Raw genomic sequence first — 144,179 nt, 5'->3', positions numbered from 1 at the left:
CTATAGCTTACTGCACAAACCTCATTGCTACAGTACTGTTTTTAATTGGTTAATGTTGCATAGGCTTAACTTTTTGATGTCATGAATTTATTTTAATCTGAGCGATAGATCTCGGCTTGCATTTTGACTCAGAAAGTGATCTTGACTCAGAAAAGGTTGGTGTCCACTGTTCTAGAGTTTTCTCTGTTAACACTATCAACGTTTCCCTTTACTGTGGCAATTGTGATCGAATCAAAGCAATATTATCCACTTTCAATGCAACATACCAAAACAAAACTAACTATGCAAGAGATTTTGTTGTAGGAAGAACGCATCTTGCGGCATAAACAATCAGAGCTGCACTAGGCCGACATATATGCAAATAGACCATTTCAATATATGGATCAGTGCCATTTAGTTTGAACTGGACTGTGTTTACATGAGTGGTCGTGAGTAGATGCGCTTTTTAGATCAAAGCCAGAGCTGCATGTAGCCACGTGTGCACATTTTGTTCATATCCTCTGCTAGTTAGTGAGTTATTAGCCCAGTTATAGATCATTTGTAGTCAGCAATAGGGGAGTGATTGCTTCCTACAAGAGCACAAAACGTGTACATTTCTAGACATCTTTGAAAAGCGAGTCAGTTAAAGAGCTTTTTTTGTCTTAAAGGGGCAGTATTGTATTTTGAGACAGGCTTGAATAAGCTAAGTAGCCAACAGGCAGATGTTAATGTCAAGCCCTGCATGTTTTTTTTACTAAAGTCTCATGGAATGTAGGCCTACACTGAACACCACATATTGGCTGCAACTGTAGGCTGAATGATAGAACAGCTATTTCCATGTTAAAATGTTATGGGATTCATTTTCTCCATTGTTTTGATGGTAGGCCACTCTGATAGGCCTACATTATGATCAAATAGCCACAGTAGCCTACTTGGCCACTGTTAAAACTTTAACTTAAAGCGGGTACAGCCTCAGTGTTCACAGTAAACAGGCGCTGGAAGTTGCACAGAATTTTCACAACGTTCAAGTTTGCACTCAGCAGACCTGAAATTTGCTCAGTGCCGAAAACAATTAGAAGGAACATTCATCGTAGCTAAGTCAGGCATAAGCAATGCGTGTTCATGCGATTTGATGCTTTATAATGATGGTTGCTAGGCAGCGGCCGTTACTAGGCTGTTATCATCCTCGTGACAGTTCTAAAGTTTGTGAGGCATGTCACTTCGCCCGTCACTTCGCAAAGCCCACCACTATGCATTCACATTTTCTTAACCACAACTGGAGGGATGGATCAATAAATAATTACTGTGGGAATGAATATCACTGAATGATATTGGAATAAACTAGGCTTGTCACGTTTGTCATAATGAGTGGACTAAGGCGCAGCGTGATATGCGTGCATCTCTTTTAATGAGTACTTAAACAATGATTACAAAACAACAAACAAAACGTGAAGTCCTCGGTCATACACAAACCTACACGGAACAAGATCCCACAAATGACAAGTGCACAAAAGGCTGTCTAAGTATGGTTCCCAATCAGAGACAACAAGACACAGCTGTCTCTAATTGGGAACCACCCCGGCCAACATAGAAACACATACTAGATCGTGAACATAGAAAACGAAACCTAGAACCTAACACCCTGGCTCAACATACAAGAGTCCCCAGAGCCAGGGCGTGACAAGGCTAATGCAATTGAAGCCATGTATCAAATTGTTACTTACTGAAACTCCCAAAATCATCTAACCGTTTAAAATAATTTAAAGCAATAGCCGCGCCATCGCTGTCCCAATCAAAATTGTGATTTTTTGTTTCACTGAATCTCCGTCTGTATGCTATATTTGGTTATTTGATCTCTGGGCTGGGCAAATAAGTGGAGGGAGGGGTTGTCCAGACTTTTCAGACTCTTGCTTGGACCACCAGACAACAGTTATCAGCTGAACATAACAGTATGCCAGTAGAAGGGAGGACAGTTGCAGGTGAACCAAAGGTGGTTTGTGACTACTATTATTTCCCATTGTAGCCAATTCAATGATTTGTTAACAGGATTTGAGTTTTAATCACTTAAACAAACTTGATATCAGTAAATACATTATAACTTATTGATAGGGCTACCTTTACTTGAACTTTAATTATCCTCCCTCCTCATGATGGAGAGAAATTAGAAAATATCTTAAAGATATGTTGGTTTTTGGTAATGGAATTTCAAGGCACAAGGCAATGTTTCTTGAACTTACAGGATGATTTCTGTATTTTGAAAGTTACATATCTTGAAAACTTGATTGCTGACAAGCAAAATATTTTGGGACTATGTCAACAATGGACTAATGAAACAAACACCAACATATAGTTTTGGGGTGGAATTTTCCGTTAATTGTTACACAGAAATGGTTTGATATTGAGATAAAACAGCTGCATTTGACCTTTAACACTTTTTCAGGTAGATGTTTTCTAATACACCTTTTCCATCTGTTTGACAAGAAATCAAAGCCTTTGCTTATTCCTAATTTTTAGGATGGAAAATTGATAATATAGATATCATTCGACACCCAATTTGACATGCTCCTATGAATTTCACATGTTGATGCTCATGGGTCCTTTCACATGGAAATTACCTCCTTCCTAATCACATGACCACATAATTAAAGTGACAGGTATCATTTTGACTAATCAACAGAATTTCAACCCAGTGGCATATGAATCATGGCATACAGGTAACTGCCAAAATAAAGAAAACACTTGAGTAAATGAGGAATATAAAATATATTGAAAGCAGGTGCTTCCACACAGGTGTGGTTGCTGAGTTAATTAAGCAATTAAGATCCCATCATGCTTAGGGTCATGTATAAAAATGCCCAGTTGCCCATTATTTTGGCTACCATGGCTAGAAGAAGAGGTCTCAGTAATTTTGAAAGAGGGGTCTCAAAGGAGCATAGGGGGTTTAAAGTGTGTGTGTGTGTGTCAGTCACCAGATCTCAACCCAATTGAACACTTATGGGAGATTCTGGAGTGGCGCCTGAGACAGCGTTTTCCACCACCATCAACAAAACACCAAATTATGGAGTTTCTCATAGAAGAATGGTGTTGCATCCCTCCAATAGAGTTCCAGACACTTGTAGGAATCTATGCCAAGGCGCATTGAAGCGGTTCTGGTGGCTCGTGGTGGCCCAACGCCCTATTAAGACACCTTATGTTGGTGTTTACTTTATTTTGTCAGTTAGCTGTACATCAATTTATCTACTGTATGTGCACATTCAGTTTGCTTTAGTTTTTCTTTTTTTACCTAGGAATACATCCATAACCTTTAATTCAGTCTCACTTCACATTTAAATCTGGAGACATTACGTTCCAAACACCAAGCTCGAGTCTTCAGGCCCCAGGCAATGTGGATTGGGGTCACGTCCTGGGCTGTGGCCATACGTCAGTGACCAGGCTTGCCCCTGGCTGGGGCGATAGGGGTTGACCGGGGCCCTTCATTACTACAATTTGGGCAGGGGACATGAAGTAGAAGCAGTGAGCCGGGGAAAGCCAGGGACATCACTCTTGGGAGTGTATTACTGTAGATAGAGACAATACAAACTGTAGAAGTACAGTACAGACACACTCATGGGAGAATTAAGGAAGTGTAACTTTGTAATTTTTGGGATTGGACTCTGTATACAAACACTCCTCTGTTACCTCAAGGGAACCTTTTACATGATAAATAGGACTGTACATCAATGACTTTACTAGGAAAACAAGACTACAGCTTATGAATGTTTTCATTATGCAATACCTCCCAAATGTACCGTACAGTCAGTCTTTGGAAGTGGTAAGGGTACATGGTAAGATGAGATAGTGTTAGTCACAGTTCATCAGATAGTCACATTTGCTTGCATCTCATTTCAGTCCATGTTTAAAGGCCCACTGTAGTGTGAACTTGTCAAGCTGTAAAAAAAATAGGTCATAGGTTTCTAAAATGAGGTGACCAGACACACAATTTATTTCTAAGATACCATCTTATTGCTCTGTTCTTATCTATATTTGCGCAAGATTGATGTCACAAAGTCATTCATCAACAAAGACGAGCTCTGCAATCTCAAAGCAGCAGACGCAAGATAAATATAAGTTAAAGGCTGTGGAACCACATAACCACAAAGATAGGCTTACTTTACACTCATTTGAAAAACAAAGCACACTATCCTCCATTCCATCCATCCTCTCAAGCCTTCACTGCCTCCTTAAAGACCAACTCTTTGATTTAGAGCAGATTTCTCAATCCTTGCATCCATAGCTCCATCTACGAATTTAAGAATGGTTACATTTACCCAGCCCCATCCCTCAGCTTTATAGCAAACCAAGTGGCGGGCCTGACGTTTTTCTGTTTTTCGAATTTGTAACGAAAAGGGAGATATGGAAAGAGGGTGAGATCCGGTAGTTGGTGGGGTGTTGTAAGCGGTAAGTTACCTCATTAACCCTCCGCATGACCTTGAAGAGCCCCACAAACCGGGGGCTCAGCTTCCAGCAGGGCAGGCGGAGCGGGAGGTTCCTGGTGGAGAGCCAGACGCGATCACCAGGATGGAACACGGGAGCCTCACTGCGGTGGTGATCCGCCTGCTCCTTCTGGTGGCGGAGGGCGTGCTGGAGCCTCACGTGGGCAGCATTCCAAACCTCCTCTGCAGCCGAAACCACTCATCCACCGCAGGGGCTTCGGTCTGGCTCAGGGTCCATGGCGCCAGGGCCAGCTGATACCCCAGGATGCACTGGAAGGGAGTCAGCCCGGTGGAGGAGTGACGAAATTAGTTCTGGGCGTACTCCGCCCAAGTAAGGAACCGGGCCCACTCCCCCTGCCGGTCCTGGCAGTGACTCCTAAGGAACCGCCCCAGCTCCTGGTTGGTCCTCTCCACCTGCCCATTGGACTGAGGTCGGAACCCGGATGTGAGGCTGGCCGTGGCACCCAGCTTCTCCATGAAAGCTTTCCATACACGTGATGTGAAGTGGGGGCCATGGTCGAAGACGATGTCCTCCGGAAGGCCATAGTGCTGGAAGACCTGCTGGAACAGTGCCTCAGTGACCTGGAGAGCGGTAGGGAGACCAGAGAGAGGAATAAAATGGCAGTATTTAGAGAATCTGTCCACAACAACCATAATAGTGGTGAAACCATCAGACAGAGGGAGATCAGTAATGAAATCTATGGACAGATGGAATCAAGGCTGCTGAGGCACGGGAAGGAGCTTCCCTGTTGGAGGGTGCCGGGGAGATTTTGTTTGGGCATGACTTTGTGTACGGGAGCAGTAATGAGGAAGGGACGGCTTTCTTGGTGCAAGGGTCCCACTGTGAGGGTGAGTGGTGCTGTGATGTGCGTGATAGTGCCGGATCCCAATGATTGTTTATCCAAGGCTTGGACCGACCGGAAAAGGAGAGGAGAGCAGGTATGTGGTGATGTTCAGGGAGGAGACGAGGGCCTGGTCGATAAAATTCCCTGCGGTACCGCAGTCCACTAGAGACGTAGAGATAATACCTGAGGGACAGCCAGCGAAATGGAAACCAGGAAGGGTTGGCGGAAAACAATGAAGGAATACTCACGCCTACCCAGGGAGACGGATGATCACAGGGCCGTCCCTCTGCCCCAGTGGACTTTGGGTTGGGATGCACCAGACACCGCTGGAGCTGGTGCCCCTCCTGGCCGCAATAGGGACACAGCCCCAGCCATCTCCGGCAACGTCGCTCTGCCGCAGAGGGGTGTGTGACCCCATAGGTTCAAGCTCTGCCTCAGGATGGCCAAAGGAGGAGGGCGAGGGGGGCGCCGGTGCTCCCGAAGAAGGTTATCCAGATGGATGGCCATCGTGATGAGCGCGTCCAGGGAAAGGCTGTCGTCCCGGCACGCCAACTCCGTCTGTACCTCCTCGCGCAGTCCTCTTCGGAATAGGGTACGGAGCGCCGGCTCATTCCATCCGCTGGAGGCTGCCACGGTCCAGAAGGTGAGGATGTACTCCGCAGCGGTCTGGGCACCCTGCCGGAGTGGAATAGTCGCTCACCTCCCTCTCTACCCTCCGGTGGATGGTCGAAGACCACCCTGAACAAAGCCATGAACCCCTTGTAGGAACCCAGCTCTCCTATCTCCCAGACGGCCGTAGCCCACTCCAACGCCCAACACAGTCAGCAGGGAAATGACAGTGGCAACCTTGGACCTCTCGGTGGTGGGGGATCCCATCTGATGGGCGAAATAGAGGGAGCACTGGAGAAGAAAGCCACGGCATTTGGATGGAGTCCCGTCATACTTGTTCGGGAGGGACAGTTGGGCATCGCTGACCTGGGCGGACTGCTGGGTAGGCTGAGGGACTGGCTCGCTGGGATGACTCGCGGTAGAAGACCCTCGGCTATTTGAAGGTGAATCCTCTTGGGTGGTGTTGAGGCGGTGGAGGACCTCGTCCATAGCCGCACCCAGTTGCGCCAGCTGATCATGGTGTTGGTGGAGTAGGTGTCCCTGTTTGTCGACCGTCTGGGAGATGTCTTTCTATTCTGCTGCTTCCATATTTAGAGGCAGTATTCTGTAACGTATACGCAGGAAGTCAGGAAGCAGGTGCAGAAAGTGAGTTTAATAATAATAAACGTGAAGAAAATTCAAAACAGGAGACGCGTACAAAATGTAACCAAAACCAATACTGCCTGATGACTGAGGCTACAGAGGGCTATATGAAGGGAGAGTAATCAGGGTGGTGATGAAGTCAAGGTGTGTGTAACGATGGGGAGCAGGTGTGAGCAATTATTATTATTATTATTTTTATTTTTTTGGGGGGGTCACCGCATGTGACCCCAATTATGTTTTCTAGGTGTGCGCAATGTGGGTTGCCAGGACCGATGGTTAGCAGACCGGCGACGTTGAGCTCCGGAGGGAGGGAGCAGGAGTAGGCATGACAGAATCACAGACTGACCATTTAAGGCTGGGGGATCCTAAGTACTATGGAGACAAAAGCGGCGAGCCCACCCAACATAATCAGTGTCACACTGTATTTGTAGCGTGTCCCTTTAAACTGTGGAAAAAGCATGGAGTGATTCATTTTCCTTTCACATGAGCAGGCCTTCAGTTTGACGGCACATACTTTGAAGCATGTCCTTTGAGATATGCAATGGCACCTCAGCCACTGGCTGTGGAGTTCAGGTGCAGAAACAACAGCTCTGGACAGGTCACCGGGCACCGCATGTGACCCCATGTGAAGTTTGGTTTTGTGAGGGTCGTGACCTTACAACAAAGTTGTAAAACTATGCTTCATAAGGCATTATACATCCTTGGTCATACGGCTCTATGAATGTAGTCATACACTGAACAAAAATATAAATGCAACATGTAGAGTGTTGGTCCCATGTTTCATGAGCTAAAAAAAAAATTCCCTGAAATGTTCCATACGCACAAAAAGCTTATTTCTCTCAAATGTTGTGCACAGATTTGTTTACATCCCTGTTAGAGAGCATTTCTCCTTTGCCAAGATAATCCATCCACCTGACAGGTGTGGCATATTAAGAAACTGATTAAACAGCATGATCATTACACAGGTGCACCTTGTGCTGGGGACAAATAAGGGGGGAAGGGGGGGTGCTGAGGAGTTTTTCTGTGTGTAATAAAGGCCTTTTGTAGGAGTAAACTTATTCTGATTGGCTGGGCCTTGCTCTTCAGTGGGTGGGCCTGGCTGCCAAGTGGGTGGGCCTATGCCCTCCAGGACTCACCCATGGTTGCACCCAAGCCCAGTCATGTGAAATCCATAGATTAGGGCCTAATTTATTTATTTAAATTGACTGATTTCCTTATATGAACTGTAACTCAGTAAAATCTTTGAAAATGTTGCATGTTGCGTTTATATTTTTGTTCAGTATAGATGTTAGCAGTTGCTTACGCCTATGCCATGCATGATAATGCATTATGCATAGCTTATAATGCATTATAAATCAGTGGAGGAAGCTGAGGGGAGGACGGCTCATAATAATGGCCGGAACAGAGCAAATGGAATGGCATCAAACACATAGAAACCATGTGTTTGATGTATGTGATACCATTCCACTAATTCCGCTCCAGTCATTACCACAAGCTCATCCTCCCCAATTGAGGTGCAACCAACCTCCTGTGTTATAAATGCACTTTCAATGCATTATGAAGAGAGTATTCATACCCAATGTTCTGCCGATTACCAATGTTTTCCAAGCCCGATTACCAATGTTTTTCCAAGCAAATACACACTATGTCTCCTTTATTATATGATTTATACCCTGGCTGTAACAACAACAACAACTTGTGATGTGATTCTGTCTAGTCTAGTCGAACTGTCATCAGTGTTTGTAAAAACACTAAACCCAGTTATGTTTGGCCTAGTTTTGCGAGTTGTGGTGACATGCTCACAGCCCACGATCAGTCTCTTTGATGCCCACAGACAGCAGATCTGAGATGCAAAAAAACAAAATGGATTCTAAGCTCATTTTAGCTCTCATCATGCCATACTAAAGCTGTGTGGGGTAAATAAATTAACGTGTCAACTCAATGGCAACATATTTTTTGCACTTTAAATGTTTTCTTTCTGTTTAAAGGTCTTCATATTCATAAATTTCATTGAACACATATCTTTTCATATCTTGTCCCCAATGTAAAACATATAGCCTAACAGTAATCGCATTTTTTGATCTTATCCAAAAATATATCATGGGCAATTTACACACTAAACTATCCTCAATGTCCCATATACAAAACCTAGTTGAGTCTTTAAAGGGTCTTGGGCTATTGATTTAGTTGTGTTAAAACGAACAAGGACAGAGGACACAAATTCATATATTTTCCTGAAGCCAAAATGCACTTCATGTTGTGCCCATTCAGGCAAAAACGCCTCCATCTCTAACACACACACACACTTTTTAAGTTTTCTGGATTTTCTTGTCATTTCATGGTCTATCTAGGGTCGTGCGTCGGGCACTGTAAATTAGCGCAAGCTAACGTGATATGGTGCAAGGCATCTTACTTACCACGTTTCCATCAACAGTTTTTATGCGAGTAAAGTCATACAGTATTTTATAAAATATACAACAGCTGTGATGGAAACAGGAAGTTTCGGTACAATTTTTTAAATGCAGACAAATAATTTGTCTGTTTGACATGGTGGGATCTGACATGGTGTTGGTTAAATTAATTATGCGAGAAATGGAAACACCTTTATGCGCAAATATTGATATAATAACCATCATATCGAAATAAACTTGGAGTCATGCGATGATATGGTGTGTGGTCCTCCCACTACGACTCCGGAAACCATGCAGTTTATTGGGCCTGCTGATTAAATCAATTGTGATGAACTTCACAAGGTGGTGAAAGTGCACAGTGATGAGCTTGATGATCTTTTCCAATAAATATTGAGGGTCTTATTCTGGTGACATGATGATCAATGCTTGACTGCCATTTGACAAATAAAAATATTTTCACTCTTATCCATATAATAATCTCCTCATGTAGACTAGCCTACCTATACAGCCTACCCTCATTGTATATGCCAGCTGTTGGCTAGAGTGCACATGCCAAGACCAGAGTCCATTTGATATTTAACGCAACCGTTTTTGTGACAACTATCCGTAGAGTTGAAAAAGCAATGAAAACACATTGAACGTTCGATTTTTATTCGGTACATGAAAATTTAAGCGAAAAATTATATTTTCTGTGCTCTACATCAACATGCACTGATTTTTATCCTGAACAAGTTCATTTGGTGGAAACACACCACTGAAAGGAAAATGCGCATATTAGAATATTAAAATCTGTCGCCAATTGGATGGAAATCTAGCTACTGTTGTATAATTCTGTGTCAATGTTATTGCATCTGTCCCTACTCAAACGTTCATAATAATAACACACACACACACACACACACACACACACACACACAAACACACTTTCCCCCCCTCCACCAATGCGTCCTCCCTGCTCCTTCCTATAGATGGAAAGGCTTGAGGGTGCGAGGATGACTTAACGTTAATGGAGAGCACATTACATAAGGGCATCAGGACATCATTACCCCGATGCCAGCCAGGGAGAGAAGAAGCCATCACTCCCATGTACCCCTCCCTCCACCAGCCCCAGCAGCCTGAGAGGGGTGCCCATCAGCCGCCCGCGTCTCATTACATGAAGTTCATTCTGGCCTTCAGCCTCCTGCTGACATTCAATTAAAGCCTTTAATTTGCCAGTCGTTCGCTCTGCTCTCTGCCACTCTCCCTCCCCGCCGCGGCCCGCTGTTGTCAGGTAATTATTTCGAAGTATGTCCTTCCGATTGTTGAATCTATTTATGAGCCATGCGCCGCGGTGGGTAAGAAACACCTGCCCCTTGCTGGCTTCTTGCCTGCCTCTCATCATGGCATTATGGATGGAAATAGGCCCTCAATGCTGTATTGTACGAATCATACCCAATCATACCCAACCTGTGAGAAAGGAGTCACGTGTACATTACTGTGTATGTGCCCTCTGTTCTGGGTCAATGTATAATCATTCCCCATTAAATTGTTTAATTACCGAAATTGATTACCTCATTTTAGGGTCTGGCATGCATTTTATGTCTAATTAAGTACTACCTTGACTGATTAAACACTTCAAGCTGGTTGCATCCAACTGACCTTCCCCAACACCATCTAAATGTAAATCCTCTTCAAATTCACATGTGCTTGCTGTTAAATTACTTAAAGAGACATTAACTCCAAAATCAAAGTTTTCCAGATGTTTTCAGACATCAATGTGGTCTTAGGTTGGGATAAATCAATGTCCCAGGCATCTATTTTGTAGACCCATCTATTTTATAGATCCACCTGTATGCCACAACCTCAAATGAAAGTAAAATATAAGCACCATATCATTTGATTGTTGCCATGCCGCCCTGGTAGCAGCCTAGACAGAGAGCCCCTGTAAATCTGTACATATTAAGTTATTTTGAAGTGGGGGTTTTATCCATTGTTTTTGGAACCAACATTTTGGTTTTTTATTTTTCATACTGGCCCCCCCGTGGGAATCGAACCCACAACCCTGGCGTAGCCGGTCGTGACCGGGAGACCCATGGGGCGGCGCACAAGTCGTCCAGTGTAGGGGAGGGAATGGCCGGCAGGGATGTAGCTCAGTTGGTAGAGCATGGCGTTTGCAACGCCAGGGTTGTGGGTTCGATTCCCACGGGGGGCCAGTATGAAAAATAAAAAAATAATGTATGCACTCACTAACTGTAAGTCGCTCTGGATAAGAGCGTCTGCTAAATGACTAAAATGTAAATTTTAAGGCACAAATCTGTACGATTTCCTGCTGTTCAATGGTAATTTAAATCTGTGATATACAGTACTTGACGTTATTGTACTATTGATGGTTATTAGTGACTGACAGCTAGGGTAAGCTCAGAACAGCTGCGCAGGCTTTAGCAAAGGTATCCCACTCTGACATGTCTGACATACGTTAATGAAGCACTCCACACATCTTCAGCACTACAGCTGTGTCTCACACGGTTGTCTGAACACATGCCTGTTTGTTTGTCAGTTTGTCCGTCTGGCTGTGCTACTTTAGTTGTGATACAAATGTTGGGCTATATGTTTTGATGTTTGCTACATTCTAAGGCTGCATGATGCGACTAATGATGATTTGAAAAAAGTTGCATGAATGGCATGAGCTCTGATTTGTTTATTGCGCAGGCTGCACACACTTCATCAGTCTCTCATTCACAATTTGACAAGCACTTGATAATATTCTCACTAGGCCTCGAATTTCCCGTCGGCATCCCCCTTGTGTAGCCGTAATGCTCACCAAAAATCCATGCCCTTTGTGGCCAAAGTGGCCGTTGTGCCCTTGGGCTGAATATAATAGCCTAATTAAAATGTCATTCACCTGGATGCCGTGCTCCGAAGCACCTCTCACTCACATGGCTCTCTCAGATATTTCAATTCTTATTAGCCAATGCCCTTAATGTGATCGGGTCCTTCTCACAGGCATCTCAGCTAAAATAATTATAATATGCCATTTAGCAGACGCTTTTATCCAAAGCGACTTACAGTCATGTGCGCATACATTTTTACGTATGGGTGGTCCCGGGGATCGAACCCACTACCCTGGCGTTACAAGCGCCACGCTCTACCAATTGAGCTACAGAGGACCACAGCTAAGAAGTAGGCTACAAGTGAAGACAGATAAATTGGGGACGCAATTGTGCGCGTCCCTCTTATCAAATTCCAAGGCACATATTGAAGGTGTTAGAAGAACTGTCCACATTTAGCCTAATTTTCTTCAGCCAACAAGACAAATAAGCCTAACGAACAGTAAAAGGACAGTTGTGGGATGCGATAGATCCCAAATTAATAGAACTACTCGCATCAAAAAAACGTTTAAAAGCAATTAGGCTGATGCGACAGATCAGAACGTTTAGCTTAACATTTTGATAAACTATTAGGCTATTTCTTCACATTGTAAGCGTAGCAATGCGCACACAGCAGTAGGCTATAAGCGCGAATGTTCCAAAATGCAATCAATTAGCGGGAAAATACAGTTCTCAAAAGTGACCGCAAATACGATTACGAATGTAATGCTTTATTATAAAGGCGCATTTTTATGGGGAAAGTTATCTTCCCCAAACTTGAAACTCATGTGCCGCCTATGTATGCCAGTTAGGCTCTACACCGGTTGTAAAGCGTATTAATGTGCTTAATTTTAAGAAGTTATTTGGCCACTTTAGTTGTGATACAAACCTTGTCAAAACATATAGGCCTATGGGCTAGGCTACATGAGGTGTGCTACTATGATTTGAAAAAGTCACAAAAAAAAGTGTGCTGTTTCTTGCCTTACTGCACACGCTGGGCATCATTCACAAGTGATAATACATCATTCACAAGTGATAGGCTAACATTGTCACCCATCAGACTATTCTTAATTTAATGTTGTCTTTACATATACTAAATAATATACAGTACCAGTCAAAAGTTTGGTCACACCTACTCATTAAAGGGTTTTTCTTTATTTTTTACTATTTTCTACATTGTAGAATAATAGTGAAGACATCAAAACTATGAAATAACACATATGGAATCATGTTGTAACCAAAAAAGTCTTAATCAAATCAAAATATATTTGAGATTTGAGATTCTTCAAATAGCCACCCTTTGCCTTGATGACAGCTTTGCACACTCTTGGCATTCTCTCAACCAGCTTCACCTGAAATGCTTTCCCAACAGTCTTGAAGGAGTTCCCACATATATGCTTAGCACTTGCGTAGCTGCAGAATGGTGTGGTAGCCATGCTGGTTAAGTGTGCCTTGAATTCTAATTAAATCACAGATAGTGTCACCAGCAAAGCACCCCCACACCATAACACCTCCTCCTCCATGCTTTACGGTGGGAACTGCACATGTGGAGATCATCCATTCACCCACACCGCGTCTCACAAAGACTAAAGGAAAAATGTCCACCTGTCTAATGTCCATTGCTCGTGTTTCTTGGCTCAAGCAGGTCTCTTCTTCTTATTGGTGTCCTTCAGCAGTGGTTTCTTTGCAGCAATTCCACCATGAAGGCCTGATTCACACAGTCCCCTCCGAACAGTTGATGTTGAGATGTGTCTGTGACTTGAACTCTGTGAAGCATTTATTTGGGCTGCAATTTCTGAGGCTGGTAACTCTAACAAACTTATCCATTGCAGCAGAGGTAAATCTGGGTCTTCCATTCCTGTGGTGGTCCTCAGCGCTTGATGGTTTTTGCGACTGCACTTGAAGAAACTTTCAAAGTTCTTGAAATGTTCCGTATTGACTGACCTTCATGTCTTAAAGTAATGATGGACTGTCGTTTCTCTTTGCTTATTTGAGCTGTTCTTGCCATAATATGGACTTGGTCTTTTACCAAATAGGGCTATCTTCTGTATACCCCACCTACCTTGTCACAACACAACTGATTGGCTCAAACTCATTAAGTTGGAAAGAAATTCCACAAATTAACTTTTAAGAAGGCACACCTGTTAATTGAAATGCATTCCAGGTGACTACCTCATGAAGCTGGTTGAGAGAATGCCAAAAGTGTGCAAAGCTGTTATCAAGGCAAAGGGTGGCTATTTATAAATAACAACACATAATAACAAGATAACTAATCATGTAAGCATACTGTGTCCATAATAAGTATATAGGTTGTATGTTGGGAGCTTTTGGGAAAGAGCACAGTTAGAAAGATATGGCATATAGAGGCAAACCGGATGGACATCATGAAAATGATCGGAGAGGTTGAGAGTAGAAGAAGTTCAGGAGCAAAAACAAACAAAAAAACTAATAAAATAGAATTATTGTAAAATTGACTGTGTCCATAAGGTGTAGATAGTAAGTATAGGCTGGAAGTAGAGGCCTGGGCATTGTTGTTCACTAATTTACCCCAAGTAAGGAAAGGATGGCGGGGTTGAAAAGTAATAAAGGGGAGTATAAATACAAAAAATTTGGGGGGTTGGAAGTGATGCAGACAATTACATTGATAGAAGTTACAATCTATCTGCAATATTATAGCTGATCTACCCCCAATAGAGAAAAAAAAAAAAAAAGGAAAAAAAAAAAAAAAAGGGTGGCTATTTGAAGAATCTCAAATTTCTAATATATTTTGATTTGTTTTACACTTTTGTGGTTACTACATGATTCTATATGTGTCACGGTTTCGGCCGAGGCAGCTCCTCCTCCTTGTTCGGGCAGGTTTCGCCGGTCGTCGTCTCCGGAGTACTAGCTGCCACCGCTCCATGTTTCCTGTTTGATTAGTTTTGTCTGTTAGCCACACCTGTCTTGTGTTATGTCTCATTAAGCACCCTATTTAGTTTCCTTGTTGTTAGTGTAGTGTTGTGTGTAATTGTTTTGTGTCAGGTGTTTGTGCGTTACCCGTGTTTCGGTACGCCATTGCTATTTAGCTTCCTCCTCGGTTGAGGAGAGTTTTGCGCCCTGTGTTGTGCGCTCGTGTTTTGACGCCTGTGTGCGTCTTTTGGCCTCTGGCTGTTTTGGATTTATTTTGCACTCTCCAGTAAAGTCTTGTTGGACTGTCCATCTGCTTCTGCGCCTGATTCCACACCACACCATTTCTAACATCGTGACAGAATTACACACCGATATGGAATCAGCAGGAGCACACGTCGACAGCGTGGAGGAACGTCTCCTGGGACAAGAGCATCGCATAAATCGGATCGGGCACGCTTTGGAGGGCGTCATGGACACACTTCGGCGATGGGAGATCAGCGGTGTTCCCACAGCCCCACCTGTCGCTCCTTCACCACCAGACAACCAGCCCACCCCTCTACCGGAACCCAGTGGAATTCGGCTCTCGCTCCCGAGGGCGTACGACGGCTCCGCTGCCGGGTGTCATGGGTTCCTTTTGCAAGTGGAGCTCTACCTGGCCACCATACACCCGGCGCCCTCGGGATACGAGAGCGTTTCCGCCCTCATCTCCTGTCTCACCGGCAAGGCGTTGGAGTGGGCCAACGCCGAATGGAGGGGAATAGACTCCGCCACAGTCACCTATGCGGAGTTCTCCCGCCGCTTCCGTGCGGTCTTTGACCATCCACCAGAGGGAAGAGCGGCGGGGGAACGTCTATTCCACCTCCGACAGGGGATGAGGAGCGTTCAAGAATTTGCGCTGGAGTTCCGGACTCTAGCGGCTGATGCGGGGTGGAATGAGAAGGCCCTCATAGACCACTTTAGGTGTAGCCTTAGGGAGGACGTCCGCAGGGGAGTTAGCTTGTAGGGGACGCTACATTAACGTTCGACCAGCTTGTGGACATGGCTATTCGTCTGGACAACCTACTCACGACCCGCGGACGTCCCAGATGGGGGCCTCCCATTCCACCCTCCAGCGCCTCCGAGCAGAGTCCGATGGAGCTTGGAGGGGCTGGTGCTAGAGGGAGAAGAGGTAGGAACCCGAGGGGGGGCAGTCTCCTGCACCAAGTGTGGCCGCGGAGGGCACACCGCGGCTAGGTGCTGGGGAGGGTCCTCTGAGGAGGGAGATGGCAGGCCATACAGTGGGGGAGTCCTCCCAGGTGAGTAGGCGCCCTACTTACCCAGAGCTTTCTGTCGTCCACTTTACATTACCTGTTTGTTTTCCACAGGTTGCACCTCGTTCCCAGCATAAGGCGCTAGTCGATTCAGGCGCAGCTGGGAATTTTATAGATCGTAAATTCTGTGTTAAGTTAGGGATTCCCCTCCTTCCAGTCGATAAGCCTTTCCCCGTACATGCTTTAGATAGTCGTCCGTTAGGATCTGGGTGGATTGGGGAGCTCACAGCGCCACTTAGGATGATGACGCAGGGGGGTCATGAGGAGACGATTCAACTCTATCTGATTGACTCTCCTGCGTATCCGGTGGTACTGGGGCTTCCCTGGTTGACTACCCATGATCCTACTATTTCGTGGCGAGAGAAGGCTCTTAAAGGGTGGTCTGCTCAGTGTGAGGGGTTATGTCTGGGTGTTTCCGTAGGGGCGACCTCGGTGGAAAGTCCGAACCAGATGCCAGCACTGCACATTCCTCCTGAGTATGAGGATTTGGCACTCGTGTTTAGTAAGACCCGAGCGGCACGATTGCCACCTCATAGACAGGGGGATTGTGCGATAGACCTCCAGACAGGAGCCGCGCTCCCGTGAGCCATGTGTATCCTTTGTCACAGGAGGAGAAAAGGGCAATGGAAACTTACATTGCCGAGTCTCTGAGACAGGGATACATACGGCCCTCTACTTCTCCCGCGTCCTCGAGCTTCTTTTTGTGAAGAAGAAGGATGGAGGTCTGCGTCCGTGTATTGACTACCGCGGTCTCAATCAGGTGACTGTTAAATATAGTTATCCACTTCCGCTGATTGGGACTATGACGGAGTCATTACACGGGGCACGGTTCTTCACAAAATTGGACCTCAGGAGCGCATATAATTTGGTGCGCATTAGGGAGGGCGATGAGTGGAAGACAGCATTTAGTACTACCTCCGGCCATTACGAGTATCTCGTCATGCCATATGGGTTAATGAATGCTCCATCAGTCTTCCAATCGTTTGTAGATGAAATTTTCCGGGACATGCAGGCGCAGGGAGTGGTGGTGTACATCGATGATATTCTTGTGTACAGTCCTACTCGGGCCGAGCATGTAGCCCTGGTGCGCAGGGTATTGAGGAGACTGTTGGAGCATGACCTGTATGTCAAGGCTGAGAAATGTCTGTTCTTTCAGGAGTCAGTTTCCTTTTTGGGTTACCAGTTGTCTGCGTCAGGGGTGAGAATGGAGGTGGACCGAGTGTCCGCCGTGCGTAATTGGCAAACCCCAACGACGGTTAAAGAGGTGCAGCGGTTTTTGGGTTTTGCGAATTACTACCGGAGGTTTATCCGGGGTTTTGGACAGGTGGCAGCTCCCATTACGTCTCTTCTGAAGGGGGGTCCGGTGCGCTTGCAGTGGTCGGCTGAGGCGGACAGGGCTTTTGGGAGACTGAAGGACCTGTTTACCTCGGCTCCGGTGTTGGCGCACCCGGATCCCACTTTACCTTTCCAAGTTGAGGTGGACGCGTCTGAGGCCGGTATCGGGGGCCGTTCTATCTCAACGCTCGGGTACACTCACCTAAGCTCCGCCCCTGTGCTTTTTATTCTAAGAAGCTCAGTCCGGCGGAGCGGAATTATGACGTAGGGGACAGGGAGCTGTTAGCTGTAGTACAGGCCCTAAAGGTGTGGAGGCATTGGCTTGAGGGGGCTCAGCACCCTTTCCTCATTCTGACCGATCACCGTAACCTGGAATACATTCGGGCAGCTAGGAGACTGAATCCTCGCCAGGCTCGATGGACTATGTTTCTCGCCCGGTTTGTGTTTAAGATCACTTACATCCCTGGGTCCCAGAACGGGAAGGCAGATGCTCTGTCCCGCCAGTATGACGCGGAGGAGAGGTGCGTGGAGTCCATTCCCATACTACCGGAGTCTTGTCTGGTGGCACCGGTGGTGTGGGAGGTCGATGCGGAGATCGAGCGGGCGTTGCGTGCACCGACCCTAGTCCTCCACAGTGTCCGGTGGGTCGGACGTACGTCCGCTCGAGGTCCGGGATCGGTTGATTTATTGGGCTCACACGTCTCCCTCCTCTGGACATCCGGGTATTGGTCGGACAGTGCACTGCCTTAGTACGAAGTACTGGTGGCCAACGTTAGCCAGGGATGTGAGGGTTTATGTCTCCTCCTGCTCAGTGTGTGCCCAGTGTAAGGCACCCAGACACTTGCCCAGGGGTAAATTACAGCCCCTGCCCGTTCCACGACGACCCTGGTCTCACCTATTGGTGGATTTTGTTACCGATCTTCCCTCCTCACAGGGGAATACCACCATCCTGGTCGTTGTGGATCGGTTCTCTAAGGCCTGTCGTCTCCTTCCCATGCCGGGTCTTCCTACTGCCCTACAGACCGCTGAGGCTCTATTTACTCACGTCTTCCGGCATTATGGGGTACCCGAGGATATAGTGTCCGATCGAGGCCCCCAGTTTACCTCCAGAGTCTGGAGAGCATTTATGGAACGTTTGGGGGTCTCGGTGAGCCACCCTCGGGTTACCACCCGGAAAGCAATGGGCAGGTCGAAAGAGTCAACCAGGATGTGGGTAGGTTTCTGAGGTCATATTGTCAGGGCCGGCCGGAGGAGTGGGCGAGATATGTGCCCTGGGCCGAGATGGCACAGAACTCTCTCCGCCACTCCTCCACTAGACTAACCCCTTTTCAGTGTGTATTAGGGTACCAGCCGGTTCTGGCACCGTGGCATGAGAGCCAGATCGAGGCCCCCGCTGTGGATGAGTGGGTACGGCGCTCGGAGGAGATGTGGAACGCTGCTCACGTCCATCTGCAGCGTGCCATACGTCGACAAAAGACGAGCGCCGACCTACACCGCAGTGAGGGGCCAGTGTACGCACCTGGAGATCGAGTCTGGCTCTCAACCAGAAACCTACCCCTCCGCCTGCCCTGCCGGAAGCTGGGTCGGCGGTTTGTGGGGCCTTTTAAAGTCCTGAGGAGATTGAATGAGGTATGTTACAGGTTAGAACTACCTATTGATTACAAGAATATTAACCCCTCATTCCATGTGTCTCTCCTCAGGCCGGTGGTAGCTGGTCCACTCCAGGACTTCGAGATTGAGGAGACTCCTCCGCCCCCGTTGGAGATCGAGGGGGCTCCGGCGTACACTGTTCGGACCATCCTGGATTCGAGACGCCGGATGGGGGGTCTCCAATATCTCGTGGAGTGGGAGGGGTACGGTCCGGAGGAGCGGTGCTGGGTGCCGAGGAGGGACATTCTGGATCCGTCCCTGATGACCGAATTCCATCGTGGTCATCCTACGCGCCCTGCTCCGCGTCCTCCTGGGCGTCCCCGAGGCCGGAGGCGGCGCGCGGCTGGAGCCGCGCGTCAAGGGGGGGGTACTGTCACGGTTTCGGCCGAGGCAGCTCCTCCTCCTTGTTCGGGCAGGTTTCGCCGGTCGTCGTCTCCGGAGTACTAGCTGCCACCGCTCCATGTTTCCTGTTTGATTAGTTTTGTCTGTTAGCCACACCTGTCTTGTGTTATGTCTCATTAAGCACCCTATTTAGTTTCCTTGTTGTTAGTGTAGTGTTGTGTGTAATTGTTTTGTGTCAGGTGTTTGTGCGTTACCCGTGTTTCGGTACGCCATTGCTATTTAGCTTCCTCCTCGGTTGAGGAGAGTTTTGCGCCCTGTGTTGTGCGCTCGTGTTTTGACGCCTGTGTGCGTCTTTTGGCCTCTGGCTGTTTTGGATTTATTTTGCACTCTCCAGTAAAGTCTTGTTGGACTGTCCATCTGCTTCTGCGCCTGATTCCACACCACACCATTTCTAACATCGTGACAATATGTGTTATTTCATAGTTTTGATGTCTTCACTATTATTCTACAATGTAAAAAATAGTAAAAAACTTTTGACTGGTAGTGTATGTGTGAAATTAGTTTTGATTAACAATGGGCCATTATAATGCTCCTGTCTCGGAACAGGGGCATGGGGGAAAAAATTAATGTAATCTATGCACTTAAATAGCCAATGGAGGACGTTTTTCCCGTGGTTCATTGTCATGCGAGCTAGGTAGGCTATACTCCTGTTGTAAGATGAAGCAATGTGTTTAATTTTAGCAAAGTTAATCAATAAATATAGTAGGCGTAGCCTATAGAAAGCTGATGGGATCCTCCTCTTTTTAATAGAGGCCATCAAAACTCTGTTTTCTCAAACAATTGCTTAGCCTATAGAAAAAAATTTGCGCAACATGAGTAGTTAGCAAGTTTGATAGGCTACTAATGAACATCAGTAGCATCAGAGCTTAGAGAAGCCTAGTTACTGTGACTAAACAGTCATGTGTAATTTGACTGAGGTCATGACTCATGACCGCTGGTGTGGCAGTAATATGGTCACCGTAACAGCCCTAGTCACAGTCAGTGTCACCATTTTCCAGCACCCCTGGAGCAATTAGGGTTAAGTACCTTACTGAAGGGCGCAGTGATAGATTCTCACCTTCTCGGCTCCGGTATTCAAAACAGCAACCTTTCGGTTGCTCACCTCGAGGCTACCTGCCCCCCAAATATGCTCAAACCTCCAAAACACCAAAGACTTGTTTTATTTTCATAACTAAATTGAAAGAGAAGAAAATTGTTATGCTTAATTTTTGTCCCTTGTTGTTTGTTTCCTCAACAATTAAAATAATAATTTTGACTGCAGTGAAGCCTTGAGCTGTATCCTTAATAAAAAAGCCACTGAGTCAAACAAATTAAAGCAAATAATCAGTGGCATAACACACACATCCAAAATGATTAAACTACTGTACTGTGGATATCTATGGCTCTGTGAGTCAGATCGCAATCACAATGCTTAAATGAAGCGCAGAACGTGTTTTCCATTGTTACATTTATTTTATGACCCTTGACAAATGCACTGATTGGAATAGAGTGATCTGCAGCAATCATGCAGACTGTTGTCCATAGAGAGAGAGAGAGAGAGAGAGAGAGAGAGAGAGAGAGAGAGAGAGAGAGAGAGAGCATCAGTTTAAGCATCAGTTGTCAGAGCACCTTACCGATCACTGCACCTGTACACAGCCCATCTGAAATTAGCCCGCCCAACTACCTCATCCCTATATTGTTATTTATTTTGCTCATTTGTACCCCAGTATCTCTATTTGCACATCATCTCTTGCACATCATTCCAGTGTTAATACTAAATTGTAATTATTTTGCACTATAGCCTATTTTATTGCCTTACCTCCATAACTTGCTAAATTTGCACACTGTATATTATATGTATTTCTGTTGTATTTTTGACTTTGTTTTGTTTTACCCCATATGTAACTCTGTGTTGTTGTTTTTATCGCACTGCTTTGCTTTATCTTGGCCAGGTCGCAGTTGTAAATGAGAACTTGTTCTCAACTGGTTTACCTGGTTAAATAAAGGTGAAATAAAAAAATTAAAAATAAAAGAGAGAGAGAGAGAGAGAGAGAAAGCCCAGCTCGGGTCGCCAAGCCACATAATCATACACACCGGAAGCAACGACCTGCGTGCTCAGCAGGAGAGGGTGGCGACTTCACTACGGGGAGTGATTGAGAAGGCCTCCGCAATCTTCCCCAACTCAAGGATCGTGGTGTCAACCCTTCTACAGAGGAAGGACTTCCACCCTGCCACAATCCAAATAATAAACGCCAGCCTCTCCCGGGACTGTGCCCTGCGACCAAATGTACACCTGGCCCACCAACCCACCCTCGATCTGGACTGTCTCTATGACCATGTTCACCTGTACAGGGAGACAGTCCCCATCCTTGCTAAGACTCTCAAGGACGTCGCTTTAAACCGCATCACGACCTCTCCACCCAGAAACAGCGAAGCAATCTCCACCCCCCCCCCCGAGATCACCGAGACAACAACCCGGACCAGCACCCTGGAACCCACAGCCACGGCCACAGCACCATCAACCTCAATGTCCACCACATCCAGCGCAGCACAGACCACCCCAGCCCAGCATCAGACCCACCCAGACGAGGCCTAACACCCCCCTACCCCCCTCCGCAGACCCACACCTGGAGGAGCCACAGCCCGGCAGACAGAGCTATGCACAAGCTGTGAGAGGAGCAACTGGCCCAGCTCCCACCAACAAAATGAGTGACATCAAACAAATGCTGAATCTACTATGCTCACATGTGATAGGCAGAGGGTCATGGTAAGATGAGCACAAGAACTCCACCATCCTCACACTACATCCACCCAAGTGGCATGACACAAATACTATCTTAAATGATAAACAAATCACATTTGCATAATAAGAGTTTACCTTAATTGAAAAATCCTATTTTAATAGTTCTTGTTGGATTGTGAGTGTTTATCTCATTTTGAAGGTAAAGAAAAAACAGTTATGAAGTCTTTTTACGTTGCATGTTGGAATTTACAAGGATTGAAGTCCTCTGCTTTTGGGCTAAAGAGCAGAAAACCAGACTTCCTTAAAGAAATTGAGGTGTTGTTTCCACTGGCTGTCCACTAGGTTATAGGGAGATAATCGTACCATCCAACAAATTAAAAGGAATCACACAGGGCAGAGACTCAGGGGGAATGCTAATATGGTATAAATCTGAACTAACTAATTCAATCGAATTGATCAAAACAGGAGAATTCTTTATCTGGCTAAAAATCAACAAGGAGGCTATCTTAACAGATAAAAACATATTCCTCTGTGCCACATACAGTGAGGAAAAAAGTATTTGATCCCCTGCTGATTTTGTACGTTTGCCCACTGACAAAGAAATGATCAGTCTATAATTTTAATGGTAGGTTTATTTGAACAGTGAGAGACAGAATAACAACAAATAAAAAATGCATGTCAAAAATGTTATAAATTGATTTGCATTTTAATGAGGGAAATAAGTATTTGACCCCCTCTCAATCAGAAAGATTTCTGGCTCCCAGGTGTCTTTTATACAGGTAACGAGCAGAGTTAGGAGCACACTCTTAAAGGGAGTGCTCCTAATCTCAGTGTGTTACCTGTCCACAGACGCAATCAATCAATCAGATTCCAAACTCTCCACCATGGCCAAGACCAAAGAGCTCTCCAAGGATGTCAGGGACAAGATTGCAGACCTACACAAGGCTGGAATGGGCTACAAGATCATAGCCAAGCAGCTTGGTGAGAAGGTGACAACAGTTGGTGTGATTATTCGCAAATGGAAGAAACATAAAAGAACTGTCAATCTCCCTCGGCCTGGGGCTCCATGCAAGATCTCACCTCATGGAGTTGCAATGATCATGAGAACTGTGAGGAATCAGCCCAGAACTACACGGGAGGATCTTGTCAATGATCTTAAGGCAGCTGGGACCATAGTCACCAAGAAAACAATTGGTAACAAACTACGCCGTGAAGGACTGAAATCCTGCAGCGCCCGCAATGTCCCCCTGCTCAAGAAAGCACATGTACAGGCCCGTCTGAAGTTTGCCAATGAACATCTGAATGATTCAGAGGAGAACTGGGTGAAAGTGTTGTGGTCAGATGAGACCAAAATCGAGCTCTCTGGCATCAACTCAACTCTTCTGTGTTTGGAGGAGGAGGAATGCTGCCTATGACCCCAAGAACACCATCCCCACCGTCAAACATGGAGGTGGAAACAATATGCTTTGGGGGTGGTTTTCTGCTAAGGGGACAGGACAACTTCACCGCATCAAAGGGATGATGGACGGGGCCATGTACCGTCAAATCTTGGATGAGATCCACCTTCCCTCAGCCAGGGCATTGAAAATGGGTCGTGGATGGGTATTCCAGCATGACAATGACCCAAAACACACGGCCAAGGCAACAAAGGAGTGGCTCAAAAAGAAGCACATAAAGGTCCTGGAGTGGACAAGCCAGTCTCCAGACCTTAATCCCATAGAAAATCTGTGGAGGGAGCTGAAGGTTCGAGTTGCCAAACATCATCCTCGAAACCTTAATGACTTGGAGAAGATCTGCAAAGAGGAGTGGAACAAAATCCCTCCTGAGATGTGTGCAAACCTGGTGGCCAACTACAAGAAACGTCTGACCTCTGTGATTGCCAACAAGGGTTTTGCCACCAAGTACTAAGTCATGTTTTGCAGAGGGGTCAAATACTTATTTCCCTCATTAAAATGCAAATCAATTCATAACATTTTTGACATGCGTTTTTCTGGATTTTTTTGTTGTTATTCTGTATCTCACTGTTCAAATAAACCTACCATTAAAAGTATAGACTGATCATGTCTTTGTCAGAGGGCAAACGTACAAAATCAGCAGGGGATCAAATACTTTTTTCCCTCACTGTACATTCCCCCCTCAGTCACCCTACTTCAATGAAGAGAGTTTCTCCATTCTAGAGGGGGAGATTAGTCACTTTCAGGCCCAAGGCAATGTGCTGGTCTGTGGAGACCTGAATGCTAGAACAGCAGAAGAACTAGACACTATTAACAGTCATGGGGACAGACACCTACCGGGAAGCAACAACCTTTCCCTCCCCACATACCCCACCAGAAACAACTATGACAAAGTGAAAAACAAAAATGGAGTACAGCTCCTGAAGCTCTGTCGAACACTGGGTCTGTACATAGTCAATGGTAGGCTAAGAGGGGACTCTTTTGGTAGGTACACCTACAACTCATCCCTTGGCAGCAGTACTGTAGACTACTTAATCACCGACCTCAACCCAGAGTCTCTCAGAGCCTTCACAGTCAGCCCACTAACACCTCTCTCAGACCACAGTAAAATCACAGTGTATCTGAGAAGAGCAGAACCCAACCGTGAAGCATCACGGCCCAATAAATTACATGGTACTAAACAGACCTATATATGGAGTGCAAACAGTACAGAAATCAATCAAGAAGCAATTAGTAGCCAAAAAATACAATCTCTCCTGGACAACTTTTTAGCCTTAACATTCTCCTACAGCAATGAAGGTGTAAATTTGGCCGTTTGGAACATAAACTTTATATTTGACAAATTAGCCTCCTTGGCTAATCTTAAGAAACATAAGAGCAAACCAAAAAGAATAGATAATGAAAAATGGTTTGATAATGATTGCAAAAATCTAAGAAAGTCATTGAGAAATATATCTAATCAAAAACACAGAGACCCAGACAACAAAAATATATACGCCTTCAATATGGGGAAACACTGAAGCAATACAAACACACCCTAAGAACAAAAAAAGAACAGCACATTATAAATCAGCTGGATGTGATTGAGGAATCCATAGAATCAAACCACTTCTGGGAGAATTGGAATAAATTAAACAAACCTCATAATGAGGAATTGGCTATCCAAAATGGGGATATGTGGAGAAGTCACTTTGCAAACCTCTACAGCAATATAACAAAGAGCCCAGAACAACAAGATATACAAGAAAAATTACAAATCCTTGAACCAGCAGTCAAAGACTATCAGAATCCTGTGGATACCCCAATTACAGAACAATAATTATTGGAAATACTTTGCACTCTCCAACCCAAAAAGGCCTGTGGTGCTGATGGTATTTTAAATGAAATGATCAAATATACAGACCAGAAATTCTAATTGGCTATACTCAAACTCTTCAACATTATCCTAACTGCAGGTTTTTCCCCCGATATTTGGAACCAAGGATTGATCACACCAATTTATAAAAATGGAGACAGATTTGACCCAAATAATTACAGAGGAATTTGCGTTAACAGCAACTTGGGGAAGATTCTCTGCAGTATCATAACAGCAGACTACATCATTTCCTTGATGAACACAACATCCTAAGCAGAAGGCAGATTGGATTTGTAAAACATTATCGTACAACAGACCACATTTACACCCTCCACACTCTAATTGACAAACAAGTAAACCAAAACAAAGGCAAAATCTACTCGTGTTTTGTAGACTTCAAGAAAGCCTTTGATTCAATTTGGCACTAAGGTCTTTTTTACAAACTAATAGAAAGTGGTATTGGAGGGAAAACATATGATGTTATTAAATCAATGTACACTAAAAACAAATGTGCGATTAAAATCGGCAACAAGCAAACAGACTTCTTCTCTCAGGGACGTGGAGTGAAACAGGGCTGCCCAATAAGTCCAACACTATTTAACATCTACATTAATGAATTGGCAAAAACATTAGAAGAATCAGCAGCACCTGGTCTCACCCTACACAACACTGAAATCAAGTGTCTGCTGTATGCAGATGACCTGGTGCTACTGTCTCCCACTAAGGAGGGGTTACAGCAGCATCTAGATCATCTGCACAGATTCTGTCAGACCTGGGCCCTGACCGTTAATCTAAAAAACCAGAATATAATGATATTCCAAAAAAGGTCTGGAAATCAGGATGACAAATATACATTCTATTTGGACACAGTTCTATTAGAACACACCAAAAATTACACATATCTAGGACTAAATATCAGAAACATAGGTAGCTTTCACATGGCTGTGAATGAGCTGAGAGACAAAGCAAGAAGAGCATTCTATGCCATTAAAAGGAATATTAAAATCGAAATTCCAATTAGAATCTGGCTCAAAATCAGTTATAGAACCAATTGCTCTATATGGCAGCAAAGTATGGGGTCCGCTCTCTAATACTGAATTTACCAAATGTGACAAACATCCAATCTAAATACTGCATGCAGAGTTTTGCAGGACTGTATTGCAAGTGCAAAGAAAAACTCAAAATAACGCATGTAGAGCAGAATTGGGCCAATATCCCCTCCTTATTTGAATAGAAAAAAGGTCCATCAAATTTTACAACCATCTAAAAGCAAGTGACCCCAAAACATTTCATCACACAGCTCTACTATGTCAAGAGATGAAACAAGAGAAGAGTCCCTTCAGCCAGCTGGTTCTGAGGTCTATTGAATTGAATTAGAAAGAGAGAGAGAGAGAGAGAGAGAGAGAGAGAGAGAGAGAGAGAGAGAGAGAGAGAGAGAGAGAGAGAGAGAGATGGGGAAGCTACTCTGAAAATATAGTTTACCAAGCTACTAATGACTTCACACTGGAAGAAGTTATTAAGATAGATTACAGCTACCCAGGGGGACACTACTGGGGACACTACTGGTGTCCCCCAGGGATTGCTTTTAGCCCCCTCCTATTCTCTCTTTACACCAAGTCACTCAGCCACGTCATATCCTCACATGGTCTCTCCTATCATTGCTTTGCGGATGACACTCAACTACCTTTCTCCTTCCCCCCTTCTGACACCCAGGTGGCGTCACGCATCTTTGCGTGCCTGGCATATATCTCAGCTTGGATGTTGGCCCACCACCTCAAGCTAAACCTTGACCAGACGGAGCTGCTCTTCCTCCCAGGGGAAGGCCTGCCCGCTCAAAGACCTTTCCATCACGGTTGACAACTCCATAGTGTCGCTCTCCCAGAGTGCAAAGAACCTTGGCGTGACCCTGGACAACACCCTGTCGTTGCCCAGGTCCATGCTCATGCTCTACAACATCCATAGACTCAGACCCTACCTCACACAGGAAGCTGTGCAGGTCCTAATCCCGGTACTTGTCATCTCCCGTCTGGACTACTTTAACTTGCTGTTGGCTGGACTCCCCGCTTATGCCATCAAACCCCTGCAACTTATGCAAAATGCTGCGGCCCGCCTGGTTTTCAACCTTCCCAAGTTCTCCCATGTCATCTTGCTCCTCTGCACAATCCACTGGCTTCCAGTCGAAACTCGCATCCACTACAAGACCATGGTGCTTGCTTACGGCCCTCCCTACCTTCAGGCTATGCTCAAACCCTACTCCCCAACCCGAGCACTCCGTTCTGCCACCTCTGGTCTCTTGGCCCTCCCACGCCTACCGGAAGGCAGCTCCCACTCAGCCCAGTCCAAGCTCTTCTCTGTCCTGGCATCCCAATGGTGGAACCAGCTTCCCCCTGAAGCTAGGACAGCAGAGTCCCTGCCCATCTTCCGAAAGCACCTGAAACCCTACCTCTTTAAGAGTATCTTAAATAATACCCCTCCTCACCTCGACCCACCCCCAAAGATCTAATAAAATAAACTTTCCTGAACCTACACTTGCACTTGACCCCCCCCCCTCTAGCGCTGACTTTGCTGATAGCTACTTTATTGAGGAAAAGTGTACTTGCTATGCATGTGATATGTGGTTGTCCCACCGAGCTATCTTAAGATGAATGCACTAACTGTAAGTCGCTCTGGATAAGAGCGTCTGCCAAATGACAAAAATGTAAATGTAAAATGTAAGAAATATATAGTTTACTTAACTAAAGTTACTTTGAAAAACTAGTTCACTACATCCAATCTTCTTCGTGATACATTACATTATCATGTCTAAATCTGAAATGTCATAGACTACAAATAGCAAGACAGATCTCTATGGAGTCAGATGTTAACAGAATGTGTAATTTAGCCCATTAAACACAAAAACTATGTTTCGAGGAAGAATTAGGCAGGTCTGATGCTGAAAAAGAAAGGAAATTCTTGCCTACTTTACCATATTTTATTTTATATTTTCAAAAAAAGTAGTGTGTAGTTCTCCTGTAGTTAGCTGCCTTCACCGCTACATGACAAAAAAGTTATTAACTACTCAAAACACTACCAATATTTGAATTTAGTTAAACTGTCAAGCTACTAAAAAGTGTTGTTAAATAACTACTCCCCAACAGTGAGAACTAGGGGGGATACATTACGCATAGCGAGAGAGGAGGGGGTGACGCGGACTGCATGATCAAATCAAAACCAAACCCAGAGCTGAAAAAGAGAAGTGTGATTTCTCTCTTCTCCCTTTCCAGCCACAGCTGAGCTGCCTACACAACTTCAAAACCCCAGCACAGCCACTGAGGAGGATCAGCTTCAAACAAGTCCCTCCAGCAATGTACTGTGTTTGTGTCGTGACAGCCAGGTGGGCCCACTCTGCATGTTAACAACATTGTTGTGAACAAGAATAATGCTACCAGCGGTCTCTTTGATACACACAAGCAAGCATTTCAAGTTGCTAGTTATCTCAGGCTGTCCTTCTCCAGGACACAAATACTGTAAACAACCAGGTAGGCTACTCCTGTAAATCAACCATTCATCTGTTCGGATAGTCTTGATGGCTGAAGTACAGCATATGACGTCTGGGATGGATATTGCTGAAAAGAAGGACGATTTCAATATGGCTACATTTTAGGAGAATATGCCATCAACGTCCCATGTTCTCAGAATATAAAATATTTATGTTCTAGACACATTTCATGGGAACGTTGCAGGAGCATTTATGTGTATCAGTAACACAGAAATGTTCTCCCCAAAAAAGATGGTTTCATTGCACACATTGTTACTGTTGCAGAGCCCATCAAGGCCCTGATTGGTGACGAACTAATCCATTCACAGCTCTTTGTCTGCTGGCAAGGTTACGAACACACACTGCTTTTAACAGTGTTTTTTATTCTAGATGACATTTTCTTCTGCAAAATGCACCAACAATTCATTTTACTTAACTTTATTTCAGTGTTGGAAAGGCTACTCCGAAAAAATAGTTTACCAAGCTACCAATTACATAACAATGGAAGAAGTTAAGCTCCATTAAATAAAAATATAGTTCACTTAACTAAAGTTAATTTTAGTAGTTCACCACATCCAAACTTCTTCGTAAAAAATTATTGTTATCTAAATCTGAAATGTAATTGACTACAAATTGCAAGAACAGATCACTCTGGAGTCAGGTATTAGCAGAATGTGTAATTTATGTTATTAAACTAAAATGTAAATGTAAATGTAAACACAAAAACTGTGAGAATTAGGCAGGTCTGATGCCGAAAAAGAAATAAAATGATTGCCTACTTAACCATATTTTATTTAAATATTGCCAAAAAAGTAGTGTGTAGTTACAGGAGTTAGCTACACAGCTTAATGGCAAAAAAAGTAATTAACTACTGAAAACACTAACAAGATTCGAATTTGTTCAACTACCACCAAGCTACTGCAAAATGTAATTCAATTATTAGTTGAACTACGTGTAGTTCACTACTCCCCAACACCACTTTCTTTAGTATTTTACAGAGAGTAAGATTAAAAAAGTATTTATCCACAATCTGCTATGTAGAGTGCATTCGGAAAGTATTCAGACCACTTGACTTTTTCCACATTCTGTTACGTTACAGCCTTATTCTAATATGTATTAAATAAAACATTTTCCTCATCAATCTACGCACAATACCCCATAATGACAAAGCGAAAACAGGTTTTTAGAAACTTTTGCACATTTATAAAAAGTATCAAACTGAAATACCTTATTTACGTAAGTATTCAGACCTTTTGCTATGAGACTCAAAATTGAGCTCAGGCGCATCCTGTTTCCATTGATCATCCTTGAGATGTTTCAACTTGATTGGAATCCATCTGTGGTAAAATCAATTGATTGGACATGATTTGGAATGGCACACACCTGTCTATATAAGGTCCAACAGTTAGGTGACAGTGCATGTCAGAGCAAAAACAAGCCATGAGGTCAAAGGAATTGTCCGTAGAGCTCCGAGACAGGATTGTGTCGAGGCACAGATCTGGGGAAGGGTACCAAAACATTTCTGTAGCATTGAAGGTCCCCAAGAACACAGTGGCCTCCATCATTCTTAAATGGAAGAAGTTTGGAATCACAAAGACTCTTCCTAGAGCTGGCCACCCGGCCAAACTGAGCAATCGAGGGAGAAGGGCTTTGGTCAGGGAGGTGACCAAGAACCCAATGGTCACTCTGACAGAGCTCCAGAGTTCCTCTGTGGAGATGGGAGAACCTTCCAGAAGGACAACCATCTCTGCAGCACTCCACCAATCAGGCCTTTATGGTAGAGTGGCCAGACGGAAGCCACTCCTCAGTAAAAGGCACATGACAGCCCGCTTGGAGTTTGCCAAAAGACACCTAGAAGACTCTCAGACCATGAGAACCAAGATTCTCTGGTCTGATGAAACCAATATTGAACTCTTTGTTTTAAAAAAAAATTTATTTCACCTTTATTTAACCAGGTAAGCCAGTTGAGAACAAGTTCTCATTTACAACTGCGACCTGGCCAAGATAAAGCAAAGCAGTGCAATAAAAACAACAACACAGAGTTACATATGGGGTAAAAAAACATAAAGTCAAAAATACAACAGAAAATATATATACAGTGTGTGCAAATGTAGCAAGTTATGGAGGTAAGGCAATAAATAGGCTATAGTGCAAAATAATTACAATTAGTATTAACACTGGAATAATAGATGTGCAAGAGATGATGTGCAAATAGAGATACTGCGGTGCAAAAGAGCAAAATAAATAACAATATAGGGATGAGGTAATTGGGTGGGCTAATTTCAGATGGGCTGTGTACAGGTGCAGTGATCGGTAAGGTGCTCTGACAACTGATGCTTAAAGTTAGTGAGGGAGATAAGAGTCTCCAGCTTCAGAGATTTTTGCAATTTGTTCCAGTCATTGGCAGCAGAGAACTGGAAGGAATGGCGGCCAAATGAGGTGTTGGCTTTGGGGATGACCAGTGAGATATACCTGCTGGAGCGCAGACTACGGGTGGGTGCTGCTATGGTGACCAATGAGCTAAGATAAGGCAGGGATTTGCCTAGCAGTGATTTATAGATGGCCTGGAGCCAGTGGGTTTGACGACGAACATGTAGTGAGGACCAGCCAACAAGAGCGTACAGGTCACAGTGGTGGGTAGTGTATGGGGCTACATCCAATTTGCTGAGTAGAGTGTTGGAGGCTATTTTGTAAATGACATCGCCAAAGTCAAGGATCGATAGGATAGTCAGTTTTACGAGGGCATGTTTGGCAGCATGAGTGAAGGAGGCTTTGTTGCGAAATAGGAAGCCGATTCTAGATTTAACTTTGGATTGGAGATTCTTAATGTGAGTCTGGAAGGAGAGTTTACAGTCTAACCAGACACCTAGGTATTTGTAGTTGTCCACATACTCTAGGTCAGACCCGTCGAGAGTAGTGATTCTAGTCGGGTGGGCGGGTGCCAGCAGCGTTCGATTGAAGAGCATGCATTTAGTTTTACTAGTGTTTAAGAGCAGTTGGAGGCTACTGAAGGAGTGTTGTATGGCATTGAAGCTCGTTTGGAGGTTTGTTAACACAGTGTCCAATGAAGGGCCAGATGTATACAAAATGGTGTCGTCTACGTAGAGGTGGATCTGAGAGTCACCAGCAGCAAGAGCGACATCATTGATATACACAGAGAAAAGAGTCGGCCCAAGAATTGAACCCTGTGGCACCCCCATAGAGACTGCCATAGGTCCAAACAACAGGCCCTCCGATTTGACACATTGAACTCTATCTGAGAAGTAGTTGGTGAACCAGGCGAGGCAGTCATTTGAGAAACCAAGGCTATTTAGTCTGCCAATAAGAATGCGGTGGTTGACAGAGTCGAAAGCCTTGGCCAGGTCGATGAAGACGGCTGCACAGTACTGTCTATTATCGATCGCGGTTATAATATCGTTTAGGACCTTGAGCGTGGCTGAAGTGCACCCATGACCAGCTCGGAAACCGGATTGCATAGCGGAGAAGGTACGGTGGGATTCGAAATGGTCGGTGATCTGTTTGTTAACATGGCTTTCAAATACTTTCGAAAGGCAGGGCAGGATGGATATGGGTCTGTAACAGTTTGGATCTAGAGTGTCACCCCCTTTGAAGAGGGGGATGACCGCGGCAGCTTTCCAATCTCTGGGGATCTCAGACGTTATGAAAGAGAGGTTGAACAGGCTAGTAATAGGGGCTGCGACAACTTTGGCCTGAACACCAAGCGTAACGTCTGGAGGAAACCTGGCACCATCCCTAGGGTGAGGCATGGAGATGGGAGCATCATGCTATGGGGATGTTTTTCAGACGCAGGGACTGGGAGACTAGTCAGGATCAAAGGAAAGATGAACAGAGAAAAGTACAGAGAGATTCTTGATGAAAACCTGCTCCAGAGCGCTCAGGACCTCAGACTGGGGCGAAGGTTCAGCTTCCAAAGGACAACGCCCCTAAGCACACAGCCAAGACAACGCAGGAGTGGCTTCGGGACAAGTCTCTGAATGTCCTTCAGTGTCCCAGCCAGAGCCCGGACTTGAACACGATCTAACATCTCTGGAGAGACCTGAAAATAGCACTGCAGCGACGCTCCCCATCCAACCTGACAGAGATTGAGTGGATCTGCAGAGAAGAATGGGAGAAACTCCCCAAATACAGGTATGCCAAGCTTGTAGCGTCATACCCAAGTAGACTCGAGGCTGTAATTGCTGCCAAAGGTGCTTCAACAAAGTACTGAATACTTATGTCATTGTGATATTCCACAAATTAACTTTTAAGAAGGCACACCTGTTAATTGAAATGCATTCCAGGTGACTACCTCATGAAGCTGGTTGAGAGAATGTCAAGAGTGTGCAAAGCTGTCATCAAGGCAAAGGGTGGCTATTTGAAGAATCTCAAATATAAAATATATTTTGATTTGTTTAACACTTCTTTGGTTACAACATGATTCCATATGTGTAATTTCATAGTTTTGATGTCTTCACTATTATTCTATAATATAGAAAATAGTAAAAATAAAGAAAAACCCTTGAATGAGTAGGTGTTCTAAAACTTTTGACCTTTTGAAGAAGACGAGGGAGAGATGCTCAGCTATATACAATGAATACATATTGATAATTTATGAGAGGTAGTGGCAATGTGGTCATAATTTGTGCTCAAGGGGTAATCCTACAGATTCCCATTTTCAATGAGAAACTGATTTTAATTAGATCAGTTAGGGGTGTTGTAAATGTTGCCAAATACTGACATTAAGATACTGTATATTGCTAAGAACATGAGAGTAGTGTGACTCCCCTAGCGGGTCTCAAACCAAGGCCACCAGCATCAATGATGAACACCATAACCACTGTCCCAATAAGGGATATGACCCACCAACATTAGACAACTATATAAAAAGCCCTAAAATGGATCAAATAAGTAAATCAAATCAATGATGAGAGAATAGTCAGATTAACTGATAACTGACACAGACAGGGTGGCGTAAGAAGATCGAAATGCCGTGAACCTCCCAGGGGAGGACATGTTGACTAATAAGTACTGTATAAATGAACATGCACAATGTAATCATGGATGTCAAAGTGTGCCAAATGTGTCATTTGAAAACACTGTGTTAAAAGCGTTGTGTGAGTGTCCCTAACCTTGCCAACAGACAAAGAGCTGTGAATGTATTAGTGGTTCACCAATTAGAGTCTTGATGGGCTTGGCCACAGTAACGAGGGGTGATATGTAATTATGAAAAAAAATAGTGGGGGGTGGGGGGCTGTTTCTTTGGGACCATTAGGCGACGTCCTGACAACTGCTAAACAGGAATGTTCATGAAACCTGTCTAGAACATTATTATCTTATATTTTGAGAACATGGCAGCCATATTCTGTGTAAGTTTGGTGGGACTTTGATGGAATATTCTCCTAACCCTAAAACTTGACACAGGAATGTTCTTGCAACATTCCCATGAAGCGTGTCTAGAACATTCATTTAGAATATTCTGAGAACATGGTAATCACGTTCTGGGTAAGTTCTGCTTGACATTAAGGGAATGGTGTCTTGGGAAAAGTCCTTGCTCATCACTAGAACTTTCCTATGAAAACGTTAGGTAGTGACCTAATGAGACTCTAAAGTTGTGGGAACGTTTGTTTTTAGCTGGGCCTCCCACCACTTCCTAAAAGATTATTCGCATCATTGTTCACCTGGGATGGAGGAGCCACTCTACCTCCCTTCAAGCACCTCTGAGGCGGTTTGATTGTTAAGCTAGTACATTTTATTTAAAACTCCAAACACTCAAAAGAAACAGAAACAACGAGCTCTGAGATAAAGTTAGGGCATTCTGACCTTATTAGTTACATCATTACCCATGAATCATTGTGGTATCAGCAGTAAGAGACCAGGGGAGGTTACGCTGTCACATGTTGCTTCTCTATTTCTGCTCATGTTGGCCATCAATGACTACTTTCCCTAATGGATTTGACTGGTATGTTTCTGCCTTAGTCATGCTGCGGTCCAAATGGCACCCTATTTTCTATATAGTGCATTTGTTTTGACCAGGGCCGATAGGGGGAATAGGATAAGGAATAGGGTGTAATTAGGACACAGCCATTGAACCCTGATAGCAATATAATTGTATGGATCTTACCTATCACCATCCAATTGACATTATAGGCATTTTCAAGAACACAATGTGGGAGCAGATTCTAAGAAGGGAGAATGTGCAGTGGAGACACTAAGTGCTGAATGTTTAGGTCACAAATAAGGTCATATTCTAATAGCCAGCTGGGTTGGGGACAGCTGTGGGCTCTCTGCTGAGACACACTGCTGTGGCACAACCCGTTCACTGAGCATAGGACACACTGCACATCACTCAGACATGCAGTAAATAAACACACACTCATGCGCACACATACACACAGCAAAGACACACACACACACAGTAAATACACACACAGATACGCACATTTGCACAGACACAAACACACACAAAGATAAACACGCAGCACTGGGAAAAGTAAACCCCAGGCATGCTGTAAATCCTGAGTGTCACACGAGGGAGAGAGAACGCGTGTTCCTGCCTCAGCTCTGGCCATGTGATGCCCATCATCACATCATTAAGCACTAATTGTCTCTAAGGGACAGTGGGGTACTCTAATCCTACTTGGACCCCAATGCTGTAAAAACAAACATGGTATGATGCTATGGAAAACGGGTTTGGATAAAAAATAAATGTGTCTCCCTATCAAGAGACAAAATGCTGTAAAAACGGTACTGTACTTTGTAATGGTGTAGCCTCATCCATTGTGGCTCTAGTATTGACAGTTACAACACTACCATCTTGTGGAGGTAGATAGAAGGTAAAACTGTGTAGTTAAACTGTTCCCAGGTGAATACAGTAAATAGGCCTAACCCTGGAGACCATGATGCATTTTCCTAGATGTAATTAGCAAAGACTCCATTAGCTATAATTGCTGCGCATATGGATGCACTTTAAGATAGTTATTTCCCAGGCTCTTCTGATTTCTTTTTTTGTAACTTATTGTGATGACTTGTAATACCTGACTCAAGTGGTTAAGCAGGCCTCAGTCAGCAGATGGTTTCAAGACCTAGATTTGTTCATGGTGGTAGAGAACGTGGAATGTTTTGGTACGCTACCTTTATTGAGGGGTAAGGTGCTGGTAGCAGGTGAACAGTGGACACAGTATAAATGACAGTCATTCACTGATTAGGTGGTGAAGTGAGGCCTCATCTCACCTTAGAACTTACAAAGTATATAGTGCCTTGCAAAAGTATTCATCCCCATGGCGTTTTTCCTATTTTGTTGCATTACAACCTGTAATTGAAATGGATTTTTATTTGGATTTCATGTAATGGACATAGACAAAATAGTCCAAATTGGTGAAGTCAAATTCGAAAAAATAAATTACAGAAAAGTGGTGCGTGCATTTGTATTCACCCCCTTTGCTATGAAGCCCCTAAATAAGATTTGGTGCAACCAATTACCTTCAGAAGTCACATAATTAGTTAAATAAAGTCCACCTGTGTGCAATCTAAGTGTCACATGATCTGTCACATGTCTGCAACACCACTAAGCAAGGGGCACCACCAGGCAAGCGGCACCATGAAGACCAAGGAGCTCTCCAAACAGGTCAGGGACAAAGTTGTGGAGAAGTACAGATCAGGGTTGGGTTATACAAAAATATCTGAAACTTTGAACATCCCACGGAGCACCATTAAAAAATGGAAAGAATATGGCACCACAACAAACCTGCTAAGAGAGGGCCGCCCACCAAAACTCACGGACCAGGCAAGGAGGGCATTAATCAAAGAGACCAAAGATAACCTTGAAGGAGCTGCAAAGCTCCACAGAAGAGATTGGAGTATCTGTCCATAGGGCCACTTTAAGCTGTACACTCCACAGAGCTGGGCTTTACGGTAGAGTGGCCAGAAAAAAGCCATTGCTTAAAGAAAAAAATAAGCAGACATGTTTGGTGTTCGCCAAAAGGCATGTGGGAGACTCCCAAAACATATGGAAGAAGGTCCTCTGGTCAGATGAGCTTTTTGGCCATAAAGGAAAACACTATGTCTGGCGCAAACCCAACACCTCTCATCACCCCGAGAACACCATCCCCACAGTGAAGCATGGTGGTGGAGGCATCATGCTGTGGGGATGTTTTTCATCGGCAGGGACTGGGATACTGGTCAGAATTGAAGGAATGATGGATGGCGCTAAATACAGGGAAATTCATGAGGGAAACCTGTTTCAGTCTTCCAGAGATTTGAGACTGGGACAGAGATTCACCTTCCAGCAGGTTTTCTGTTTTTTTGTCTTATTTCTTGTTTGATTCACACAAGTGGTAGGCATTTTGTGTCAATCAAATGATACAAATCCATTTTAATTCCAGGTTGAAAGGCAACAAAATAGGAAAAATGCCAAGGGGGGTGAATACTTTTCGCAAGCCACTGTGTATCTATATCAGGGAGGGGCAACTTTGATGGGGTGGGGGCCATAAAAAATAGGAACTCATCATTAAGGGACCGCAGTGACTCATGGGTCTGCATACCCACATCCATACCCACACATGCTGTCAGAGCCGGCCCTAGCCTTTTGGGGGCCCTAAGCAACATTTAGTTTGCAGTTTTACAGCTAATTTCCTGCAATTCTACACATTTTGCCATAGGGTGGAGAGAAATGTTTGCCGTTTTTAATGATATCTGAGTGAGAGTGACCAAATCAATGGGGGACCCCCGTTCGGTAATTCGACAATGATTACTACAAGTTTAGATAGCTGACCGCTAAACTAACTTACCAATCTAAAAAAAAATTGCTGACATGGGCTAATTGAGTGACTGTCAGTGACATAACAAGAGAAAAACTGCTGATGAACAACCAAATTTAGAAATTGTACCTTGTGTATTCTACTATTCTAACTCTCAACAGTAAGTTGAGACCCCGACTGAATTCCTAAAAATATATATACTGTACATTTTATTTATTTACTTTGGAAATTGATCCGCAGGCCTACGAAAGGGGGGCCATGGGCCGCCAATTGCCCATCCCCATCCCAGATCTATATGGTAGGCTATGGCCATATAAGCTATGACGACATGTAGTAGGCCTCCTGTAGCTCAGTTGGTAGAGCACGGCGCTTGCAACGCCAGGGTTGTGGGTTCGATTCCCATGGGGGGCCATTGTGAAAAATGTATGCACTCACTAAACTGTAAGTCGCTCTGGAGAAGAGCGTCTGCTAAATGACGTAAATGTAAAAATGTAGTAGCCATAGGATGTATTCCCTTATCTTACTTGCAGGCCTTCTGGTTGCAAGCTTAATGATAACCAAAAGGTGGCAGCAGTGCTGCATTATCTAAACTTGGTAGAACTTTTTTGAATTAGTCATGCTGCTTGTGTGTCACATGTTGAGATGTTATTGAATCTCTTTCTCCCTGATAATACCTTCTTAGTTCTTTTTGATGTTGAGTTGTTGTTATACACGAATATTCCACGCGAGGGCGGTATTGAAGCCATGGAACATTTTCTTCTGCAACGTGACCCAAATGAACTACCTTCCAGTGCATGCATTATAACATTGGCTGAAATAGTACTCACACACAACTACTTCATGTTTCTAAAGGATTTATTTATTCAGACGAAGGGTACTGCTATGGGATCCCCTATGGCTCCTAACTATGCTAATTTGTATGTGGGTTACATGAAGAAACAGTCAATTTGCAATCCTCTCAAAAATGTTTTCTTACCTAACATTATTATTTGGAAACGGTACATTGATGATATTTTTGTTCTATAGAGGGGTGATTCAAAACAGCTCCAGGCATTCCATGCTTTTCTTAACTCTTGTTCTGAGCACCTGAGATTTACTATGTAATCTGACACAGTTTCCTTGATCTTCTGATTTTGTGTGAGGATAATGTTCTATACACTAATCTTTACAGGAAACCTACTGATCGTAACAGTTTGTTGAGGGCTGATAGTTGTCCCTACAGCCAATTCTGTCTAATCAAAATAATTTGTAAAAAAACTATCAGATTTCGAAAGAAATATGGCTGAGACGCAAAGAAAATTCAATGAGAGGGGTTACAAAAATGGTCAGATTAATACTGCCATTGAGAAAATTCTAAACAAATCGAGACCTGGGCCCGTATCCTTAAAGATTCTGAGAATCCTCTCAGAGAGCTCCTAACTTAACCTAAAAATTCCTTGCCAGGAGTTTTAGCTTAGAAGTGATTCCAGAACATTTTCAGTGAACTCTGAGCCAGGAATGGATGAAAAATCCTATCTTAGTGAGGAGGTGTGGTTGACCCCGTTGCTAGGTATGAGTCATCATTTCAAAAGCCGTGATTGGTTGATCCTACAAGTTTGATGAAAATGAACTTTTGGTGATAATGAGCAAAGGATGTACCCTCAAATCAATAAACATAATTATACACTCTAATCTTATGCAGACTATAATTGTAAATAATATTTCACATTCAAGAAAATATCTGGAAAATGAATAGTAAGCTGTAGGGGTTATAGCCTAACATTAGAATCTAAAATATGTGAAAACTTAAGCTCATTACACCCTGTTCAAATAATGATTTGTGTCTCATTTGCTCATATTAATATCCTAGCTGGCATATTTTGTACTTTCACTTCCATATGGACCCCATTGAAAACAAGATGGCCTATCTCAAGGGGCTGTCCTTAATGAAGTAGAAATTGCAACGTTACAACTCAGTGTGAACTTAACGAGGGTAACACAGCTCAGCTTTTAACAATGTCTGTGATTGCTGGCTGGTCTATTTATGAAGGCTTGTTAACAAATATCCTACAAACACAGAAAATGGAGAAAAAAGGAATCGCAAGCCGAACTGGACTGAGGAGCAAGGTTTGTTGCTGGCCCAGTTGGTGAACGAACATAAAGGTATGTTACGAGGAAAATTTGGCCCAACTGTCACTAGCCAAGGCAAGAGGCGCGCCTGGGACACAATATCCCAAACAATCAATGCCTCTTTTCCACTGGTGGTGCGGACAGGCGACGATTGTGAGAAAAGGTGGTATGTGCTGCAGTCCAAGGCAAAAGATGAGATTGCAGCACACAAGCGGGAATCCTCACTCACAGGTGAGCAAAATACTATGGCCTACCACATAATCTGGCAATTTGCTCCTGCTGGCAAAGTTAATTTACATGCCTAAGTACTGTGTTCATTGACTGTTTCTTTCTAGGGGGTGGACCACCTGCAAAGCGGCTGTCCCAGGTGGCCGACACTGTCTTTCAAGTCCTGGGACACTCTGAGGTCAGTGTCACCGGGCTGCCAACAGGCATTGACACGTCAATGATGCAGGCCCTTGAAATGCAGCAAAGGTAGGACACAGGGTTATTCATATCAACAGTGTTTATTCATTGCAGAAGCCATTTCATGTGTTATCCATGCTCATTGTATTAAATTAATTTAATCAAAACAATAATTAAACTAGGCCTATGTATTTCTGTAGCATGGAGCCATCACAAGAACCGGGCCCATCAAGTTTGCCGCCTGAACCATCTGCAGCTGCTACTCAGGATAGCCTGGCGGATCAAACACCATTCCCATCCGCAGCACCTGCTCCGTCAGCATCCCTGCAGGAGAGAAGATTGCAACTCACAATTGATGTGTTTGAACAACAAAAAAAAGTCCTTTCCCTTCAGGAGGAGTACTACACGCCTTAAAATTGAACACCTAAAAAATAAACCATTTAGAGATTGTGTTCTGTGTCTTGCATTTAACAGTTGCAGGTGATGTGCAGTAAAACTGTGGTAGTTCTTAATACCATCACAAGTTCTCAAATGACATGGGGCTACAGCTTGCCTGAAATGTAAATTTGTGAAGTTTGCCCTGTAAGGGAGTCCACTCTGGGCTAGGTTCCCCTGTGGAATGTGAATATCTTCTTCACCACCATCCTCATCGTTGTCTCCATCCTCATCCTCATCGCCATCCTCCAGAGGTTCTGCAATCTGTCTAACCTTGCAAATATTGTGTAATATTGCACAGGCTATGATGAGTTTGCTGACTTTTTCAGGCCTCAGCCGCACCTCTCCGTGGAGAACATGAAAGCGCCTCTTAAGCTGGCCTATGCCACGCTCCACCACCGCTCTTGTGGGCCCTACAATAGAATACAGACCTTTAATTATTTGATGGAAATATTGCACTACTTGGATGCTCTAACATATTGCTTGCATTTCATTTCCATGATTTTTGTATTGTTTGGCTTACCTGTTATAGTTTAGTTGGGGCCCTTGGCGTGGCTGGAGGTAAGGTGTAAGGAGCCATGGTTTGCATGGGTAGCCACTGTCCCCTAACAAGTGGCAATTAGCTGGCACATAGCGTCTCTCAAAAAGCTGTCTGATGCCACTCTCGGAGAGCATTCTCGCATCATGTGTGGAGCCTGGCCATTTAGCCACAATGTCCAAAATCTTCCAGGCCGCATTGAACACTATTTGCACATTGATGCTGTGGAAATTCTTCCTGTTAACAAAGACAGCCTCGTCCTCTGATGGCGCAATTATTCTCACATGTGTTCCATCAATTACACCCACAACGCCAGGGAATCCTGCAATGTCCATAAATGCCCTTTTATGTGTGTGTAAAGTGCGGGCATCCAGCGGGAATGAAACAAATTGTGTCACAATATTAGGTTGTGACAAAGCTGTCAGTGTTTGGGTGATGACTCTGCTGACGGAGGATTGGGACAGACCCAAGTCATCACTGCTGCATTGTTGCATTTTCCCTGTTGCCAAATACCTCAGGGTTGTGATTACTTTCTTCTCCGGTGTAATAGCGTTGTGGCGTCGAGTTGGTGAAGTAATTGCATCTCTAAGGAGATCCACCACAAACATGATTCCTGCACGATCCAATCTGTAGCGTCTCAATAATTCCCTGTCATCCAGTGTTTGCAGGACATCTCTCCTGCCTCCTCTGTTGGCCATTTTGTGCAGCTGCTTAGGGTAACTCCTAAGCCACTAAAAGTCCTCTTCCCTGCTCTTAGCAGATCTCGCCTTAGGAGCCCTTTTAAGCGCTAGGACTCTTGAGGAATAGCTTTTATATTAACTGGGATTTTCGTGTCACTTTTAGGGGAAATTCTAAGAAAACGTCATGCCTCTGAGAATTTTCTTAGAATTTGGCCGCTAGGAGCCACTTTTTGCACAAAAATTCTTTAGAGATACGGGCCCTGATCTCTTTCAAGGACAGTCTCGCAAAAAGAAGCATTCTTGCGTTCTAACTACACGCTATTCAAAGTGTTCTGAACAAATTAAGGGAATCGTTCACAAACATTGGCACATTCTAAGATCCGATGACAGTATTGGTAATGTTTTTTCGGACACTCACTTGGTTGTATTCTCGCCGGGCAGAAATCTCAGATTAATTGGTCAACTCTGATTCACCACCCCTAAATATCCCTGCACAACGTCTATTTGCGCCTCTACCGGATGGAAACTACAAGTGTAATGGCTGCGCTCAATGCAATGGCATTTACACATGTAGATTTACATTTTAGTCATTTAGCAGACGCTCTTATCCAGAGCGACTTACAGTTAGTAAATACATTTTTTTTTTATACTGGCCCCCCGTGGGAATCGAACCCACAACCCTGGCGTTGCAAACGCCATGCTCTATCAACTGAGCTACATCCCTGCCGGCCATTCCCTCCCCTACCCTGGACGATGCTGTGCCAATTGTGCACCGCCCATGAGTCTCCCGGTCACGGCCGGCTGCGACAGAGCCTGGATTCGAACCAGGATCTAGTGGCACAGTTAGCACTGCGATGCAGTGCCTTAGACCACTGCGCCACTCAGGGAAACAGATCCCAATCAAAGGTGTTTTTACGTGCTCCATTAAGGCAGTTATTTATCTTATAACTTGTCCTTGTGGTAGAAATTATGTGGGTAAAACAAAGCGCGAATTAAAAGTACGAATCTCGGAGCATTGTTGCACCATTAGGTGCATAACTCGACATACCCAGTTGCTGCCCACTTTTTGGAAGCGAACCACTCGATTTCGTCCCTCACGTTATATCGGCATCGAACATGTCACCCTCCCTAGGACAACTTATTGTCAAAACGAGAGGCTGCCTGGATCTTTAATTTAAAGACCCTTGCTCCCATTGGTCTCAACGTAGACTTTGATTTGAAGCCATTCTTGTGATATTGCTATTCATTGTAAATGTTTGTGGGCCTATGTAGCCAAGCTGTATCTATGATCATATGCTATCTATTCATGTTTTTTGTATGTTCTGTTTATCTGTGAATTAACCAATGCTATCAGGCCACACCCGGCCATGATTACAGACACCTGTGTGTGTCCTTTGACACTATATAAACTAGTGACCTGCAGGGTTTGTCATTATCCCCGGATGAAGACAGCTTGTCTGTCGAAACGTTGGTTAATAGGTTATTAAATTATTGCATCTGAGCTCCTAGAGTGTGCTGCTCTCCTTTTCTTTTTCAAGTGTTCTACTCCGAAGAGCCAGCACATAGCCTAAATAGGTGTGTGTTTCTTTCGCCTCTATATTGAGATGTGTATACTCCACCTTCAAACTGTAATGTTTAGCTGTCTTTATCTACATGTCTTCAGGCATGGGTGCATATATAGTGCTCTACCTGGCCATCTGGCATTTCGGGTAAATGCCAGATGGGCTGGTCCAGTTTTGTCTGTATAGAAAATTCTTAGGCAGTCTAAGTGGATATTTTCAGGATGGAAAAACAGTTTCAGTAACCAGGTTTCCATCCAACCGTTTTATGCGAGTAAAGTTCTAAAATGTCATGACAGGCCTGATGGAAACAGAACATTAGTTGGTAAACTTTCCAAATGTTGACAAAACCAAAATACGCTAGACAAGGTGGGATGTTTTTGTGTCAAGAGCTAGGTTTCCATAAATTGGCAACCGATTTTCATGCAAATATTCTAAAATATGCGCATTTTCCCACCAGTGGTGTGTTTCCACCCAACAGACTTGTTGCAGATAAAAATCAGTTTGTGATGATGTAGTGCACACAAAATTCACTTTTTTGCTGAAGTTTTCATGTACCAAATAAACATCTAAAGTTCAATGTGTTTCCATCACATTTTCAATTCTACTTGCTTTGAATAGCAAATGTGCCTACTCTGGTCTTGGCACATGCACTCTAGCCAACTGCTGGCAGGTACAGTGCAGGTAGGTTGTGCTGGTAGGCTGGTCTACATTATGAGATTATTATGGATAAGAGCGAGAATATTTGTCAAATGGAAGTCAAGCATCGATCATCATGTCACCAGAATAATACCCTCGATATTTATTGGAACGGAGAATCAAGCTCATCACCTTGCACATTTATCATAACTTATTGAATCTGTAGTATAATAAACTGCATGGTTACCTGAGTTGTAGTGGGAGGGCAACACAACATATCATTGCGTGACTCCAAGTTTACTTCAATATGATGATTAGTATATAAATATTTGAGCATGAAAGCGTTTCCGCCACCATTTCTCACATAATTAATTTTGCAGACACAAAAAGATCCCACCATGTCAAACTAACAAATTATCTGTCGCCATTTATAAAATTGTACCGAAACCACCTGTTTCCATCACAGCTGTTATGACTTTACTCGCATAAAAAACTGTGGATGGAAACATGTTTAGTAAAATTAATTACGCGAGAAATGTCAGTGGAAATGCTTTTATGCACAAAAAATGATATAATAATCATATCAAAGTAAACATGGAATCAAGAGATGACGTGTGGTCCTCCCACTACTACTCATCGGGAAAGCATGCAGTTTATTAGGCTACAGATTGAATACGGTAAATTATGATGAACTTCACAGGGTGCTGAAAATAGGACTACACGTTAATGAGCTTGATGCTCCTTTCCAATAAATATTGAGGGTCTTATTCTGGTGACATTATGATCTCTGCTTGACTGCTGTTTGACAAATAAAAATATTATTATCCATATAATGAACTCATCATGTAGACTAGCCTCCTGCACAGCCTACCTGGACTGTATCAGCCAGCTGTTGTTGGCTAAAGCACACGTGCCAAGACCAGAGTAGGCACATTTGCTACAGTTGAAAATGCGATGGAAACACATAGAACTTTAGATTTTTTTTCGGTACAGAGTTGAGTTTGAGGGGTCTAGGGGTTGATTTGGGATTGGGCCATACTTTTGGAATCAGAACTTTCAAATGAAGAGTGAAATATAGTACATTAGATGTCTGTTATTGTTAACATGTGATTCATTATGTCTCACATAAGTTTCTCCAACAAGCTCACCTAGAAGTGTCACAGAGCAGAGGTAAATGGCCTACAGTAACTTGAAGCTGTGATGGGTGATTTGTAGGAGTCAGGCGCAGCTCCAGCAGCGTGCTGACACCGGCCTCGGGGACGGCCAGGAGGACGTGGAGCAGGGCAAGCCGGATGGCGACGGTGGAAATCCCGCAACAAGGAGGGATCGAGGATATCCCTCACCGGGACCCAGCACCGTTCCTCCGGACCGTACCCCTCCCACTCCACGAGGTACTGAAGGCCCCCCACCCGACGCCTCGAATCCAGGATGGAACGGACGGAGTATGCCGGGGTCCCCTCGATGTCCAGAGGAGGCGGAGGGACCTCTCGCACCTCAGACTCCTGGAGCGGACCAGCCAACACCGGCCTGAGGAGAGACACATGAAACGAAGGGTTAATACGATAATCATGTGGGAGTAATAACCTATAAGTAACCTTGTTTATCCTCCTCAGGACTCCTCAGAACGGCCCCACAAACCGCGGGCTCAGCTTCCAGCAGGGCAGCCGGAGGGGCAGATTCCAGGTCGAGAGCCAGACCCGATCACCCGGTACGAAGACCGGGGCCTCACTGCGGTGGTGGTCAGCGTTGGCCTTCTGACGATGCATGGCCCGTTGGAGGTGGACGTGAGCAGCGTTCCACGTCTCCTCCGCACGCCGAAACCAGTCATCCACCACAGGAGCCTCGGTCTGGCTCTGGTGCCATGGTGCCAGAACCGGTTGATAACCTAAAACACATTGGAATGGCGTTAGGTTATTGGAGGAGTGACGGAGAGAGTTCTGGGCATATTCGGCCCATGGCAAGAACACCAACCACTCCCCCGGCCGGTCCTGGCAGTAGGACCGCAGGAACCTACCCACATCCTGATTCACCCGTTCCACCTGCCCATTCGGGGTGAAAACCAGAGGTCAGGCTGACCGAGACACCCAGACGGTCCATGAATGCCTTCCAGACCTTGGATGTGAACTGGGGACCCCGGTCAGACACTATGTCCTCTGGTACCCCGTAGTGCCGGAAGACGTGTGTAAACAGGGCCTCCGCAGTCTGCAGGGCCGTGGGGAGACCGGGCAGATGAAGGAGGCGGCAGGCTTTGGAAAAGACCAGGATGGTGGTGTTACCTTGAGAGAGGGGAAGATCAGTAAAGAAATCAATACTCAGGTGAAACCATGGCCGTTGTGGAACTGGTAAAGGCTGTAACTTACCCGCTGGGAGGTGCCTAGGTGCCTTACTCTGGGCGCACACTGAGCAGGAGGAGACATACACCCTCACGTCCTTAGCCAAGGTAGGCCACCAGTACTTTCCGGTCAGGCAGCGCACTGTATGACCGATACCTGGGTGACCAGAGGAGGGGGACGTGTGTGCCCAGTAGATCAGATGGTCATGGACAAGAGCAGGCACGTATTGCAGCCCAGCTGGACACAGGTGGAGATGGCTCTGTGCATAATGCCTGCTCTATATCTGCATCCATCGCCCGTACTACTGGCGCCACAATGCTGGAGGCCAGGAGTATGGGAGTGTTGTCTATGGGCCTCTCCTCTGTGTCGTACAGCCATGACAGTGCGTCTGCCTTCACGTTCTTCGTACCTGGAATGTATGATAGAGTAAAATCAAACTGGGTGAAGAATAGGGCCCACCAGCCTCCTCACTGCCCGGATGTACTCCAGTTTACGGTGATCCGTCCAGAGGAGGAAAGGGTGTTTCGCCCCTTCGAGCCAGTGCCTCCACACGGTCAGGGATCAGATAACAGCCAACAGCTCCCGATCACCAATGTCGTAGTTCTGCTCTGCCGGGCTGAGCTTCTTGGAGAAGAAGGCACAGGGGCGGAGCTTGGGTGGCGTACCTGAGCGTTGAGATAGGACCGCGCCTATCCCTATCTCGGACGCATCCACCTCCACTACGAACGGTAGTGATGGATCGGGGTGGGCCAGTACCGGGGCTAAAGTGAACAGACCCCTCAGGTTACTGAAGGCCCTGTCAGCCTCAGCAGACCAGTGGAGCCGGGACGGCCCACCCTTCAACAGAGATGTGATGGGAGCTGCTACCTTGCCAAAGCCCCGGATAAACCTCTGATAGTAGTTGGCAAAGCCAATAAAGCGCTGCACCTCCTTTACCGTGGTTAGAGTCGGCCATTACGCACGGCTGAAATGCGATCTCCCTCCATCTCCACAACTGAGGTGGTAATGCGGTATCTGAGGAAGGTCATAAAGGTCATGTTCCAACACTCGGGCCAGCACTTTGCGAACCAGGGACACATGCTCGGCGCGTGTAGCGGAATACACGAGAATGTCATCGATGTAGACCACTACACCACGACCAAGCATGTCCCGAAACACCTTGTTCACAAAGGACTGGAAGACAGATGGAGCATTCATCAAACCGTAAGGCATCAACAGGTATTCATAATGCCCCATGGTTGTGCTGAATGCTGTCTTCTACTCGTCCCCCTCTCGGACACGCACCAGGTTGTACGCACTCCGGAAATCTAATTTTGTGAAGAAGCGCGCCCCATGCATTGACTCGATCACAGATGGAATGAGGGGGAGACGATAACTAAATCGTATCGTCCCCTTGTTCAGTGATCGGTAGTCAATGCAAGGGCGCGGACCGCCGTCTTTCTTCTTCACAAAAAAGAAACTTGAGGAGGCGGGCGAAGTGGAGGGACATATAAACCCCTGGCGCAGGGACTCGGTGACGTATGTCTCCATAGCCTCCGTTTCAACCTGTGACAGGGGAGGCACAGCGTCTACCCGGAGGTTTATCATGCAATTCCCCTGCCCGATGAGGTGGTAATTTAGTCGCCTGCATTTTAGAAAATGCGTACGCTAAATCGAGGTATTCAGGAGGAATGCGCACAGTGATGGCACTGTCTGGACTTTCCACCGGGGTTGCACCAACGGAAAAACCGAGACACCTACCATGACACTCTCGCGACCACCCCGTGAGAACCCTCTGTGGCCATGAAAATGTGGGGTTGTGGAGTGCTAACCAGGGGATACCTAACACAACAGGGAAAGCAGGAGACTCAATAATTTTAAAAAAGTGACTTGCTCGCAATGAGTCTTGTGGGTAACCATAGTGACTGGTGCTGTAACCTCCCTAACAAACCCGGACCCTAATGGTCGACTGTCAAGTGCTCTGATGGGGAGTGGAATGGATAGGGGAACCAATGTAATACCTAGACTGTGTGAAAATGACCTGTCCATAAAGTTCCCAGCGCCTCACACTGGGGAACTACAATGTAATCAGGAAAGTGGATGTGTAGGGTACAGTGCGCAGCAAAGGACTCTGAACGAGTGTGGGTGTTCGATACCTGGGGTGACGCGAGAGTGCCCTGCCTGCCACCTCCAGACCCAAAAGAACGCTGACGACATCGTGCGGTGAAATGTCCTCTCGTGCCACCAGAGTGACACTGGCGCTGTCGTCCTCCGCTCTTCCGGATCACCGCTCCACCCAGCTCCATCAGCTTGTGATCCGAGTCGGGCGGGGTTGGAATGGGCAGGCCCTCTCCAGGACATCCTCTGGCCGCCAGCAGGTTGTCCAACCGGATGGCCATGTCCACCAGTTGAGTGAAGGACAACATGTTGTCCCAGGCAGGCTAGCTCCCTTTGGACGTCCTCCCATAGACGGCACCGGAAGTGGTCGATGAGGGCCGACTCGTTCCACCCGGACCCAGCTGCTAGAGTACGGAACTCCAGGGCGATGTCCTGCGCCGTACGGGGAGTTTCCAATCCCCCATTACTCGTAACCCTCTCCATGTTCAACCTCTCTTTCGTAACGTCTGAGATCCCCAGAGATTGGAAAGCTGCCGCGGTCATCCCCCTCTTCAATGGGGGTGACACTCTAGATCCAAACTGTTACAGACCTATATCCATCCTGCCCTGCCTTTCGAAAGTTTTTGAAAGCCAATTTAACAAGCAGATCACCGACCATTTTGAATCACACCGTACCTTCTCCGCTATGCAATCCGGTTTCCGAGCTGGTCATGGGTGCACCTCAGCCACGCTCAAGGTCCTAAACTATATTATAACTGTGATTGATAATAGACAGTACTGTGCAGCCGTGTTCATCGACCTGGCCAAGGCTTTCGACTCTGTCAACCACCGCATTCTTATTGGCAGACTAAATAGCCTTGGTTTCTCAAATGACTGCCTCGCCTGGTTCACCAACTACTTCTCAGATAGAGTTCAATGTGTCAAATCGGAGGGCCTGTTGTCTGGACCTATGGCAGTCTCTATGGGGGTGCCACAGGGTTCAATTCTTGGGCCGACTCTTTTCACCGTGTATATCAATGATGTCGCTCTTGCTGCTGGTGACTCTCAGATCCACCTCTACGCAGACGACACCATTTTGTATACATCTGGCCCTTCATTGGACACTGTGTTAACAAACCTCCAAACGAGCTTCAATGCCAAACAACACTCCTTCCTTAGCCTCCAACTGTTCTTAAACACTAGTAAAACTAAATGCATGCTCTTCAATCGAACGCTGCTGGCACCCGCCCACCCGACTACAATCACTACTCTCGACGGGTCTAACCTAGAGTATGTGGACAACTACAAATACTTAGGTGTCTGGTTAGACTGTAAACTCTCCTTCCAGACTCACATTAAGCATCTCCAATCCAAAGTTAGATCTAGAATCAGCTTCCTATTTCGCAACAAAGACTCCTTCACTCATGCTGCCAAACATGCCCTCGTAAAACTGACTATCCTACCGATCCTTGAATTCGGCGATGTTATTTACAAAATAGCCTCCAACACTCTACTCAGCAAATTGGATGTAGTCTATCACAGTGCCATCCGTTTTGTCACCAAAGCCCCATATACTACCCACCACTGTGACCTGTACGCTCTTGTTGGCTGGTCCTCACTACATATTTGTCGCCAAACCCACTGGCTCCAGGCCATCTATAAATCACTGCTAGGCAATTCCCCGCCTTATCTTAGCTCATGGGTCACCATAGCAACACCCACCCGTAGTATGCGCTCCAGCAGCTATATCTCACTGGTCATCCCCAAAGCCAACACCTCCTTTGGCCGCCATTCCTTCCAGTTCTCTGCTGCCATTGACTGGAACGAACTGCAGAAATCTCTGAAGCTGGAGACTCTTATCTCCCTCACTAACTTTAAGCATCAGTTGTCAGAGCACCTTACCGATCACTGCACCTGTACACAGCCCTTCTGAAATTAGCCCACCCAACTACCTCATCCCCATATTGTTATTTATTTTGCTCATTTGCACCCCAGTTTCTCTATTTGCACATCATCTCTTGCACATCTATCATTCCAGTGTTAATACTAATTGTAATTATTTTGCACTATGGCCTATTTATTGCCTTACCTCCATAACTTGCTACATTTGCACACTGTATATATATTTTCTGTTGTATTTTTGAATTTATGTTTTGTTTTACCCCATATGTAACTCTGTGTTGTTGTTTTTATCGCACTGCTTTGCTTTATCTTGGCCAGGTCGCAGTTGTAAATGAGAACTTGTTCTCAACTGGCTTACCTGCTTAAATAAAGGTTAAATAAATGCCAACCGGGTCCTCATTGACTTATGGACGCAACCCTGGTGTCGGAGCTGGGAATATCCACACAACCCCTCTCCAGCCAACCGGGTCCTCATTGACTTATGGACGCAACCCTGGTGTCGGAGCTGGGAATATCCACACAACCCCTCTCCAGCCAACCGGGTCCTCATTGACTTATGGACGCAACCCTGGTGTCGGAGCTGGGAATCTCCACACAACCCCTCTCCATTCCCATGGACGCCAGAGTGCTGGATGGGCGCTATATTGACAGAGTCACCCACAATACGGTTCCTATCAACCTGCGAGTGTCAGGTAATCACAGTGAGTCTATGCAGTTCCTGCTCATCGAATCTCCTCATGTACCCGTGGTTTTGGGGTTTTCATGGCTCCAGAGGCACAATCCCCTGATCGACTGGGCTACTGGTTCTATCATGGGTTGGAGCCCATTCTGCCACGCACATTGTCTGAAGTCGGCGCAGCCTGCCCCGGGGACGTCTTCATGCGGGCTTGGGAAAAGCCTTGGATCTCTCCGCTGTTCCCGCGGAGTACCAGGACCTCCGAGGAGCTTTTCAACAAGGCTCACGCCACATCTTTTCCTCCGCATCGACCCTACGACTGCGCTTTCGACCTTCCCCCCGGCACAACACCGCCTCGGGGGCGGCTTTATTCCCTATTGGGTCCGGAGACCAGGACGATGGAAGGGTACATTGAGGACTCTCTTGCTGCAGGGAGTATTTATCCATCTGCTTCCCTCACCAGCGCAGGTTTCTTCTTTGTGGAGTAGAAGGATAAAACCCTGCGCCTGTGTATCGACTGCCGGGGCCTTAATGACATCACGGTTAAAAAACGTTACCAGCTACCACTCATCTCCTCTGCTTTTGAGCCTCTCCAGGGGGCGACTATCTTCTCGATGTTGGACCTTCGGAATGCCTACCATCTGGTTCAGATATGGGAAGGAGACAAATAGAAAACAGCCTTTAACACGGCTAGCGGGCACTACGAGTACCTTGTGATGCCATTCGGACTGACCAACGCTCCCGCAGTGTTCCAGGCCCTGGTCAACGATGTGCTCCGTGACATGTTGAACCGGTTCGTGTTTGTCTACCTCGACGACATCCTCAATTTTTCCCGTTCAGCTCAAGAGCACGTCCTCCATGTCCGACAAATCCTCCAGCGTCTCCTGGAGAACCAGCTTTTTGTGAAAGCAGAGAAATGTGAATTCCATCGCTCCACCATCTCCTTCCTAGGATACGTCATCGCTGCAAGAAATATTCAGATGGATTCTGACAAGGTGAGAGCTGTGGTGGATTGGCCTCAACCCACATCCAGAGTGCAGCTGCAACATTTCCTGGGGTTTGCTAATTTCTACCGCCACTTTGTCCGGGGAGGGGGGAAGCACCCTGGCTTCCCCCCTCTCAGCACTCACTTCTCCCAAGGTTCCGTTCACATGGTCTCCAGCAGCTGACCGGGTATTCTCGGACCTCATGCATCGATTCACTACAGCTCCCATCTTAATCCATCCGGACCCGTCCCTTCAGTTCGTGGTGGAGGTTGACGCCTTGACGCCTCGGACCCCATCCATCTCCAGCGCCCGCATCACTCTCCGCCACATGGCTTCAAACTGCACCATTTTGTTTCTCTCTGTCGCCCACGCACTTTCAATATTTACATAATAAAGAATTTGACCTTTCCATTGTGTTAGCGATGGAGGATTGGTTGATTTCCAGTTAAGTGTGCAATTGTTCAAGATGATTGATGAGAAAAGTATTGTCCAACCCGTCGGGTATCTCACTGCTCACTCATATGCCATGTCTTGAAATATGCAGACAGACAGATTAAAAGTACATTTACATTTTGAAACTTCTGACAGACAACTCCCCCCATAACATTTCGACTTTATAGCATTTGCAGAACTCATGGATTATTGAGTCATTGTTAGTTTTACACTTAAGACATGACTCTGCCGTTGTGCTGTAGAATTTGTGATTTTTCTCTTGTATAATAAAATATATACAATAGTGTATACTGGATTAAGTCTACATTTTTGTTAACTGTAATATTGTTAGTGATGTTCCAACATTCTCTCCATCTTGTGCCAATATCAGTTACTTTTAAGTCTTGGAAGACAAAACTTTCCTTTTTATTCTATGAGTTTTATTTGCCCATATAAAGTCAGTTATGACCGAGTATACTTTTTAAAAAAGTTATTCAGTGGAGTAATTAGTATTACCGAGAATAAATATAAGAACTAACTGTTAATATTTAATTGTGCCAGCATGTGTGTGTGTGTCAATGCAGATTTCTCCAAACCCATTTTATAAAACAAATTGATAACTGAAATTATAATTATGTTAATTGTTCATATTTAATTGTGTAATCCTGTGTGTGTGTTCCCAACTTTGTAACCTTCAGAGAACGTTTCCAGAACCTTCATACAACCAAAATAGAACATTCAAAGAACGTTAAGAAAACCATCCGTTTGAACCTTCAGAGAACATTCCCAGAACGTTCCTAACTTTGTAACCTTCAGAGAACGTTCCCAACTTTATAACCTTCAGAGAACGTTCCCCGCTACCTTCAACAAACCAAAAGAGAGCGTTAAAACAACGTTAAGAAAACCATTCTTAAACCTTTAGGGAACATTGGTGCAACGTTCAGGTAACGTTCCCAGAACCAAAAATGTGTTATCTGGGCAGTTATTATTGTAGCCTAAATTAATTTAATAATACATGTTCTGGATGACAACAACACAACACACTTGTTGCAACTCTAGCTCTTATGACTGTAAGTCGCTTTGGATAAAAGCGTCTGCTAAATGGCATATTATTATTATTATTACATATGTATGGTGGCGTCTATTTTAGATATTTCCTCTGGCATGAGGGTGGCGTGAAGAGGGCGTGGTCTTGCCTCACACTTGACAATTAGGCTACTTCTCCAATACTGTACTTCACCCTGGTTCAGCTGGCTGCACATGGTGAAAGAATTACAATACAAACTTTGAGACGTCAAGAGAAAAAGAAGGCGGTTCTTCATTGAGACCTACAAAGTCCGAAGGCAAAAAGGGGACCAGATTATTCTCTCAAACCTGCAAATCCTTTCTGTGACAAACTCCCGAAATAAACTGTGTCGTGACCAACGCTGCAGAATGGAAATATCCAAAGGGGATGACCATTCGACTGAGCATGCTGCCAATTTACTAAGTTCACCTGGTCGAGACAATCAGATGAGCCACAGTGGACAGGTCCACAAGAAGAGGTCGAACAACCGTATGGTAATCGTTGCGGTGAGTGTCATTATTGTAACTTTTCGATCTGAGTAGGCTATCCAAAAACTAAGTTTACCCGCGCTGTCTGCTCTTTGTGATTGACTCCCGAGTCACGTTATGTGGCATGATTATATAGGCCTACAATATACATGTATACATTCCCACTGATTTGTGGACGTCATTATCTTTTGGACAACATGGCACACATTCAATGATTAATTTAGACTGTTGCAAGTGAACAGGAGTTACTGTTATTTAATTGTATAGGCTATTGAATTATTACTTAAAGGTCCAATGCAGCCTTTTTTATCTTAATATCAAATCATTTCTGGGTAACAATTAAGTACCTTACTGTGATTGTTTTTCAATAAAATTGTAAAAAATTAACAACTTGTTAACCAAGAGCAATTTCTCAAGCAAGAATTTCGCTAGGACTGTCTGGGGGGCATCTTTATCCATGCCAAACTTGGTGCAAAACCACGCCCACAAGAAAGCGAAGGAAGAACACTAGAGAGACGGAATCCCCACCAAAACAAAACATTGCCATCAATACCTTGCATTTTCCCGAATTTGGATATGAAGTTGCATTAAACTATGTAGCTTTTTAGTGAGTGACTGCAGCCATCCTGACTGACCAGATGGGTAGCATCAACATCATGGATAGCTGCATTGTTTTTGGTGGTAAGTAAGTGAATTATATAAGTGTTATCGCTATCTTACAACGCTGATTGGGCTGAAGCTGTCTAGTATTGTGGGTCGTCTAGCGTTAGCTTTGTGTGGTTGTCTTGTGTTTGCTAAAAGGACTATTGAGATAGTTAGCTACATTATTTGTGCTAGTTGGCAACTAAAAGATGCTGCATAGCTAGATCTAGCTGAATGGGCAAAGCTAGCTCCATTGATTCACTATTACTGACAATCATGTAATGTTAGCTATCTACAGAGTCACTTGTTGCTTGCCGTTCGTTTAGCTAATTTCAAACGAGGCCTTGAAACTGTGCATCTCCCGCAGTTCATGGCATGGCAGGCCCAAACAAACTCTGAAATCCCCATTTGCAGCAATTCCCCCTCTAGCGTTCTTCCTCTCTCACTTCGTCACAGGGAACGTCCGAACTCTGACCAATCAGCGTGGCTTTGAATGTTGCTAGGTTACTCATGGGTGTGGTTTTGCACCAAGTTTGGCGTCGATAAAAAGGGCATGTCTGGGGGTGGTATGAGTGGGGAGGGGAAAACTGAAAACTAGCTGTTATTGGCAAAGAGGTTTGGAACTCGGTTTCTTATTGGTCTATTAACTAATTTACTGCCTGGTGATGTCACCAGGGAGGCCAAAACTCCATCCCACCAAAACAGGCTGAAATTTCAGGCGGTCTTTTCAGACAGCTCTTACACTAAATCATTTTCACAATTTCACAGGATTATTCCAACCTCATAGTGTGGAAATATATATAAAACACAGGACAATCACGTTTTTGACTGCACTGGGCCTTTAAAGGGATAGTTCACTACCCTGTAAGCAGTCTATGGACAAGGTATGACAGCAATACATGCTTTGGTTTTGTTTACCTGGCCACTGATTTAAATGGTAACTTTTTCTTGCATTTGTGGCACAATCCAATGCAAGTCAATGGTACGCATATTAGCATTTTCGCGCTTCATGTCCAAATCATCCTGAAGTATCCTAAACTTGATATGGCCTCCCGAGTGGTGCAGTTGTCTAAGGCACTGCATCGCAGTGCTAGCTGTGCCACTAGAGATCCTGGTTCGAATCCAGGCTCTGTCGTAGCCGGCCGCGACCGGGAGACCCATGGGGCGGCGCACAATTGGCCCAGCGTCGTCCAGGGTAGGGTAGGGGAGGGAATGGCCGGCAGGGATGTAGCTCAGTTGGTAGAGCATGGCATTTGCAACGCCAGGGTTGTGGGTTCGATTCCAGTATGGAGAAAAAAAATTAAAATGTATGCACTCATGATAAGAGCGTCAGCTAAATGACTAAAATGTAAATGTTAGTTACTTATATAAACTGAATACCACCATAAATATAACATTAAACACGTAGTTTTGCATTGTACCGTGGTATATGCTGTGTTCGTAATCAAGTGGGAGGTGGGAATTTACCAGTTATGAAGTCGTAAATCCCAGTTGGATGCATTCACGTGCTTTGAACTCGTTGAGAAATGGCGATTGGCTAATGGCCAACAAGCTGCTAAACCATCAACTAAAAGTACAGCTATCATGCTTGTAAACAAATTATACTGTTCAAAAAACATATTAATAGATTGCTTTTTATAAATAATGTTTTGTTGCATTTAATTTCAGAAAATGCTGTTATCAAGGTAATTTCCTTAGGACGTGACATCAGAGGTCAGCATGTCGGAGAAGTGGGAGCTCAGGATGATGGACTAGTTTCCCACTAGTAATTACCAGTTGGAGGGCCGTTTAAGTGGATTTTTTCCTAGTCTTATGTGGTAAATTCCCACATGATTACGAACGCAATATTGTCTGTTATACACGTCTGAAATGCTGTGTCAGCCAATCAGCATCCAGGACCCAAACTACCCAGTTCATAGGCGTCAATAATCAATGGCTGTTGTAGCGTTCTTGCTATATGAGCCGCTTTACAATACCCACCAAGTGGGTTAATGCGTAGAGTGTTTGCCTTTCATGCCAGTGACCCAGGTTCACTTCCCTGCCCTGTCGTTAGCTGCAATATTATCAATTTAGATTGGCCCTTTAATTTTCAACAACTGGCTTAGTTCACTGTCTTTCATAACATTGAAAATACAGTGGACAACTCCTGCCAAGGAACTCACCATGTGACACTGCACGTCCACTCAGCGCAGATTTTAAATAAACAAACCAGGCGCACTCCGACGACTGTAGGATTATCCCACCTAAAGCCCGAACACAGCGTGCCAGCCTTCCTGTGCCAGCCATTGACCTGTAATTACTGTATCCTTCAATTCAAGAATGGCTCAGTCCACAACAACGTCTCAACAATCGGTGCGCATGTGCACTTGGACAACATATCTCGTCAGACATGAGTCAACTTTCCACAGGAATCATTCTGCGAACATTGGTTTAGAGTTGTGAAATATTACAGTACGTTGCAGTGTTCGAGCGTGTTGCCATGAATTCTACCAATAACAGAATTCCTTATAGGATGCTGAGCATATACCAAGGCACTGAGAGTCAAAGCACATGGGAATCAAATGTATATATTTACATTTTTGAGTAGTTAATGGTTGAGTCTTGCGCAATAAACCTGGAGATGTTTATTATTTGAAATCCTTTTTTTCCAACTACACATTTGAGGTATATACTCCCAACATGAAGTTGAGATTTACAATCTTTACCACAGTATATTGTCCTCAGGCGCCTGCAGTAGGTTTCCACCAGACAGTGTGTTTGCTTTCCCTGGACCTCGATTAGGTACTGTAGTCCTGGCTTCTCAGGACACCAGCCCGGTCTCTCTCTCACTCTCTCACTCTCTCATTCACACAAGCTACACCTGACAGATCACACGTACAGCATATGATTCATGAAACAAAATCCTCAGAGTTTTCAAAGCACTTCAAGATGACGACCTGTCTTTACGTCAAGCAGTTTATTACTGGTACTTGGTTTTAACCGACAATGAGAGAACTCCATACCAATTAGACCTCAGTACTAATCCTGACATGTCCTGTTAGCCCCTATTGAGACCCTCTTTAAGCCGTGTTGATAAGACTGCTGGATATCTTCCCTTTATCATGAGCTGACCTAGTTGAAACATTAAACCCCTGAGATCCACAGTCTTTGAATCGCCCCGCTAATTACAAACCCCATGCCCCAGCCATTCACCCTTTCCTGGGAAAAAGGGGCCAGGCAGAGCAGCCCACCACGCAGTTAGGAGGAGGGGGAGGGGAGCTCTCTTACGACCTGCTTTTACTTCTCTATTAGAGAGAGCCAAGACCCAGATGTGGAGAATTACAAACATTTGTTTATTTGTCCACCGAATAGAAGAGTCCTACATTTGAATGGAAAGGAAAGTGTCATATGACTAATTTTCAAAAAGAATAAATGGGGAATATAGTTTATATTTAATTCATTGTTTTGGTTGTTTATATTTCTAGGAATTTTGTCAAATTTTCGAAATTGAGTTTCTGTGGTTTCGTTCAACAGAAGTCCGGCTAGATGTTTTTCCTGATACACTCTAGGCCCAAATAATGTGCAGTTATAGCTACAATAATGTTTCTCAAGGCAGCAGCAGACAAAGACTGCTGCCAAACGTCCCTTCATAATTTTTCAGACACAGTACTTTTCTGTGTTATGCGATGTCACTTGGCAGTCTCGATTTACTGGCCTTACTAACAGTGCATGTGAAAGTGATTTAAAATCCCATGGACACAATATAAAAAAGCCACAAAACAAGCTACAGAAGATTGAATACTTGGAGGAAATAGAACGGGGTCATCATAAATCTTGTTGCAGAGAAAGTAGAATAGTAGCCTGGTTATACCAGACTGAGTGCTACATAGCATTCAATCTGGTTTAACCAGGCTAGGAGAGTACACTCACAATGGGGATAATAGTTTGATTGGATGAGAAGATATCTAAGGGTCATATAGCACTTTATTTACGATGGTTCATCAGGATGCAAACGTTCCCCTCTAAGTTTCTTCCTTCTAGAGTTTTTTCTGTATTGCTCTTTGAATTCAAGGCTGGGTTACTGTGAAGCACTTTGAGACAAAATGGACTATAACTAAATGTGCTTGATTGCTATCTACACATGGGAACTTTTCAGATTTTTTTTCTCCCTCTTCTTGCCAATAGGTAATGTTGCTGTGCTTGTTGATCACCGTCATCTCAGTCATATTTGCCTTGAAGCAGCGCTGCGATGTTAAAGGTACGGTTTAGTAAACAACTGGCCAACTCTGTTTACGATCTATTTTCTGCCCTTGTGCTTGGCAACTGTGCAAAACTGACCGACTATAACACAGAAAGAAAACCGCCAGTACATAAACGTTCAGCTAAAATAGAAATCCAGGTCTAGTCTGTAATTGAATGCATTCCCTGTCCAGTTTCAATGGTTCCATACTCTCTTTTGAGAAAAGAAAAAAACTGCTAAGGATTAGCTTTAACATCCATAACAAACCAATCAGATGTACTGATTCTTTGTTATTTAATCTGTCAAATGATACCAATTCTGAGTAACGTAAATGACATTCTGAGTAACGTAAATGACATTCTGAGTAACATATTACATATCTTCTCATCCCCTGTAGTGACTAGCTGTAAGAACAGGTGTGTGACGGGGAGTAGTGACAAGTCTGCATCGTGCCACTGTGACCTGTCCTGTGAGAAAGAGGGAAACTGCTGTCTTGATTACACTGAGGTGTGCGTAGACCCTGGTAAGTCCAACAGCCTACATGACGTGTTACTGCAACACTACACTGCCAGAGGTATGCAGAGCAGAAGAGCACAGCTCAGGTTACCCACCAGTGCTACTCTGATGTGGTTAGTCTTCTTTATGTGTGTGGTTACAGTGAGGGAAAAAAGTATTTGATCCCCTGCTGATTTTGTACGTTTGCCCACTGACAAAGAAATGATCAGTCTATAATTGTAATGGTAGGTTTATTTGAACAGTGAGAGACAGAATAACAACAAAAAAATCCAGAAAAACGCATGTCAAAAATGTTATAAATTGATTTGCATTTTAATGAGGGAAATAAGTATTTGACCCCCTCTCAATCAAAAAGATTTCTGGCTCCCAGGTGTCTTTTATACAGGTAACGAGCTGAGATTAGGAGCACACTCTTAAAGGGAGTGCTCCTAATCTCAGCTTGTTAGCTGTATAAAAGGCACCTGTCCACAGAAGCAATCAATCAATCAGATTCCAAACTCTCCATCATGGCCAAGACCAAAGAGCTCTCCAAGGATGTCAGGGACCAACACAAGGCTGGAATGGGCTACAAGACCATCGCCAAGCAGCTTGGTGAGAAGGTGACAACAGTTGGTGCGATTATTTGCAAATGGAAGAAACACAAAATAACTGTCAATCTCCCCCGGCCTGGGGCTCCATGCAAGATCTCACCTCGTGGAGTTGCAATGATCATGAGAACGGTGAGGAATCAGCCCAGAACTACACGGGAGGATCTTGTCAATGATATCAAGGCAGCTGGGACCATAGTCACCAAGAAAACAATTGGTAACACACTACGCTGTGAAGGACTGAAATCCTGCAGCGCCCGCAAGGCCCCCCTGCTCAAGAAAGCACATATACATGCCCGTCTGAAGTTTGCCAATGATCTGAATGATTCAGAGGAGAACTGGGTGAAAGTGTTGTGGTCAGATGAGACCAAAATGGAGCTCTTTGGCATCAACTCAACTCGCCGTGTTTGGAGGAGAAGGAATGCTGCCTATGACCCCAAGAACACCATCCCCACCGTCAAACATGGAGGTGGAAACATTATGCTTTGGGGGTGTTTTTCTGCTGGTCACTGTGGCCAGCCGTCCCCTAGCTTGGGTGTGGTGTGGCAATCTGGGCGGTGTTGTTCCCCCACACTATGTGGTTTAAATGTTGCCACCCAATCAACATGGGACCCATGTGTTTCCTCTACTTTCTCCAGAGAGGAGAGAGGCCCATTTATAGTGAAGGATGGTAAATCAGAATTTGTGATTTCCCCCCTGATTGCTGTAACACTGACGCATGTCTCCTGAGACTGAGTTTAGCATCCCTCTTGGAGGAGGAGGGAGGGACACACTCACTTTAGTGCTTTGTGAGAATATTCGATGATGAGAAACTGTAGTTCACTCATTATGTACTTCTATGATGAAATGTTTGAATAGAGGGTAGTCCCAGACAGTGGTAGGCGTGATGACAGATTCCTCAACTACTGCTGTCTCTCGGAGTTTGGCCTTAGGTGACTCTCCAAAACATACAAACACGCGCTCACACACACTTACACTCTTTCTCACACGTTCTCCCCCTTTTCTCTGTCATAAACGCTTTCTCACTCACTCACTCTCCTTCCCTCACTCTCTCTTCCTCACACACACATTGTCCCTCTTCTTCTCCGTCATAATTATTTCTATCCCCCCCCCCCCTCCCCAGGTCTGCGCTGGACCTGCTCCAGATTCCGCTGTGGTGAGGAAAGGTTGGCCGATAGCCTGTGCTCATGCTCTGATGACTGTGTGAAAGCAGGGGACTGCTGTGCAAACTACTACAGCTCCTGCAAAGGTAAAGGCCACAGACTTAACTGACCCTGTATGGGTTGCAGTCCCAAACTACATCTGTGTGTTCAACAGACCTTCATCAAAAATGATCGAATGCTTTTATAGTCCCAAAAGTGCAAGCTCCATGCTATATCAAAGGCACCTCAAATATTTGTAAGTATTTGGCGCAGGTCTGTTGTGCAATGTTACATAAAGGCCTATACTCAGTCTACCTAGTGCTGCCCAGTGATGGTCCTCCTCACTGCACATGGTTTAGTTATGATTTCCCTTAGAGAGTTGTTTGTTTAGAGTTGGTAGATTTGAATGCCCAAGGAAAGTAACGCATACCAGATGTTAGGACTTTGCTTCAAGGGATTTCAGGATGTACATTTACATCTGAATATACAGTGTGAATACCACACCTCTGGTTGTAAAACCTTGTTTTCCCTATAGTTCCTATATGCACTTTGAGATAATGTGTGTTGATTTTTGCTTATTGACTTTGGTATTTCTCTTTTCTAGCTCCTCCTGTGTGATGGAATGAATTCCCCAACCCCAACATAAGGCCCTCTCAATCTTTCCCTATCCTTGGCTGTCTTTAATGCTTAGACCAGTGTTTCTCCACCTTTTTGTACCAGAGATGAACAAACTAGGGGTCCTTCCTTCTGACATCTAGCTTACATCTAGCACTTCTAGAACTGATTCAATTGGTGTCAGAGAGTTAACCATCTGAGGGACCGTTCAGTAACATATCAGGGACCAGTGCCGGTCCGGGAACCAAAGATTGAGAAACACTGGCTTACTTCTCACTCTAACTACCCTAATAAAGCTTTAACTCATGGTCATTTCAGCTATCATTCACCATTCCATTGCTTGCGTTAGCCTACGCAGTCCAAGCACAATGCTTGCAAGCACATATTAGATTTTAGTCTAGTAGATATACTGTAGATTTGATGTGTTTGGTAGTTAGCCACATTAGCCTCAAATTAGCCTCAGTGAAGGTAGTATGGTTGATGATAACGATATTTTCCAGTGGGAGTGAAGTCCTGGATAGAAGAGGAGTGCGAGGACATTCGAACACCACAATGTCCTGCCAGGTAAGTCATTTTCCACAACTACTACTGTGCTTTCTCTGTGAGAAACACTTTTATACACAACGGTCTTTCATGATGTATAGATAAGTTTAATACGCCTATTACAGAACCACTGAGAGCCTTAAATAACTATACTATAACATCACTTGCCTCTGTTTTCCGTTATGTGGGAGAAAAGAGAGAGGTGAAGAAAGAGAGAAAAGCAACAGTTGTGTTCAACAGATATCTGGCTTTACCCTGCATTGTATTTCAGTTGAAAAAGGGAAGGGGAACGTTTCAGTTTTCCACAGGCTTTTGATTAATCTTGGGTGTATCCATCTAGCCACAGGCCTCTTCCTGCCCTGCCCCTCCCGTCCTCTCTCTGTGTGGGCTGAATCCATCCTGCCTCTCCTCATCCAGTCCATCGTTCAGTTCCCCCCCCCCCAATCAAAGGGCTGCTTTGTGTTCCCCCACACAGTCACAGCACAGCTACTGTAACTGTTTCCACTGTAACCATCTCCACTGTGCCAGACTTAGACTGTTTTAGATTCATGCTTTCCAGGGAAAATGTATATTCTGTTTTCCCCTAGAAGAGTTTCTAAATGTAACCTCAATACAGCTCATTCTCTGGCTTTGTTTGTGTCCTCCAGTTTTTCCAAACCCCCTCTGATCCTGGTGTCTATGGATGGCTTCCGGGCGGGTTATTTAAAGGACTATGGCAGTCTTCTTCCAGTCATCAACAAATTACGTAAGTCAGTCCCCCAAGCACACCATTGTTTTCTGGCATAGACGGCAACATTTGGAATGAGACGTTGTAATGATTTTTCTGGTAAAAATGTGGTTTCTGGTTGAAGCGAAGTCAGATTGCAACCAAGTAAAGAGGTCTCTTTCTTGTCACAAAAAAGGTTGGGGAAGATGGGCTTGTGGTAACGACTGGAGCGGAATAAGTGCAATGGTATCAAATACATCAAGCACATGGTTTCCATGTGTTTGATGCCATTTCATTCACGCCGTTCCAGACATTTATTATGAGCCGTCTTTGTAAAAGTATTCTTCTATCGGACCCGGGCCTGGGTTTCTACGAAGCTAGCATATGGAATTGTTTTAAGATGGTCATACCAAGGATCATTTAGCTGTTTGATTTAGAATTGTAGGACTCCTGTAAGTATAAAAGATATATATATATATATATATCTTTTTATTATTATTTGATAATTATTTGATAAAACATTTCATTTGGCCTTACTGCTATTATCCCATAGAAATGCATTGAATAACATATTCATACATGGCAAAACAGATTAGTCAAAAAATACATGAAAAGGAAGTATGCTTCAAAGTGTCTGTCATAGGGGAGAGTGGGGTAAATTGAGCCATTTCTTACATTCAGCATCAGTCCTTCAAGGGAAATATAGTATTCTTTCTAACAAACATATCTATATACATATACAGTGCCTTCGGAAAGTATTCAGTCCCCTTGACTTTTTGAACATTTTATTACGTTACAAGCCTTATTCTAAAATGGATTAAATAAATAAAAATCCTCAGCAATCTACACACAATACCCCGTAATGACAAAGTGAAAACAGGTTTTTAGAAAGTTTTGGAAAAAGAAAAGAAAAACCATATTTACATAAGTATTCAGACCCTTTGCTATGAGACTCGAAATTGAGCTCAGGTTTCCATTGATCATTCTTGAGATGTTTCTACAACTTGATTGGAGTCCACCTGTGGTAAATTGAATTGATTGGACATGATTTGGAAAGGTACACACCTGTCTATATAAGGTCCCACAGTTGACAGTGCATGTCAGAGCAAAAACCAAGCCATGTGGTCGAAGGAATTGTCTGTCTGAGCTCCGAGACAGGAATGTGTCGAGGCACAGATCTGGGGAAGGGTACCAAAAAAATTCTGCAGCATTGAAGATCCCCAAGAACACAGTGGCCTCCATCATTCTTTAATGGAAGACGTTTGGAATCACTAAGACTCTTCCTAGAGCTGGCCTCCCGGCTAAACTGAGCAATCGAGGGAGAAGGGCCTCGGTCAGGGATGTTACCAAGAACCCGATGGTCACTCTGACAGAGCTCTAGAGTTCCTCTGTGGAGATTGGAGAACCTTCCAGAAGGACAACCAACTCTGCAGCACTCCACCAATCAGGCCTTTATGGTAGAGTGACCAGACGGAAGCCAATCCTCAGTAAAAGGCACATGACAGCCCATTTGGAGTTTGCCAAAAGGCACCTAAAGGACTCTCAGACCATGAGAAACAAGATTCTCTGGTCTGATAAAACCAAGATTGAACTCTTTGGCCTGAATGCCAAGCGTCACATCTGGAAGAAACCTGGCACCATCCCTAGGGTGAAGCATGGTGGTGGCAGCATCATGCTGTGGGGATGTTTTTCAGCGGCAGGGACTGGGAGACTAGTCAGGATCAAGGCAAAGATGAATGGAGCAAAGTACAGAGAGTTCCTTGACGAAAACCTGCTCAGGACTTCAGACTGGGGTGAAGGTTCACCTTCCAACAGGACATCGACCCTAAGCACCCAGCCAAGATAACGCAGGAGTGGCTTCGGGACAAGTCTCTGAATGTCTTTGAGTGGCCCAGCCAGAGCCCGAACTTGAACCTGATCAAACATCTCTGGAGAGACCAGAAAATAGCTGTGCATCTGTCCCCATCTAACCTGACAGAGCTTGAGAGGATCTGCAGAGAAGAATGGGAGAAACTCCCCAAATACAGGTGTGCCAAGCTTGTAGCGTCATACCCAAGAAGACTTGATGCTGTAATCACTGCCGGTGCTTCAACAAAGTACTGAGTAAAGGGTCTGAATACTTATGTAAATGTCTTATTTAATGTTTTACTTTTAAAAATATATAAATTAGCAAACATTTCTACAAACCTGTTTTTGCTTTGTCATTATGGGGTATTGTGTGTAGATTGATGAGGGGGGAAAAAAAACAATTTCATCAATTTTAGAATACGGCTGTAACGTAACAAAATGTGGAAAAAGTAATGGTCTGAATACTTTCCTCTTCCTAAATATTTGGTCAAATGATTCATTTTGTGTATGGTTTCCTAGAAACAATAGTGGCTCAACTTACCCACTCTCCCCTATATCTGAGAGACATAAGATTTTGGGGGGTGATGGACACTAAAGTATTTAAATACTTCCATTCATTTCTTTTAAACTGGTACCGGGTCTCCTAGTCTGACAAACACAGCTGTAGCTCGGCCACCTTCCGGCATAAAGCCGACATCGGCGAATGTGGTGGATTGAGACTCAGCCCATGCAAAAAAACATATCTCTAGCTTAAACAGATTTTGATGGAGAATCAAATATAGGGGCTTTAGATATGTGGGCTAACAGTCTTGTGACATGCAGGAGACCCGGTTTGAACTCAGTCAGTGACAAGAGCTTGGTTGTGTTCCCCTGCTCAACCAATGGTTGCGTGCCACATCATCGACTGGCAGATTGCTATAACATATGATGTGGTTAGCTGATACGTAAAATCCCTATCCAGGCGTTGTAAGATCTGGCAGGCATCAGCAACGCCTGGGCAGAGGAACGCACTTTCTTTGGCCACTTGTGTGTTTTGCAACGTCAGCTGACATAAGTTACCAAAGACTTCAGTCTGACATCCTTTCAACCAATTTCGTGGAAATTATTATGTTTAAGGAAATGATCCTAGGATCCTATCACAGCTGTTTCTTTGGCAGCTTTGAACATTTGTATTTATTTAACTTAATTCTATTTCAGGCAACTGTGGCACCACTACGCCGTACATGAGACCTGCCTATCCCACCAAGACCTTCCCCAACCACTACACCATTGTGACTGTAAGTGTGTCACTCCTCTTAGTTTATCTAATCTAATATGTAACAAGTCAGGCATCAGTTACTTTGGTAAAGAATTGTATACACAACTTGTTTATTTGAAAATTGCTTCACTCTTGGAATCCACTTTAAAAAAGAAATATTAATATTTTAATCACCTTATCCTTCAAGTACAGTCACTTACCACTAATGATAAAAAAAAAAAAAAACTCCTTGTGGCTTGATGGCTCGCACATGCTGCTTCTGAGGAGAAACTGCGGTTGGAATGTGCAGCTCTGGGCGGTGATTTTAGCTCTACTGGTTGAACCCAACACTTTCAGTTAGCCACCAGACTTTTCTCTTTCAACACGCAGTGGGTTAACCTGTGGCTCCGTATGATGAAGTCAATTCAACGGTTAGCTGTAAAGATACAGAGGATAAGCCCACTTACTTAGCCCTGCAGCTGTCAAAGCACCTGGGTGTGTGTGTGTGTGTGTGTTACTCCCACAGGGTCTCTATCCAGAGTCCCATGGGATCGTGGACAACAAGATGTACGATGTGACCCGCAACGCCTCCTTCAGCCTGAAAGTGGCTGAGAAATTCAACGCCAAATGGTACCAAGGAGAACCAGTGAGTGGATCCATTGGAATACAAAAAAACTGCAAACATTGGGGCCTTAATTCAATGTTAGTTTATTGGTACAGCTTATTGGTTTTAGCAATGTGGCCCTAGTGTTAATTGAAATTGTGACCTGTAGAGGGGAGCTTGCGATGACATAAGAAGTCTTCGACAAGGAGCCACAGACAGAAAGGGATTAGTGAAGGTTTCCTCTGAAAAACATTGAGCTGGAAAAATGGATGAGGAAGAATAATATAAATGTTGTTGAGGAAGTTCCCCTGGACTGTGTTTACTAAAACAACCCTAACGATAGGACATAATGATGTTACAGAACTGTGCCAAAGAACATTCTGTATTCTGTTCTGTATGCTTATTGCACAAATCTAAACATTGAGTGAGAAATATCAACTGACAAGGAGAAAATGGTGCTAATACAAAGTCTCAGCCTTGTCACAAAACACACAGGATATAAGGATATATGAACTATTGACTGAGAACAGTAGTTATGGGTCTTTGATCATGATACACTCTAATGAGCTTTCTATGAAAAAAGTGTGTTAGGCAGTTGTTTTCAGTGACAGCTCTCCGTTTTATCTCTCAGAGGTGGGCGAATTGCTCAGCTCCACATAATGTGCCTCTAGAAATAATTATGGATTCTGCCGCTGCAAAATGACAGCCCTATGAGGGCTGTGCCTTGTGCTTGTTTAGACGCTTGTGTGGTTTTCACTCAAATAAGAGGCCCCTCCTAAAAAAAACATTCTTCAAGTCTTTGACAGAAAGTCCCCTATTTAAAGGGATAGTTCAGTCTGGACAAGGTAGTCTGGACAAGATAAGCAGCAATCCATGCTGTTTTGCTTACCTGGCTGCTGTTACCAAATGCTAACTTTAAAGACTGCTTTTACATGGTAAGGAGGAAACATATGTAATTTGGAATTTTGGTGAACTATCCCTTGGGCCTCTTCAGGAAAAAGTGCAGTGTCTCAGAAGGAGAAATATATACACTACCAGTCAAAAGTTTGGACACACCTACTCATTCAAGGGATTTTCTTTATTTGTACTATTTTTTACATTGTAGAATAACACACATGAAATCATGTAGTAAACAAAAAAGTGTTAAACAAATCAAAATATGTTATATTTGAGATTCTTCAAATAGCCACCCTTTGCCTTGATGACAGCTTTTCACACTCTTGGCATTCTCTCAACCAGCTTTACCTGGAATGCTTTTCCAGCCGTCTTGAAGGAGTTCCCACATATGCTTAGCACTTGTTGGCTGCTTTTCCTTCACTCTGCGGTCCGACTCATCCCAAACCATCTCAATTGGGTTGAGGTCGGAGGATTGTGGAGGCCAGGTCATCTGATGCAGCACTCCATCACTCTCCTTCTTGGTAAACTAGCCCTTACACAGCCTGGAGGTGTGTTGGGTCATTGTCCTGTTGAAAAACAAATGATAGTCCCACTAAGCCCAAACCAGATGGGATGGCATATCGCTGCAGAATGCTGTGGCAGCCATGCTGGTTAAGTGTGCCTTGAATTCTAAATAAATCACAGACAGTGTCACCAGCAAAGCACCCCTACACCATAACACCACCTCCATGCTTTACGCTGGGAAATACACATGCAGAGATCATCCGTTCACCCACACCGCGTCTCACAAAGACACGGAGGATGGAACCAAAAATCTCCAATTTGGACTCCAGACCAAAGGACTCCACCGGTCTAATGTCCATTGCTCGTGTTTCTTGGCCCAAGCAAGTCTCTTCTTCTTATTGGTGTCCTTTAGGAGTGGTTTCTTTGCAGCAATTCGACCATGAAGGCCTGATTCACACAGTCCCCTCTGAACAGTTGATGTTGAGATGTGTCTGTTACTTGAACTCTGTGAAGCATTTATTTGGGCTGCAATGTCTGAGGCTGGTAACTCTAATGAACTTATCCTTTGCAGCAGAGATAACTCTGGGTCTTCCTTTCCTGTGGTGGTCCTCATGAGAGCCAGTTCCATCATAGCGCTTGATGGTTTTTGCGACTGCACTTGAAGAAACGTTCAAAGTTCTTGAAATATTCCAGATTGTCTGACCTTCATGTCTTAAAGTAATGATGGACTGTCGTTTCTCTTTGTTTATTTGAGCTGTTCTTGCCATAATATGGACTTGGTCTTTTACCAAATAGGGCTATCTTCTGTATACCTCCCCTACCTTGTCACAACACAACTGATTGGCTCAAACGCATTAAGAAGGAGAGAAATTCCACAAATTAACTTTTAAGAAGGCACACCTGTTAATTGAAATGCCTTCCAGGTGACTACCTCATGAAGCTGGTTTAGAGAATGCCAACGTGTGCAAAGCTGGCTTCCAGTTGAAGCTCGCATCTGCTACAAGACCATGGTGCTTGCCTACGGAGCTGTGAGGGGAACGGCACCTCCGTTCCTTCAGGCTCTGATCAGTCCCTACACCCAAACGAGGGCATTGTGTTCATCCACCTCTGGCCTGCTGGCCCCCCTACCTCTACGGAAGCACAGTTCCCGCTCAGCCCAGTCAAAACTGTTCGCTGCTCTGGCACCCCAATGGTGGAACAAGCTCCCTCACGACGCCGGGACAGCGGAGTCACTCACCACCTTCCGGAGACACTTGAAACCCCACCTCTTTAAGGAATACCTGGGATAGGATAAAGTAATCCTTCTACCCCCCCTTACCCCACCCCCCCAAAAAAAACAAAAACATTAAAGTGGTTATCCCACTGGCTATAAGGTGAATGCACCAATTTGTAAGTCGCTCTGGATAAGAGCGTCTGCTAAATGACGTAAATGTAATGCAAAGGGTGGCTATTTGAAGAATCTCAAATATAAAATATATTTGTTTAACAATTTTTTTGGGTTACTACATGATTCCATATGTGTTATTTCATAGTTTTGATGTCTTCACTACAATGTAGAAAATAGTAAAAAATAAAGAAAAACCTTTGAATGAGTAGGTGTGTCCAAACTTTTGACCGGGACTGTATGTCTGCCATGTGGGAAAACACTTTGTCTTGATGATGTTTAATCAATACAACCAAATGGACATACAGGAAGACTCTCGCTGCTTCGGACGACCAGGTGCATTCGCTCTCCGAGGCTGCTGTGAGGGAAAACTTCGTGTTCTCAGTGTGTGCTGATCAGCTGACGGGTGTCTTCTCAGACATTTTCAACTTGTCCCAGGCTGTAATCCCCACCTGCTTCAAGGAGACCACCATCGTCCCAGTGCCCAAGAAAAACAAGGTGACATGCCCAAATGAATATCGCCCCGTCATACTCACCCCGGTCATCATGAAGTGCTTTGAGAAGCTGGTCATGGCCCACATCAAGGCCAGCATGCCAGGCACACTGGACCCTCTCCAATTTGCCTACCGCTATAACAGATCCACAGAAGATGCCATTTCCATCACTATTCACATGGCCGTAACATTTCTGGACAAGAGTAACACCTACAGTGGGGAGAACAAGTATTTGATACACTGCCGATTTTGCAGGTTTTCCTACTTACAAAGCAAGTAGAGGTCTGTAATTTTTATCATAGGTACACTTCAACTGTGAGAGACGGAATCTAAAACAAAAATCCAGAAAATCACATTGTATGATTTTTAAGTAATTAATTAGCATTTTATTGCATGACATAAGTATTTGATACATCAGAAAAGCAGAACTTAATATTTGGTACAGAAACCTTTGTTTGCAATTACAGAGATCATACGTTTCCTGTAGGTCTTGACCAGGTTTGCACATACTGCAGCAGGGATTTTGGCCCACTCCTCCATACAGACCTTCTCCAGATCTTTCAGGTTTCGGGGCTGTCGCTGGGCAATACGGACTTTCAGCTCCCTCCAAAGATTTTCTATTGGGTTCAGGTCTGGAGACTGGCTAGGCCACTCCAGGACCTTGAGATGCCTCTTACGGAGCCACTCCTTAGTTGCCCTGGCTGTGTGTTTCGGGTCATTGTCATGCTGGAAGACCCAGCCACGACCCATCTTCAATGCTCTTACTGAGGGAAGGAGGTTGTTGGTCAAGATCTCGCGATACATGGCCCCATCCATCCTCCCCTCAATACGGTGCAGTCGTCCTGTCCCCTTTGCAGAAAAGCATCCTCAAAGAATGTTTCCACCTCCATGCTTCACGGTTGGGATGGTGTTCTTGGGGTTGTACTCATCCTTCTTCTTCCTCCAAACACGGCGAGTGGAGTTTAGACCAAAAAGCTCTATTTTTGTCTCATCAGACCACATGACCTTCTCCCATTCCTCCTCTGGATCATCCAGATGGTCATTGGCAAACTTCAGATCTTGGCCATTGTGGAGAGGTTGGAGTCTGTTTGATTGAGTGTGTGGACAGGTGTCTTTTATACAGGTAACGAGTTCAAACAGGTGCAGTTAATACAGGTAATGAGTGGAGAACAGGAGGGCTTCTTAAAGATAAACTAACAGGTCTGTGAGAGCTGGAATTCTTACTGGTTGGTAGGTGATGAAATACTTATGTCATGCAATAAAATGCAAATTAGTTACTTAAAAATCATACAATGTGATCTTCTGGATTTTTGTTTTAGATTCCGTCTCTCACAGTTGAAGTGTACCTATGATAAAAATTACAGACCTCTACATGCTTTGTAAGTAGGAAAACCTGCATAATCGGCAGTGTATCAAATACTTGTTCTCCCCACTGTATGTGAGAATGCTGTTCATTCACTACAGCATTCAACACTATTGTTCCCTCCAAGCACGGATCCTGGACTTCCTGATAGTCAGACCATAGGCTGTGAGGATTGGCAACAACACATCCTCTACACTGACTCTTAACACAGAGGCCTCCCAAAGGTGTGTTCTCAGCCCTCTGCTGTACTCCCTGTTCACCCATGACTGCGTGGCTTTGCACGACACCAACTCCATCATCAAGTTTGCAGACGACACCACGGTTGTAGGCCTGATAGCCAACAACGACAAATCAACTTATAGAGAGGAGGTAATTGAACTGGCATTGTGGCAGGACAACAACCTCTCCCTCAACATCAGCAAAGTAAAGGAGTTAATTGTTGACTTCAGGAAGCATAGGAGGGAACATGCCCCGATCCATGTCAATGGGACTGCAGTAGAGAGTCAGCAGATTTAAGATCCTCTGCATCCACATCACTGAGGACTTGACATGGACCAACAACACCACCACTCTTGTCAAGAGGGTGCAACAGTGTCTCTACTTAAGGCGGCTGAAGAAATTCGACATGCCACCCCGGGTCCTCTCCAAATACTACCGCTGCACCATCGAGAGCGTCCTGACCGGTTGCATCACGGCCAGGTACGGGAATCGCTCCGTCCACAACCGCAAGGCCCTCCAGCGGGTGGTGAAGACGGCCCAGTACATCACTGGGACCGTGCTCCCACCCATCCAGGAGATCTACTCGAAGCGGTGTCTGAGGAAGGCTGCAGCATCATCAGGCCGATTCTCCGCACCTTAGCACACATGCACTCACGCAATCACACAACCACACATACAGTGCATTAGAAAATTATTCAGACCCCTTGACTTTTTCCAGGTTTTGTTACATTACAGCCTTATTCTAAAATAGATTTAAATCGTTTTTTCCCCTCATCAATCTACACACAATAACCCATAATGACAATTCAGATCTTTTACTCAGTTATTTTGTTGAAGCTCCTTTAGCAGCGATTACAGCCTTGAGTCTGGATTTGGGGAGTTTCTTCCAATCTTGTCTGCAGATCCTCTCAAGCTCTGTCAGGTTGGATGGGGAGCGTCACTGCACAGCTATTTTCAGGTCTCTCCAGAGATGTTCGATCGGGTTCGAGTCCGGGATCTGGCTGGGCCAGGACATTCAGAGACTTGTCCCGAAGCCACTCCTGCGTTGTCTTGGCTGAGTGCTTAGGGTCGTTGTCCTGTTGGAAGGTGAACCTTCACCCCAGTCTGAGTTCCTGAGCACTCTGGAGCAGGTTTTTATCAAGGATCTCTCTGTACTTTGCTCCATTCATCTTTCCCTCGATCCTGACTAGTCTCCCAGTCCCAGAAAAACATCCCCACATGCTGCCACCACCATGCTTCACCGTAGCGATGGTGCCAGTTTTCCTCCAGACGTGACGCTTGGCATTCAGGCCAAAGAGTTCAATCTTGGTTTCATCAGACCAGATAATATTGTTTCTCATGGTCAGAGTCCTTTAGGTGCCTTTTGGCAAACTCCAAGTGGGCTGTCATGTACCTTTTACTGAGGAGTGGCTTCCGTCTGGCCACTCTACCATAAAGGCCTGATTGGTGGAGTGCTGCAGAGATGGTTGTCCTTCTGGAAGGTTCTACCATCTCCACAGAGAAACTCTGGAGCTTTGTCAGTGACCATAGGGTTCTTGGTCACCTCCCTGACCAAGGCCCTTCTCCCCCGATTGCTCAGTTTGGCCGGGCGGCCAGCTCTAGGAAAAGTCTTGGTGGTTCCAAACTTCTTCCATTTAAGAATGATGGAGGCCACTGTGTACTTGGAGACCTTCAGTGCTGCAGAAATGTTTTGGTACCCTTCCCCAGACACAATCCTGTCTCGGAGCTCTACGGACCATTCCTTCGACCTCATGGCTTGGTTCTGCTCTGACATGTACTGTCAACTGTGGGACCTTTATATAGACAGGTGTGTGCCTTTCCAAATCATGTCCAATAAATTGAATTTACCACAGGTGGACTCCACTCAGGTTGTAAAAACATCTCAAGGATTATCGTTGGAAACAGGATGCACCTGAGCTCAATTTCGCGTTTCATTGCAAAGGGTCTGAATACTAATGCAAATAAGGTATTTTTATTTTCAATAAATGTGGGGATTTGTGTGTAGATTAAGTACATTTTTATTTATTTAATCAATTTTAGAATAAGGCTGTAACGTAACAAAGTGGAAAAAGTCGAGGGGTCTGAATACTTTCCGATATACACTGAGTGTACAAAACATTAGGAACATCTGCTCTTTCCATGACAAACTGACCAGGTGAAAGCTATGATCCGTTATTGATGTCACATTTTGTTGGACGGCGAATACCATGTGTATCCCATACGACTAATAAAACTTGAAACATTCTCATGACTGTAATTAGCCATGTATGAACGCAGTCAGGAAGATTACTTTAATCCATAACTAGTTATTGATGAACATATAAGTAGGCCAATCCTATATCACTCGTTAGGACAAATCTTAAGCTGTAGTGGATAGTACTGCTTGCTCTGAGGAAATTAACATAATTTAATGATATACAATATGTAATGAACATATGTAGGTCAGTTTTGATACGTTTATTGGGAAAAATCTTTACGTGTAATGGATTAGGTATTGCTTATTTTGATGTATTGGAATGAATGAGAAATTAGCTTTGTGTGTAGTACTTGGATGCTGTTTTGACTACAAGTTCACCTCTACTGTCTCTGTCTCTCTCTCTCTATCTGTCTGTGTAGGTTTGGCTCACTGCCATGTATAATAAGCTGAAGTCAGCCACATTCTTCTGGCCGGGTGCTGATGTGGCTGTCAATGGAAGATTCCCTGACTTCTACAAGATGTATGACAGGTGAGAGACTTGCATAATGGTCTTTCCTGTTTGTGGTCACAATAAAGAGGAGTAGATAATAAGATAGCTAATGATCCTATACCAAATACCACATATTTGTTTTGTAGGATATAACGTATAAATATGAATGTTTTTTAGAGCATTTTTCTGCAATGTAGTGTGCTTAAGCTATCCATAGTGATACTTTAAGTAAGAATTAAAGTGTGTCTTTTCTACCAGGAACATCCCATTTGAGGAGAGAATCTCAACCATATTTCAATGGCTGAATTTGCCTCAAGGGGAAAGGTATGTTATGCTTCTCCTAACCATTATATACTGTAATCATAATTTTGAAGGACAGACCAAATACTTACATCTTTCATTTGAGAGGACTCTTTTATCTGAGTGTGTAATCTGTGTCCTTTCGTTTTTTGTTTTCTTGTAGGCCTGATTTCTACACTCTGTACCTGGAGGAACCAGACTCTGCTGGCCACCGATACGGACCAATGAGCAGTCAGGTCAGATCCAGCTCTACTCATTAAACTGACCAATCCAGTGAGTAATTTTATAACCAATCAAAACAGGCCCAGCAAAGGCAACCTCTGTGGGGTTGGAAACAACCCCACAGAGGGTGCCATCTTAATTCCTCCTCCACATTTACTGGATTGGTACAACAGTGCAATTGTAAGTACCAGAGAGAAAGAAAATGCCGCTCCGTACGCCTGCTACGTTAGGTTACAACAAAGGTGAGACAAAGGTGACAAAGTAGTCAGCAAGAAATATGGACCTTGTATAGGCGGGGTGGTTGTTTAGCAACAAACCAACGCGTGCGCAACTATGGGACAAAACAGACCGCTTGGCTTAGATTGACATATAAACTATATTTCAACTCCAATGTTTTTATTTAAAACAAATAGTTTTGCACAACGAACACTTGTCTCTCAAATACATTGTTACACTTGTTGGTTAGCTAGCTAGCTAATTTTAGTCATATTAGCATAGATGTGACATCAGTCAAAACAAGACATGGTATCAAGAACAAGGTAAAAATTACCTGAAATGAGCCACCTACAATTCCCCACATGGCAGTTTCTTGTCATTGTTGCTAGCTATCTGGTCATCCAGAATCACAACAACACATGGCCTTCTTCTCCATTGACGCACGGACATTGTTTTCGTGACGTTGTCAGCTAACCCATCTATAACATGTTATTGTGTTCTATGTTGTTATTAGTCTTGTATGTATCCATCACCACAAAAAGTTCCCCCTCAACCCACATAAAAAAATAGTACAGTTTACTAAAGAATACTATAGTAATTTCTATTGAATTCTGTAGTAAACTGTAGAATTCTATACTCCACACTAGTGTCCCTTGATCATATAGTGATTAATATAGAATCTTGCAGTATAATGGAGAATACCCATGGCTTCGTGTAGCTCAGTTGGTAGAACATGGCGCTTGCAACGCCAGGGTTGTGGGTTCGATTCCCACGGGGGGCCAGTATGAAAAATGTATGCACTCACTAACTGTAAGTCGCTCTGGATAAGAGCGTCTGCTAAATGACTCAAATGTAAATGCTATACTACACACTTTAGTATCCATCGATCACGTAGTGTTACACTTTCACATTTTTTGATTGATTGGACTGCTAGCTAGCTTTACTGCTAGCTACTAGCTTTGTCGATGCCGTTTTGATTTGAACGCTGTCCTTGGGAGCTCATGCCGGGGATTTCCTCTGATGTTCCCTCACGATCGTGTAGTGCTTACTATAGAATTTTGTAGTATACTGTAGAATACTATACTCCACACTGTAGTATCCCTTGATTTATTGATTTTATTTGACTATTTTAAAACACATTACAACCACATGTGGATAAAATGCATTTAGAAATTTGTCGGAAATAACAAAAAAAAAACGTTTTAAATGTATTTCCATTGTGGTCCTAGTTCAAACATGTCACACCTAACCCACATGAAAAAAATACTATAGATACTATGGTCTGAATACTGTAGTATTACTATATTTGTATACTATATTATTCACTAGTCAGTTGTACAACTGAATGCATTCAACTGAAATGTGTCTAAAGCATTTAAACCAACCCCCCCTGAATCATTATTCACTTTAGTGTTTTCGCTTACTTTTTACTGTAGTATCTTCTGTAGTGTTTTTTGCAGACATGACTGTAGTAACGCCTGCTTACTAGGGTTAGCTAAAATTGCACAACTACCAGACTACGCCAGTTACTGTTTAACGAGGGGAACACCTCAACCAGAACATAGACACACAGGTTCGTGACAGGCCAGCTATTGAGTTGGGTCAACAGTTCTGAGCAATGCAAGACAACACCTTAGCAAAAATATTTATTTATTTATTTATTTATTTATTTATTTATTTATTACAATTGTAACATTAAACTTTAGACAGGTTCTAAGCCCATTAAAGGAAAACAGTACAGAGGCAGCTATAAAGAACAAGCTAAATTCATTAAAGCTTAGAGGTTTAGGTTTGCTTGTTTAGGTTTGCTTGTAACTCACATTAAGGCCAGGCACCACACCCTCGTAGGGTAATTCTTTCCCTTAATCATATCACAATCAACTTTTACCAGTTGAATGTAGACACATAAAACTTTTTTTGTATTACAACTTAATGAAATATTTCATTAAAATATGCAAATGTCGCAATCTAATTCAATATTTGTATAGCTCTCAAATACATTTCTGGACACTGGATGAAGTCAGCCTAGAATAGTTGAATGCATATTAACTAGAATAAAAAATAAAAAACAAATCAACAATCCCCTTTGGGCAAGTCTGGAGAATATATCTAAGGATAACCACAAATTTGGTGAAGGTAGATGCATCTGAAGTTGAGAAATGAGTTGGCGTGTGGGAAGAGTCACTTTCAGGAAATGGCAGTTTAAGACAAGTACACTGAATTTAGACTAGCAAACGCCTATTTAGACCCAATACCCATCTCTTCAAAGTAAATGACTAAATATAGTCCAGTTTGTAACACTATGAAATGGGCTTTTTAAATTATGTGTAATTAATGTAGTGAGCTTTGAAATTATTGATGTCCATTTTAAAGTGGTTAAAATCCATTTAAAATGTTGATGGTAGTATGATAAACAAAAGAAAACACAAATGTATCAAGTTTGACATTTCTATGTTTACTTTTTGAAAATAGTAATTAATGGAGCAAAATACCAACACATCTCAAAATGGATAGGTAGATGCAAAAAGGTCATTTCAGCCTGGCCTTAACAAGAGTACACCAAAATGACTTCTTAGATCTGTTACTTCCACTAGATACACTACATGACCAGAAGTATGTGGACACCTGCTCGTTGAACATCTCATTCCAAAATCATGGGCATTAATATGGAGTTGGTTCCTCCTTTGCTGCTATAACAGCCTCCACTCTTCTGAAAGGCTTTCCATTAGATGTGGGAACATTGCTGCGGGGACTTTCTTCCATTCAGCCGCAAGAGCATTAGTGAGGTCGGGCACGGATGTTGGCCGATTAGGCCTGGCTCGCAGTCTGCGTTCCAATTCATCCCAAAGGTGTTCGATGGGGTTGAGGTCAGGGCTCTGTGCAGGCCAGTCAAGTTCTTCCACACCGATCTCGACAAACCATTTCTGTATGGACCTCGCTTTGTGCATGGGGGCATTGTCATGCTGAAACAGGAAAGGTCCTTCGCCAAACTGTTGCCACAAAGTTGGAAGCACAGAATTGTCTAGAATGTCATTGTATGCTGTAGCATTAAGATTTCCCTTCACTGGAACTAAGGGGCCTAGCCAGAATCATGAGAAACAGCCCCAGACCCTTATTCCACTTCCACCAAACTTTACAGTTGGCACTATGCATGGGGAGATGGTAGCGTTCTCCTGGCATCCGCCAAACCCAGATTCATCCATCGGACTGCCTGATGGTGAAGCGTGATTCCTCACTCCAGAGTCCAATGGCGGCGAGCTATACACCACTCCAGCCGACACTTGGCATTGCGCATGGTGATCTAACTTGTGTGCGGCTGCTTGGCCATGGAAACCCATTTCATGAAGCTCCCGAGGAACAGTTCTTGTGCTGACGTTGCTTCCAGAGGCAGTTTGGAACTTGGTAGTGACTGTTGCAACCAAGGACAGACTATTTTTATGCGCTACGCGCTTCAGCACTCGGCGGTCCGGTTCTGTGAGCTTGTACAATAACTGCACTTACAGTTGACCGGGGCAGCTCTAGCAGGGTAGTAATTTTACGAACTGACTCGTTGGAAAGGTGGCGTCCTATATCCTATGACGGTGCCACGTTGAAAGTAAGTCCATTCTACTGCCAATGTTTGTCTATGGAGATTGCATGGTTGTGTGCTCGATTTTATTCACCTGTCAGCAACGGGTGTGACTGAAATAGCCGAATCAACTATTTTGAAGGGGTGTCCACGTACTTGTATGTATGTACAGTTTTATGTCGGAAGTTTACATAAAGTCATTAAAACTCGTTTTTCAACCACTCCACAAATTTCTTGTTAACAAGTCGGTTAGGACATCTACTTTGTGCATGACACAAGTAATTTTTCCAACAATTGTTTACAGACAGATTATTTCACTTATAATTCACTGTATCACAATTCCAGTGGGTCAGAAGTTTACATACACTAAGTTGACTGTGCCTTTAAACAGCTTGGAAAATTCCAGAAAATGATGTAATGGCTTTAGAAGCTTCTGATAGGCTAATTGACATCATTTGAGTCAATTGGAGGTGTACCTGTGGATGTATTTCAAGGCCTACCTTTGAGTCAATTGGGGTATACAGAAGATAACCCTATTTGGTAAAAGACCAGGTCCATATTATGGCAAGAACAGCTCAAATAAGCGAAGAGAAACGACAGTCCATCATTACTTTAAGACATGAAGGTCAGTCAATCTGGAAAATTTCAAGAACTTTTGAAAGTTTCTTCAGGTGCAGTTGCAAAAACCATCAAGTGCTATGATGGAACTGGCTCTCATGAGGACCGCCACAGGAATGGAAGACCCAGAGTTACCTCTGCTGCAGAGGATAAGTTCATTAGAGTTAGCAGCCTCAGAAATTGCAGCCCAAATAAATGCTTCACAGAGTTCAAGTAGCAGACACATCTCAACATCAACTGTTCAGAGGAGACTGTGTGAATCAGGCCTTCATGGTCGAATTGCTGCAAAGAAACCACTACTAAAGGACACCAATAAGGAGAAGACTTGCTTAGACCAAGAAACACGTGCAATGGACATTAGACCGGTGGAAATGTGTCCTTTGGTCTGGAGTCCAAATTGGAGAATTTTGTTTCCAACCACCTTTGTCTTTGTGAGACGCAGTGTGGGTGAACGGATGATCTCCGCATGTGTATTTCCCACCGTAAAGCATGGAGGAGGAGGTGTTATGGTGTGGAGGTGCTTTGCTGGTGACACTGTCTGTAATTTATTTAGAATTCAAGGCACACTTAACCAGCATGGCTACCACAGCATTCTGCGGCGATCCGCCATCCCATCTGGTTTGGGCTGAGTGGGACTGTCATTTGTTTTTCAACAGGACAATGACCCAACACATCTCCAGGCTGTGTAAGGACTATTTGACCAAGAGGGAGAGTGATGGAGTGCTGCATCGGATGACCTGGCCTCCACAATCCCCCGACCTCAACTTAATTGAGATGGTTTGGGATGAGTTGGACCGCAAAGTGAAGGAAAAGCAGCCAACAAGTGCTCAGCAATGTGGGAACTCCTTCAGGACTGTTGGAACAGCATTCCAGGTGAAGCTGGTTGAGAGAATTCCAAGAGTGCAAAGCTGTCATCAAGGGAAAGGGTGGCTATTTGAAGAATCTCAAATATATCAAATATATTTTGATTTGTTTAACAGCTTTTTGTTTACTAAATGATTCCATATGTGTTATTTCATAGTTTTGATGTCTTCACTATTATTCTACAATGTAGAAAATAGTTAAAATAAAGAAAAACCCTTGAATGAGTAGGTGTTCTAAAACTTTTAACCGATAGTGTGTGTGTGTGTGTGTATCTCTATATATATTTATATATTAGTGTAGCTTTCTGAAATACAAAAAGTGCTTTCAGAGATTCAGCTGATGATGCCCAAAAACAGTGACAAACACTACTGTACTTCTGATGGTAGAAAATAAAGAACAGTTAACCGCTGCATTTACATAAACAATATATATTTTTCAAATACAAATTCGTTTGCTTAAAGACCGTTTCCTTTTATTGGAGGGCGCTGCCATTAAACTGTCTGGACCTCAAACCAACAAAGCCTCGCCAAACAAACCAACTGAAAACAGATGGACAGTATTGCAGTAGCTTTGCATGATGAACATCTTGAATATTGTTACACATGAATAAACTCATTAATGGTCAAATTCAACACATGCCATTCAGAACAATCGACCACAACCCAAACATTTCTTAGGTCACATAATGATTACTCACAGAAATAAACCAACAGCAATGACGCCGTACACCCTATACACACAAAGGACCTTTCCAGGTACAAAGCTCTCACCTGAACATGACCATGGGGTGCTTTTATACATTTCCTGCATGTCCTCCCCTAATACGGGTGCCCAGGGAAACACTGACCAAAGCTTTGGTTGCTAGCAACTGCGCGCGTCCTTCTTATCGATTTCCGAGGCACATATTGAAGATGTTAGAAGACCTGTCCAAATATACTTTTCGTCAGCCAACGATGAGTAGGCCTAACGAACAGCAAAAGCACTAGCCTATGTCAATCTACTATCCCCCATAGTACAAAAGTTGACCTATTCTATTGGTTAACGTTTCCTTATGTGCGAGGAAGAAATATTCCAAACATAGTCTGGGACAGTTGTTGGATGCGGTAGGTCCCAAATTAATACAACCACTCGCATCAAAAAACATTTTAAAAAGCAATAAGGCTGATGCAACGGATCAGAACGTTTAGCAAAAAATTTTGATAAACTATTAGGCTATTTCTTCACATTTATAACATTTTACATTAAGCGCAGCAATGCGCACACGGCAGTAGGCTATAAGCACAAATGTTCCAAAATGAAATAAATTAGTGGGAAAATACCATTTAACAGCCGATTTTATGTATGTTCATTGCTGTTATTGCCTGTTATTATTTGCACCTTTTGTCTCCTTTTAGAAAAACCATACTCTATACAAAGCCAACAGTCTCAATTCAAGACTCATGTCTCATGTTAACAACTGTCAATCATTTCCTTCCATGTATCATCTCCATTACCTGAATATGTAAAGATTATTAAACTGAACTGCATCTCTGCCTCTGCCTGGTCTTTTAACTGGAGTCCCGCAGTAGATGGGCATCACCATAACCCTCACCTAAAGCTCAATCAGGTAACTGAAGAATATTGTGTGACAGGCTAGGAAACAAAGTTTTTGTCAGTGTTTTCTAGTGCTGAGTGATTAGTGGTTTTTGAGGTCGTTTCAGTTCGATTGATAAAAATACAGAAAAAAATCACGGTTTTCGTTTTTTCAATAAAAATAAGTTACATTAAATGCACTATGCATTGTGGATTGAATGCTGTAACCACAGAATATAACAAAAGTCCCATCATGGTAGTGACTGGCCATTACTGCTTATCACTTACTAACCATTTATTCCGATTTACTTTACCTTTTAATAAAAAAATTCAGTTGTGTATTACATTTGTTTTAATTCTAAGAGCTGCCGCCTATGCTGTCTGACAAAATCACAATTTTAGTAATTATTCAAAGTAAAAAGGCATACTTTTCTCCCTCTCGGTGTCTGCCCCACACTAACCTAATGCCTTCAGAAAGTATTCATATCTCTTGACTTATTCCACATTTTGTTACAGCCTGAATTCAAAATTGATTAAATTGATTTCTCACCCATCTACACACACAACCCCATAATGACAAAGTGAGAACATGTTTTTAGAAATGTTTGCAAATGTATTAAAAATGAAATTCAGGTACTAGCACCTTTGGCGGCGATTACAGCTTTGAGTTGTCTTGGATATGTCTGTATCAGCTTTGCACATCTGGTTTTGGGGATTTTCTCCCATTCTTCCTTGCAGATTTTCTCAAGCTCTGTTAAGTTAGATGGGGAGCGGCAGTGAACGGCAATCTTCAAGTCTTTCCACTCATTTTCAATGGGATTCAAGTCTGGGCTCTGGCTGGTCCACTCAAGGACTTAAATATTCTTGTTCTGAAGCTGTATCCTGACTAACTTACCCTCTAAATACACCTCCGCTGTCTTCAACCAGGATCTCAGCGATCACTGCCTTATTGCCTGCGTCCGTAACGGGTCCGCGGTCAAACGACCACCCCTCATCACTGTCAAACGCTCCCAAAAACACTTCAGCGAGCAGGCCTTCCTAATTGACTTGGCCCAGACACTTCCTCCCAGCTGCCCACTGCACTGAGGCTAGGAAACACTATCACCACCGATAAATCTACAATAATCGAGAATTTCAATAAGCATTTTGCTACGGCTGGCCATCCTTTCCACCTGGCTACCACTACCCCGGCCACCAGCTCTGCACCCTCCGCTGCAACTTGCCCATGCCCCCCCCGCTTCTCCTTCACACAAATCCAGACAGCTGATGTTCTGAAAGAGCTGCAAAATCTGGACCCCTACAAATCATCTGGGCTAGACAATCTGGACCCTTTCTTTCTAAAACTAGCCGCCGAAATTGTCGCAACCCCTATTACTAGCCTGTTCAACCTCTCTTTCGTAACGTCTGAGATCCCCAGAGATTGGAAAGCTGCCGCGGTCATCCCCCTCTTCAAAGGGGGTGACACTCTAGATCCAAACTGTTACAGACCCATATCCATCCTGCCCTGCCTTTCTAAAGTTTTTGAAAGCCAAGTCAACAAACAGATCACCGACCATTTCGAATCCCACCGTACCTTCTCCGCTATGCAATCCGGTTTCCGAGCTGGTCATGGGTGCACTTCAGCCACGCTCAAGGTCCTAAATGATATTATAACCGCGATCGATAATAGACAGTACTGTGCAGCCGTTTTCATTGACCTGGCCAAGGCTTTCGACTCTGTCAACCACCGCATTCTTATTGGCAGACTAAATAGCCTTGGTTTCTCAAATGACTGCCTCGCCTGGTTCACCAACTACTTCTCAGATAGAGTTCAATGTGTCAAATCGGAGGGCCTGTTGTCTGGACCTATGGCAGTCTCTATGGGGGTGCCACAGGGTTCAATTCTTGGGCCGACTCTTTTCTCTGTGTATATCAATGATGTCGCTCTTGCTGCTGGTGACTCTCAGATCCACCTCTACGCAGACGACACCATTTTGTATACATCTGACCCTTCATTGGACACTGTGTTAACAAACCTCCAAACGAGCTTCAATGCCATACAACACTCCTTCAGTAGCCTCCAACTGCTCTTAAACACTAGTAAAACTAAATGCATGCTCTTCAACCGAACGCTGCTTGCACCCGCCCACCCGACTAGAATCACTACTCTCGACGGGTCTGACCTAGAGTATGTGGACAACTACAAATATCTAGGTGTCTGGTTAGACTGTAAACTCTCCTTCCAGACTCACATTAAGAATCTCCAATCCAAAGTTAAATCTAGAATCGGTTTTCTATTTCGCAACAAAGCCTCCTTCACTCATGCTGCCAAACATGCCCTCGTAAAACTGACTATCCTACCGATCCTTGACTTCGGCGATGTCATTTACAAAATAGCCTCCAACACTCTACTCAGCAAATTGGATGTAGACTATCACAGTGCCATCAGTTTTGTCTCCAAAGCCCCATATACTACCCACCACTGTGACCTGTACGCTCTTGTTGGCTGGTCCTCACTACATATTCGTCGCCAAACCCACTGGCTCCAGGCCATCTATAAATCACTGCTAGGCAAATCCCCGCCTTATCTTAGCTCATTGGTCACCATAGCAACACCCACCCGTAGTCTGCGCTCCAGCAGGTATATCTCACTGGTCATCCCCAAAGCCAACACCTCCTTTGGCCGCCATTCCTTCCAGTTCTCTGCTGCCAATGACTGGAACAAATTGCAAAAATCTCTGAAGCTGGAGACACTTATCTCCCTCACTAACTTTAAGCATCAGTTGTCAGAGCACCTTACCGATCACTGCACCTGTACACAGCCCATCTGAAATTAGCCCGCCCAACTACCTCATCCCTATATTGTTATTTATTTTGCTCATTTGTACCCCAGTATCTCTATTTGCACATCATCTCTTGCACATCTATCATTCCAGTGTTAATACTAATTGTAATTATTTTGCACTATAGCCTATTTATTGCCTTACCTCCATAACTTGCTACATTTGCACACACTGTATATATATGTATTTCTGTTGTATTTTTGACTTTGTTTTGTTTTACCCCATATGTAACTCTGTGTTGTTGTTTTTATCGCACTGCTTTGCTTTATCTTGGCCAGGTCGCAGTTGTAAATGAGAACTTGTTCTCAACTGGTTTACCTGGTTAAATAAAGGTGAAATAAATAAATAAATAAAAGGTCATTGTCCTGTTGGAACTTAAATCTTCGCCCCAGTCTAAGGTCATTTGCAAGAATTTGCCTGTATTTGGCTCCATTCATTGTTCCCTCTATCCTTACCAGTCTCCCAGTCCCTGCCCCTGAAAAGCATCCCCATAGCATGATGCTGCCACAGCCATGCATCACGGTAGGGATGGTGTTAGACGGGTGAGCTGTGCATGGTTTTCTCCAGACATAGTGCTTTGCATTCAGGCCAAAGAGTAAAATTGTCTCATCAGACCACAGATGTAAACTTACAGTATGTAAATTAGATTTCTGTATTTCATTTTCAAAGAAATTGTAAAATTGTCTAAAAACATATTTTTACTTTGTTATTATGGGGTATTGTGTGTAGATGGGTGAGAATATATTTAATCGATTTTGAATTCAGGCTGTAACCCAACAAAATGTAGAATAAGTAAAGGGGTATGAATACTTTCTGAAGGCACCGTAACAGGCATAAAAGAAACACACAGACCGGACAAGTTTAAACGGGCCACTGTAGTTAATTACCACGTTTCTGCGCTAAACTATGTAGAATATTGGCCTGTTGGAATCTACAACTCCCTACTACATCATACAGTTCAGGCTTGATCTGATATATCTCTACAGAAACTGCACATCGAGCTCATAGAAAAGAAAAAGGAAAAAAAGAAATTCAAATAATTGAACCGACTTCTGTCAATTAGTTGTTTTAAAAACTGAAAAATAACAAGGTGACTGTCTTTAAGTCAAGTCATTTGTATTTCAAAAATATCTATTGTTTATGTAAATGCAGTGGTTAAATGTTTTTTTTCTACCATCAAAGCACTGTATTGTTTGTCACGGTTTTTGTTAATGTGTGTTATGTCTCAAACAAGTCAACCTAATCCTCTAAGCTTTAATAAACTTTGCTTGTTCTTTATATCTGCCTCTGTACTTTTTCCCTTTAATGGGCCTATATAACGTTTTAGATGTTACAATTGTAATAAACAAATATATATTTTTGCTAAGGTGTTGTCTGGTCCGTTGCATTGCACAGAACTGTTGACCCAGCTCAATAGGTGGCCTGTCACGAACCTGTGTGTCTTATGTTCTGGTTGAGGTGTTCTCCTCATTAAACAGTAACTGGCGTAGTCTGGTAGTTTTGCCATTTTAGCTAACCCTAGTCTGCAGGTGTTACTGCAATAGACTAGTCATGTCTGTAAAAACACTACAGTGAGTATAGTATACTACAGTCATGTCCGCAAAAACACTACACTTAATACTACTGTAAAGTCTGTAAATACACTACAGTAAATACTGTAGTATATAAATATAGGAATACTACAGTATTTAGACCATAGTATACTATAGTATTTTTTAATGTGGGAGGAAATAAACGTTATTTGAATTGAATGACTGTGTTTGCAGGTGATTGAGGCCCTGCTGAACGTGGACAAGTTGTTGGGATTTCTAATGGACGGCCTGAAACAGAAGAACCTTCACCACTGTGTCAACCTGGTGCTTCTGTCTGACCACGGTGAGCAGTGTTGCCACAACACACAGTCAGATCATACTGTACACAGACAGTACTGTAGTAGACTGTGGTCTCTACGATCAACAGTAGAATCAGCATCCTTAATTTATACACAGCATTCAGATGAAACTGTAGGACGGGAAAGTTAATTGACTTATTCCTTGTGGAGCAAAGGGCCTCGGGAAGGAAAAGTACAGTAAAGGAGAGAATGTTTCTCAGAGATGAGCACTAGAAAACAATTTGGAAGCAAGGGAGGCGGAGGAAATGGACCCATTTAATGTTCTTTTGACAGATGAGAAAGAGTGTTGAAGTACTTCATTTTATGGCTCTGCTGTAAATGTTAAGTGATGCAATTGTGAGCATCTGCTACTACTCAAAATGAAAGAGGTCTAGGGGAAAAAAGGGAAGAAAAGATGAAGTAAAGATTTTCCTCCATCCCTTAATAGTAGTGAATCATAAAAACAATGAGCTCATATCGCGAGTCAGTATCTGCCAGGAGAAAGATGGCAAACATCCCTTAGCTATTATACACTGCTCAAAAAAATAAAGGGAACACTTAAACAACACAATGTAACTCCAAGTCAATCACACTTCTGTGAAATCAAACTGTCCACTTAGGAAGCAACACTGATTGACAATACATTTCACATGCTGTTGTGCAAATGGAATAGACAACAGGTGGAAATTATAGGCAATTAGCAAGACACCCCCAATAAAGGACTGGTTTTGCAGGTGGTGACCACAGACCTCTTCTCAGTTCCTATGCTTCCTAGCTGATGTTTTGGTCACTTTTGAATGCTGGCGGTGCTTTCACTCTAGTGGTAGCATGAGATGGAGTCTACAACCCACACAAGTGGCTCAGGTAGTGCAGCTCATCCAGGATGGCACATCAATGCGAGCTGTGGCAAGAAGGTTTGCTGTGTCTGTCAGCGTAGTGTCCAGAGCATGGAGGCGCTACCAGGAGACAGGCCATTACATCAGGAGACATGTAGGAGGCTGTAGGAGGGCAATAACCCAGCAGCAGGACTGCTACCGCCGCCTTTGTGCAAGGAGGAGCAGGAGGAGCACTGCCAGAGCCCTGCAAAATGACCTCCAGCAGGCCACAAATGTGCATGTGTCTGCTCAAACGGTCAGAAACAGACTCCATGAGGGTGGTATGAGGGCCCGACGTCCACAGGTAGGGGTTGTGCTTACAGCCCAACACCGTGCAGGATGTTTGGCATTTGCCAGAGAACACTAAGATTGGCAAATTCGCCAATGGCGCCCTGTGCTCTTCACAGATGAAAGCAGGTTAACACTGAGCACATGTGACAGACGTGACAGAGTCTGGAGACGCCGTGGAGAACGTTCTGCTGCCTGCAACATCCTCCAGCATGACCGGTTTGGCGGTGGGTCAGTCATGGTGTGGGATGGCATTTCTTTGGGGGGCCGCACAGCCCTCCTTGTGCTCGCCAGAGGTAGCCTGACTGCCATTAGGTACCGAGATGAGATCCTCAGACCCCTTGTGAGACCATATGCTGGTGCGGTTGGCCCTGGGTTCCTCCTAATGCAAGACCATGCTAGACCTCATGTGGCTGGAGTGTGTCAGCAGTTCCTGCAAGAGGAAGGCATTGATGCTATGGACTGGCCCGCCCGTTCCCCAGACCTGAATCCAATTGAGCACATCTGGGACATCATGTCTCGCTCCATCCACCAACGCCACGTTGCACCACAGACTGTCCAGGAGTTGGCGGATGCTTTAGTCCAGGTCTGGGAGGAGATCCCTCAGGAGACCATCCGCCACCTCATCAGGAGCATGCCCAGGTGTTGTAGGGAGGTCATACAGGCACGTGGAGGCCACACACACTACTGAGCCTCATTTTGACTTGTTTTAAGGACATTACATCAAAGTTGGATCAGCCTGTAGTGTGGTTTTCCACTTTAATTTTGAGGGTGACTCATTTTACATTTACGTCATTTAGCAGACGCTCTTATCCAGAGCGACTTACAAATTGGTGCATTCACCTTATAGCCAGTAGTACAACCACTTTTACAATGTGTTTTTTTTTTTTTTGTAGGGGTAAGGGGGGGTAGAAGGATTACTTTATCCTATCCCAGGTATTCCTTAAAGAGGTGGGGTTTCAAATGTCTCCGGAAGGTGGTGAGTGACTCCGCTGTCCTGGCGTCGTGAGGGAGCTTGTTCCACCATTGGGGTGCCAGAGAAGCGAACAGTTTTGACTGGACTGAGCGGGAACTATGCTTCCGCAGAGGAAGGGGAGCCAGCAGGCCAGAGGTGGATGAACGCAATGCCCTCGTTTGGGTGTAGGGACTGATCAGAGCCTGAAGGTACGGAGGTGCCGTTCCCCTCACAGCTCCATAGGCAAGCACCATGGTCTTGTAACAGATGCGAGCTTCAACTGGAAGCCAGTGGAGTGTGCGGAGGAGCGGGGTGACGTGAGAGAACTTGGGAAGGTTGAACACCAGGCGGGCTGCGGCATTCTGGATGAGTTGTAGGGGTTTAATGGCACAGGCAGGGAGCCCAGCCAACAGCGAGTTGCAGTAATCCAGACGGGAGATGACAAGTGCCTGGATTAGGACCTGTGCCGCTTCCTGTGTAAGGCAGGGTCGTACTCTCCGAATGTTGTAGAGCATGAACCTACAGGATCGGGTCACCGCCTTGATGTTAGCGGAGAACGACAGGGTGTTGTCCAGGGTCACGCCAAGGCTCTTCGCACTCTGGGAGGAGGACACAACGGAGTTGTCAACCGTGATGGCGAGATCATGGAACGGGCAGTCCTTCCCCGGGAGGAAGAGCAGCTCCGTCTTGCCAAGGTTCAGCTTGAGGTGGTGATCCGTCATCCATACTGATATGTCTGCCAGACATGCAGAGATGCGATTCGCCACCTGGTTATCAGAAGGGGGAAAGGAGAAGATTAGTTGTGTATCGTCAGCGTAGCAATGATAGGAGAGGCCATGTGAGGATATGACAGAGCCAAGTGACTTGGTGTATAGCGAGAATAGGAGAGGGCCTAGAACTGAGCCCTGGGGGACACCAGTGGTGAGAGCACGTGGTGCGGAGACAGCTTCTCGCCACGCCACTTGGTAGGAGCGACCGGTCAGGTAGGACGCAATCCAAGAGTGAGCTGCGCCGGAGATGCCCAGCTCGGAGAGGGTGGAGAGGAGGATCTGATGGTTCACAGTATCAAAGGCAGCAGACAGGTCTAGAAGGATAAGAGGAGAGAGAGTTAGCTTTAGCAGTGCGGAGAGCCTCCGTGACACAGAGAAGAGCAGTCTCAGTTGAATGACCAGTCTTGAAACCTGACTGGTTTGGATCAAGAAGGTCATTCTGAGAGAGATAGCAAGAGAGTTGGCTAGAGACGGCACGCTCAATAGTTTTGGAGAGAAAAGAAAGAAGGGATACTGGACTGACTCCAAATCCAGACCTCCATGGGTTGATAAATTTGATTTCCATTGATAATTTTTGTGTGATTTTGTTGTCAGCACATTCAACTATGTAAATAAAAAAGTATTTAATAAGATTATTTCATTCATTCAGATCTAGGATGTGTTATTTTAGTGTTCCCTTAATTTTTTTGAGCAGTGTATAATGGCTACAAAACTGTCCTTATCTAGAAATCCACTATCAAACTTGCTTATATTGAGTTTTTTCATTTACACGCAACAGCTTTTATTGTACGAGTAGCACAAATGACAAATAGCACTCAGCATCATAGCCAATATTTGCATATTACCACAAGACCCACAGTATTTTTTGTAGAACTCTTCCATATTACCATATTGTCCTCTAAGCTATAGCCTCTGCTCTAGGGCCCTCCATTGTGGGGGCGTTTGGATGTTTACTGTCAGCCATACATACTCAGCCTTTGCTGAGACCTAGCACCTGTTGCGGGGAAATCACATGCCAGAGCAGAAACTGTTGGAAAAACAAGGTCAGTGTGAACGCTGAAACACAATGACTGTGAGCTGAGCGTGAGGGAGCCAGGGAGGTTCACAGAGGAGAGGTCTGTGAAGAAGATGCTCGCAACATCTGTATAGCATGTGACGTGTCTAGTCTTGTAATTATGCATGTCGAGGATTAGGGAAATTTAAACGAATGCGGTGATGCAGGCCGTTGGCTGCTCAACTGGCCTTGTAATAAGCTCCACGTTGCAGGGTTGTAATTTTGATGTTGGGTTTGTTGGTTGGTTGGTGATATACAGCGTATGGGAATATCCTTTTATTTAGGCTTTATCACAGATGCATTGATCTTTGGTTTATTTTTAGTCATGAAATGGTTGTCGTTTTCACATCTGCTTTTGAAATTGATTGATTATGAAAGTAAGGGTGGAATCATGTGTTAACAATTTCAAGTAAATAGTATGCTGACATACTGTACACTACCAGTCAAAAGTTTGGACACACCTACTCATTCAAGGGTTTTTCTTTCTTTCTTTTTAATTTTTTTTACATTGTAGTATAATAGTGAAGACATCAAAACTATGCAATAACACATATGGAATCATGTAGTAACCAAAAAAGTGTTAAACAAATCCAAATATATTTTATATTAGAGATTCTTCAAATAGCCACCCTTTGCCTTGATGACAGCTTTGCACACTCTTGGCATTCTCTCAACCAGCTTCATGAGGTAGTCACCTGGACTGCATTTCAATCTTAAAAGTTAATTCGTGGAATTTATTTTCTTCTTAATGCATTTGAGCCAATCAGTTGTGTTGTGTTGTGACAAGGTAGGGGGGGTATACAGAATATAGCCCTATTTGGTAAAAGATCAAGTCCATATTATGGCAAGAACAGCTCAAATAAGCAAAGAGAAACGACAGTCCATCATTACTTTAAGACATGAAGGTCAGTCAATATGGAACATTTCAAGAACTTTGAACGTTTCTTCAAGTGCAGTCGCAAAAACCATCAAGCGCTATGATGAAACTGGCTCTCATGAGGACCGCCACAGGAATGGAAGACCCAGAATTACCTCTGCTGCAGAGGATAAGTTCATTAGTTACAAGCCTCAGATTGTAGCCCAAATAAATGCTTCACAGAGTTCAAGTCAGAGACACATCTCAACATCAACTGTTCAGAGGGGACTGTGTGAATCAGGCCTTCATGGTCGAATTGCTGCAAAGAAACCACTACTAAAGGACATCAATAAGAAGAAGAGACCTGCTTGGGCCAAGAAACACGAGCAATGACATTAGACTGGTGGAAATGTGTCCTTTGGTCTGGAGTCCAAATTTGAGATTTTTGGTTCCAACCGCCGTGTCTTTGTGAGACGCGGTGTGGGTGAACGGATGATCTCTGCATGTGTAGTTCCCACCGTAAAGGACGGAGGAGGAGGAGGTGTGGAGGTGCTATGCTGGTGACACTGTCTGTGATGTATTTAGAATTCAAGGCACACTTCACCAGCATGGCTACCACAGCATTCTGCAGCAATATGCCATTCCATCTTGTTTGGGCTTAGTGGGACGATCATTTGTTTTTCAACAGGACAATAACCCAACACACCTCCAGGCTGTGTAAGGGCTATTTTACCAAGAAGGAGAGTGATGGAGTGCTGCATCAGTTGACCTGGCCTCCACAATCCCCCTACCTCAACCCTAATTAATTTTCTCCTACACAATTAATTTTCTCCTTTCCCCCTTCTGATAACCAGGTGGCAAATCGCATCTCTCCACCTCAAGCTGAACCTCGGCAAGACGGAGCTGCTCTTCCTCCTGGGGAAGGACTGCCCGCTCCATGATCTCGCCTTCACGGTTGACAACTCCATTGTGTCCTCCTCCCAGAGTGCAAAGAACCTTGGTGTGACCCTGGACAACACCCTGTCATTCTCCGCTAACATCAAAGCGGTGACCCGATCCTGCAGGTTCATGCTCTACAACATTCGCAGAGTACGACCCTACCTTATACAGGAAGCGGCACAGGTCCTAATCCAGGCACTTGTCATCTCCCGTCTGGATTACTGCAACTCGCTGTTGGCTGGGCTCCCTGCCTGTGCCATTAAACCCCTACAACTTATCCAGAATGCTGCAGCCCGTCTGGTGTTCAACCTTCCCAAGTTCTCTTATGTCACCCCGCTCCTCCGCACACTCCACTGGCTTCCAGTTTAGGCTCGCATCTACTACAAGACCATGGTGCTTGCCTACGGAGCTGTGAGGGGTACGGCACCTCCTTACCTTCAGGCTCTGATCAGACCCTACACCCAAACGAGGGCACTACGTTCATCCACCTCTGGCCTGCTAGCTCCCCTGCTAGCTCCCCTACCTCTACGGAAGCACAGTTCCCGCTCAGCCCAGTCAAAGCTATTCGCTGCTCTAGCACCCCAATGCTGGAACAAGCTCCCCCACGACGCCAGGACAGCGGAGTCACAGACCATCTTCCGGAGACACTTGAAACCCTACCTCTTTAAGGAATACCTGGAATAGTATATCAGTAATCCTTCTTCCCCCACCCCCCATAAAAAAAAAAGTTGTTGTCCCACTGGCTATCATAAGTTGAACGCACCAATTTGTAAGTCGCTCTGGATAAGAGCGTCTGCTAAATGATGTAAATGTAAATGTTTGGGATGAGTCGGATGGCATAGTGAAGGAAAAGCAGCCAACAAGTGCTCAGCATATGTGGGAACTCCTTCAAGACTGTTGGAAAAGCATTCCAGGTGAAGCTGGTTGAGAGAATGCCAAGCGTGTGCAAAGCTGTCATCAAGGCAAAGGGTGGCTATTTGAAGAATCTCAAATATTAAATATATTTTGATTTGTTTAACACTTTTGTTTACTACATGATTCCATATGTGTTATTTCATAGTTTTAATGTCTTCACTATTATTCTACAATGTAGAAAATAGTAAAAATAAAGAAAAACCCTTGAATGAGTAGATGGGTCCAAACTTTTGACTGGTACTGTATATGAACTTACTCTGTTGCAGCTCTATTTCTCTCTCTGAAGTCTTGTACAGATAAGACCGCGTAATTATGGTGCTGTTTGAAGTCCTATACTGTCGTTTCTCATCCTCCATTTCTCTCTGCTTGCTTCTCTTATTGCTCCGACTGCCCAGTTGCCAGGAACAACAATACAATCAATGGCGACTGTTTCTTTAATGTTGACCTGTGTGTGTGTGTGTGTGTGTGTGTGTGTGTGTGCATGTACTGTAATTGCAGGAATGGAGGAAGCATCCTGCAAAAAGGCTGCATTCGTGAACTCGTATCAGGACAACGTTGACGACTTCACTGTTGTCCAAGGCCCTGCTGCACGCATCCGACCCAAGAAAGTCCCTGAAGACTTCTACTCCTGTGAGTTTTTGTTGATGATAACGTGTCACTTCCAACTGTCTTCCTCCCTCTTCCTGCCGTTACATTGCAAAGTCATCCAGTGTTCCAGCTGGTCCCAATTTGCTCCTTTCCCCTTGGCCCTTACCCTTTGATAATATATAACAATATGGCACTGATAGACATGGTCGCCCTGTTTATGGCTCTTAAGCAACTTTGAAGTACATATTGTTTTTTGTGTTATTTCTCACCTTATTAGCGCAGAACGTCCTTTGCATTATTGCATACAGCCGGAAATAACTTTGGGATATTAGAGGGCCGGTAACTCACCAGCATTTCGATCAGAAATTACATTCCTGAATTGGATCCTTTGTTCGTACCCCCCCAAGGCAATTCCACTTATCCCAGACCGTCATCGTCACAGCCGTGTATATTCCCCCTCAAGCTGATACCACGACAACTCTCAAGGACCTACACTGGACTTTGTGCAAACTGGAAACTGCATATCCTGAGGCCACATTTATTGTAGCTGGGGACTTTAAAGCAAAACCTGAGGAAAATGCTACCGAAGTTTTATCAACACATCGCCTTCAAAAACTATAGACCATTGCTACTCTTCCCCGCCCTCCCTTCAGCAAATCAGATCACGTCTCAATCCTGCTCTTCCCTTCCTATAGGCAGAAACTCGAACAGGAAGTACCCGTGTTAAGGACTGTTCAACGCTGGTCTGACCAATTTGGAATCCATGCTTCATGATTGTTTTGATCACGTGGACTGGGATATGTTCCGGGTTGCCTCTGAGAACATAATTGACGTATATACTGACACGGTGACTGTGTTCATCAGGAGGTGTATGGGGGATGTTGTTCCCACTGTGATGATTAAAACCTATCCAAACCAAAAACCGTGGATAGATGGCAGCATTTGCGCAAAACTGAAAGCGCGAACCATTGCCTTTAACCACGGCAAGGTGACTGGGAATATGGTAGAGTACAAACAGTCCAGGTATGCCCTCTGTAAGGCAATCAAATAGGCAAAACGTCAGTATAGAGACAAAGTCGCAATTCAACGTCTCAGACACGAGACGTATGTGGCAGGGACTCCAGACAATCACTGATTATAAAGGGATAACCAGCCACGTCGCGGACACCGACGTCTTAATCCCGGACAAGCTAAACACCTTCTTCGCCCGTTTCGAGGGAAACACAGTGCCGCCGATGCAGGCCACCACCGCTCCCGTGGACTGTGAGCTCTCGTTCTCCGTGGCCGACGTGAGTAAGACAGTTAAGCGTGTTAACCCTCGCAAGGCTGCCGGCCCAGAAGGCATCCCTATTAGGGTTGGGCGGTATCCAGATTGTCATACCATCCTTCTCTCACCCCGGGATATACGATATTACCGGTTTAGTACACAAGGGGGCGCCAAAGAAAGCAAAAAAGCCCATTGGGCGTCTATTACCTAAATGCTAACAAAATTAGGCAAAGTAATAGCGAATTTCTATGGAGGCTGCTAGCTAAATATACTAACAAGCGCAAACGAAAATAAACTAATTGCAAAGACAAGCAATCCAGCTCATAAAGTTATACATATATATAGGTAGGAGCTACCGAAAGTTATTTTTGGTGAGTTTGGACATTTATCTGTGAATGTGAAAAAGAGACATTGTGCAAATGAACAAAGTTTTGGCACATGCAGTACCGGCTGTCTGGCAGCATGTCTACACGCTGTGTTTGTGTGAAGTCTGCTAGGGCAGTGGGCCCGCCTGCTCTGCTCTGCTCTGCTCTGCTCTGCTCTGCTCTGAGAAGAGTTGGGAGGAGCAGATGGGCTGAGAACGGAGAGGAGAAAACATGCAAGGAAATCAAGATGACAGTGGCAGCTGTACAAATAACTCATCCAAAGGGCTTTGCCTTCTCAAATACTGCAGAAAGCTAAACAATATCATGCCCCGTCACCTTATTAAAGCAGCCACTTACTTAGATAGCAAGTTAAACTAGGGGTCGCGTAACGCATAATTCTGCGTTTTTCATGCAGGGAAAAAAATATCAAATGCATAAGAAATATCTTGCTGCATTTTGTAAACACTGATCTAAAATGCTTCTTATTGTAATTTCTGCTCAGCATCAGACTTTGTGCTTCAGTTGCACTTTAAACTCAGATGAGAATTCACAAACGGGCATTCTATCAGCAGACTGTGCTCTGACTGATGTGGAGCTACTTTTCTCCGGTACTTTCTCGGTGTAGCCAGACAATTTTTATCCGGTAAAATGCAAGATTTACTTTATCATAGAAATAATGTAGCCAGCTACATTTACTAATGTTTTGCTTAAACATTAGAAATATGATGGCCATGCATAGTTTTTTGCTTTTTCATTGTAAGCTCATTTACTTCTGTGGCTGCCAGCCAAATAGCGTTGCACTTCTGTTGTTATCTGATGAAAATGAAGCTACTTAATGCCGAATGTGTTGCACTAATGTATTTTCTGTGAAGGAAAACTATAGTTGCACGTCCCTGATCACTCTATTGAAGCAATAAAACACTGTTGACTTTCAATATAAAACGTGACCCCTGTCAATACACAGCTGGACTCACCTGCTCCCGCTTTCTCCTGTTGTGCTATTTACAAACAAACACGTGACTGGCTCAACTGTGCTGGGGAACTAAGTACGCTTCATAATGTGACGGGTAAAATATGAACGTGATCTGCTTTATCTCCTAACGCATTGCACAAGTTGACTGCAGGTATTTACTTAAAAAATTGCTACAAATATTAAAATGTATTGAAAAACTTCAAAGAAATAGTTGTAACGGTATTGAAAAAAACTGTTGTCCCCACTTGCTTCAAGATGTCCACCATTGTTCCTGTACCCGAGAAAGAGAAGTTAACTGAACTAAATTACTATTGCCCCGTAGCACTCACTTCTGTCATGAAGTGCTTTGAGAGGCTAGTTAAGGATCATATCACCTCCACCATACCCAACACCCTAGACCCACTGCAATTTGAATACCGCCCCAATAGATCCATGGACAACTCCATCGCGCTGCACACTGCCCTGTTCATTGACTACAGCTCAGAGTACTCTCCAAGCTCATCATTAAGCTTGGGACCCTGGGTCTGAACCCTGCCCTGTGCAACTGGGTCCTGGACTTCCTGACGGGCCAACCCCAGGTGGTGAAAGTAGGAAACAACACCTCCACTACGCTGATCCTCGACACAGGGGCCCCACAAGGGTGCATACTCAGCCCCCTCCTGTACTCCCTGTTCACCCATGACTGCGTGGCCACGCACGTCTGCAACTCAATCATGAAGTTTGCAGGCGACACTACTGTGGTAGGCCTGATTACCAATAACAATGAGACAGCCTACAGGGTGGAGGTGAGGGCCCTGATTGAGTGGTGCCAGGAAAATAACTTCTCCCTCAACGTTCGTGGACTTCAGGAGACAGAAGAGGGAGCACGCCCCCATCCACATCAACGGGGCCGCAGTGGAGAAGGTTAAAAGCTTCAGGTTCCTCGGCGTACACATCACTGACAATCTGAAATGGTCCACCCACACAGACAGTGTGGTGAAGGCGCAACAGTGCCTCTTCATCCTCAGGAGGCTAAAGAAATTTGGCTTGGCCCATAAGACCCTCACAAACTTGTACAGATGCACCATTGAGAGCATCCTGTTGGGCTGTATCACTGCCTGGTACGGCAATTGCACCGTCCGCAACCGCAGGGCTCTCCAGAGGGTGGTGCGGTCTGCCCAACGCATCGCCAGGGGCACACTGCCTGCCCTCTAGGACATCTACAGCACCCGGTGTCACTGGAAGGTCAAGAAGATCAACAAGGACCTCAGCCACCCGATCCATGAGCTGTTCATCCCGCTACCATCCAGAAGGCGAGGTCAGTACAGGTGCATCAAAGCTGGGACCGAGAGACTGAAAAATAGCTTCTATCTCAAGGCCATCAGACTGATAAATAGTCACCACACCCGCAATAACATCTGCTAAATATGTGTATGCGACCAATAAAATTAGATTTGATGTTTGCAAATATGTAAGGTGTAAGCAATAATTATGGTAGAAGCTTCGCCACTACACTGCGTTTACTGTACCTATGCAGACCTTCCAGATCAGCAAACATAAGAACGTTGTGGCCAAGGGGGAAGGCGTAAAGAGTGATTTGGGATGGGTATTGACCGTTGGGTTAACAACCGTGTCTGTTTTCATTCCCCCAGTCGACTATGAAGGCCTGGTGAAGAATCTATCGGTATGTGAAGTATTTGATTTCTGTGTTCATAAGATGAATTGAAAATGACCTCATGTCAGACAGGCCTCTCCCTCTGCTGCTTCATTGACTCTCCACTCTCCTCTTGCTGTGCATTTTGAAGTGCAGGATCCCTGACCAGCCCATGAGGCCCTACCTGAAAGAGCACCTCCCCAAACGGATGCACTTCGCTAACAATGTGCGCATCGAGAGGGCCCATCTCTACATGAAGCCTGGTTGGCAGGCTGCTCTGTATGTCACAACCCAGCTATATCTTTTTCTGTTTCTCTTTGTCTTTCTCTGAAGTCTATGCCTGATTCTCCCAAATCCCCTACCCTGATATAATGTATTATATCATACTCTATATGAAACATATTACATATTAGTGTAATGTTTTCTTTAACAGAACATTTAGAGTGATCACAGAACCTTAGCTGCACTTTTAGCTTTACTCTGGCTTTAAGCCAAAGTAACTGTTGTGGAATAACCTAAGTAAATAAGTACCCTTTCAAATATCTATAAGTTACTTGAGTTGGCCTACTCATCACGGCTCACTCCATTTCTAGTCATGAGTTCCAAGCAAACTTTTATCAGCACTGGTTAGACCTACTTGTGTCCTTCACTTTAAACGTTGTCCCTACATGCACTTTGAAAGTACAGGTACTTGCAAAATGTCATCCCACTTTATATTTCACTCTTGTTAGGTTCAACTGTCTGTTGTAAAGAGCCAATAGTCGACAAGACGACTTCTAAACAATGTCACTAGCCCTAATTTGACCCCTGACATTTTCAACAGCTGCCAAGTGATTGCTTATTAACATAACATAAATTAGATGTGGGCAAAGTGGTTGCCATGGACACCTCTGATTTTGTTTTTTTGCCAATGTTTGGTCCGTTTTTAGGGATGTCTGAAATGGGAACTGAAAGCTGTTCCCTGTTGATCTGGTTGCCACAGCTGAGGATGTGAGCGGCCATTTTAGTTTGGTTGGTTTATACAGCTGTCCAATTGATAATCCCTCAATTTGAGTGTTGTATACACACTGTATGGCAGATGTACACTGAGTGGACAGAACACCTGCTCTTACCATGACAGACTATCCAGGTGAATCCAGGTGAAAGCTATGATCCCTTATTGATGTCACTTGTTAAATCCACTTCAATCAGTGTAGATGAAGGGGAGGAGACAGGTTAAAGAAGAATTGTTAAGCCTTGAGACACTTGAGACATGGATTGTGTATGTGTGCCATTCAGAGGGTGAATGGGCAAGACAAAATATTTATGTGCCTTTGAACGGGGTATTGTAGTAGGTGCCAGGCCCACCGATTTGAGTGTGTCAAGAACTGTAGCGCTGCTGGGTTTTTCACGCTCAACAGTTTCCCGTGTATATCAAGAATGGTCCACCACCCAAAGGACATCCAGCCAACTTGACACAACTGTGGGAAGCATTGGCGTCAACATGGGCCAGCATCCCTGTGGAATGCTTTCGACACCTTGTAGAGAGCATGCCCCGATGAATTGAGGCTGTGTGATGTCCTTTCTATGGATGGAATAATGGTTTTTCATCTCTTCCTCCACAGCCAGCCTAAGGAAATCAAGTACTGCAGTGGTGGATTCCACGGCTCGGATAACGTCTTCAAAAACATGCAGGTCAGGGGAGGGGGAGAGGGATGTATGTACGTCAGCTGATACAGTGTGACATTACAGCAGTGAATTGAACATTCTGCATTTTTCTTTTTGCCTTAGTATACACATCTGGTTTAAATCATCAAAGCTTGCTGATTAGTTACTCATTTGAATCAGCTGTGTAGTGCTATGGCAAAAACAGAAATCTGCACCCCAGGACCAGGGTTAAGAAACACTGCATTACAGTATGGACACTTAGCTATGTACACACCCAGGGAAACCCATCATAACATACTGTCTCTAACTATAAAATAGCTATGCTACTACGCTGAAGTTATATTCAACTTTAAGGAAGCACATGGAGCTTAGCGACACAACACGATCCACTCTGTTTTTATTTGGACGTGACAAGTTTCTATGATGAAAGTACTACAGAGGTAGCCTAGCCTGGTCCCAGATATGTTTGTGCTGTCTTGTCAACTCCTATGGTCATTGTCCTGCCAAATGTCCCAAACAGATCTGGGACCAGGCTACTACAGAGGAGCCTCATTTGGTTGAATAATGTCAGACAGACTTTAGATTAAATCAAGCTATTGTGGCTGAACCCAGAGGGAACATATAAGCTTTATGAAGAGATCAGACCATCTAGTCTGGCTCCCCCCAGACTGAGCCTTAGCAAGTCTCTCCCAAAGTAAACCTGCTGAAAGACCATCACGTAGGCCTGTACCAGTTCACTGTCCTTCCATTCGGGTTGTGTTATTTCCCCATGTTTCGATTTCTCCTTCTACTAGCAAGTCTCTCCCAAAATAAGCCCAATTAAATACCATCACCTATAACAGTACAATGTTCGGGTTGTGTTGTTGTGCCATGGACATTTTTACTATGTTTAATAGGTTTTACTCTATTTTACCCTATTTGTTTTGATTGGTCTGTGTATGTTTCCGGCCTTACAAAATCTTTCCCAAAATAAGCCAATACCATCACATTTAATAGTATGCTTTGTTCCCTTTTGGGTTGTGTTGTTCTTCCATGGCTATGTTTACTAGATTTCTCCCTGGCATCTCTGTGTTAGTCTATATGTTTATGATAGGTCTGTGTATCTGTCCGGACGTGGTCACGCCTGGAATGTGTTGTCTGTATAATTATCCCTGCGACTTTACGCACTCCTCTTAAAAAACAGGTGAATTAGTCAAATGAAAGTCTGTGCTAAAAATATATATTCTCTGGGTCTGGCTGCAGACTGAAAAATAGTTCAAAGCAGACATAGACATGGCTAGCAATTATTTTACTTAGTAGACGCCCACGTGTAGGTTCATCTTATGATTATTTAAGTTGGTTGGTTGCTTTTCAACCCACCTTTTGGAAGGTAATTCAAGTACTTAGCTATTCATCATATTCTGATGTTTACAGAAGGGCTATTTGTGGGTTTGACTCCTTCGTATGTGGAGGGAAATTCTAACTAAATGGGGACTTTGAGCAGTTCTGGAATGATTCCTACTGACATGTTGGTGTACAAAGTGCTCTGTGAACGCCATAGGGTCCTGTGCCTTACAGTTGAAGTTGGAAGTTTACATACACCTTAGCCAAATACATTTTTCACAATTCTTGACATTTAATCCTAGTAAAAATTCCTAGTCTTAGGTCAGTTAGGATCACCACTTTATTTTAAGAATGTGAAATGTCAGAATAATAGTAGAGAGAGATTTATTTAAGCGTTTATTTCTTTCATCACATTCCCAGTGGGTCAGAAGTTGACATACACTCAATTAGTATTTGGTACCATTGCCTTTAAATTGTTTAACTTGGGTCAAACGTTTCGAGTAGCCTTCCACAAGCAACCCACAATAAGTTGGGTGAATTTTGGCCCATTCCTCCTGACAGAGCTGGTGTAACTGAGTCAGGTTTGTAGGCCTCCTTGCTCGCACACGCTTTTTCAGTTCTGCCCACACATTTTCTATAGGATTGAGGTCAGGGCTTTGTGATGGCCTCTCCAATACCTTGACTTTGTTGTCCTTAAGCCATTTTGCCACAACTTTGGAAGTATGCTTGGGGTCCTTGTCCATTTGGAAGACCCATTTGCGACCAAGCTTTAACCTCCTGACTGATGTCTTGAGATGTTGCTTCAATATATCCACGTAATTGTCCTTCCTCATGATGCCATCTATTTTGTGAAGTGCACCAGTCCCTCCTGCAGCAGAGCACCCCCACAGCATGATGCTGCCACCCCCGTGCTTCACGGTTGGGATGGTGTTCTTCGGCTTGCCAAGCTTCCCCCTTTTTCCTCCAAACATAACGATGGTCATTATGGCCAAACAGTTCTATTTTTGTTTCATCAGACCAGAGGACATTTCTCCAAAAAGTACAATCTTTGTCCCCATGTGCAGTTGCAAACCGTAGTCTGGCTTTTTTATGGCGGTTTTGGAGCAGTGGCTTCTTCCTTGATGAGCGGCCTTTCAGGTTATGTCGATATAGGACTCGTTTTACTGTGGATATCGATACTTTTGTACCTGTTTCCTCCAGCATCTTCACAAGGTCCTTTGCTGTTGTTCTAGGATTGATTTGCACTTTTCGCACCAAAGTACGTTCATCTCTAGGAGACAGAACGCGTCTCCTTCCTGAGCTGTATGACGGCTGCGTGGTCCCATGGTGTTTATACTTGCGTACTATTGTTTGTACAGATGAACGTGGTACCTTCAGGTGTTTGGAAATTGCTCCCAAGGATGATCCAGACTTATGGAGGTCTACAATTGTTTTGCTGAGGTCTTGGCTGATTTCTTTTGATTTTCCCATGATGTCAAGCAAAGAGGCACCGAGTTTGAAGGTAGGCCTTGAAATACATCCACAGGTACACCTCCAATTGACTCAAATGATGTCAATTAGCCTAGTGAATTCTAAGTGAAATAATCTGTCTGTAAACAATTGTTGGAAAAATTACTTGTCATGCAAAAAGTAGATGTCCTAACCAACTTGCCAAAACTATAGTTTGTTAACAAGACATTTGTGGAGTGGTTGAAAAGCGAGGTTTAATGACTCCAACCTAAGAGTATGTAAACTTCCGACTTCAACTGTGTAATGCCAGAAAGCCCCATCTTTCTGCTCTACCCTTCCACTCTCTCAGCAAAGCTGACCTCAAGTGTCAGGTTTCAGACCCAACATTTGCATAGGGAGTGATGTGTCACATTATCTGGCCAACCCGACTAATAATCGATTATTCTCTGAGTGAGCCCAGCCTGGGAGACGGCATATGAACGGTGACAGTCTAGCGAGTCCAGCCGTTGTGGTTTCATCTTGCTGTCATATTCTCCGACTGATTTAGAGCGCTCAACATAAAAAAATACTAAATAATTTCATACAATTGAAAGAAGACCACTTTGTCTTGGTCACAGACAGACGAAATCACTTTGTGCATAAAGCTGAAGTTGTAACTAGTCTGCAGACATTTGAATGGTGTCTCTGCGCTGCTCAGTTACATTAAATAGTTCCAATCTTGTACTAAGTATGATAATATTTATTTTAAAGTTATAAGTAATGTGAAATCTTAGTTACTCGTTTATCATTTGATTGTTACTATATTTAGAAACAATTTAAGGCATTTCAAGCCCTATTGCCCCACTTTTGTTGAATAAGAAAACAAAACATGGTTTTTCATAATATTTGGACTATGTACTTGATCTTGTGTCCTCAGCAAATCAAGAAAGGTGAGTTCTAGACCTTTCTAAAACTATGCAACATTACCAGTTATTGTTTATGGCTGTCTCATGAAAAATGATTTAGGCGTAAATAAAAATGTAGCCCGATCATTCAAGAGCTTAAATTGTGGTTCTTTGGTTCAGCTTTTGTTCTCTCCATATATGTTTACTCCACTGTTATGAAAAGCATGTGTCCAAAAATTAATTTGTATGTATTTTTCAGACAATTTTCATCGGTTATGGACCAGGGCTGAAATACAAGACTAACGTTGCACCTTTTGAAAACATTGAAGTCTACAACCTACTGTGTGGTAAGCCTGTTAAGCAATGTTTAACATGGGTGCAGGGGGCAATGTCCTGTTGTACAACTAGAAAAGATTAGCCTGGGTGCCAGTCTGTTTCTGCTGTCTTGCCAACTCCTGATGGAATTGGCAAGGAGTGGGACAATATCTAAACATACTGGTAACCAGGCTAAGAGAGGATTACTTCTCTAAAGTTAAACAATTCCAGCAGCCAATCTGGTTTTACACTCATTATGATGTAATTTCAACCACTTTTATACAGAACTGAGTCCACTTCTCTATTTCTCAACATTGTGATAAGTTTCAAAGAGGATATACCAGTTCAGCAGGTGCAAGTGCAAAGTCCATAGTCCCAACACTGCACCTGCCCTCTGCAAGCCACACAGCTGTTATGTACAGGTAGCTAACTAAATAGTCAGTTAGAGAAAATACATTTTCAAGAGTAATCTCTTTCTTCCTCCCTCTTTCACTCCTTCTCTCTCTGCCTGTCAGATTTGTTGGACGTTCCCCCTGCTCCTAACAACGGGACCCACGGGAGTCTGAACCACCTCCTGAAGAACCCTCCCCACCTGCCCGTGTACCCCGCTGAGCTCTCCTCTGACTCCAACTGTGAGGCGAGTGGCCCCGCCCCCTCTGATGGTCTGGGCTGCAGCTGCAGTGCCCACACCAAAGCAGCGGTACGACCAGGGAGTACTGTCAGGGGGGGATCAAACTCTCACACCCTCCATAATGGAGCAGGGCTGGGATGGGAGGGGTAGACAGAGGGTCTAGCCTGTCATTATCCTCACTTTGGATGATTGATAACCCAGCAGCACTCATTAGAAGGACAGAAGTTGACTAATTGAAACAAAGGAGAGACCCACTAACGTGCTGAAAATGCTTGTTTCAGGAGAAGACTATGAACAGGCAACTTATCAAGGCTAATTCCAGTGAGTACACACTGATGTCTATTTTTAATAGCGTGATCATGGATGTATTTTCTCATTGATTTCATTTTTAATCAAGCCCTCCCCTCCCTCAGATTCCGGAGCCAAGGCTCTTCACCTACCATATGGAATCCCTCGAGTTCTCCAGGAGAATGCAGACTACTGCGTCCTTCACCACGCCGACTACATCAACGGTTACAGCAAAGATACTCTCATGCCCTTATGGGTTGCCTATACAATTAACCCACTGGTGAGCCTTTTTCTGCTTGTGGGAGCGACCGGGGTTCATACCAGGGTATGTGGTAGCCAGCTGAGCTAAACCCAAGGCATTAGCTCCGGGGAGCTAATGCAAGTCTTCAGAATCTTAGCAAATGTTTCTCATCCAGCGAACGTAGTTCTGAACCACCTCTGAACCATTACACTCTCTTTTATGTCTAAAGATTGATAGTGTGTCGTGTGGGAGATGAATTGGCTGTATTTGCTGCTCTCTGGTTAGTGCTTCTCTGGTTAGTGTTTTGGCTAGGACATGAAAGAGGTTGTAAAGCTATGTATGAAGCGCTGGTATGAAGTCCTGAGAGCTGAGCTGCCGCACAGGCCCAGGCCCTGCTAGCTGGCTGTAGATCTTCTCCACTCGTGCTGGCTTTCACAGCCTCTTGTGTTACTCGTTATGTGGTGAGAACCTCACCGTAAATCAGAACTAAGAGAGATGAGTTTTATGGAGAGAGGACGTTTTCTCTGTACCGTACATGTCTCTTTATAGTATATATTTCTCTATCCCAGGCTTTCGCAAACATCCTCCTTTTATTCCATTTACTTTCTGTCTAAAAGCTAGTAAAAGGAAGGAAACAACTACATGATGTATGGTTTATTTTAACTAAGCAGGAAGTAAGCAGAAAAGCACTATCCTTATAGACTGAGTATATAAAACATGAATCCTTAAGTCCATTGAGTGTGCACTGTCATCAAGGCAAAGGGTGTCTATTTGAAGAATCTCAAATATAAAATATATTTTGATTTGTTTATAATTTTTTGGTTACTACATGATTCCATGTGTTATTTCATAGTTTTGATGTCTTCACTATTATGCTACAATGTAGAAAATAGTGAAAATAAAGAAGAACCCTTGAATGAGTAGGTGTCAACTTTTGACTCGTACTGTATATTTCCGGAATTTTCTTATCTCCTAGATATAGGACAGACACTTCAAAACCTTATTCCTTATGATTTATTTTGACTGTATTAAATGCGTTTCTATGGGCTATAGTAGTAAAGGCCAAATTCAATATTTTATAAAATCATTTTTACATATTTTTGTTTTGATACTTAAAGGGATCCTAAAATTACAAATCAAATAGCTAAATGGTCCATGGTATGACCATCTTAAAACAATTCAATATGTTATCTTAGTACTTTTAAAGGTTTTAAGAACACCTGCTCGCAACTCAATATTAGGAAGGTGTTCTTAATGTTTTGCACACTCAGTGTATATGGACTCAATCACACAGTGACGAAATAAACCAAGTCCACAGAACTTGTACGTGATATCAAGAACTAGAATCATTAAGCAGAAATAGTCGCTCTAACACAACCTCTTTCTATGTCTCTCTCTCTCTCCCCGTCTCTCCTATCAGAACAATGTCCGGCCGCTGAGTCCAGTAGCAGAGGCGTGTGTCCGTACAGACGTCCGTGTGGCACCGCTCTCCAGTCAGAACTGTGTCCGATACAGGGATAACCCTGCCCTGTCCTACGGCCTGCTGCATCCACCCAGTAAGTACATAAGGACGTTTTCCTATCACCTCCCCCACACCCTTTGTTAAATGCCTATACCACATTAGTGTACATGCGTAGCAAGCTGCGCAGCAGCTGCTTATGCTCAATCAGGAATATCTCATAAAATGTTTAAAGACCAGTAGATCATTAAAATGAATTGACGTTTTTAAAGTGTGTGCATTTATTTAAGTTAGAGATTTAAAGTGAATGTTTCTATATGCAGATCTGGGTGCCAATGGAACAGAGGCTGAGTCATTACTCACCAGCAACATGGCGCCCATGTATCCTGCCTTTAAAGGTGAGCAGGTCAGGCTAGCTGGCAAAGAGACAGAAAAGTCTCCAGTGCTATGCAATAGCTCAAACACTCAATGGGGTATTTGGGATTTCTTATGGAGATGCAGCTTCAGGAAATAACTTTCCACTAGAAGGGGTTTAGGACCAGCCATCAGGACACAGTGTGTCTTTGCATGATGTATGTATAGGCCTACTGGCAGATGTTTTTCTCACTGGACTAATGGTTTTGTACTATATTTATATTTAAGGTTTATATTGAATTGTACACTAAATATTGAATTGTACACTGCTAAATGCTGAATTGTAGTGTACATAGGCCTACATAAGTAAATAAAATAAAAGATATGAGATGTAGGATACAATATTGCAGCTAAGCAGCATTAAGCAGTCTTACAAAGTACGGCATAGGGCCGTTGTAGTATGTGTCAGTCCGAGTATGGGGAAGGTTCAGTTTGTGACTGGATAGGGTAGATCTGACATGACCTCTTGTCTGAGGCAGCCATTTGTTGTAATCTTGGGATTTTGTAAGCTTCTGGGCAAAGGATCTGCAGAGGTGGGTGCGGCGGGACTGCAAGCCCAGGACATTGCATGCAGAGTTGTAGGAGGTGTAGGTGGGGCCCTTGATTATTTTGGTTGCGTGTCGTTGCACCTTCTCAAGTTGGTTGTGTTGGTAGGCTGTGAGACCTGGGCGTCATACTGGAGCGGAGCACTAGACGGACAAAGCAGTTGTAAACTGTTAGAAGGTCTTCGGGGGGAAGGTTTAAGTGTCTCAGAAACCATCAAGCGATATGATGAAACTGGCTATCATGAGTACCACCACAGGAATGGAAGACCCAGAGTTACCTCTGCTGCAGAGGATAAGTTCATTACAGTTACCAGCCTCGGAAATTGCAGCCCAAATAAATGCTACACAAATAAGAGGCAATATAGTTACAGAAAAGCCTTCAATAACAATTCTTCATTTGTGCCTGATGAGTGGGAGTTTTTAAATAGAACATCCACCTGCATTTTGTCTGGAGAAGACTAAGTTCAAGATGACCACCCCTACGTGAACGTTTTATCTGCTGTATAGCACAGATAGACATGGAGGAGATGGGGTGACCGGCCTCTGAGAAATGACGTGCAATAGGGGATTTGGGGTCATTTCTCCTTCCAGCACTCTTGTTCTATAATACGTGTTCTTATCTGTCTACTGGTTTTGCCCACGTATTGCTTATTGCATGGACAAGAGATAAGGTACAGTGAGGGAAAAAAGTATTTGATCCCCTGCTGATTTTGTATGTTTGCCCACTGACAAAGACATGATCAGTCTATAGTTTTAATGGTAGGTTTATTTGAACAGTGAGAGACAGAATAACAACAAAAAAATCCAGAAAAACACGTCAAAAATTTTATAAATTGATTTGCATTTTAATGAGGGAAATAAGTATTTGACCCCTCTGCAAAACATGACTTAGTACTTGGTGGCAAAACCCTTGTTGGCAATCACAGAGGTCAGACGTTTCTTCTAGTTGGCCACCAGGTTTGCACACATCCTCTTTGCAGATCTTCTCCAAGTCATTAAGGTTTCGTGGCTGATGTTTGGCAACTCTAACCTTCAGCTCCCTCCACAGATTTTCTATAGAATTAAGGTCTGGAGACTGGCTAGGCCACTCCAGGTCCTTAATGTGCTTCTTCTTGAGCAACTCCTTTGTTGCCTTGGCCGTGTGTTTTGGGTCATTGTCATGCTGGAATACCCATCCACGACCCATTTTCAATGCCCTGGCTGAGGGAAGGAGGTTCTCACCCAAGATTTGACGGTACATGGCCCCGTCCATCGTCCCTTTGATGCGGTGAAGTTGTCCTGTCCCCTTAGCAGAAACCCCCCCCCCCCAAAGCATAATGTTTCCACCTCCATGTTTGACGGTGGGGATGGTGTTCTTGGGGTCATAGGCAGCATTCCTCCTCCTCCAAACACAGCGAGTTGAGTTGATGCCAAAGAGCTCGATTTTTGTCTCATCTGACCACAACACTTTCACCCAGTTCTCCTCTGAATCATTCAGATGTTCATTGGCAAACTTCAGACGGGCCTGTTTATGTGCTTTCTTGAGTAGGGGGACCTAGCGGGCGCTGCAGGATTTCAGTCCTTCACGGAGTAGTGTGTTACGAATTGTTTTCTTGGAGACTATGGTCCCAGCTGCCTTGATATCATTGACAAGATCCTCCCGTGTAGTTCTGGGCTGATTCCTCACCGTTCTCATGATCATTGCAACTCCACGAGGTGAGATCTTGCATGGAGCCCCAGGCCGAGGGAGATTGACAGTCCTTTGGTGCGATTATTCGCAAATGGAAGAAACACAAACTGTTGTCACCTTCTCACCAAGCTGCTTGGCGATGGTCTTGTAGCCCATGCCACCCTTGTGTAGGTCTACAACCTTGTCCCTGACATCCTTGGAGAGCTCTTTGGTCTTGGCTATGGTGGAGAGTTTGGAATCTGATTGATTGATTTCTGTGGCCAGGTGTCTTTTATACAGGTAACAAGATGAGATTAGGAGCACTCCCTTTAAGAGTATGTCCCTCATTAAAATGCAAATGATTTTTATAACATTTTTGACATGGGTTTTTCTGGATTATATTGTTGTTATTCTGTCTCTCACTGTTCAAATAAACCTACCATTAAAATTATAGACTGATCATTTCTTTGTCAGTGGGCAAACGTACAAAATCATCAGGGGATCAAATACTTTTTTCCCTCACTGTATATGACGTTAGAAGAGCTGCATGTGACAAACAGTGTATTGTTTACCAGTGGCAGAGCTGCTGAATACGCTCAATTCTTTACAGGAATCCCTACATGCTGCACAAATACGGCAGGGGTAGAAGCCAGTCAGCTCGTCCAGTCTTCCGTCATTTCTTTTCGGGGGACATGAGTGTCAGCCTGAACAATAAAGTCCCTGACATTCCTGGCCCTGTAGTGTGAAAAGTATTTTGGCAAGCAGGATCAGCCATGAGCACGTTACAATGTTTCTTAATCACTCCCTTGATGTCATCACTCAAATTAGAATATGTAGAGGTACAGACACATGAGTGTTTTTTTACTTTTATCCCTTCTGGACGAGGTCTCATCAATGGTACGTACTCTACTGAGAGCATCATCAAGCCGTTCTTTAGGGTATGAGTGGACCTCAAACTGTCTACATTTTCATAGTCTCATTTTCAAAGTCTGTTTTACAAGTACAAATGCGCTTCAGTCTCAGAAGTTGTGTGTACGGTAATCCCTTCTTCAGAAATGTGGGATGCGTACTAGAGGCATGTAGGATACCGTTCTTGTCTGTGGGCTTTGTATACAAAATAGTGGACAAGAACCCTGAGTCAAGGCGCACAAGGGTATCAAGGAAGGATATCTCACGATGACTAATCTCGGCTGTGAACTTGATATGTTGAACCATAGCATAAAGGTAAGCAAGCAAATCACCAAACACATTGAGGGGACCCTTCCAAACATCATCAATATATATTTTCCATATAAGTATATGTTGGGAGAAAGGGTTATTGTGCCGAATGAACTTGTCTTCCAGATAACCCACAAATAGACATGCAGAGTCAGGAGAGGTAATGGAGCCCATAGCCACTCCCTGTTTTTACCCTGCCACTGACCACATGCTCTGATGCTTAACTCTTTCATTGGTTGAATTACTTGTTTCCTGGTTGTGTTGGTGACAGAATGAGACTTGGGTGTGATAACTACAATATTAAGATCAGAGACCCAAGATGACATTGTTGTAGGGGTACTATAAAAGTCCTCTAGGTTAGTAATGACAAAGTCAAGGATGGCATTCTGTCTAGTTGGAATGTTAACAAGTTGTTGTAATCCATTCTCTGAGCATAGTCCTGATGGCTAGTCGCCTTACCCCTATACATACACTACATGACCAAAAGTATGTGGACACCTGCTCGTCGAACATCTCATTCCAAAATCATGGGCATGAATATGGAGTTGGTCCCCCCTTTGCTGCTATAACAGCCTCCTCTTGGAAGACTTTCCACTAGATGTTGGAAAATTTCTATGGGGACTTGCTTCTATTCAACCACAAGCATTAGTGAGGTCGAGTACTGATGTTGGGCGATTAGGCCTGGCTCTCAGTCGGCATTCCAATTCATCCCAAATGTGTTTGATGGGGTTGAGGTCAGGGCTCTGTGCAGGCCAGTCAAGTTCTTCCACACCGATCTCAACAAACCATTTCTCTGTGGTGTTGTCATGCTGAAACTGGAAAGGGCCTTCCCCAAGCTGTTGCCACAAAGTTGGAAGCACAGAATCATCTAGAATGTCATTGTATGCTGTAGCATTAAGATCTCCCTTCACTGGAACTAAGGGGCCTAGCCCGAACCATGAACATTTGCCCCAGACCATTATTCCTCCTCCACCAAACTTTACAGTTGGCACTATGCATTCGTGCAGATAGCATCCGCCAAACCCAGATTCGTCCATCGGACTGCCAGATGGTAAAGTGTGATTAATCACTCCAGAGAACGCGTTTCCACTGCTCCAGAGTCCAATGGCGGCGAGTTTTGCACCACTCCAACCAACGCTTGGCATTGCGCATGGTGATCTTAGGCTTGTGTGCGGCTGCTCGGCCATGGAAACCCATTTCATGAAGCTACCGACAAATAGTTATTGTGTTGACGTTGCTTCCAGAGGCAGTTTGGAACTCGTTAGTGAGTGTTGCAATCAAGGACAGACGATTTTTACGCGCTTCAGCACTTGGCGGCCACGTTCTGTGAGGTTGTGTGGCCTACCACTTCACGGCTGAGTCGTTGTTGCGGCTAGACGTTTCCACTTCACAATAACAGCACTTACAGTTGCCCGAGGAAGCTCTAGCAGGGCAGAAATGTGACGAACTGACTTGTTGGAAAGGTGGCATCCTATGACGGTGCCACGTTGAAAGTCACTGAGCTCTTCAGTAAGGCCATTCTACTGCCAATGTTTGTCAATGGAGATTATATGTCTGTGTGCTCGATTTTATACACCTGTCAGCAACGAGTGTGGCTGAAATAGACTAATCCACAAATTTGAAGGAGTGTCCACATACCTTTTTATATATAGTGTATCTACTATCGATCCATTATCCCTGCACATTGTAAATATGGTACTGGAACTGACCCTGTATATAGTTACTTACTTCATCACCTTCTTATTGCTTATTTTTATATCTTGTGTGTTTTTGTTCTACCTTGTTAAATGTAAATGTTATTTTTAGTATTACATTGTTATTGATTACTGCATTGTTGGGGTTAGAGCTAGCAAGAAAGGCATTTCACTGTACTTGTGCATGTGACATTGAAACTTGAATTGATCCAACTTGCCTTGGTAATCGTTAAGTTCTAAGCCTTAGACACAAACACTCCAATTCAGGTGGTACCTCTATGAATGGGAGCTTGTGAGCAGAAATGTCCTCTCTTATTTATATAAAGTGCCACACCCCATCCCCTTTGACCTTTTGTCTTGGTTTGGAGTAGGTGTTGAAACCATCGATTTCCCAGAGTTCAGGTGGTACATCTGGGTCAAACCATGTCTCTGACAAAGCAGCAATTTCAGCCCTCTCTGACAGCAGGATTGATTTGAAATTCATCCAACTTGTTAACCAGTGACCGTGCATCGCGTACTATGACCTTAGGAGTGCTATTACTTTGTTTCCTCTCCAACTTTGGTGAGCAAGTTAATTTCCTCCTCACGTTGTGGGTAATAGTCTTGATCCAGTGAATGCGTTTTCTACTACTCTGCTGCCCTCTTCGTCGAGTCAATGTTTTTTCTGATGGATTCCTTGCTGAATCAGTCTATTTTCAAGCTCCTTACTCAAGGTAGTCTTGGTCTGCTGGAGACTTTGTAGGAATCCTCTTGAATACTGGATGCAGGTTGTCATTGTTCAAAACATTAAATCATGAATCAGACTGATTTATCCTCAAATGTACCGTTCTGAGTTCAAAATAATACATTGTAAGTCGCTCTGGATAAGAGCGTCTACTTAATGACGTAAATGTACATGTTGAATGTCTAGATCAAAGTAATCTATTCTTAATCAGCTTACTAAATCGAACACTTGTTGGAGAAAAAAATATCATAAACACAACAGTGAATAACTAATAAATGTACAGGAGTAATCATCCAAGGCTGCCATCTTATTTCTAATAGTCACTTTTACTCTTAAGCTTACTCTTCAAGCATGTAACATTCTCAGGCTGCAGCTATATTCCATTTTGAACTAGCCTCGGCCAATTGGGTATGAATTTCCCCTCAAAACATTCATAATTTTAGGCCAAAGTTCCAGCGGCTGAGAACATTCTAGGACCTGTTTTTCTCCGTCTTTATTTCCTGTGAAATCCTACAAGATTTCCTACAACCTAATGTTATAGTTTAATAGCAGGAATCTTCTGAATCTTCGGACTCCCTAGTGAACATTTAAATCTTACCAACAAGCCATAGATTTAGGAGCAGTGTTTGAGGCTTATTTTCAGGCCAATTTAGTTATCTCAGATTGGTCTCTACATAAAAGCTTCCCAGTGAATTACGATAGTAATCTGACCGTGGTGATAGTGAGCCATTGATTCAGTAAACATAGGATCTCTGTTACATTGTGTCTAGGGGACAGTAGTGCTGTAGAGAGCTTCAACCCTATTACCAGATAGGGACTGGGCTGGGTTTTTACCGTGACCTCTAAGGTATCTTTAGTGTTGTATTCTTTAATTCCCATTCTGTGTAACTGGCTCGACAAAAGCACATGCTTGCTATGCTATTGTAATGTAGGGGAGATGGTCATGTTCAAAATCCAGCTCCATTTTGTACTCAGTGCTTGGCACGTAATGCCGACGTGAGTGCCTGAGTAGTTGTGGTTAATTACTCATAAACCATCAATGTGTTGCTTAATAGAGGAAAAGTGTGTGCTTCTGGTTGACGTGAAATTGAGATTACCACCGGCTGCGTCCAAAATGACACTATATTCCCTTTATAGTGCACTACTTTTGATCCGCTTCCATAGGGCTCTGGTCAAAGGTAGGGTTTCATGTAGGGGATCGTGTGCCATTTGGGACGTAGCCACAGAGTTTTAATCACGTTAGTGGTTAGGATTGTTTAATATGATGCCACCCTCTGGGTTCCATGGTGATCAAAGTGAGAGAGTTGGATGTGTTGCCACTTTTGTTGATGCCCGTGGACACAGAGAGATCAATCCATCATAAAAGGTGGTTTATGAGGTATGATATCATATGATTAACTTTATTTCGCCAAAACATTGGCCTCCAAGAACAGAGGTACTCTGTCGATAACTTTACAGACACTGCACTCTGGTGGCAAATGGTAGACACAGATCTGGGATTGTATGCAGATTGACTTTTATTGTAATGAGTCTTGTCCTGGAGGCAGAACTGGGCGATTTCCCCTAAGATAGGCCAGCTGCAAAGTCAAAATTGGCTATATTGTAAATATTCATGAAAACAAAAATGTGCTTTTTGGTCTTAATTTAAGGTTAGGGTTATGCATTAGGGTTACCAGTGTGGTTAAGGTTAGGGTTATGCATTAGGGTTACCAGTGTGGTTAAGGTTAGGGTTATGCATTAGGGTTACCAGTGTGGTTAAGGTTTGGGTTAGGTTAGGTTTAAAATCAGATTTTATGACTTTGTGGCTCCAGTGACCACTCTGCAGAGCTGCCTCCAGAACAAGAAACGAAAAATGCTAACCTGTAGATTGGATTCACAAAACGTCTCAGAGTAGGAGTGCTGATCCCCTTGTCCATTTAATCACATTCATTATGATCTAAAAGTGGAAACTGATTCTAGATCAGCACTCCTACTCTAAGACATTTTGTGAATACAGGCCCTGAATACATTACTAAGTTACTTAGACAGTCAGATATGGTTTATAATCCGTGCCTTCACAAATATAATATATTTGCAGATGTTTGGATGTACTTCCATGATGTCCTCCTGGTGAAGTATTCCCAGCAGCTGAATGGGGTCAACGTTGTCAGTGGACCTATCTTTGACCAGCACTACGACGGACACTTTGATGCTCCCACAGTTAGCACACAGTAAGTAGTCATCATCATCCATGAGTTTTGTTGTTGTTTTTTGTGGGCGGGGGGTTTTGATTCTGTTGTTGTATCTATTACATTTATTTATTTCAGATTTACATTTGACTCATTTAGCAGGGGATAGAACGCTATAACACAATATTGACCATAGCCTATTCGCCTCTCTAATTGTATCTCTCTCTATCCTGCAGACACGAGGCTCCCATCCCCACTCACTTCTATGTGATCCTGACCAGCTGTGGGAACTCATCCTTCTCCCCTACTGACTGCCAGGGTCGTCTGGAGACCACCTCCTTCATCCTCCCCCATAGACCTGACCACACTGAGACCTGCGCTGTGAGTCATATTGGCTGTCTGTCTCTGTCTAGCTGTGCTCCTATTGTTTCCTATAGGGTCACCTGGAATCCTTTTGAGGAAATCTAACATGTGAACAGACCAAAGGATGGCTGAGATAATCAGACCCGGGACAAATAGAGGCTGTGTGTGTAACAGTGTTGCTTCCGTCCCTCTCCCCGTCCCAACCTGGGCTCGAACCATGGACCCTCTGAACACATTGACAATTGCCTCCCATGAAGCATCGTTACCTATAGCGGCAAAAAAGCTGCGGTCCTTGCAGAGCAAGGGAAACGACTACTTCACGGTCTCCGAGTGAATGACTCACCGATTGAAATGCTACTAGTGTGCACCGCTAACTAGCTAGCCATTTCACAACGGTTACAAATGTAAAATACTTTTAAATACTTGAGCAGCACTTGATTTAGTTTACCCTGTACAATGCAACCAATGATATAGACCCAGAAGTGCCAATTCCGAGCTTAATCAAGCGCACCTCAATTATGTTAAGGTATTTGAAAGTATCTGACCTAGGTCTGGAGATAATGAGAGCCTCTCTAGTTTGGCTGTTTGTAAAGATGCTTCTAATCTATGAATATTGTTACAGTGACTAAGCCCTCCTCTCCCTCCCTCTCCCTGTCTCCTCAGAATGGCTCAGACTTCCAGTGGGTTCAGGAGTGGGCCCAGTTCCACGCTGCCCGGGTCCGAGACATAGAGCTCCTGACTGGACTCAGCTTCTACCATGACAGGATATCAGTGGAGGAAACGCTACAGCTCAAGACATTTTTACAGACTTTCTAAGATCCCAGGAAGTCACCTCCGGAGGGTTTTGGTACTATTGGACTATTGTTTTGTTATTAGGCCTTATTACACAAATATGAAGGTAAAAAATGTAGGGCTAAACGTGTAGTTCTGGATCCCATGAAAACAAAAAGGTGTAATACTTATATTTAAGTGCATAAAGGGAAGGAATAAAGAGTTCTGTTTAAGTCCAGAACCAGCAACATTAGACATACAGAAAGACTTTGTGTGACAAAGAAGCCATGTTATGAGTCTAATATCATATACCTTTGTCAATGGGTTTACCAGAACACTGTACCAAAGAAGTCAGCATTACATCCATGTACTGCTCTGCTGAACCCCAAACACCACTTCATCCCAGAAACTTCTTCATCGTCTTCATCCCAGGGAATATAGAGAGAACAGGACAAAAGAAGAAAGGAAAACTGACAGGAAACCTCAGACATTCTGGAATGAAAACGTTAGTATCGGACATTTGCAGAAGGGTTGAAATACTGCCAATGTTTTTGACTCAGAGGTGTGATTTGGGGAGTTGGCTGAAAGACATGGCATGTACGCCCAAAACGAGAATTTAGACAAAGGAAAAAAGGGTTTGGTCTACGAGAACAAATAACAGGAAAACCACATTCTATACACATCATTTTCATGGTCGCACTTGCCAAACGTGGGCATTGTATGTTTGACTTGATTATAGTTGTTGTGTTTTGTTAATATTGATGTTGTTTTTATATATTGAGTGTTTTATTATTGCTCTGTAACTATAAATGCAAGGTTGTGAAGTTTGATATCGGCAACTGGGATTAAATTCTTGACAGGACTAGTGTGTGTGTGTGTTTGCATGCGCTTGTACAGTATGCATGTGCTTTGGGTCATGACAGAAACAAAGTATTACCAAAATAAGCATGACCCTAAAAAAAAATACATACACAATAAGACATCCAGATCCAGTACATAAAATCCAATGTTGTTAACGAACATTCCATTGGGGGGCAACATTGTCTTAGGATAAAGCTCCCACTGTTAGTTGGTCTTCTACTGACGTTCAGAATTGGAAGATATCAACTACTTTTCAAGGGCACTGTGTCATGGGTTAACCTAAAACATTGAATACCTCCATTATTTTCCAATTAAGTGGCAATGAAGATTGAATTTTCCTTACACATCTGCCAGTAATGACAGCTATTACTGACAGGTCACAGTTCCCTACAAAGAATGGGCAGGAACGAACTTGGGGACTCATAAAGCCTCGTTTTACACAGCAAGACAACAAAACATCTCACAATGGGGTTCCAACAACACTGGGTAATTTGACAGAAAGATGTCTGGCACTGTTACACACAGCAGCCCCCTTTTAACTGGCCCTCAACAAAGAAAACAAAAGGAAGAAGAAATTGCACACTAGTCCACTTCAACAAACCTCATTCACCTCAGCTCTCTAAGGCTGCAGTAATGTGACAGCAGGAAGGAAGGAAGGAAGGAAGCAGAATGTGAAGTGTGTTGTCTTGATTGCCTCTTCATAAGAATCTGCCTCTCTCAGGGTGACCACTCGTAAGCACAACTCTGCACTGAGGCCTCCGCCCAAGAGGTAAGACCCTGTCTACATCTGACTTTAACTTTCTGGGGGAGATGCTGTTTTAGGAGCACATGGTTCAAGCATCTGGTAACTGTTCTTCAGTAAGTGCCATCATTGATTTTCATTGTTTGATTGGTTTGCCATAAGGGCATTTTATGGATAAGATAAGAAACTAGAGTATTCCTTGAGGCGAACTCCTCAAGGCCTTGTCAGCTTGATGGTCTGCTTAAACCTGCCATTGCTGGATGATGATTAGGAGTCAGCAGTCCTTCCAGTGGCTTCCACAGTATAGGCCTATTGACTGTCATTCCTGTGTATTTCGTTATTGCAATGTTCAGCAGTATGGTAAAGATGTATATGACCTACAGTCTCTAGAGGGCAAGGATTTAGGATTTTTCTTCATGACTGTGAGCATTAAGCGTTTGACATTTATTTTATTCTCAATCTGCAAAGCAATGCATAGTTTTCTATTCTGTGCTTGTTTAATCTGTGCTATCACTTTGAGTTGTCAAAGCCATACCATTAAATATGTCCCATATCCTGCTAAACACTTTAAACATGCCAGCGATCAAATCATTTCAATGGGGAAAGGATTGACTATTTTATTGAATGGGAGGTTACTATCATGTATCAGATGTTTCCATTGTCTAGCGTACATAGAGATCAATGGCCATAGTCCCGTACGAGAATTGAGTGAATGTTATTTACATTTTTACATTTACGTCATTTAGCAGACGCTCTTATCCAGAGCGACTTATCATTGTAAAGGTATGTGGAAATACGGGGGTTGTCTGTGAAGCTCACAAAGGACGCTGCAGCAGCAAGCTGGCAGGGACAACCTCTCAGCTGACCAAACACTAGCAGTACCAGTCACAGAGCTCTGTGTTTGGACTGTGTGACCAGACAATAGGTTCAGACTTTGAGTCAGAGAGCTTTCAATAGTGACGAGGCAATGGTTAACTAAGGGTCAGACAGAGACAGACTATACTGCGCTAGGAGCTCCTCTTGTGTGAGGAACAGTGTTGGGGTCAATTCCATTTCCCTACTGGGAAATTACTGAATTGAAATGGAATCGACCCCAACCCTGGGTGAGAAATGCAACCTATTTCCGAGGATCTTTATTTGGTATCTGTGAAGATGCAGAAAGCGTGGAGTCCCCTGTTGCTATATACATCTCTGTGGCAGAGTTGAGTAGGGCCTGTATTGGTTAGTAGCAAGCTAGCTCAGGGCTTCCAGGAAACATCTATCTGCTTGGGAAATGTGTCAGAGGGCCCCTTGTGAGTTTAGTGCATTTCTCACAGCAGACACACACACACACACACACACACACACACACACACACACAGTCAGGAGTCCTCTTACTGTCACTACTGTGGTGGGTTGCGATCGGGTCACTGTCACTTCTAGGAAGTCATCATCCCCGTTTAACCACACCTAAGCTGAATCATGGTGGTCTACTAGCGCTGCTATTCATGAAATGAGTGCATTTCACCATGACAGTTTAACGGTTTTACATGACCATCAGCACTGCTCAGAAACTGACTGACATTTGCCACTCAAATGTAGCACTGCCAATGGCATTGAAGTCAGACTAAAGCAGGGGCTCCGAACTTTTTTTTGCCCACGACCCCATTTTGATATCAGAAAATTCTCGCAACCCCAACCATGTGAAAAAAAAGATGTAATTAACAACCAATGTTGACCTTTTTACTTGGGTCTATGGCAGTCAATTGAAAAACATTCTAACAGTGCTTCTGCTTGTCTTCTCAACTCACCATCACATACGTTTATTGTGGGGCTATGACAGTCAATTGCAAATTAGTCTGACATAATGTCTCTTACCTTACCACCACCAATGAGATGGGTGTACTTGATGCATGTCGTACCGACTACCCAGTTCCAACTTCCCAGGTGTCTTGAACTCAGCTTTAATGATCAGTGGCAGACAGCAGGGTTTCCCTTTGAGTCAGGAACCAAAACTCCTCCGTAGTGACCCGAGAATTCGTTGTCTGCAGCATTTGGTCACATGACAGCTCGATAAGCTGTTCGATTTCACTTACCAGCATGTCAACTGAGCCAGGATCACAGTCAAATGGATTGGGAAGTAGTTGCCAAAGTGCTCTTCCAAGCATTGGAGGTGAGCAGTCGTCACTTGTGCGGGACACTTACTGATGCTGTTTTCTGTTGTTTTCTTTTCATTACACAGAAAGTCAAACAAGTCATTTTTAAAATTTATTTTTTACATTGTCAAAGTTGCGGCAATTCAAATCTGGTATTAGGAACAAAAGAGGTCAACACGACTTCTAAGATATACTAGTTATTTTAATTAATGCAAAAACCTTCTATGGTAAATATGATGTTTCGTATATACGGGCTCTCTGAAATACCTCGCAGGGCACCCCAGAGAACTAATCCATTGTTTCAGATTGTTGCTCAAATACTCTGACAGAGAGAGTTTCCCACCTCTCTGCTGGCCAATTAGAGTAGAGACTTGAGCGTGGTTTAGACTTACTCAGCCTATCCGTTGACGCACTGGCTGTTGCCAGGCATAAGTCCTTATCATAACAACCTGTCATAGTGAGAAGAGCCAGCTCCCTTAGACACCATTCCTATGTCCAAGGAAGGTTCACAGATCACAAAGAAGCAGTGTTCGTATCTGTGAGAAATACAAGTCTTATCTATAAGAAATACAAGTTTTATCTCATCCTAGCCCCTAACGTTCCTCACATGAATCACAGCCTGTTATGTGAAACAATTTATATCAGTATAGTTCAAACCTATGCTCCTCATTAATGCATTCCTTCTAAGCTATTCATCACTTCAATCCAATTATTAGAAAATAGAACCCAACAACATCCATTGTGAATGACAACAGTTCCTCGCTCAATGCGAAAAATCTTTCCATCACTCCCCCTCGATAACCACCAAGCATCGATGTGAAATAGAACATTGTCATGCTCTGATCCCATATCTCCACATAGCTTTGCTAACAAGCGTGCGTCCATTTGGAGAGCATAAGCTGGGGAGTTTTTGAGTAGTTCAGTCAGTTTCCTCTTGATTGCTAGCAATAACATGAATTCTTAATTTAACAGTGTTATCTGACAAAATTACTGATGTGAGTTCTGTGCCTCTGCCTCCATAAACATTGTTTTTACCAGGGGCACAACTTTGGAGTGTTTATCTGACTGGATAAAAAACAACAGCCTACCCGACCACTCGGAGACGTCCGCATGGTCCTAAAGCACGCCGTTGCCTTGTTTGGTATCATATTCCAATGCTAAAACTGAGGAGACAAAAATACAATTTCAGAATGTGGGGGGGACATGACCCCAGTGAAAGTTGTGCCCCTGGTTTTCAACATTTCAATTGCGGCAGGTCATATCAAAGTCTGCAATAGTGTGTGGTTTCATAACGTAGCAGGCCTAGCCATTCACTGTGGGAATGATTCAAGAGCAATGGTCAAGTGCAGCCTTTTCCCATGATCTAAGGGCGCTCTGGTTGAATTTGATCTTTTAGATTAAAATAATTTTCATTTAGATTTTTAAGGTTAACCACATTACAATGATTCTGAGATACAAAGATGATATAATATATATATATATACACACTACCGTTCAAAAGTTTGGAGTCACTTAGAAATGTCCTTGTTTTTGAAAGAAAAGCAATTTTTTTGTCCATTAAAATAACATCAAATTGATCAGAAATATAGTGTCGACATTGTTAATGTTGTAAATGGCTATTGTAGCTGGAAACGGCTGATTTTTTATGGAATATCTACATATTATCAGCAACCATCAGTCCTGTGTTCCAATGGCACATTGTGTTTGCTAATCCAAGTTAATCATTTTAAAAGGCTAATTGATCATAAGAGAACCCCTTTGCAATTATGTTAGCACAGCTGAAAGCTGATTAAAGAAGCAATAAAACTGGCCTTCTTGAGACTAGTTGAGTATCTGGAGCATCAGCAATTGTAGGTTCGATTACAAATAACTTTCTTCTGAAACTCATCAGTCTATTCTTGTTCTGAGAAATGAAGGCTATTACATGCGAGAAATTGCCAAGAAACTGAATATCTCGTACAACGCTGTGTACTACTCCCTTCACAGAACAGCGCAAACTGGCTCTAACCAGAATAGAAAGAGGAGTGGGAGGCCTCGTTGCACAACTGAGCAAGAAGACAAACACATTAGAGTGTCTAGTTTGAGAAACAGATGCCTCATAGGTCCTCAGCTGGCAGCTTCATTAAATAGTACCCGCAAAACACCAGTCTCAACGTCAACAGTGAAGAGGTGACTCCGGGATGCTGACCTTCTAGGCAGAGTTGCAAAGAAAAAGCCATATCTCAGACTGGCCAATAAAAATAAAAGATTAAGATGGGAAAAAGAACGCAGACACTGGACAGAGGAAGATTGTAAAAAAGTGTTATGGACAGACGAATCAAAGTTTGAGGTGTTCGGATCACAATGAAGAACATTTGTGAGACGCAGACCAAATGAAAAGATTCTGGAGGAGTGCTTGATGCCATGGTCTGGGGGTGCTTTGGTGGTGGTAAAGTGGGAGATTTCTACAGGGTAAAAGGGATCTTGAAGTAGGAAGGATATCACTCCATTTTGCAAAGCCATGCCATACCCTGTGGACAGCGCTTGATTGGAGCCAATTTCCTCCTACAACAGGACAATGACCCAAAGCACAGCTCCAAACTATGCAAGAACTATTTAGGGAAGAAGCAGTCAGCTGGTATTCTGTCTATAATGGAGTGGCCTGCACTGTCACCGGATCTCAACCCTATTGAGCTGTTGTGAGAGCAGCTTGATCGTATGGTACGTAAGAAGTGCCCATCAAGCCAATCCAACTTGTGGGAGGTGCTTCAGGAAGCATGGGGTGAAATCTCTTCAGATTACCACAACAAATTTACAACTAGAATGCCAAAGGTCTGCAAGGCTGTAATTGCTGCAAATGGAGGATTCTTTGACGAAAGCAGAGTTTGAAGGACACAATTATTATTTCAATTAAAAATCATTATTTCTAACCTTGTCAATGACTACATTTCCTATGCATTTTGCTATATTTCCTATTCAAACTCATTTCATGTATGTTTTCATGGAAAACAAGGAAATGTCTAAGTGACCCCAAACTTTTGAACGGTAGTGTACAGTGAGGGAAAAAAGTATTTGATCCCCTGCTGATTTTGTACGTTTTCCCACTGACAAAGACATGATCAGTCTATAATTGTAATGGTAGGTTTATTTGAACAGTGAGAGACAGAATAACAACAAAAAAATCCAGAAAAACGCATGTCAGAAATGTTATATATTCATTTGCATTTTAATGAGGGAAATAAGTATTTGACCCCTCTGCAAAACATGACTTATATACTTGGTGGCAAAACCCTTGTTGGTAATCACAGAGGTCAGATGTTTCTTGTAGTTGGCCACCAGGTTTGCACACATCTCAGGAGGGATTTTGTTCCACTCCTCTTTGCAGATCTTCTCCAAGTCATTAAGGTTTCGAGGCTGACGTTTGGCAACTCGAACCTTCAGCTCCCTCCACAGATTTTCTATGGGATTAAGGTCTGGAGACTGGCTAGGCCACTCCAGGACCTTAATGTGCTTCTTCTTGAGCCACTCCTTTGTTGCCTTGGCCGTGTGTTTTGGGTCATTGTCACGCTGGAATACCCATCCACGACCCATTTTCAATGCCCTGGCTGAGGGAAGGAGGTTCTCACCCAATATTTGACGGTACATGGCCCCGTCCATCGTCCCTTTGATGCAGTGATGTTGTCCTGTCCTCTTAGCAGAAAAACACCCCCAAAGCATAATGTTTCCACCTCCATGTTTGACGGTGGGGGTGGTGTTCTTGAGTTGATGCCAAAAGAGCTTGATTTTGGTCTCATCTGACCACAACACTTTCACCCAGTTCTCCTCTGAATCATTCAGATGTTAATTGGCAAACTTCAGACGGCCCTGTATATGTGCTTTCTTGAGCAGGGGGACCTTGCGAGCGCTGCAGGATTTCAGTCCTTCACGGCGTAGTGTGTTACCAATTGTTTTCTTGGTGACTATGGTCCCAGCTGCCTTGAGATCATTGACAAGATCCTCCTGTGTAGTTCTGGGCTGATTCCTCACCGTTCTCATGATTATTGCAACTCCACGAGGTGAGATCTTGCATGGAGCCCCAGGCCGAGGGAGATTAACAGTTATTTTGTGTTTCTTCCATTTGCGAATAATCGCACCAACTGTTGTCACCTTCTCACCAAGCTGCTTGGCGATGGTCTTGTAGCCCATTCCAGCCTTGTGTAGGTCTACAATCTTGTCCCTGACATCCTTGGAGAGCTCTTTGGTTTTGGCCATGGTGGAGAGTTTGGAATCTGATTGATTGATTGCTTCTTTGGACAGGTGTCTTTTATACAGGTAACAAACTGAGATTAGGAGCACTCCCTTTAAGAGTGTGCTCCTAATCTCAGCTCGTTACCTGTATAAAAGACACCTGGGAGCCAGAAATCTTTCTGATTGAGAGGGGGTCAAATACTTATTTCCCTCATTAAAATGAAAATCAATTTATAAAATTTTTGACATGCGTTTTTCTGGATTTTTGTTGTTGTTATTCTCTCTCTCACTGTTCAAATAAACCTACCATTCAAATTATAGACTGATCATTTCTTTGTCAGTGGGCAAACGTACAAAATCAGCAGGGGATCAAATACTTTTTTCTCTCACTGTATATACTGTACCAATCAAAAGTTTGGACACACCTTCTCATTCAAGGGTTTTTCTTTATTTTTACTATTTTCTACATTGTAGAATAATAGTGAAGAAATCAAAACTATGAAATAACACATATGGAATCAGGTAGTAACCAAATAAGTGTTAAACAAATCAAAATATATTTTATATTTGAAATTCTTCAAAGTAGCCACCCTTTTTCCTTGATGACAGCTTTGCACACTCTTGGCATTCTCTCAACCAGTTGACAGTGCATGTCAGAGCAAAAACCAAGCCATGCGGTCGAAAGAATTGTTCGTAGAGCTCCGAGATAGGATTGTGTCGAGGCACAGATCTGGGGAAGGGTACCAACACATTTCTGCAGCATTGAAGGTCCCCAAGAACATAGTGGCCTCCATCATTCTTAAATGGAAGTAGTTTGGAATCACCAAGACTCTAGAGCTGGCCGCCCGGCCAAACTGAGCAATCGGGGGAGAAGGGCCTTGGTCGGTCAGGGAGGTGACCAAGAACCCGATGGTCACTCTGACAGAGCTCCAGAGTTCCTCTGTGGAGATGGGAGAACCTTCCAGAAGGACAACAATCTCTGCAGCACTCCAGCAATCAGGCCTTTATGGTAGAGTGGCCAGACGGAAGCGACTCCTCAGTAAAAGGCACATGACAGCCCTCTTGGAGTTTGCCAAAAGGCACCTAAAGGACTCTCAGACCATGAGACACAACATTCTCTGGTCTGATGAAACCAATATTTAACTCTTTGGCCTGAATGCCAAATGTCACGTCTGGAGGAAACCAGGCACTGCTCATCACCTGGCCAATACCATCCCTATGGTTGAAGCATGGTGGTGGCAGCATCATGCTGTTGGGAGGTTTTTCAGCGGCAGGGACTGGGAGACCAGTCAGGATCGAGGGAAAGATGAACAGAGCAAAGTGCAGCGAGATCCTTGATGAAAACCTGCTTCAGAGTGCTCAGGACCTCAGACTGGGGCTAAGGTTCACCTTCCAACAGGACAATGACCCTAAGCACACAGCCAAGACAACGCATGAGTGGCTTCAGGACAAGTCTCTAAATGTCCTTGAGTGACCCGATCGAACATCTCTGGAGAGACCTGAAAATAGCTGTGCAGCGACGCTCCCCATCCAACCTGACAGAGCTTGAGAGGATCTGCAGAGAAGAATGGAAGAAACTCCCCAAAATCAGGTGTGCCAAGGTTGTACCATCTGTAATCGCTGCAAAAGGTGCTTCAATAAAGTACTGAGTAAAGGGTCTTAATACTGATGTAAATGTGATATTCTAAAAACCTGTTTTTGCTTTGTCATTATGGGGTATTGTTTGTAGATTGATGAGGGAAAAAACGATTTAATCAATTGTAGAATAAGGCTGTAATGTAACAAAATGTGGAAAAAGTCAAGGGGTCTGAATACTTTCCGAGTGCACTGTATTATTTGTATTAATTTATTATTATTATTATTATATTATTATATATTATTATTATAATTTTTTACATTCTCCCGCTACCCCATTTTCAGGCGAGCCCTAGTTTGGGAACCGTTGAGTAAAGACAGCATTTGAACAACAGCTCTTGAAAATGCCTCATAAAAATGTTACAAACCCATCTTCAACCCCCTGCACCTCATAGAAACAATGTGGGAGATATGTTTGCATAGTAACAACTGGAGTATAACTATATTATTATACCATTACTCTTGAAACATTTAAATAATGCTAAATCATTAAACATGATTTCATAGAAGAAAACAACGCTTTTTCTTGTTTGTTACACGCTCTCTGCTACAGTCTTTAAAGGCCTATTTGACCACTTCTGGACAAAGCGCAGCCTCCCTTTAAAAGCATATAGCGCTGATAACTAGTCAGTGTCTCCTGTCCACTCCCTCTCTGAGACATAAGGATAAAGCTTCCCAAATGGCACTCTATTCCCTATGTAGTGCACTTCTTTTGACCAGGGCCCATATGGCTCTGGTCAAAAGTAGTGAACTATGTAGGGAATAGGGTGCCATTTGGGACATAAAGATACTGCTGCTTCCCCATGGGGCCCTAATCACATTTGACACTGATTGTTTACAGTGGCCCTCTGCTGCCCTGGATAAAGGCAGATACCTTTATCTACCAACACAGGGTGTCATCCAGTCACTGATAAGGCTCTTTCCCCCTTTCTCTCCATACTTCACATCCCCACTTCCAAACAAAAATACAATCGCTCCGAGAAAGCAGGAAAAAAAGAAAAATGGACGCATCGGTCGTTAATAATGCAGCGGTTGGCATTTGGTTGACGTGTGTGTGTGTGCGTGTGTGGTCCTGCTTTGTGCTGCCTTCAATGAAGCATTGCTACAGTACTGTAACAGCGGTAGGCTGCTTGCTGTGAGAGGAGCGTTGTGGGGCCTGTGGCCGGACCAAATGTGATTTACTATTCTGAGCAAAGCACTGTGACATTGACGTCGTAGGGAATGAATGCTAAGGGGCAAGTGTGCAGTACAGGAGTTGGGAGGAAGGGCGAGATACGTTCAATGGGTTATCAAATGTTTCTGATACTGTATCACATTCTATGCACAGCATCTAAAGTATATTATATAGCATTGTAATTCTGTTGGTCTTTCACTGTTCTGCCTTAGAGAGTGGGCCGTTACTGTGAGAGCTACAATGACTGGCTGACTGGTTGCTCTTTTCTTGTCCTAGTGAACAAAGTGTACATCAGTCATCAGACTTTGAGAAGAGGATCCCTGCGACTATAGGTCAAAGTTTGCGCTCCCTGGCTGTCACTCTTTGGATGGATGCAACATTATGGAGTGGCTAGAGAGCAGAGCGTAAGAGGTGGGGCGGGTCACCGGAGCAGAAACATCGAGGACCAATCCATATTGAGGTCTGTGATGCGAAGCGGAGAGAGCTTCTGTGAATATCGTGACGGGAAGATGGGATGTCTTTAACTGTGCAGTGAAATGAACATGACCTTCATTCTGCCCTCAGTCTGGTAACAAGTGAAGACTTCGTCCAGCTTGTAGAAGCATCCGGTACCCAATATAAAGAAACAGAAGGTGGAACAAAGGGAGGAGAGATAAAAGGAGAGACTAGAGAGGTAGAGTTGGGAAGAAGAAGAAGAAGAAGAGTACAGAGTGGAAGTGAGAGAGAGAAAGAGACTCCCATTTTTCAAGATGGATCTGAGTCTGCTCAAGGCTCTGGAACGAGAGAAGGTTCTAGAGGTTCTTCAGAGGGACAAACTTCTGCGCAACATGGAGGAGGACAGGATCAGGTAAACAATATTATTCACTTTACTTAAGCCAAGCTTTTCACATTTACTGCATGAACACTGTACAACAACTCCCCTTTGAGGGATTTTCAGGATCTGTGGAGTCTGTGACAACAATGATGATGTTCCTCAAAATATAATTCATAGTTGTTGTTTTACGGTTGATCAGAAATTATATGAGGCAGTCAATCTGAATGAATGCAACAAAGCTACTTCAAAAATGTACAGAAAATGCAGATGTGAAGAGGACTGTAAGTACAGTTGTTAAAGCATTGCCATCGCTACTGTACCTCCTCCATCTGCCACCATCTGCTTTTACAGGAGGCTGAAGATGGAGCTACAGGACATCCGGAGGAAAGGTGCGAAGAGTTTTGCCCGGCAATACAGCGAGAGGACGTGTGCCCGTTGTCAGAGGCCACTGGGCAAGTTCTGGAACTCGGGCGCTGTGTGCCAAGGCTGCAGTCACCGCATCTGCAACAAGTGCCGCGTGGGCGTGTCCACGCTGGACTGGAAGTGCACTGTCTGCCACGCCTACAGGTAGGAGGCATGTCAGTGCCATAACATAGATGTCATGTCAGCGCCGTAACATAGACTTTCAGCACTATAACCATGGTTGACTGTAATATTGACTGTAATATTTTTATTGTTGTTATTCTCTAATCCTTATTCAATGATTAAGGTGTGTTAACTTGTTGAGAAAATGAACTGACAAAAGGTACAGTATTTCCTTTGTAGTCTAAACAAAGGTTAATTAATCTAAAATTCACTTCTCAGGGAGGTAAAGTTCAGGTCTGGGGAGTGGTTTGTGGAAGAGAGGGCCAAGAAATTTCCACCTGATGCAGGTTTGTTTCCTATACTCCTCACATGCCCCATTCACTCATAATTAATATGCATAATTCACATAATTCATGCCTTATATATCAACAAAAAAATAAAATAAAATTGTGTTTGTCACATGCGCCGCATACTATAGGTGTGGACCTTACAGTGAAATGCTTACTTACAAGCCCTTAACCAACAATGCAGTTTTAAGAAAAATAAGTATTAAGTAAAAAAGAAATAAGTAAAAAAGAAATAAAATAAAAAAATTATAATAATTAAAGAGCAGCAGTAAAATAACAGCAGTGAGGCTATATACAGGGGGTACAGGTACAGAGTCAATGTGCGGGGGCACGGGTTATTCGAGGTAATTGAGGTAATATGTACACTACCGTTCAAAAGTTTGGGATCACTTAGAAATGTTCTTGTTTTCGAAAGAAAAGCAATTTCTTTGTCCATTAAAATAACATCAAATTGATCAGAAATACAGTGTAGACATTGTTAATGTTATAAATGGCTATTGTAGCTGGAAACAGCTGATTTTTTATGGAATATCTACATAGGCGTACAGAGGCCCATTATCAGCAACCATCAGTCCTGTGTTCCAATGGCACGTTGTGTTTGCTAATCCAAGTTTATCATTTTAAAAGGCTAATTGATCATTAGAAACCCCTTTTGCAATTATGTTAGCACAGCTGAAAACTGTTGTGCTGATTAAAGAAGCAATAAAACTGGCCTTCTTGAGACTAGTAGAGTATCTGGAGCATCAGCAATTGTGGGTTCGATTACAGAATCAAAATGGCCAGAAACAAAAAACATTCTTCTGAAACTCGTCAGTCTATTCTTGTTCTGAGAAATGAAGACTATTCCATGCGAGACATTGCCAAGAAACTGAAGATCTTGTACAACGCTGTGTACGACTCCATTCACAGAACAGCGCAAACTGGCACTAACCAGAATAGAAAGAGGAGTGGGAGGCCCCGGTGCACAACTGAGCAAGAGGACAAATACATTAGAGTGTCTAGTTTGAGAAACAGACACCTCACAGGTCCTCAACTGGCAGCTTCATTAAATAGTACCCGCAAAACATCAGTCTCAACGTCAACAGTGAAGAGGCGACTCCGGGATGCTGACCTTCTAGGCAGAGTTGCAAAGAAAAAGCCATATCTTAGACTGGCCAATTAAAAGAAAAGATTAAGATGGGCAAAAGAACACAGACACTGGACAGACGTGTTATGGACAGACGAATAAAAGTTTGAGGTGTTCGGATCACAAAGAAGAACATTTGTGAGACGCAGACTAAATGAAAAGATGCTGGAGGAGTGCTTGATGCCATCTGTCAAGCATGGTGGAGGCAGTGTGATGGTCTGGCGGTGATTTGGTGGTTGTAAAGTGGGAGATTTGTACAGGGTAAAAGGGATCATGAAGAAGGAAGGCTATCATTCCATTTTGCAACGCCATGCCATACCCTGTGGACGGCGCTTGATTGGAGCCAATTTCCTCCTACAACAGGACAATGACTCAAAGCACAGTTCCAAACTATGCAAGAACTATTTAGGGAAGAAGCAGTTAGCTGGTATTCTGTCTATTATGGAGTGGCCAGCACTGTCACCGGATCTCAACCCTATTGAGCTGTTGTGGGAGCAGCTTGACCGTGGGAGGTGCTTCAGGAAGCATGGGGTGAAATCTCTTCAGATTACCTCAAGAATGCTCTCGATGGTGCAGCAGTATAACTTTTTGAGGATCTGAGGTCCCATGCCAAATCTTTTCAGTCTCCTGAGGATGAATTGGCTTTGTCGTGCCCTGTTCATGACTGTCTTGGTGTGTTTGGACCATGATAGTTTGTTGGTGATGTGGACACCAAGGAACTTGAAGCTCTCAACCTGCTCCACTACAGCCCCGTCGATGAGAATGGGGGCATGCTTGGTCCTCCTTTTCCTGTAGTCCACAATACAGCTATACATAGGGGAAGATGTATTTTCAGTTGTTTGCTTAGTGATCTTCTACATCAGCTGACTTTGACTAAATAATGCATTGTTGCTGTTTGCTACAACATTGCCCGGGAGAATGGGAGAAAGTCCATAACAGCAATATACAATTGTGTGTGTACTCAGTGCCGTTTCTAGGCATAAAAAACATACAGTGCCTTCAAAAAGTATTCACACCCTCAGAAATTTTCCACATTTTGTTGTGTTACAGCCTGAATTTTAAATTTATTAAATTGAGATTTTTTGTGACTGGCCTTCCCCATAATATCAAAGTGGAATTATGGTTTTCAGGATTTTTACTAATGAATGAAAAATAAAAAGCTGAGCTGTCTTAAGTCAATAAGTATTCAACCCCTTTGTTATGGCAAGCCTAAATAAAAGTAAACAATTGCTTAAGTCACATAATACACAGCTCAAAAAAATTAAGGGAACACTTAAACAACACAATGTAACTCCAAGTCAATCACACTTCTGTGAAATCAAACTGTCCACTTAGGAAGCAACACTGATTGACAATACATTTCACATGATGTTGTGCAAATGGAATAGACAACAGGTGGAAATTATAGGCAATTAGCAAGACACCCCCAATAAAGGACTGGTTTTGCAGGTGGTGACCACAGACCACTTCTCTGTTCCTATGCTTCCTGGCTGATGTTTTGGTCACTTTTGAATGCTGGCGGTGCTTTCACTCTAGTGGTAGCATGAGACGGAGTCTACAACCCACACAAGTGGCTCAGGTAGTGCAGCTCATCCAGGATGGCACATCAATGCGAGCTGTGGCAAGAAGGTTTGCTGTGTCTGTCAGCGTAGTGTCCAGAGCATGGAGGCGCTACCAGGAGACAGGCCAGTACATCAGGAGACGTGGAGGAGGCCGTAGGAGGGCAACAACCCAGCAGCAGGACTGCTACCTCCGCCTTTGTGCAAGGAGGAGCACTGCCAGAGCCCTGCAAAATGACCTCCAGCAGGCCACAAATGTGCATGTGTCTGCTCAAACGGTCAGAAACAGACTCCATGAGGGTGGTATGAGGGCACGACGTCCACAGGTGGGGGTTGTGCTTACAGCCCAACACCGTGCAGGACGTTTGGCATTTGCCAGAGAACACCAAGATTGGCAAATTCGCCACTGGCGCCCTGTGCTCTTCACAGATGAAAGCAGGTTCACACTGAGCACATGTGACAGACGTGACAGAGTCTGGAGACGCCATGGAGAACGTTCTGCTGCCTGCAACATCCTCCAGCATGACCGGTTTGGCGGTGGGTCAGTCATGGTGTGGGGTGGCATTTCTTTATGGGGCCGCACAGCCCTCCATGTGCTCGCCAGATGTAGCCTGACTGCATTTAGGTACCGAGATGAGATCCTCAGACCCCTTGTGAGACCATATGCTGGTGCGGTTGGCCCTGGGTTCCTCCTAATGCAAGACAATGCTAGACCTCATGTGGCTGGAGTGTGTCAGCAGTTCCTGCAAGAGGAAGGCATTGATGCTATGGACTGGCCCACCCGTTCCCCAGACCTGAATCCAATTGAGCACATCTGGGACATCATGTCTCGCTCCATCCACCAACGCCACGTTGCACCACAGACTGTCCAGGAGTTGGCGGATGCTTTATTCCAGGTCTGGGAGGAGATCCCTCAGGAGACCATCCGCCACCTCATCAGGAGCATGCCCAGGTCATACAGGCACGTGGAGGCCACACACATTACTGAGCCTCATTTTGACTTGTTTTAAGGACATTACATCAAAGTTGAATCAGCCTGTAGTGTGGTTTTCCACTTTAATTTTGAGGGTGACTCCAAATCCAGACCTCCATGGGTTGATAAATTTGATTTCCATTGATAATTTTTGTGTGATTTTGTTGTCAGCACATTCAACTATGTAAAGAAAAAAGTATTTAATAAGATGATTTCATTCATTCAGATCTAGGATGTGTTATTTTAGTGTTGCCTTAATTTTTTTGAGCAGTGTAAGTTGCATGGACTCACTCTGTGTGCAACAATAGTGTTTAAACTTATTTTTGAATGACTACCTCATCTCTGTACCCTACAAGTACAATTATCTGTAAGGTCCCTTAGTCGAGCAGAGAATTTCAGGCTAAGATTCAACCACAAAGACCAGGGAGTTTTTCCAATGCCTCGCAAAGAAGGGCATCTATTGGTAGATGGGTAAAAACAGAAAAGCAGACATAGTATATCCCTTTGAACATGATGAAGTTATTAATTACACTTTGGATGGTGTATCAATACACCCAGTCACTGCAACGGAAACCGCTCAGGGATTTCAGCATGAGTGACTTTAAAACAGTTACAGAGTTTAATGACTGTGATGGGAGGAAATTGAGGATGGATCAAAAACATTGTAGTTAGTCCGCATTACTAACCTAATTGACAGAGTGAAAAGAAGGAAGCCTGTACAGAAGAAAAAAAAATCCAAAACATGCATCCTGTTTGCAACAAGGCACTAAAGTAATACATGCAGAAAATGTGGCAAAGCAATACACTTTTTGTCCTGAACACAAATAATTATGTTTGGGGCAAATCCAATACAACACAACTGAGTAGCACTCTCCATATTTTCAAGCATGGTGGAGCAGGACACACCCACTCGCATCACTTGGATGGAGCGGGACACACCCACTCGCGTAACTTCCTGTTGAACGCGTAACCTGTAAGAGCTTGGTTTGTTGTTTTGAAAGTCTATTGAAAAAGATTAGTTACTAGCTAGCTACATTTTGAGTTTGGATCCCACGAAGCGGTTGGCATCAGTTGCTGGGACTGCTACTATCTCTCGAGTGATCCTGCCGACTAAGGCCGGATCTGAGGAGCTGCTTGGTGTAGCAGCTAGCCTAGCTGCTAGCTAGCTGCTTATCAAGTTAGCGTGGTTTTCTTGAGGGCTTGAACGCATCCCGCGACGCGGTTAGCCATTGTGGCTGGGACCGCGGATGGTCCCGGGCTTGTGGCTGTCTAGATCCCTGCTGTTTGTTGTTGTTGTTTCTAATCTTCTCTGTGACCTGCCCTGTCTGGAACTGTGAGGAGTAACAGCGTATCCTACGTTGCTACCATGACAAAGACCAGAGCCGGTGGGAGAACCGTTGAAGACAGTGGTGTCTCTCTATTACAGGTGAAGGATCTTTTAAACTAACAAAAATAGTTCTACAAGCAGTTGTTACAACAACAAGAAAATAGCTTGAAGTGTTGTGTCCAAATACTGGTGGAGTCAACAAATAAAAGAATGGACGACATGACCAAAGAGGTCCAGGACCTGAAGAACATTTTGCAGTTTTCCCAGGGTGAGCTCAATGAGTTTAAAAAGAACGGCAAGATGACAACAATCTGTAAGTCATTGAGAGAGGACATCAGTTCTGTATGTGAATCCATAATAACAATGATGGAGAAATCAGATTATCTCGAGGGACAATCAAGTCGGAACGACATTGTTGTGGACAGAATTGCAGAATCTCCACATGAGACCTGGACAGAGTCTGAGGACAAAGTGAGGGAAATGATCTCGGAGAAACTGAAGATGGACCACCGGAGATTGAGATGGAGGTTCATGAAATCAATCATTTGCTAACATCAGATAACATTAACATATTAGCCATTTCTGAGACTCACTTAGATAATTCATTTGATGATACAGCAGTAGCAATACAAGGAGATAACATCTGTAGAAGAGACAGGAATGCTTATGGGGGAAGTGTTGCCGTATATAAACAGAGGTCTACTTTCTTGGGGACTTGAATATTGACTGGTTTTCATCAAGCTGTCCGCTCAAGAGGAAGCTTCTCACTGTAACCAGTGGCTGTAATCTGGTTCAAGTTATTAATCAACCTACCAGGGTATTTACAAACACTACAAGAACAAGATCATCCACATGTATTGATCACATTTTTACTAATACTGTAGAACTCTGTTCTAAAGCTGTAACCATACCCATTGGATGCCGTGATCACAATATGGTGGCTATATCCAGGAAAGCCAACGTTCCAAAAGCTGAGCCTAAAATAGTGTGTTAGAGATCATACAAAATATTTTGCTGTGACTTTTATTATGGATGATTTAAAAAATATGTGTTGGTCTGATGTGATTATTAAGGAGCATCCAGAAGCTGCACTTTATGAAATTGCTTCTTACAATTATTGATAAACATGCACCTGTTAAGAAACTCACGGTTAGAACTGTTAAGGCTCCATGGATTGATGAGTAATTGAAAAACTGTATGGTTGAAAGAAATGGGGCAAAATGAGTGGCTAATAAGTCTGGCTGCATATCTGACTGGCTGACTTACTGCAAATTGAGAAATGTTGTGACTAAACTCAACAAAAAGTAGAAGAAACTGTATTATGAAGCCAAGATCAATGATAAAAACTTTGGTGGCGTGTTCATCACAAAACCATTTGATGTTGCCAATTATTTTAATGATTACTTCATGGGCAAAGTGGGAAAACTTCAGCAGGAAATGCCAACAACTAATCATACTCATGCATAAAAAAACGAATAATGAAAGAAAAGCATTGTAAGTTAGAGTTTTGTAAAGTTAGTGTGGGAGAGGCATTGACAACTCAGATGGAAAGCTCCTGAGGATGGTAGCTGTCTCTGTAGCCACTCCTGTCTATCAAATATTTAATCTGAGCCTAGAGGAAAGTCTTTGTCCTCAGGCCTGGAGGGAAGCTAAAGCCATTCCGCTGGCGGCCTTTACTGGTTCTAACAGCAGATCTATCAGCTTGCTGCCAGCTCGTAGCAAACTGTTGGAAAAAATTGTGTTTGACAAAATACAATGCTATTTCTCTGTAAACAAATTACCAACACTTTCAGCATGCTTATGGAGAAGGGCACACAACATGTATTGCAATGACACAAATGACTGATGATTGGTTGAAAGAAATTGATAAGAAGTTTGTTGGAGCTGAACTGTTATATTTCAGTGCAGCCTTTGATATTATTGACCATAACCTGTTGTTGAGAAAACGTATGTGTTATGGCTTTTCAACCTCTGCCATATCGTGGATTCAGAGCTATCTATCTAATAGAACTCAGAGGGTTTTCTTTAATGGAAGCTTCTCTAATGTCAAACATGTAAAGTGTGATGTACCGCAGGGCAGCTCTCTAGGCCCCCTACTCTTTTCTATTTTTACCAATGACCTACCACTGGCATTAAACAAAGCATGTGACTCCATGTATGCTGATGATTCAACCATATACGCATCAGCAACCACAGCTAATGAAGTCACTGAAACCCTTTTGGAATGGGTCGGCAGTAATAAACTGGTCCTGAACATCTCTAAAACTAAGAGCGTTGAAATAGGTACAAACCATTCCCTAAGTTCTAGACCTCATCTGAATCTGTTAATGAATGGTGTGGCAGTTGAACAAGTTGAGGAGACTAAATTACTTGGTGTTACCTTAGATTGTAAACTGTCATGGTCAAAACATATAGATTCAATGGTTGTAAAGATTGGGAGAGGTCTGTCCTTAATAAAAATATGCTCTGATTTTTTGACACCACACTCCAAAATCAAGTCCTGCAGGCTCTAGTTTTGTCTTATCTTGATTATTGTCAAGTCGTGTGGTCGAGTGCTGCAAGGAAAGACCTAGTTAAGCTGCAGCTGGCCCAGAACAGAGCGGCACTTCTTGCTCTTCATTGTAAACAGAGAGCTAATATTAATACTATGCATGCCAGTCTTTCTTGGCTGAGAGTTGAGGAAAGACTGACTGCATCACTTCTCTTTTTTATAAGAAACATTAATGTGTTGGAAATTCCAAATTGTTTGCATAGTCAATTTACACACATGTGGTCCTCTGTAGCTCAGCTGGTAGAGCACGGCGCTTGTAACGCCAAGGTAGTGGGTTCGATCCCCGGGACCACCCATACACAAAAATGTATGCACGCACGACTGTAAGTCGCTTTGGATAAAAGCGTCTGCTAAATGGCATATTATTATTATTATTATTATTACACACAGCACTGCCACACACACTTACCCCACAAGACATGCCACCAGGGGTCTTTTCACAGTCCCCAGGTCCAGAACAAATTCAAGGAAACGTACAATATTATACAGAGCCATGAGTGCATGGAACTCCCTTCCATCTTATATAGTGCAAGTGAACAGCAAACCTGGTTTAAAAAACGAATAAAGCAACACCTCACGGCACAACGCCTCTGCCCCATGTGACCTACTTCGTGTGTGTATGTACTGACATGTATGTGTAACTGATAGATGCACACACACACACACTACACATTAATGTTTTTACATGTAAATTGTAAAGTATTTTGCCTGTAATGTATTTTTTATGTGTCGGACCCCAGTAAGACTAGCTGTCACCATTGACGTCGGCTAATGGGGATCCAATAAATCAAATCATGGTTGTGGCTGCATCATGTTATGGGTATGCTTGTAATCGTTAAGGATTGGGGAGTTTTTCAGGATAAAAAATTAATGGAATGGAGCTAAGCACAGGTAAAATCCTAGAGGAAAACCAGGTTCAGTCAGCTTTCCACCAGACGCTGGGCGATTAATTCACCTTTCAGCAGGACAATAACTTAAAGCACAAGGCCAAATCTACACTGGAGTTGCTTACCAAGTTGACAGTGAATGTTATTGAGTGGCCAAGTTACAGTTTTGACTTAAATCTGCTTGAAAATCTATGACAAGACTTGAAAATGATTATCTAGCAATGATCAACAACCAATTTGACAGTTTGAAGAATTTTGTAAAGAATAATGGGCAAATGTTGCACAATCCAGAAAGACTCACAGCTGTAATCGCTGCCAAAGCTGATTCTAACACGTACTGGCTCAGGGGGTTGAATACTTATCTAATCAATATATTAGTGTTTTATTTTCATACATTCTTTTGTTGTTAAAACAATTGACAATAAATGACAAAACAATTTTAATCCCACTTTGTAACACAACAAAATGTGGAAAGATTCAATGGGTGTGAATACTTTCTGAAGGCACTGTAAGTGGCTGCTTAGGGCCCCGCGGCAACATGACATTTGTTTTAAAACTGCTAAATGTTCTCTCTGCCCCATGGCAAAATATGTAGAATTGCAGAAAATGTTATCTAAAACTGCAACAGTTTCTCTACGCCCCATGGCAAAACGTGTAGAATTGCAGGACAAGCTTCAAATGTTGCTTAGGGCAACCAAAATGATAGAAACGGCCCTGTGTGGACTAGTATTGGAAGCTATAGCAATATTCTTCTACTTTACAGAAATGCATGAGACTATTGGGGAGAAACTACTGAAGTCCTACCAGAGGTTGAGGTAAGTCGATGAGCGGTCTTCATTTATTCTCATTCACATTTATTCTATGCTGCTGTATTATGTGACCATAGTGTCTGGAAGAGATATAGACACAGATAGATGCAGGCATGTATACTGAGTATACCAAACATTAGGAACACCCTCCCCTTTTGCCCTCAGAACAGCCTCAATTCGTCAGGGCATGGATTCTACAAGGTGTCGAAAGCGTTCCACAGAGATGCTGGCCCATGTTGACAACATTGGTTCCCCAAGTTGGCTGGATGTCCTTTGGGTGGTGGACCATTATTGATACACACGGGAAACTGTTGAGTGTGAAAAACCCAGCAGCGTTGCCGTTCTTGACACAAACCGGTGCGCCTGGCTCCTACTACCATATCCCGTTCAAAGGCACTTCAATCTTTTGTCTTGCCCATTCACCCTCTGAATGGCACACATACACGTCTCAATTGTCTCAAGGCTTAAAACCTGTTTCCTCCCCTTCACCTACACTGAAGTGTATTTAACAAGTGACATCAAGGGATCATAGCTTTCACCTGGTCAGTCTATGTCATGGAAAGAGCAGGTGTTCTTAATGTTTTGTGCACTCAGTGTACATGATCAATGATAAAAACATGTAATTTCATTAGGAATTGGTGGGCAAAACAGTACAATGTATGGATAGGGGCAGGTTAAAACAATGAAGTATTATACAGTGTCATATAACTGTAAATTGCATTATCTGTGTGTGTTTCATCTTCTAGTCATATAGCAGTCGTGCCGCCAACCCCTCCACCCTATTACGATGGGCTATCCTTCAGCAAATCATGGGTGAGGTCAAATGAAGATATCCAAATTCCGTTTTGTTTCATAAACCACAATTCTGATTTGGTCTGTCGAATGTGTTATCAATGATTTAGTGATTTGATGATCTCTAGGGACTGAATCACGACTTGAAAAAACCCTTCACCAAGTCTATGGAGGATCTGATGATTTCCCTCACCAGCCACATGAGAAGTAAGTGAGTCTTTTGATCCATTTCAGTATTGACAAAGGAAAGGTCTCTGGCAGAACAAGAGTAAATTATCTTTGAATATGTTAGGTAATTTGAAGTTCATCTTGGTGAGAAAAATAGGATCCAACGAAGGATGTGGCAAAACAGCGACACATTTAATCTGAGCGTTATCAAGTCGTTGATAAGCTATCCTTATGCTTAGTCATGGTGCTAAGGAAACTGCACCTAGGCAACGAGATAAGGTATGATATCTATAGTGTGGCTTGTTCACAAGCAGCACATCAGAAGTGCTATATTATGTATGGAGAAGGTCTGTGTGTGTTATTCATCCAACCTTTCGGGTTGCAGGGTTCTCCAGATCGCAGGAGGATGTGCGAGTGGAACAGGATCTGCTTACAGTGGACAACAGCCAGGGACAGAGGACTGTCCAGAAAAGCCTCTCTGACACAAACATCAACAAATCCACCAATGTAAGAGAAACCAAATAAATATCAACCCCTCAACTGTGTGTAAAAGTATTACACTCTCATTTCAGACAGACCACATAAAGCAAAGAGCCCCCCCATGTTTAAATCCAAGTGAGATATTGATAATATTATGACACTGACGATTATTTCCGACAGGAGAGACTTTAGGAACACAGCAAATGTAACAACACCTTGTGACCTTGTCAAGAGGTTCAAGCCTCTTGGTGTAATGGCTCAGATATTGGACTGACAGACCCAGGGACCCGGGTTCAAGTCCTGGTGTCGCTACCCCTGAATTCACTACAATATGAATAAAAAGTGTGCAATTTTCAACAGACACAACTTCTCTCCTCACAGCTAACCAAAGGCCCCAGTCTTCCCAACCTGTTCAGGAAGAGCCGGAATGATGACCAGAGCGGTTCCTCATCAGGGGCAGATGAGGACATTTCCCTCTGCTCAGAGTACTTAGGGGGAAAGAGGGTGAGTTGAGTGGCCTGATGATGAAGAGAGAGAGAAATGAAGATGAAACAGCAGCTTATGCAAAACATCCCGTGACTTCACAATTGATTTGACCAGATACAGATTTTTGTTACTGTTTGTTATGTGGTTGCCATGTCTTTTTCATATCTTGCAAAGCTGGCGGAGAAGCGAGAAAGCAATGCATGCAAAACATCTGCATGCTTAATTACAGAATAGACCTGCATTGTCTATATGCTGTCATGACATATTTTTAAAGCTGCAATATGACATTTGATCTGTATTACAGGGTAGTAGTGCTAGCAGCACTGGTACAGACTGTGATCTCTTGGAGATCAGCAGTGTGATGGGAGAGCTAGAGCTCGCCATCGCCTTCAACGACATCACTTCCTGCCTGGAGATCACAATCAACGGCTGCAGAAACTTGGCCTACGGAGATATCAAGAGGAAGAAGTGTCATCCGTAAGCAGTATAACTCATTACACTAGATCTTAGAAATCACAGGAGGCTGGTGAGAGGAGGACGGCTCATAATAATGGCTGGAACGGAGCGAATGGAATGGCATCAAACACATGAAAACAATGTGTTTGATGTATTTGATACCATCCCACTGATTCCGCTCCACCCATTATCATGAGCCCGTCCTCCCCAATTAAGGTGCCACCAACCTCCTGTGATAGAAATAGAAGGCCTACCCATCATGGAATGTTGACTTGAATGGGGAGGCCCATTCTAGTAATTGTATGTCTATGATACCAGATTATTACTCTCTGTTGTACTGTGAACCATTAGCATACTAGATCTCCTTATCCTGCACTGTATGTCACCATCATGGGCAGGTATGTAAAGGTTTATCTACTGCCGGAGAAGTCTCAGAGCACCAAACTGAAGACGACGGTCAAGAGGAACACAACGGATCCCGTTTATAATGAAGTTTTACAGGTAAGGAGAAAAATCTCAGTCATATTCATTACGACACACTATAAAATATAGTAAAACGAGTTAAATAGTCTGCACTGTTATGGAATCTCCTGTGTTTCACCCACCCATGTATTGTATTCCCTGATACACAGTGCCAGATGGAGCGCCCCCTGTTGTCCAGGAGTACTCTGCAGGTGTCTGTGTGGCACTCTGGGACTCTGAAGAAGAAGGTGTTTCTGGGAGAGATTCTCGTCCCGCTGGAGGGGTGGATGTTTGAGGAGAGCACCACCCAGGGCTCCAGCTGGTACCCCCTGTGTCCCAAGGTAGGGTATAACTGCTGATCGTTAAGCAACGTTCACAAAATACCCTTTGATATCTCTATAAATACATTTCTTTAAACATGGTTAGCAGTGTTGGTTAGGGGGAAAAAAAATTGGTATGTTTCATCTCTCGCTCGCTCTCTCTCTCTCTATAGCCTGAGAGTCCAGAAAGGAGTGCAGTAGAGCAGGATACAGCAGGAGAACTGCTGGTCAGAGTGAAGTTCACCTCCTTGTCCCAGCCGTCCTGGGTTTGCCATACAGATGGTAGGCTGGCTCTCTACAATTCATTGCCTCACACACTAGACGCTGTACAGGTTATAGTGTGGTTTTACAGCACTAGGGGTCAGAAGATCCCTTATGTTGGATTGAAATGACCTTGTTTTCTCTTCTTTCTCCACACAGAGGTTCATATTGGACCACATGACGTTGGTCAACTGACTGTTCTCGTCACTGGTGCCAAAAACCTGCCCACTAAAGCAAACACCAGTCAGAACACCTATGTAAAAGGGTAAATATATGATTAGTGTGTGGGTTTGCTTTGGTGCGATATTGTTATGTGTGTTCTGGTGTATTTTTGTTTCTATTTATGTGTGTTCTACTATACAGTCATGGTGACGTTGGGATATTTCCCACGTCACCATGAGGAAACAAGCTATTTTAAGCTTACGGGTTAGGTTTAGGATTAGGGTTGCAATTAGGGTTAGAATTAAGGTTAGGGTAAGTGGTTAGGTTTAGGGTTAGGAACTAGGTTTAGAGTTAGGTTAAATAGGATTTTGAATGGAATTCAATTTTAGGTCCCCACGAAGATAGAACAAAATGTTTGTGTGTGTGTTTTCATCTATACATTTACCTTTATATTCTGTGTGTTTTAGGTGCTTGACTCTCCCCGGGCCCAGGGAGCTGGTCCAGAGGACCCCTGTCCTGAAGAAGAAGCCCAGTCCAGAGTGGTCTCACCAGCTGCTCTTCAGCAGGGTCACACCTTACGACCTCCAGATCTGCACTCTGGAGCTGGACCTCTGGGACCATGCCCCCTTCACCTTCTCAGACCGTCTCCTTGGCTGGGTTAGAATGGAAGCTGGTAAGATGGCTACCTGTCTGTCAATGACTGTTTTACCTTTACAATTATACATTAGATTGTGAAAAGTTTGACCAGGCCTATACAAGGGGACTTGGGGCTGGATTAAATCCGTATCGTTACGCGTTGTAGCCCGATCGACATTTAAAGGGTAATGTTCCCACGTTCGTGGAGACTGCATTCACGGTAAACGCTGCAAATGTCGGCTCAATGGGAAATTACCTTTAAAATTTCAAGGGCGCTATGCCGCTGAACTTCGGTGATATGGATTGAATCCAGCCCTTGAGATGAAATAGAATAGAAGTCCTATGTAGAAAACTATGGGAGAATCTCAATTGCATACTCCTCGTGTCCTCTCTCCTCGCCTCTTCTCAAAGCCCAGTGGATGAGGAAGCCAGAGGTCTCTCTCCTCTGACCTTCTCCAATGGGTTTTGAGAAGGTGAGGAGAGAGGACACGAGGAGTATGTGATTGAGATTCTCCCTGTTTGTGAGAAGAAGCTAGGAAGGACTGATGATGTCACTGACCTGGCACTCTGTTAACCCCGTGTCTCCCAGGGTCGTCTTGGCAACTGGTGCTGCAGATGCCCAACATGTGGCATGACTTTAGTTTACCCATGCAAGCCAATGTCAACAGCAGGAGAACATGATGTCAACAGAAAAAAAGCCTGTCGCCCCATAAGAACAGACTCAGTACTTTAACTCTACCTTTAACTCTATTTGCACTGACTATCAGGCCTTTGCTTTGTGAAAGTCCCTCCAGTTAGATATTTATGTACCATTTGATGACTTATGTATTAAAGGGATATTCCACTCAAAATGAAACCTATTGTTTTTTATTTCTGTGTTTAAAAGGATGTTCCATTCAAAATATAACCAAACATGATTTTTCTACTTTCCTTGGGAAATACGACAACTGAGGTAAGTGGGAAATCATGTTAGATTGTATTTGAGTGGAATATTCCTTGTGCTTTAAGGATGCTCACCTGATGCCATTTCATGTATGAGAATCATTGTCTGAGGTGACTGTATACAACAAGTGTTCTTCTTTCATTCCTTCCCTTAGTTTCTTCTTGTCCTTTCTATTTATGATATAATAAAAAGGAGCATCTGCACCTGTAGTTAACTTATTTGCCTCAAGTCAGTAGGACAAAAAGCAGAAAGTGAAAACATAGTACGAAGCTGTAATCACAGGAGATCTTTATTGCCAATATGTTGAACACGTTATAAAGTCAAGCTTAAATAAAGGACAGCGACTGCACATCGTCATCGGTTACAGTCAGTAAAAACGAGTCTAGTACACATCCAGAGAAAGAAGAGTCAATAGCGAGACAGGGACTGAAGCCTATGGAGGCTCAAGAGGAACATCCAATAGAAAAAGGCCTCTCTGTGGGGTTAAAACCACCACCATGTGCCGAACTGGTTGAGATGTCATAACTTAATTTCAAATAGTTTCTGGTTGTAATGACAATTTTTCAAGCAGTTTTGTCCGCTGGGTGCATTCATAACATACTGACTGAAAACATGTCATCCTCTCATTCCTCACTTAAAGGTGACATAAACGAAAAAAAGAAAGTAGAAATGTAAGTGTTTTTGTATAAGCACGGTGCTCCTGGAGAAGATGCATTTATGCCTCATAAATGCAGCTAGCTACCGTGAACTGTATAGCAAAAATGTAAAGTACCTATAGGATCTCCTTATCCTGATTTGATGACATGCAGCGGAATATTTAATTAAAGGCCCATTGCAGTCAAAAACGTGATTTTCCTGTGTTTTATATATATATTTCCACACTGAGGTTGTAATAATACTGTGAAAATGACGATAATACCCTTTTAGTATAAAAGCAGTTTGAAAAGATCGCCTGACATTTTGGTGGGATGGAGCTTAGGCCTTTCCATGGTGACATCACCATGCAGTAAATTAGTTAATTGACCAATAAGAAAGAGTTCCAAACCGCTCTGAAAAAAGCTAGTTTTCAGTCTCCACTCAGATCACTCCCAGACAGTCATAGCAAAATTGTTGCTTGAGAAATTGCTCTTTGTTAAGAAGCTATTTTTGACCATATTAATTGAAGACAATCACAGTGCTTAATTGTTACCCAGAAATGATTTGATAGAGATAAAAGGTCCAATGCAGCTGTAAAAAAAAATATATATATATCTTTAATTTAGTGACCTAAAAGAAAACCTTATGAAAACACAAAACTATCATTATTTTGGTCGATATATAACTTTTGATAGATATAAAATGTTCTCATGATCATTAGAATAGCAAAAATATACAACCCAAGATTAAATGACCCATATACCATATAAATATTCAACTATTCATGATTTGCAAGCTACTGTAGCGCAATATTAAACATAAATGAAGTGTTCAAAATATGGAAACACTAAATAAAACATTACATAGTACAGTTTTCTGAGAGTAAATGTTTCATTATACTGTATTTTCCCCTTTCTGAGTGGTCCCTGTGAAAAACAACATATTGCCCTTTTTCCACATTCACACATTTAAGAAACATAAAGCGAGACTCTGATTGGCTGTACTTTGTCTATCATGTATACATCATGGCGTACTATAATTGTCTAGTCCCACTACTCATCATCACACCTTTGGTTAAAAACAATGGTGATTGATTTGGTTTGATCACATCAAATTACATACAATCAAAACAGAAAGAAAATTTGTTATGCTAAAAGGAAAGAAGAAAA

General features: G+C 43.6%; 2 protein-coding genes across 5 annotated transcripts; both read left to right on the top strand.

The window, feature by feature from the left end:
- Positions 1 to 53,671: 53,671 nt before the first annotated feature.
- Positions 53,672 to 116,399, top strand: LOC121549091 (ectonucleotide pyrophosphatase/phosphodiesterase family member 1). 4 transcript variants are annotated; one of them, XM_041860924.2, is made up of 26 exons: positions 53,672 to 54,036; positions 58,825 to 58,897; positions 59,277 to 59,402; positions 61,106 to 61,231; positions 62,240 to 62,303; positions 62,930 to 63,027; positions 66,034 to 66,113; positions 66,600 to 66,719; positions 74,155 to 74,264; positions 74,484 to 74,549; positions 74,689 to 74,761; positions 86,174 to 86,282; positions 93,428 to 93,559; positions 97,754 to 97,785; positions 97,907 to 98,034; positions 99,360 to 99,429; positions 103,318 to 103,405; positions 103,889 to 104,073; positions 104,286 to 104,325; positions 104,418 to 104,572; positions 105,954 to 106,089; positions 106,316 to 106,390; positions 114,313 to 114,445; positions 114,640 to 114,784; positions 115,430 to 115,613; positions 115,871 to 116,399. In XM_041860924.2, exons 1-25 carry the CDS (start codon positions 53,899 to 53,901, stop codon positions 115,580 to 115,582), a joined length of 2,655 nt encoding a protein of 884 aa, XP_041716858.1. In that variant the 5' UTR covers positions 53,672 to 53,898; the 3' UTR covers positions 115,583 to 115,613; positions 115,871 to 116,399. The 4 variants fall into 4 exon arrangements, with proteins under 4 accessions (XP_041716858.1, XP_041716857.1, XP_041716860.1 ...); XM_041860923.2 differs by having other exon boundaries at positions 115,430 to 116,399; XM_041860925.1 differs by lacking the exon at positions 53,672 to 54,036 and adding an exon at positions 54,621 to 54,699 and having other exon boundaries at positions 115,430 to 116,399.
- Positions 116,400 to 116,484: 85 nt separating this feature from the next.
- Positions 116,485 to 143,275, top strand: LOC121549092 (synaptotagmin-like protein 3). Its single transcript, XM_041860927.2, has 16 exons — positions 116,485 to 117,167; positions 126,567 to 127,137; positions 127,456 to 127,671; positions 127,909 to 127,976; positions 137,163 to 137,214; positions 137,955 to 138,021; positions 138,129 to 138,207; positions 138,554 to 138,675; positions 139,030 to 139,152; positions 139,439 to 139,611; positions 139,989 to 140,091; positions 140,223 to 140,393; positions 140,546 to 140,654; positions 140,793 to 140,898; positions 141,263 to 141,468; positions 142,021 to 143,275. The coding sequence occupies exons 2-16, from the start codon at positions 127,040 to 127,042 to the stop codon at positions 142,110 to 142,112; spliced, it is 1,785 nt and encodes a 594-aa protein (XP_041716861.2). The 5' UTR covers positions 116,485 to 117,167; positions 126,567 to 127,039; the 3' UTR covers positions 142,113 to 143,275.
- The last annotated feature ends 904 nt before the right edge of the window (positions 143,276 to 144,179 follow it).

This window comes from Coregonus clupeaformis, chromosome 33 (assembly GCF_020615455.1).
Source record: "Coregonus clupeaformis isolate EN_2021a chromosome 33, ASM2061545v1, whole genome shotgun sequence".
Taxonomy (NCBI): Eukaryota; Metazoa; Chordata; class Actinopteri; order Salmoniformes; family Salmonidae; genus Coregonus; species Coregonus clupeaformis.
This window is presented reverse-complemented; position numbering and strand designations above follow the sequence as displayed.

Bases quoted from the DNA above. Each gene is read 5' to 3' on its own strand.
- LOC121549091 (XM_041860924.2), top strand. From the start codon at position 53,899: ATGGAAATATCCAAAGGGGATGACCATTCGACTGAGCATGCTGCCAAT. The intron at 58,898-59,276 runs GTACGGTTTAGT...CATCCCCTGTAG, and splicing joins GCAGCGCTGCGATGTTAAAG to TGACTAGCTGTAAGAACAGG. The intron at 86,283-93,427 runs GTGAGCAGTGTT...CTGTAATTGCAG, and splicing joins GGTGCTTCTGTCTGACCACG to GAATGGAGGAAGCATCCTGC.
- LOC121549092 (XM_041860927.2), top strand. From the start codon at position 127,040: ATGGATCTGAGTCTGCTCAAGGCTCTGGAACGAGAGAAGGTTCTAGAG. The intron at 137,215-137,954 runs GTAAGTCGATGA...TTCATCTTCTAG, and splicing joins AAGTCCTACCAGAGGTTGAG to TCATATAGCAGTCGTGCCGC. The intron at 138,208-138,553 runs GTAAGTGAGTCT...TTCGGGTTGCAG, and splicing joins CCTCACCAGCCACATGAGAA to GGTTCTCCAGATCGCAGGAG.